Here is a 140615-nt window from a genome sequence, read left to right as displayed (position 1 = left end):
ACTGAGGACTGTGGGGACCCTGGAAAGGTGTGTGTCGGGAAGGGAGGCTCAGGGTCACAGACCCAAAAATCTAAGTACAAAGTCTGGTTTTCAGTGATCAACAGTTCTCTTGAGGGCAGCTTGCTTTTCTGTCCCATTCTCCACTTCTATCTCTCCACCATTGTCCAGGAGAAAGGTAAGGAAAGAGGAACACTTAGATGTCACTGGGTGCTGAGTGCTTGACGTGCTTATCTCATTTAATCCTCCCAAAGACTTGGCGGGTCTGAGTTCTTTCTCCAGTTTTTGAGACTAAAAGTATTTTAGTGATTAGTTATAGACAATCATCTAAGGAGGGTGCTAGGTGGAGTAACTGCTGTTCATAAGAAAGGGATAGCTGGACGTGGGGGGTAAGACGTGGGGGGAGTCAGCAACTGAGAGGGTGAAGAGAGGCTAGAAGATGTGAGGGAGAGACACAGAGAGAGAGAGAGAGAGAGAGGAACAAATGTGGCAGCTGCTAAAAGGAAAGGACTTTGAGGAAAGAACTGAAGGATAGCAGAACAGGCCCCCCCAAAGTATGACTGTAGGAGTTTAGGACAGGGCACCCCAAAATATGCTGCTTTGGTGTGTTGGTTATTTGAGCTGTAGGCACTTGAGAAACAGCAAGTGTGGGGAGAGGCTTTCTCTGAACTCACTTTATCCGCCTAAGGATCGATCCTCCAAGGAACTCAATTGTCATAAATCCTCCCCACAGAGTTTCATCGACCAGGGAGGACTGACTCTGATCACAGAAGAGGAGATGAGAAGCTGACACCACACCCAGACAAACTTTCTCCCATTCATAACTCCTGCCTATTCTTCTAAGGGCCCATTCATCTTTCCTGATAGTCACTTACTCTTCCCAAGAGGCCTACATCCCCCCTCCCCTTTCCCTATGAAGATGGCATTTAACCCTGAATTCTAAAGCCACCTCTTTGGGGTGCTCGCTTTTCCTGGGTCTCTCCCATGCATACATGAGATATACACATTAACAAACTTCTGTTTGCTTTTATCTTCTTACTCTGTCTTTATTACAGGGGTCTCAGCCAAGAACTCAGAAGTGTGGGGGGAAAATTATTTTTCTTCCCCTACAGAGCCACGATTTGGGGAAGTTTTGTTATGTGATATGCACTGTAATTCCCTCCCCAAAACGTTCAGGAAGAACTCTCATTACTCAGCTTTGCCTTTGGAGTTGGGGGTGTGTGTGTGTGTGTGTGTGTGCGTGTGTGTGTGCATGTTTCAATGTGATTATGTCTGAGGCTGACTTTAAGTCTTGGGTAGGTCCAAGGAGGTCCAGTTACTTTTGAATTACATGTAAATGGAGAAACAGAGAATAATTGATTTGAGAGAGAATAATTTGCCCAAGACCACACAGATTTGAACTCAGTTTCCTGACACCAGTGTTCTTTCCCATTTCACTGCACCGTCCTGCTGAGGTCCTAGGACCTTGCCTTGGGTGCTATGCTAAGATACTATCCTCTGTTTCCAAATTCCCAATTTTTTCAGTGATTCCATCTGCAAATGGAAGGCTGGTCCACATAACCTGTGAACTGAATCAGAATATGTCCCCTCAAAATATGCCTCTTTAACACAAGAATTGTTTTGAGCTGAAGGCAATTAAGAAATAGCAAATTCAGGAAAAATTCTCTATATTTTCCCCCTTTCTGCCTAAAGGCAGGATATAAATCTTCCTTTACTGGAGATGCCTCTAGATTCTTATCAGCTCAGAGATGACAGCAGAGGAATCTGCAAACAAAATTTACTCATTAATTTCCCCCATATTATTTGTCTTCACACAGTTTGCCACCCTTGGAAATCTAAAAATGCTTTCCTTTGTCTTGCGATTTCTCCTCAAATTTATTGTTCTTTGTTGAAGATGCTACATAAGCCCGAGTTCTAAACCACCTCTTTAAGTTACTCATCCCTGAGTTTCTCCCATGTATATATAAGATACACATGTTAATAAAGTTTTGTCTTTCTCTTATTAATCTGTCTTTTGTTACAGAGCTCCAGCTGAGGACTCAAGATGGGTAGAGGAAAAATTTTTCCTCCCCTACAGCTGACTCCTGAAATTCACTGTGTGGCATTAGATTCACAGCAGCACAAAACAATACTTGCCTGCAGATGTCTGCTTAAGAAACTCACATCCTTGAATCCGGATTTAGAGCCCTGTCCATATGTTAGGCTCCCCCTGGATATGGTATTAGTTTTGTAATTTTCACTGTGTGATGAATATGCCACCTGAGCAGAGAGAGAGAAGGTGAAGAAAGGTCAAGGACTTCAGAAGTGGAACGATGCCCAAGATAGCTGAGCCCAATTCCCTTGTTTTAGAGATGAAGATCTGAAGCCCAGAGAGGGGAGGTGCCACCCCCTCTGCCTCTACTCTCAGATCCTCCCCCATGTCATTCATCCAGCATTTACTTATTTTCAAGCCTCTTCTGTGAAGTTTTTCAAGCTGTCCCGGTGTGCTCATTCCCTGCTGCGCCCCATAGAGCTGTCCGTTTGCTTCTTTGCGCCTTTCTCCTCCATGCTCAGGTTGCTATCTGTGTCTGCATCACTTGGCTGGCTGTCACTGTTAGGCTAGGAGCTTTCTGAGGGCAGGGACGATGCTAGCTCACCTTTGATCCTAATGCCTAGCATAGTGCCTGACACATCACCAATTACTGAGTAAATTTCCTTTTGTTATAAATGTGATGCACATTTGTAATCACACCTATGGAAAGTATGCTTCCCTCTCCCACAGCTCCTCTCTCCAGCCACTGTTCAGTCTCTTGTGTGACCTTCCAGACATTTTCTCTGCATGCACAAAGCATACATAGATATATCCATCTTTAAAAACATGAGTCATGCTATAGAAACGAGTATGTTATTTATTTTTCTCATAAATACTTTGAGCAAATAAAGTGACTTGTCCAAACTCACTGGACCAGTTATCTATTTCTGTGTAATAAACCGCTCTCAAGCTTAGTGTCTTATAACAACAATCATTTTATTTGCTCGGGATTCTGTGGGGCAGTTATTTGAGCTGCTGCTCTTCTGCTGGTCTTGGTTGGGACCACGCATACAACTGCAGTCAGCTGACTGGTTAGTTGGGGCCTCAGCTAGGATGACTCTGCTCCTTGTGGTCTTATCCTCCAACAGGCTAGCCTGGGCTACTTCACATGGCAGGCCTAAGTCCCTTGAGGCCTGCTGCTTGGCCGGGCTGTGCTCAGGAGGTGAGGCTCAGGGCCCTTCATGGGCAGATCCTGGAGCATGCACAGTTCCGGGGGCCTAAAGAAAATAAAAAGTTACTAGTATAAAATCAGGTTCAGGCCTTGGAAGAGGGCTGTGTGCATGAGGGGCCCAGAGCTTGAACTTTATGAGCTTCCCAATACATCCGCTCCTGGCCTTCTCTGCTCTTGCGTCCTCAGTGAGCCTTTATGGGATTCCATTGTCTTTCCCATTCTCGGGAACGGCCGACGATTGAGGATGGCAGAGAGCAGGGCCCTTCTCAGTGACACACCAACAGCTAAGCTTCCCAGCTCTCCTCTCAATCCCGGGCCTGGAAAGACTGCTCTTACTTTATGTGTAAGAACATGTGTGTGAGAACACATTCTTCTGAATTTATTGAGACAATAAATTTCATGCTCTGAATGTTTCATGATTTAGATTTTAAAATTTGACATCTTCCTCCACCCGCCCCTTTTCTCATGTACAGCCTCTGCCATAAATTTCAAAGGTCTGTTTTGAAACTCACCAGCTAAGAACGGACTCACTGCCCTGCTGTCTCCTCCTGCAAGGTGGGCTTCAAATGCCCTGGCTGCCTCTTGATGAGGGGGCAGGATTCAGGAACAGAATCCACTCTGGACAACGTTGTAAAGTAGGACCCCACTTCATGGTTAGAGCTGCTTATTTACACAGGCCTAGGAGCACCAGGGGAAGTAATTTGAACTTGCTGTCTCTTGGGGTTTGAACTCATCTGGGCATATTTGGGGTGGAGGTGGGGGTAGGGTGGAGGAGTGAGTGTACCCACGTAAGTTCAGCTGTAGGTGGAACTGTGTTCCAGAGAGACGTGACAATGGGGAAGAAGGCATCTGGCCGCTCTAGACTCGGCTATGGGGCTTTGAGTGGGATGTGAGCAGCGGCTCTTGCAGAGTGAGGCTGTAACCGGAACACCACGATGGTGGCTCATGGTGACACTGGGGAGGGAGAGTGCTCTGGGTATAAAAGCTGAGAGAGTTGTAGCACCTAGAGCCCAAGCCACGGAGAAAGTTGAGTCCTTCCTCTTAGCAGCAGACTGGCGAGCAGCAGAGTTGGATACCTAAGTGACAATTGGTGGTAGTGCTGTTGGCACTTGTGGGCAAGCATGGAGGTTGGTGGTGGGCAGGCAAGTAGCAATGGCTAGGTCAGTAACCCAAGGGTGGGGACCTGGTTTGATGGGTGGTGAGAACTGCAAGAACTTTTGGCACATGACAACTCCATCCAAACCCCTGCACCGAGAGACCTGGCCAACCTGAGTCTGGCTTCCAGCAGCCTAAAGTGGAGTCACCGGGACAACCCAGTCTCCTTTTGAGTTACTGTCTGGAAAAGGTCAGGCTGTCAAAAGAATTTGCTATTTGTTCTAGCCAACACCTGACATAGGCCTCTGACCTCCCTTTCTTAGAGCATTTAGTAAAGAGGGCATACAATTCCTTCCTCTGTCCCATTGAGATGTCTGTGTACCTCCTACTACTCAGGAGTGTCTTTCCCAGGGACCCGAGATCCGTAATCATCAGGGAGGAGAGGGCCACAGCCTCCCCGTCTCTCCCCTCCCTGCCCCCTCATTCTCCCTTAAAGACGCCTTGTGCAAATCGGAACAGAGCTCAGCCATTTCCCCACCGTCTATAGTTACTGAGTAAAACCTGTTTTTCTATTTTAATTCATGTTAGGCTTTGTTTATCTTTCACAGTTGCTTAGGAGTTCACAGTGGCCCTGGGGAACTCAAAACTGCAGCCCGGATGAGGGGCAATCGAAGAGTTCAAGTCGCTGTGATGATGACAGCACCAGAGGGTGACCGATGAGACTGGTGACTCAGGGCAGGAGTGGTTTGGGCAGCATTTGAGGGTACGTTAGGAGCTGCTACAGGGGCATGCGGGGGCTTTGGTCCAAGAGCGGCAGCAAAATGTGCAGCCTGGCACAGACTGACGTGGGCGAAGAACCTGGGAGACACCCCCTGGCAGCCCTGTGGAGATACAGGAGGGGGTTGAGAACCGCAGAAAGGAGGCAGTTGGCGTCCTCCACTCTCACACATGTCAGCTGCTGAAACCACAATCTTTCTACTTGTTGATGGGACCTCAATTGTGCACATAAACCACAGAAGCAAACCTCTGTGTGTTATTGTGGCAATTCTCAGAGCTTCCTGTTTACCCACAAATCTCTTTGTTGGGGACCACTTCTGGAGGTCATGGTCACTGGCCTCTTGACTGAAAGAATTTTTTAAAAACTTTTTCCAGCAGGAGGAAAAAATTCGTTTTGAGGAGGAAAAAAAAGTGATGAAAGAAATTTCTAGTAAATGGAAAATGATTTGGAAGGCTCCCCTTGCACTTGATCAGTATAAGGGGCTCTCAGGGTGAATCAGACTTTTAGGACATTAAGGGAGCCCCGTTGGGGGAAGAGAGCTGGAAACAGGACTCAAAGCCGAGACCCCAGGACAGGACGGCTCCCTGCCTGTCCCTTTGGTGACAAAAAGGGATAATTTCAAACCTGAATTTCAAATGATATTCAATTTTTATATGTGGGCTTAATGCTTGCTATATTTTTTGCAGTTAATGATGTTCCTTTCTATATTTTTGTTAAGGTAAATCATTGCTGTTCCAGATTTTTTTTTCCCAGATAAGTGGAGTGGGGCACATGCTAAGTGAAGTGGGGTACCCCAAAAGTAAATGGTACTTAGCTGACACATGGGCTTCGGCTAGATGAGTTTGGCCTCCCTCCAACCTATCTTCAAAAGGAAATATTTTTGGTTTTAGATTTAAAATATATTTAGGGTTGAGCGAAAGAAGCAAGATATAAAAGAGTAATACTGTATCATTCCATTGATATGAAGTTCAAGGATGGGTAGAAACTAACATATGGTTGTAAAACTCAGGACAGTGGTCACGTCTGAAGGGGCTGGGCCATCAGGTGTTCATGAAAGTTCGTGAAGAAACCTTACCGGTTGATAAAAAACGTCCTACATCTTGTTTTAGGTATTGGTGTTATTGCTTTGTACATTTATCAAAACTCATCCAACTGTACACTTCAGACCTATGCATTTTTTTGCATGCAAATTAAACTTCAGCAATAGTTAAACAAATTTTTATGAGACACAATGAGTCCCCAAAATTTAGATGATGAACTAGCTTGGGTTGCTAGCTCCCTTCCTTAAAATCAACCCTGGAGAAATTGTGGAAGCTGGAGGGAGACATAGATTATAGAATCAAGGGAAAATAGCAATGAGGCCACCCTTCTCTTTGTCTCGCCACTCCCTAATTGAGGCTGTCTTGAACCTGTGTGTGGGAGGTAGGTAGCTGCGGTCCGGAATGAGGGTGGGTGTGGAGGAAAATGACTTTGTTTCCCCTCTTTGGAGATCTATATCTATATGTATGTCTAGATCACTGCCTGTTTGATCAAGCCCAATTTGGTTTGGTTACCTATCCTTTCTTGCCTTTCCTCCAAGTGTCTTCGGAAAAATTTTCACTTTCCTTGGGCACAGGTACCTGTGGGATGATATTGACCATACAAAAGCCCTACAACGTTAGAATCCAAGCCGGAACATTGTTTACGCTTCCCTCTTTCTCCAACCCCCAGGCTGTGGCATCAATGTAGGGAGACTATCTCCTCTCAGTGTCTCTTCTCTGTAAGGGGTTGAGGGGAAATTTCAAGCGATAGAGCTGCTGGTGGGGTCAAAGGGAACCATCCTGGGGTTCCCTGGGGTGGGAGTGCTCCCTGCCCTGGGGCTCATCCCCTTCCCTGTCCTCAAATTCATAAGGGCTGATCTAAATCAGGGCTTAAACTAACTCTTTCCAGTACTTACTTCCAGACAAATTAGCTGATCGATATCTGATTTGATTCTGATTTTTTACTCACAGACTGAAACTTTTTTCCATTTCATCAGTTCCCCTTTTGCTTTTTTTTTCTGCTAATTTTTGATTGGATAGGCACAACTCTTCTCCTATATTACGTGCTTTGTTTTTTGTCCCTTAAAACTGTTCCCGCCGTGACAATTCCACATGCACATGCAACATTGCATGCTTCATTTCCTCACCATTTTCAAAGTAAATATTATTTCTACGTTTGTTTCTTTTGTAATTGTTTGCCTTTTATTAGTGCTTTCAAGATTCTCAGTGGCTTTACACTTATTGACTATTATGGGGTTGATAACATGTGAAAAATTACCTGGGCACAAGGACAGCAACACAGAGTAGAGTAACAGATTGTGTGTTTGAAATGGCGAGTCTAAAATGACCTTTCACTATAGCGACGCCATCTGTTGGCAGAGGGAAGAGCTGACATACTTTTCTCTGGAATTTTTATTTCTGTGAATCCGTAGGCGCCGAAATGTAAGTGGAAAAGCTTCTCTATACATATTATTCTGGGGCTTTAAAAATAATTTGTTATATATAGTAGACACCTCTCCTGGTCTGTGTGTATAGATCTACTGCATTGTTTCTATGGCTGCATATTTCCATGGTCTGAGGACACTATAACTTATTCAATCATTTCTCTATTGATGGACATTTAGATTCTTCTGAATTCTTTTTTTTGAGATTCTTCTTTTTTTTTATTACAGATAATCCCATAAAATAGGTATCTTTATATTTAAATGTACATTTCTTTGATTTTCAATGAAACTGAGCATCTTTTTCTATGTTTATTTGCCATGTCAACAAGTAGACTTCTATTTCATGATTTTAAGTGCTACACAGTATTATAAGATACGGCTATATCGCCACTTACCCAGGTAACCCCCAGTGTTGGACAGTGTGTTGTTTCTTTAGTGGCAAAATCAAATGCTTTTTATATCTCCTGAATCTGCTTAAGATGGGAAAGCTTGGCTGGCTGACCAGCTGCCTGAAAAATGTCTTACAGTTAATGAACTGGCTTTTGTCATCAACTTGGTTAGATGGTTACAGATATTCATATTTTATTGTGGGGCCAGAGAAGCATAATTTTTGAGATGTTTGCACTGAGTGCCAGCCGAACTTCCACACTCCCCTCTGCTATTCTAAAGAATAATTATCAAGTTATAGTTGGGAAAGCATTATATCAGAATCCTTTTTTGATTTTATGTGTATGTTTGGATAACTGCCTTCTTTAATAGGACCTGTCTTATTTGTCCATAGGAAGATTTAGGGCATCACTATTTGTCATAAAAGAAGAAACACAGGGATAAAACTAATAGGACAAACTTTTTAGTACTTTAAGGATTTTTCTTCTTACTGTCCATCAAGGGTTCTTGTCCAGTTTGTGGAGCTGACTAGCATAACTTTAAAGCTTTTACAGCAGCTTGTGTTTTTGTTGTAAATGGTTCGTTCTGATGTGCTCATCTTGACTAACGAGGCTGCATCATAGTCGATGGAGGTAAGCACATACTTCTCTTTGAGCAGTCTGCAGATAAATATAGACTATTTGATTTCTCACCATGCTTCCTCAGAAAGGGTGCTTGCCTCCCTCCCTCTCTCCTTCCTCTCTCTCACCTTTTTTCTACTGAGGGATAGCACACATATTGCAAAGTTCATAGCCTGTACTAATTTTAAGTGCTTGCTGGATTTTTACGTATGTGCACATCCACGTGACCACCACCCACATCAAGACGGAGAACATTCAGTAACTCAGCAAGCTTCCTCATGCTCCTTCCAGCTCTAAACTATCCCCCTGCTGGAGGTAACCACAATTCTGACTTCCGTTATCGTCAATTTTGCCTATTCTTGTACACACAGTATGTGTTCTTGTGTGTGGCTCCTTTTGCCTATATTCCATGTTTCTGAGATTCATCCATGTTGCTGAGTGTACAAATAACTGTTCTGCTGTTGTTTCTGTTGAGTAGTATTCCATTGTATGACCATATCACAGTTTATTTATCCATTCGTCTATTGATGAATCTGAATTGTTCCCAGTCGTTGGCTATTATGAATCAAGCTGCTAGGAACATTCTTGTACATGTCTTTTTGTGCAGTCCTTTCTTTCGGGTGTATACCTAGGACTGGAATTGCTGAATGGGAAGGTAGCATATATTTCACTTTAGAAAAATCTGCTGAACAGGTTTCCAAAGAGGTTTTATTCCTCTCAGCAGGATCTGAGCATTCTAGTTGCTCCAGGTCCTTGTTAACACTTGTCATTGTCAGTCTTTTTAATTTGGCCATTCTGATGATATGCTGTGGTATTTCCTTGTGGTTTTAATTTGTATTTCAAGGCTATTTGATTCTGTCAGTCACTTTCCCCAAGCTTTTACTTCTTATCTGAAAAGCCCTTCTATTTTATGTGTGGAATATGCCAGTTGTTTAAAATGGTTTCCAGGATGACTGGACAGCTTGTACCAATTTGCTTATTCCCAGCCTTGGCATCAGTATTCCCATAGCCTTAAGAATGCCTGGTTTGTGTGTGTGTGTATTTATACCTAGTAAGTCTCTGTTTCAGAAGAAGCTTTCTCTAGAATGTTCTTCACATATGGAATCATGCCAGGTGACTCCACCTGTGATAAATCCCTCAGATCAGATATCTTTTCAGTTTTAGGAAAGGACTTGGTAAGCCCTCATCCCAGAGTCAGTAGAGAGCCTGTTTACACAGGATTGGGAAGGGAAAGGTGAGAAATTTGAGCAGTTCTGTTTCTTAAATATAAATCTGGGTAAGAAAAACCTGAAGGAGTGAATTTAGCTGGCCCTGGACAGTTGCTGGCAGTGCAGTAGCTGCCTCCAGGGCACCTTGGATAGGGCCATTGTTAGATTATTGGTAAATCTCATCACTTTAAGTGGCAGCTCAAACATCACCTTCTCAATGAGGCCCACCCTGGTCACCCTATTTAAAATGTAACCGCCTCCCCACCCAAGCCTGATTCTCTTTACCTTGCTTAATTTTTTTCCTCATAGCCCTTATCATCTTCTAACATAATCTGTCTATTTATTATTGTGCCAGTTACAAGCTACTGTAACTGTTTTTAGCTCCAACCCACCTTCCTATATGCTTTGTGATGCTGGGGCGGGGACTCTGCAGACTACATTTCTGCTTTGCCGGCTGGTCCCTGTTAGTCTCTGCAGATAGATGCTAGGGGGAGGCTGCAGGGATGGAGGAGGAAGAAGGGCCTTCCTCCTTCCAGTCTGCTTCCTGTTCCCACGAGCATCTCCCCAGCAACAGATCTTTACCCCCGCAGTGGCAGGTCCTTCCTGTAGCAGCAGCTAAATCCACACTGCGGTGTTTCTAACACCTGCAGAAATAGCTTCACTGCGCTCTCCTCAAAAACACCAGCAGCAGCCAAGCAGCGCCTCCTCCTTAGAGGTCTGAGTTTCACTTCTGCAGGGCCTCCTCCTAAGCTTCTCAATTTTAACAGCCCCAACCTCCTCCCTGCGTTCCCCCTACCCTGGGGTAGTAGCTGCTTCCTGTAGTTGCTACCTCTGATATCTTAGCATTCTCTTTCCACGCTTTTAGTTCCCCCAGGAACAACTTTATACCTAGTTAACAATTCTTTATATTAAATTCTCTCTATTCAAACCTCTGGTGTGGTTTCTGTCTCTGGAAACAATTCTGTCTGTTGTTTATTGTCTGCCCTTCCCCTCCCCCCACCGTAATGGCAACTTCCTAAGGGCAGGGATTTTGTCTCTTCACTGAGCTCCTCCCAGCCGCTAACACGGCGCTGGCACCTTGTAAGTGCTCAATAAATATTTCTGGGCTGGGTGAATGGGTGGGTGGATGGGTGGATGGTTGTTGGTCTACGATTTCTTTGAATTATTTGTTTGAGTTTTGTATTTAGGTTTTTGTTAGCTCTGAGCCAAGATGAACTGTAAAATGAGGTTTAAATGAATTTGAGCGGCATGTTCTTTTTTGAGATAAAGGCACTCCCCAGAACTTGGGTGTTGTGACTTAAGGCTCATCCAGTGATGTTTTAGGAGCCCTCTGGACCGGGAGATAGAAGAGCTGGGTGAGGCTACGGATGACAGGGACAGCAGAATTTCACTCTGGTCAGTGGTCAGCTCAGGAAACCAGTATAGTTAACACAATATGTTTGAGGCAGACTCAGTCTGGGCCAACCAATAACCTGGCATTCTTTTTTGGAAACTAGTGTTTTGAAGTCAGGACAAGACCAGTGGGTGGAAGCTTCTGAGTTATAGAGACAGGAATAGAGACCAGTCAGGAAGAATTTTGAGATTTTTAAAAGCAATCTTTCAAGTGAAACGAGCACCTCTATTTCTTGAAATGGAGAAGGTTGGTTCCCAGTGGGATTAATATCATAACAGAGTTTCTTAGCAACAAAAGTGCAGACAATATTTGTGCATAGCAGGACTTCAATTCTTCCAGGAAAAACCCCCACCTCATTTAATTAGGAAAGAGGATTGATAGGAATCAGCGTTAGGAAATTGAACAGATATCACTTGGAGATGCAGGAAGGGACCAAGAGACACGTGCCTCATCATCCACCATCTTTATGGGCTTACCCTCACCGTGGCTGTGGCGGACAGGGAAACAAAAAGTCTAGTTCAGTCTGATATAAAAACTGCAAACTCTCATCCAATTTAAACTTTCTTGGGGCCTGCCCGGTGGCATAGTGGTTAAGTTTGCACACTCTGCTTTGGTGGCCTGGAGTTCATGGGTTCAGATTCCAGGCACAGATGTATGTACCCTTTGTCAAGCCATGATGTGGCAGTGTCCCACATACAAAATAGAGGAGGATTGGCATGGATGTTAGCTCAGCAACAATCTTCCTTAAGCAAAAAGAGAAAGATTGGCAACAGATGTTAGCTCAGGGCCAATCTTCCTCACTAAAAAAAAAATAAAACCCCCAAACCCCCAAAACTTTCTCTTTCCCCAGGCTTGGTGGGGAGGATGTCATGGTAGGCATCTTCTCTTTATCTCCTTTCATTTCCTCCGCACTCACCCGCTGCTGTTTTGGGTCCCTCAAGGGTTAGAGCAGTGGGAGGGGAAGGTCTTCCTCGGTGTCTTCAGTAGTAATCTGGTGCTGGTGCCTCTGGGTGTGGTGCAAGTGCACACAAGACTGTCTCGGGAAGGTGATTTCGTGGGGAAGGTGATTTCGTGGGTCTTTTGGAGGTCTTCTTACTGGGGACCTCCACCTGCAGTTTCAGAGTGGAGGATGCTTCCTCTGGCTGGCCGCTCCATCTTGGCTTTTGTGTTTGATGGTCCAGTATCCAGCCTCTTTCTCTCTGATGTCACCTGGCTTCGGGCAGGAAGCTTCCCTGGGCGGATTTCTTTTTGGGCATCTCATACCTGGCAGTCCCTTTGGGGTCTGCCCTTGGAAAGCACCTTTACCCTGCCCTCCCTGGACATAGATGTTTTACCAGTTTCTGTTCTAGCCTTCCAAGGATAGTCTGTGTTATTGTTTCAGTTAACCGTTTATTGTGTCTCAGCATGAAAGCCCTGCTTTGTGATATGGAAGCTGGACCCTGTGTCAGCTCTGGCTTCATTCTTTTGAGTAGTTTTTACTCCTTGGTAGTTAATCTCCTGTTATTAGCTAATGATTCTTTCTTTCTTTTATTTTGTTATTATTTTTTTTGAGGAAGATTAGCCCTGAGCTAACATCTGCTGCCAGTCCTCCTGTTTTTGCTGAGGAAGACTGGCCCTGAGCTAACATCCATGCCCGTCTTCCTCTACTTTATATATGGGACACCTACCACAGCATGGCTTGCCAAGTGGTGCCATGTTTTGGGTCCCTCTGTTAGTCAAATGATATAATACAGAGAATGAAAAGGCAAGCCACAAGGTGAAAAAAGCATTTGGAATACATAAAGCCACCAAGGACTAGCATACAGAATATATTAGGAACCATCAATATGAAAATGTCCACACCTGGGATCCGAACTGACGAACCCCAGGCCCCCGAAGCGGAACATGCATACTTAACTGCTGTGCCACTGGGCCGGCCCCAGTTAATGATTCTTTACATTAAGCTTTCCCTGTTCAAATTACTGTGTGGTTTCTGTTTCTTGACTGGACACTGACTAATACATTATTGATTTTTAGTAATTCTTTGTATATTCTGAGTCTTAATACTATGTTATATGTTTGTCACATAGCTTTCTCCAGATTCTCACTTATACAACAAGTACACATATGCATAATTTAATTAATAATTATAAGAAGAACACTTATGTATCCTCCCACCCCAAGGTCAAGAAGTAGAACATTGCAAGCACCCTGAAATCCAGCATGCCCCCTCTGCAGTCACAATTCTATGTTCGCCTCCTCTCCTCCCACTCCAGGTGACTACTATCCTAGCTTTTATAGTAATACCAACCTTGCTTTTCTTTACAGTTTTAGTACATAGGTATACAACCTCAGACAATGTAATTGTGTATATTTTTAATTCTACATAAATTCAGTCTTACTGGCTGTGTTCGTTTGTAACTTACGCCTGTGAGATTTGCCCCGTGTCATTGTGTATAGCTCTGACTGATTTGTTACATTGCTGTATAGTATTTCATTGTGTGAATACAGAATATATAGTTTATCCATTTTCCTGGTGATGGACAAGAGAGTGGTTCACAGTTTTTAGCTATTAGGAACCATGCAACTGTGCGTATTTCTGAACAGCTCTCCAGGTATAACTGGGAAAGGTTTTCTATAGTACATACCGATAAGTGGAATGGCGAGATCAAAGGATATGGATAATCTTCAACTTCACAAGATAATCCCTGTTTTCCAAAGTGGTTGCACCAATTTACGTTCTTACCAAAAAAAATAAAGGATGACATTCCTCCTGTTCTCCAATCACCCTAACACTTGTTATCGGATTAAAACTTATTGGGTTGTTTTGGCCAGTATGGAGGACGTGCAATGGTATCTCATCATGATCGTGTGGCATTTATCTGATTACTAATGAGACTGAGATCCTTTAATATGTTTATTGGCTATTTGTATTGCTTTTCTTGTGATGCTGTGTTAAAATCTCTTGCCTGTTTTTCTATTGGTGTTGTCTGTCATTGTCATATTGATAGTTCCTCATATATTCTGTATGCTAGTCTTTGGTGGCTTTATGTATTCCAAACGCTTTTTTCACCCTGTGGCTTGCCTTTTCATTCTATTATATCATTTGACTAACAGAAATTTTTTCCTTTAAAGATTTTATTTTTCCTTTTTCTCCCCAAGTCCCCTGGTACAGGTGTATTTTTAGTTGTGGGTCCTTCTAGTTGTGGCATGTGGGACGCCACCTCAGCATGGCCTGATGAGCGGTGCCATGTCTGCTCCCAGGATTCGAACTGGTGAAACCCTGGGCTGCCGAAGCAGAGTGTGTGAACTTAACCACTTGGCCACGGGGCCGGCCCCCAGAAGTTTTAAATTTTAGTGTTAACAGATGCATCAATCTTTTTCTTTACAATTTTGCTTTTTGAGGAAGATTAGCCCTGAGCTAACTACTGCCAGTCCTCGTCTTCTCTCTTGTTTTTTTTGCTGAGGAAGCCCGCCCTGAGCTAACATCCGTGCCCATCTTCCTCTACTTTATACATGGGATGCCTGCCACAGCATGGCGTGCCAAGCGGTGCCATGCCCGCACCCGGGATCTGAACCAGCAAACCCCGGGCAGCCGAAAAGCGGAACGTGTGAACTTAACCGCTGCGCCACCGGGCCGGCCCCCTACAATTTTGCTTTTTGTATCTTGTTTAAGAAATCCTTCCTCACAAGAAATCCTTCCTAGTTTTTACTTTTCACATTTAGGTTTTTTATGAATAGTGTATGGATATCCAATTATCTAGCACCATTTATTGAAAGATCCTCCTTCTCTCACCGATGTGTCATGTCACTCTGTCAAATATCAAAGGTCTGTAGAAGTTTGTCTGTTTCCAGGCTCTCTACTCTGTTCCGTTGATCTACTTGTCTATTCCTGTGCTAATACCATACTGTGCTAATTACTACAACATGAAACATATCTTGAAATTTGGTAGAGCAAGTGCTTCCACTCATTCTTCTTCCTTAAGATTTCCTTGGCTCTTCTTGGTCCTTTGGACTTCCATATACATTCTAGAATTAGATTGTCAGTTCCACACAAGTCTTGATTGGCATTGCATCGAATACATCAATTTGGGGGAGAACTGACCTTTTACAACGGTGAGCTTCCAACCCATGAACATGGTATATCTCTATATTTATTTAGATCTTCTCTAACGTCTCTCAATAAGGCTTTGTAATTCCTCCACAGACTTGGGTCAGATTTTTTTCCTCAGGTACCTCATATTTTTAATGATACGTAAGTGACATCTTTTTGTAAATTTTCATTTTCTGTTATGCAACTGTGCAAAGGAATAAAATGGACTTTTATATACGTATTTTATGTCCAGAAGCCCTGCTAAACTTTCTGAACTTTAACTGGATTTTCTATGTATACATTAATATAATATGCAGACTAATAGACCAATGGAACAGATTAGGGAGCCCGGAAACAGGCCTAAACTTTTATGGACACTTGACATATAACAATGTTGACAATTTCCAATCCTTATACCTTTTATTTCTCTGTTTTGCCTTATTGGCTTATTGCATTAGCTAGGACTGTCAGTACAATGTTGAGAAGAAATGGCGACACTGGGCATCTTGGTCTTACTCTTGATCTCAAACATTTCACCATTGCATATGCTGGATGCTGTAGGTTTTTGTTCTAAAATAAATATCTATGATCAGATATTGCCTTCTATCATAATCTGCTAAGAATCTTTACTGTGAAAGGATGTTGACCTTTACCAAATGCATTTGCTGCATTCATTGAGATGATCATATGCTTTTCCCCCCAAACACCGTTACTTTGTGTATTCTTAGTGCCTAGTAGAGGGTCTAACACAGAGTGGATGCTCAGAAAAATGATTTTTGAATGAATTAATGAAATAGATGAATAATTAAGTAACTTGTTCATGGTCATGCATCAAGTAAGTGACAGCCTTAAGATCTAGGACTCCCGACTTTTAGTCCCAATATACTTTCCACTAACCCTTCCCTCACCACCCATGATTTATTCTAAGGACCCTCATATCAACCTCCTGGCTGGGATAATTTTTCCAGGAAACAACAAAGGCCAGGTGACTTTTCCAACTTGATCTTAATACTCTGCTCAAAAACCAGTCTAGCATCAGGATCTACAATGTTAAGCTTACCATGAATTTGTAGGTAATTGTCCAAGTTTTCTTGCTTGTGTACTTGCTGTATTCCACTGAAAGCCATTCTGGACCCAGAAGGTAGAGGGAAGTTGGTAAAGTTGGGAAGAAACTTTATGCCTTCGTGGAGAATCTGAGGTTATGTATACTGAGTGTGGGATCTCCTAAGGCACATGGAAAATTATTAATTAAGGGACAATTGGTAAATGAAAAGGGTTAATGACTAGTAGTTCATTGTGTTTTATGAAAAGGTAATCTGAGTTACTTTTCCACTTGTGTCTTAACCACTGTGGTTCATGATTAGGTTAGACTTCAGATGTCAAGTTGCTGGTTAGGTTAAACCACAATACATTCCCAACGTATTTCCTTTACCACTAGACATACTGTTACTCATGGTACCAAGACCAATCAGTGGTTCCTAGAGCTCTGTCGCAGATGCTGTGAGTGCCAGCTCATGCTCCCTAGGACCACCCTGGAGATGACCTGCAGAATGGCTTCTTGTTTCTCCCTGCCTGAAGGTGTCTCAGGCCATAGGAACTTGCTTGTCTTGTGCAAAGGAATACTAGAAATGTTGGAGAGTTAATGCCCCAGATGAGGGCTGCCCTAATCAATGAGGGATGGAGTTGGGGATAACACCCCAGCTTCTTTGCCCCTCGGGTGGATAACTGTGTTCTATACAGACTCTCAGAGGGTCCCCAGTGGGATGGGGCCTCAGTTGCCCACAACAGTAACCTGCTCATTAAAACACGTTCTCTCAGCGTCCTCCCCTTCCCTGTGTCACTTGGCCCCTCCCCTGCTGGTGTTTCCTGGGAGCTCCTCTCCAATAAACCACTTACACACAAATTCTTGTCTCAGGGTCTGCCTTTGGAAGAACTCAAACTAGGACAAACGCTGTTCTGGTCTTGTCACTCTGCCACTCGAGAAGCTATATTGACTCCTTGCCATCTACTGAGTAAGGTTCAAGCTCTGCTCCCTGGTGTTGGGCGCCATTTGTAATTGGCCACCTAACTTTGCTCCCAACACTCCCCACCCCATTCTCAACTTCAGCCATCACTGTTTCCTCATTGACCCCTACTCGTGCTGTGTATTGGCCCATCTCTGTGCCTTGGATCTTTCTGTTATCCCCCCCGGGGTGTCTTTTAATCATCGGCCCCTCTCCCTCTTCTCTGTCCTGTACTCACAGCAGACTAGAGACCAGCACATAGTAGTTACTGAAAAAGTATTTGTAGAACAAACTCATTAATGATTGAGATGTCATTTTTAGCTCATTAGACTACTGAACTATTATAAAGTTTGATAATAACAAGTGTTGGTTACTGGTGTGGGGGTATAGGTACTTCCTGTACTCAGTGTAGGGGGGTATAGGTACTTCCTGTACTCAGTGTAGGGGGGGGTATAGGTACTTCCTGTACTCAGTGTAGGGGGGTATAGGTACTTCCTGTACTCAGTGTAGGGGGGGTATAGGTACTTCCTGTACTCAGTGTAGGGGGGGTATAGGTAGTACAGTCTTGCTTGGAGGGCAATGTAGCATTATCTATCAAAAATCTAAATACGCCTACCATTCACACAGCAGTTCCACTTCTGGTTATTTATCCCACAGAAACGCTTTATCCTACACAAATACTCTATTCCTCAGAAGTATTCCACATGAGCCCAACAGTATGTGAACAAGGGTCACGTAGAACATCTATCACTATCTTTAGTGAGGAAAAGTAGGAAACTGCCTAAATGTCCATTGATAGAGCAGTCATTAAACACCATGTAGTACATGGTATAAAATACTATACATCAGTTAAAAAGGATGATGAATGGTCATTAAAAATCTTCAACATTTACTATGTTCAAAAAACAAGTAGAAGAATAATATTGCATAGCATGATTCTATTTATATAAAAATAAATGTACACACGGGTATACATAGATATATATATGAATGTACAAAAGAAGGACTGGAAGGATACGTTCCAAATGGTTAACAGAGGTTACCTCTGGGAAGGTCGGTCAGTGAGTGTGTGTGACACTGAGGAGGGGGAGGGAAGGAGTGAATTCTGTTTTTTATTTTAGGTATTTTTGTGCTGTTTGAATTTTTACAGCAAGAACATAGTCACTTCCCACAGAAGGAAGTTTTGGCAGCAGGCCTGTAACCTATCCCTTCGTTTCACCAAGGATCCTTGGGGGAAAGAAAGGGTTCCCCACTCAGAGCCCCTGCCAACACTCTCGTAACCAGAGCTCTGGTCAGTAAAATAATGATGCTAACTAGTAGAAAGGTACTGGTGAGCCTTTATCTGTAAAATGCATTTAGCAGTATATACTCGGTCTGCCTAGATGGCTTATGGTAAATAAACTTGGAATTTACGGACTTATAGGCCACAGCTTTCCGGAAAACGTTACACGAGCTGTATAATTAATGGAAGACAAGAAGAAGATGCTCCGTGAGCACTACGGCTTCCTTGTGCAAGTGCTGTTGGGGAGAATTCCTCAGACCTCTCGTGTTAATCCAAGTCCGAATGTGTTCTATGCGGGAGGAGGATTTAAGGGGAGCTGTGTTGAGGGTCTCAGACTTCTCCAAGGAAGGAGTGTTTCACCTGTCTTTTGATTGCCGGTATCCTTCGGATCAGTAGATTTTGGTCCTGAGTAGGATCTATGATTCACGTGAATCTGATTTATGGGAGACAGAAGTCGGATAACATCAGCACGTAAATGCAGCTTAAGGCCATGGAACTTGGAAGTTATAATCTGGGGAGAGGGCACTGATAGAAAAGAGAAGAGCTTGGACCATTGCAGTGCCCTCCTAACTGGTCTTCTGGCTTCAGAGCCCTTGACCTCTCCACAACTCACTCTCCATACAGCATGACATCACTGTTTGAAACTTTGCCTGGCTTGCCATCACGCTTAGAGTAATATACAAAATCCTTGCCATGGCAAACAAGGCCCTATGTGAGCTGGCCCCTGGTGACTTCTTGGGCTCGACTCCTAGTACTTGTCCCCTTGTTTGGTAATGCCCCTGCTATGCTGGGCTCCTTCACTTGCCAGAGAGCCCCCGGCTCCTGTCCCCGCCTGCAGTATCCTTCCCCGGGGACATTCTCTACGTGGCTGGCCCTCTCTCATCTTTCAAGTCTCAGTTCATATGTCACCTTCTCAAAGAGACTTGCCTTGATAATGCAACTTAAAATAGCTCCAGCCTCACCCTTAGTGTCTATCGCCTCACCTCATTCACATGCTACTCTCTGAAATTGTTGTGTGTTTTTTAACTGATCTTTTTTACTGTGGTAAAACCTACGTAATGTAAAATTTACCATTTTAACCATTTTTAAGTGTACGGTTTAGTGGCATTGTACATTCACAATGTTGTGTAACCATCACCACTGTCTATTTCCAGAACTTTTTCGTCATCGCAAACAGAAACTCCACACCCAATAAACACTAACTTCCCATTCCCTCCTCCTGACCCCTGGGAACCTCTAACCTATTTTTGGTCTCCATGAATTTGCCTATTCTAGGTTCCTCATATAAGTAGAATCATACAATATTTGTCCTTTTGTGTCTGGCTTACAAGAATCATCTATGTTATAGCATACGTCAGAATTTTATTCCTCTCACAGGCTGGGTAATATTAATTGTATGTATATACTCCATTTTGCTTACCCGTTCATTTGTCGATGGACATTTGGGTTGCTTCTAGTTTTTGGCTGTTGGTGAATAGTGTTTCTATGAGGCGTACAAGTATCTTTTTGAGACCTTGTTTTCTGTTTTTCTGCGTATATAACTGGGAGTGGAATTGATGATATTGTTTATTTGTTTACTTGTTTGTCATCTTCCTTCCACTAGAATACAGACCCCTCCCCCGCCACACCTAGAATAGCGCCTGACTCACAGTAGGAGCTCAACACATATTTTTGAAATGAACGAATTTCTCAGGTAAGCTGAACAAGGTATTAAAATAGCAACCTGCCTCACAGAGCTATGAGAGGATTCGATGCAGTCGCTCATGCCGCAGCACCGGGCCCTCGCACCTGCTCATGAATCAGTCTGTTAGCTCCAAATGAACGCTTCACCCAAAGCTCCTGAGGTTGATAATGCTTTTTTGGCTTCTATTTATCTTTCTATTGCCAGCAAAGATTTTTTTGACGTTCTCCAATTTGCCCAATGCCACGAGGGCTCAAAACATCAAGATGACCAAGGCCCTGCGCCTGTCCTCAGGCGATTCAAAATCTAGTTGAATTCAGAACGTGGTCTTAAAAGCGGAACTGTTCATGGAGTGAATTCACTCGGGTTTTAATTTTAATCAAATTAGTTTCACAACTGACAATGTGACTTGGGAGGACTATTCAAAATGGGTGGAAACAGACCCAGAACAGAAAGCCGTCCACTTGTTTCTATTCTTCTGCTACTTCTGATGATCCAAGCAGGATCCGAAGGCCTGGGCTAGAGGACACCCACCCTTCGGCTTTTCACTCCACCTGTTGCATATCAGGTCCCTGGGAAGTCGCTTAAGCTTTGGCCAACATCCCCTCTCATTTCATACTCCTTGGAATTATAATTTGTGAATCTTTTTAGGGGGAAATCCTGGGGAGAAATGGAGAGATGAAGGAAAAGGAAGCAGGGGCTGTTAATAATAGATTTTAAACAAGTATCAAACCACCGGCAAGTTATCTTTAAGTGCCGACTGTGTGCTTGCTACAGCGCGGTGAGAGTGGGGTTGGGGTCAGAGGGGAGATAACTGACTACTGCTTTGTCCTCAAGGAGTTACGATCTGGAAGGGGCAGATAGAACTCCTGGCTGAGAAACTTCCACAAGACAAAGGTGTAAGCGAGTGCTGAGCGCTGAAGCAGTTGCTGGTACAAACCTAGACAGAGTAGAAGGGCTCATTGAAATGATCTGATCCAGACCCTCATTTTATAGGGGCAAGTTGAGACTCAGAGAGGGTAAGTGGTTTGCTTGAGGCCCCACAGCTAGATAATGTCAAAGCTAGGACTTGAACTTGGGTCCCCCAACTTCTCCACCAGTGTTTTTTCCATTGAACCACAGATATCTCTATTCATTGAATAGTCTAGCTTGGCTCTGTCCAATAGAAATAGAACAGGAGCCATATATATAGAATTTTAAAATTTCTAGCAGCTATGTTAAAAAAATAAAAAGAAACAGGCAAAATTAATTTTAATAACATATTTTATTTAAACTAATATATCTGAAATATTATCATTTCATCATGTAATCAATATAAAAATTATTAATGAACTATTTTATAAATCTTCTCATTGTACTAAGTCTTAGAAATTGGTGTTTACTTTATACTTCAGCACATCTCAGTTTGGACCAGCCCCATTTCAAGTGTTTAACAGCCACATGTGGCTAGTGGTTGCTGTATCGTCCGGGACCAGCTAGCTTTTTGAACTTAATGATTAATGTGTCAAATTTTCAGGGGAAATATTGAAGAATGTGAAAGGCGTTACATAGGCATCATGGTATAGTGTCAAAAGAGAGAGTTGGGGGCCGGCCTGGTGGTACAGCAGTTAAGTTCACATGTTCCACTTCTCGGCGGCCTGGGGTTCGCTGGTTCGGATCCTGGGTGCAGACGTGGCACTGCTTGGCACGCCATGCTGTGGTAGGCGTCCCACGTATAAAGTAGAGGAAGATGGGCATGATGTTGGCTCAGGGCCAGGCTTCCTCAGCAAAAAAGAGGAGGACTGGCAGTAGTTAGCTCAGGGCTAATCTTCCTCAAAAAAAAAAAAAAGAGAGAGTTGGCGGCTGGGTTTTGGATCTTGGTTCAACTGTTGACCAGCTGTGTAGACTCTGGCTCATCATTTAAGCTCCTCGATCTTCTTCTCCTTAATTGCTTTACAGCTACCAAAGGGCAATTGTAAAGATCAGTTGAGCAGCATACATAAAATATATACGTACATGTATGTAAATATATATGTTGGTATAAAAATGATTTGCTGGTATAGCATCTGGTACTCAAAGTGTTATGTTTACTTTCCTCGAATACAAATGATGTGGGAATATTATCATGTGGTGAACACCAGATGGATAATGAGACAACTTTATTAAGTATCTTTAGTATCCTGTGAAATCAGTACAAAAGCAATTGGGAAGCAACTAAAGATGTCACAGGATGTTGGGAAAGCCAGCTCATCTGGCCAAAGTCAGAGGGAGCAAATCTTGCCGAGCCGCCAGGCCCTCTGCCCACTGGGCTCCACCCCAGCTGACGGCTGCCGAGAGTGACCACTGCCAGGGAATCTGGGCTCTTTGGCCGGCGAGCGGCATGCTTTTGTAATCTGCCATGTTAACACTCACTTCAATTTCTGACTCAGGATTAGACAGGGAGAGGCTCTGCTGGGAGCTGAATTGCCTCAAGGCCCCGCTCCAACCAATCCTCTGATAAGGGAGAGGCTCACGCTTGCCTGGGTAGGTAGGCACGTTCGTTATCCCCACGTGACACGTGAAAATACTGAGTTCTGGAGAGGTTGAGTGATTAGGCCAAGATAAATGAGCTGAGGTTTGAACCCACGCAGCCTGACCTTGAAGCTGCTTTAGGGACCAGAGACTTGGTTATTAGAGACATATTAAATAAACTAAGTGCTGTTAGTTGCCTTCCCAGCCTCAAAAAGCAATCTGGAGCCTACCGCTTTAAATGGTTCCAATTTTAGTTCTTGTAGTGGTCGATACACCTCTAAAGATAGTTTGTGTGGTTATTTCTCAATGTATCGATTTTAGACATTTCTATTGACTTCCTGCTGTGGGTTATACAACTTCCTTTTCCTCTCTTCCTGTTCTAATTTTGATATTTTATATGCCTGTTAGCTTCATAAACCTCTTTCCTCTCCCATCAGCTTTCCAGTTATCTTTTGACCTCCGATAAACAGTTTCCATATTATCATCTCGCAAGGAGAGCCAAGTCGCGTCCTAGGATGGCATTTCCTTCTCTACCAGTTCAGTGTTGCTCAAAGGAGAGTGTCCCCAGAGTCAATTTCAAATGGATTCTTCTTTGTAAACACCACCAATTGTTTAAAATCAGGATGTTTTAGTTTTGAATTATATCTATCCCATACCATTTCTCCCCCTGGCATTCCCGAGCTTCTATTTTCTTGTTGGGAGTGGCGAATAAAAATTGCTAAACTCTTTTTGAGTAATTAGCACATGCTGAGCTCATTACTAAGTTCTTTACACGTAAAAATTAATTTAATCCTTACAGCTACCCAAAGAGGAAGGTACAACAGCATCCTCATCCTATGGATGAGGAAACAGAACCACAAAGAGGTTAAGTGGTGGTGCTGGATTCCATCAGGGCGGCCAGGCTCCTGTATCCTAGTGCTTAACCACTAGACTCTTCTCAAGAAGAGACATATGCCATCTTCACCACACTCCTAATCCATTCTAGCTTCCTGTTCATTCTGAATATTGATCTGTTTCTTTACATTTGGACCACGTCTTTGTTGCCCAACTATTAAAATTTATTTTAAATGGATATCTTTGGCCTTCCATTATTCTGCCTTCCACATCTGGGAAAGAGGTCCATGTAGGTCCTGGAATTGAGTTTGAGGTCATTTGGTGGGGGAATTCTCTGTTCTGGGCACTGGGTGCATAATTTAGAAAAGGAAGGTTTCACAGGCTCATGTGGCCATGTTCCCCTGGCTCCAAGGACTCCTTGGCCCATGGAGAGGGGTGCAGCCAGCAAAGGGTCATTATGCCCACTAAAGCATGGAACCCAGAGAAGAAGTCCCTCTTGCCTGGGTCTAAGGGCAATACTGTTTTCCTCCAAGTGTTTTTTTTTTTTTAGGAAGATTAGCCCTTAGCTAACATCTGCTGCCAATCCTCCTCTTTTTGCTAAGGAAGACTGGCCCTGAGCTAACATCCATGCCCATCTTCCTCTACTTTCTATGTGGGACGCCTACCACAGCATGGCTTGCCAAGCAGTGCATAGGTCCGCACCTGGGATCCGAACCAGCGAACCCCAGGCCACCGAAGTGGAACGTGCTCACTTAACCGCTGCTCCCCCAGGCCGGGCCTTCTCCAAGTGCTTTTTTAAATAGCTTTTGAAAATAAACTCATCCTCCTATCCCAATGATTTGCAACCACTGAGATGATTCTAAAGGATGTACCTTGAGTTCTGACTGTTCAGTTGTGTGTGAGTCAAACCTGCTAAGCAGTTTCTGGAGTGCCAAGGCAAAGGGTGCCCAAGCCCTATCTAAAAACCGCGTGACAGGTCAGAAAGCAGATGCCAGAAAGCCCCAGGGCATTTCCCAGAAGGAACGGCTGCTCTGAGTGGCGTGCCTTCTTGGTCCTGCAAACTCCTCACCTACAAGGGGCTACCGAAGATTGAAGCCAAGAGAGTAAGTCACAATGAGGAGTTCCATTTATGGCGAGCCTGGGTAAGCTCCAACTAGGCTGATCCTCCTGCAGACGGTAGCTATTAACCTCTGCACACACACACAAAAAATTTACCCAAAGCACTGGAGAATAAAAAAAGCAGGCAGATTTTGGAGGGGAGTCAACCCTTTGAAGACGAGAATGGCACCAGATGGGTTTCTCGTTTTTTCGTAGCTTTCAGCCCATGGCAGTCAGGAGCATTTGAGAGTGTCTAACCCTCCAATAGAAAACTTGCAGTATTTGTGGCCTGAAAACCCAGAGGGCAGAGTCGAGGGCAACCACAGCCACTGGAAAGTGAGGGGGAAATCCCGGGAAGGCGAGAGTCAGAGAGAAGAGGAGCCGCAGGTTCTTTACAAACTCTGTCTAAATCCCTGGCTGGCCTCCAGGTCACACACATAGGGCACAGACTACAAGCAGGTCCGCCAAGGACGAAAGAAATGAACTGATGTTTGAGCTGCTGGCGCAAAGATGAAGTTGTGTTTTGAGTCCGACCAAGTTAATTACCTGACAAACCAACAAGAATCAGTGCTTTTTAGAGGAATATAGCAGAATCCAGAGTCTCCAGAACATAACTTTCACGATGCAGTCCCAAATTATTTGACACATGAAGAGAAGGAAAATGTGATCCATTTTTAAGAGAAAAGAGACTCCACAGAGACTGACCCTGGGATGACCACATAATTTTAAAGCAAGGATTATAGCAATGCTTTTTGCTGAAAAGGAAAATAAGTTTGTAATGAAGGAGAAGATAGAAAATTTTGATAGAGGAGTGGAAACTATAAAAAAGAACCAAATGGAAATTCCAAAACTATAAAATACAATATCTGAAATTTTTAAAAGTCACTAGATCTCAAAAGATCATGAAGCGAGGGTGCCAGGGACCATTGACAAAAGGTTTATGAAAGCAAAATAGGGTTTTGGAACCAGGAACACAGAGAATAAGGAGAGGGAAGTTTGGCAGAAATGGGGCAGATATGTGTGGTAGCTTTTAGAACATTCAACAGTCTTGTTTCTTTTAAACAAGTCTTGTTCCTGTTTAAAATATAACGCAATTTTATTATAGAGATTTTGAAAATATTGATAAGGAAGCAAACATCAGTTGGGATCCTACCACACAGAGAATTCACTGTTAACATTTCGATATTTATTCTTCCAGCTTACTAACATACACACAATTTTTATTTTAATAAAATAAGATCACAGTCTATATTCTGTTTGAAATCTGCCTTTTTATTTTTAAAACCCATCCTGAACATCTTTCCATGCCGCTAAATATTTTTTTGCAGCATCATTTTTGATGACGGCATACCGCTCATGCTATGAGTGGATTGTAATTCTATATTAAGTATATTAACCTCATATTTTCCATACAGATCACAAGTATTTTTCTCGGCTTTTATTTTTAACTTTACAGTGAGCTTGCCCTTTCATCCGTTGGGTATAGTCCAATAAAACCCAGCCACCATTCTCTGGGTAGCCATCTGATAAACGGCGTTTCCCATGTGGGAGCCCATGTCTGTTCTGGTCTTCATTGTATCGACAATGCCTAGCATAGCGCCTGGAGTGAAATAGCTACTCAATAAATGTGTGTTGGCCGATCAACTAATTTCTGACCTGTGTCCCTGAGGGGAAGGCCCAGGGTACCATCACTCATTGCTGACTTCCATTTTTGCTATGTAGCTAGTCTGTTTTCGGTCTAGTAATTCATGCCCTTTGACCCTTCTAGAATCTATCCCGAGAATTTTCCAGAGATGCGAGTAAAGATTTACATACAAGGATGTCCATCCCAGTTTCATTTACAATAGTGAAAAAATTGGAAACCATTTCTAGCAACACGGAAATGATATGTAATTACATGATAGAGAAACACGAATATGGGGGTTTGGAATGCTTTTTGGTGATGTGAGAAAATCTTATGATTCAATGGCATGTGAAAAACCAAGAGTGTAAAATTACATGTCCGATTTCCCAACTCTGTTAAGGCTGGCAGGAAATACACCAAAAAAATGTTAAAAAGTGGTTTGTGAGTTGAGAATGCTTTCAGCTCCAAGAAACTGAAAACTTGACTTAGGGTGCCTTAAACATATAGGAGTTTGTTTTTCACTCGTAAGTTTTCTGAGAGTATTAGGGCCTGGCGTCAGCAGCTTGGTGATGTCAGGGCTGGCATCTCTGTGATTCTCTTTTCTTTATGGTCACAAGATGGCTGCTGCAGCTCCAGGCATCATGTCCACATTTGAGACAGGAGGGAGGAAATGGAGTAGCATGGTGCCTGCAGTGTCTGCCCCTTTTATCAGAAACATCAAGAGTCTACCATGGTGCCCCAGCAGATTTCTGCTTAGGTCTCTGACAAGAAACGTGTCCTGTGGCTGCCCTGCCTACAAGAAAGCCTGGGAAAGTGAGTATCTTTCCCATCTCTAGAGTGGAGGCAGCAACGGGAAAGGGGTGGGAATATCTCTTAGGTTAGTTAAGAAACAGTGTCTTCCACTGTGCTTATTTCTGGTTGGTGGGCTTACGGATATTTTTACTTTTCCTCTTGGTTCTTTTCTGTCTCATCCAATTTTTCTACACTAAGCATTATAATTTCTATCATTGAAAAAATACAACAAATGCTATTTAAAAAATCCCTTGTGAGGTTGTGGGCTCCAGTCTCTGGAAGCGTCTGTACCGTCATCATCCAAAAATGTGCAGAATGGTTGAATTCTGTGGGAGCTGGATTAACCCGGCTATGTTCCCCAGTAGACGGTGACTCTCCCCTCCCCGCATGGAATGAGCAAGTGGGGAAATCCGTCATTTGTTTCTCTCCTATCAGACACTGTGGCAAACGTCCCCTCAGTTAATTCTTACAGTCATCCTCCTTCTAAAGACGCAACGCACCAAGGTTAAATAACTTGGTTAAAGTACACATTGAGTACAGCAAAGCCGGATCTCAGATTATAGCACCAGCCTTTAATTTTGTCTGTTCCTGCCCCATAGCACGCTCAATAAAGGTTGTGTTGAACAAATGCAGAGTCGACGAATCATTTGCATGTGTAATTTTTTTTAACTACAGCCATCACTTGATAATTATTTCTTGTAGTGCATCTGTGTGACCATTAATTTTAATTAGTGCGATTGAAAAATAACAGGCTGTATAAATTGCCTGCAAGAGAAGAACTCTGTGCTCCCTTGCTTGTATCTAATATCCTTGACTAATTGCTGGATAAATACCTAATATGACTCCAGATGAAAAGACAGCCGAGGATTTGTTTCCTGTGGGGTCTTTAAAATTTCTTATTATGAAAAAATTCCAAACACATATGAAAGTAGAGAGAATGATGGTATGAACTCCCGTGTAGCCATCACCCGGCTTCAAGCATCATCAATATTTTGCTAACTTTTTCATTTGTCTTCCTTCCTCCCTCCCACTTTTTTTTTAAACTAAAGTATTTTAAAGCAAACCCAAAGACTCATTTCACCATGAACATTTCTATAATTGGAATGAAAAGGCTTTCGTGTGTTTCTCTTTCTTTAGATCTGCTAGCACAGGAAGCGATGATAGAAAAATCAGCCCAGGCCCGGGAGAGGAGGGGCACGTTTCTCGCCGGCTGTGCAATTTGTTTTTGCTGTCAACCCTGGGCGCTCCTTTGCTGAAACTCCTCCGGCCTTAGGACTTATACTTTTCTCAAATGCCAAAAATAAAATATCTGGCTTCCTCTAGCTAGAGACATCTGGGGAGTGGGGAGAAACTATTTTTGGCATGAAAATGTCACCCAAGTTGCTTGAAGCGATTCGAGCATTTTAAGGTATTGAAAGCATCTGACTAGTGCGGTGGCTGAGGCTGAGTGGGTAGAGGTTAATTATTACACAGGCCAATCATTCCCATCAGAGGGCCTGCTCCCTATGCCCTTCCTGTTTACTGCTCTCAATGCCGTAGGCCAAGGATTGCACCCAGGGTTGGTATGTGAAAGGTGGCAGGATGCAGTGGGGGAGGGGTGGTAGGTGGTGTGACAAAGGGGGAACCCACTGACTGGCTGTTCTTTCTTCAACCTGCACACCCTGCAGAGGGTCCCCAGGGTCCTGTGTTTGCTGATGGGCTCCACCAGATAAGAGAGACAGAGTTCCTGGTACCCCCACGCAGGATACAGGGATCATGCTAGACCAACTGAGATCTTCCTCAGGACGAGCCAGTAGAAGAATACCACAAAGAGCAAGTGGGAATTGTAGGTAAGGAAGAACCAGAGGGTCCAGTAGGCATGATGCTGGGAGTAGCCCAGGCCAGGGTCAGGGGTGGAGGCCACTGGGAACAGGTCGGGAAGGGGAGAGTAAGGTCAAGGCCAGTGGTTCAGACTGCAGAGTGTGAATGGGTCAGGCTGGTGAGCCTGGCTTCATTGGATGATGGCACGCCATTGCCACCTACCCTGGGCTAAGGAAATATGGAATAGATGAACATGGAAAAGACCCCATGGGGAGGTGGTTGAGTCCTAACTCAGCTGTTTTGGCTCGCATCGCTTCTGACACCAAATGTGTGGGTTTTTTCCACACCAATAACCAGTTCTCCAAATCTCCAGATGCTGACTAGGTGTCCTACGGTTCAATTCAATTGCGACACTAATTACCTAGAATTAAGTGTCAGATTCCATGGGTTTAAGGGCTCAGTCCCACAAGACTGCCCTTGCTTACAAGACCAGTCTCAAGCCCCAGGTTACCACCTATACTTCTGACCAACTGGCTATAAATGGAGGGTTCCCATACTCTCTCCTCAGATTCGATAATTTGCTAGAATGGCTCACAAAACTCAGAGAAACATCTTCCTTACGTTTACTGGTTTATTATAAAGAATATTATAAAAGATGCAAATGAACAGCCAAGTGAAGACATACATAAGGGCAAGGAATGTGGGCAAGTATGGAGCTTCCATGCCTTCTCAGTGCACCACCCTCCCAGCGCCTCGATGTGTCCACAGACCCGGAAGCCTTCCAATTCCGTTGTTTAGGGGTTTTTAATGGAGGTTTCATCACTTAGGCATGATTGATTAAATCATTGACCATTGGTGATTAACTCAATCTCCAGCTCCCTCCCCTCCCCAGAGGTCAGGAACTGGACAGAAAGTTCCAACTCTTTAATCAGGTTTTGGTCTTTCTGGTGACCAGCACCCATCCGGACCCATCTGAGAGCCCCCAGTCACCAGTCATCTTATTAGCATACAAAAGACACTTATCCCTCTGGAGGTTCCGAGGGTTTTAGGAGGTGTGTGTCAGAAACCAGGGAGAAAGACCAAATATTTATTTTTTATTATATCACAACATCCTTTAGCAAGGTTCCCCCCACTTTCTCTCACCTGTGGGCTACTTGAGGTTTCATTGGGATTAAGTGGGAAGAGCTGAGAGAGAGAGAACAATGGAAGTTCTCAGGGACGTCCATCCCCACTGCCCCATTCCTGGGATCGGCCCTGTCCACAGTCCTCCTAGGTAGGACCCTAATCGAGAAACCAGCCGAGACGGGGCGTCTGGGAGGTGGGAGCAGGGAAAAGACAGCAGAGCAAACAAGGGTCTTCAAGGAAGGCTGCTCGAGGATGCTGCCCTGGGGACTCTATCTGGGGAGACTGGCCAAAGAGAAACTGTCCATATGCAGCAGAGCAGGAACGACCTTCGGCTCCGCAGCTGACTACAAGTCACCAAATCACGGAGTTGCAGCATCTTTAGCCCCATAATGCACTGCTTCTGAGCCGCTTCTTAGAGTGCAAACCCACTCCCCACCAACAGGGGGCGCCCAGGCCATGCTCCATCAGGGCCAATGAGAGGGATGGATGCTTCTCAGGGAAGAGTTCACGACAAATTGCTGTGTTATCACTCCCCTCCCACTCTTCCCGTGGAGAAAATTTTACCCTCTGGACAATGGGGCCAAGAAGCCACCTCCATTAGCCCAACCACTCGCTGATTTGCTCGCTCATTACTTTGGCAATTCTCAAGTGGTTACTGAGAACTTAGGCGTGGTTCACCTCTGGGCTCCGAGCTCCCGTGCCCCGTGCTCAGGGGCAGTGTGGCAGAGCAGAGCATCCTCTGAACCAGGACCTGGGGACTCTTGGTCCTGTCTTGACTCTACCAATTACCCTCGGGTTCTCAACTGCATATCTGTAAAAATGGGGCCAATGATACTGTCCCATTTGATGCTTCATAACCTTTTAAATGTAGTGCCCACGTGATTTATTGCCATCATCACGTCCTCTGCCTACCTCCCTGTGTTGTGGTGATAATCAGGTGAAGGAGAAGGGAAACTGCCTTGTGTGAACACGAAGGGCACACATAAGCATGCTTGAGGCTGTTCTGGTTTTAAGGAGAAAGTGCACGGATACCGCACTTTCTGACTTCTTTGAAATTGGTGATGTTTTTCATTGACGTATGAGAGAAGCCAACTCTCTCGTCTGAGATTCCAAGTATGAGAGTGGGAGGGTAGGCTGGGGTCTAGCCTTTCTCTTTACCACATCATCAGGAGAAAAGCAAAGCAAAGGAGAATCAAATTCTGAGAGGTAATAAAAATCTCAATGTCAGCTGGAATGGCCCTCAAACACAATCTTTCAGCCTTCTTTTACAGATGGGAAAGTGAGGCCCAGAGCAAGGACAAGAATCGCTCGCAATCACACAGCGAGTGTGTGGCTTCAAACCCAGGTGTGTTTGCCTCCAACACCTGCACAATTCCCCATACTCACTCTCGGTCAGGGCACGGTCAGGTCCCCCGGCCCCCATGCCCTCACTGCACACCTGGCCCGACTACACCATGTGGCCTGCAACACGAGCGGCTGGGGATGTAAGTTACCCAGGGTGCCTTGCTGCCTGTGTAGGCGGTGGATGTAGGAGTGACTCATTTTATCCTTAAGTTCAGAAGTCATGTCAGAAATCAGACACGGGTACTATCTTCCCGTGTTGGGAGTATTTATTTTCTCCTTTAGAATTTTCAGAGTTTTCTAAAATTTTACAACAAACATCTATAACTTTATAAACCCCACCTCCTCCACATCTTATTTTAAAACAGAAGGAAATTGGAGGGCAGTGAAATGCCCAGCTCTGTATGGAGATCCATCAAGCAAGGTCAACCAGGGTCGGTCACGCCAGGCAGAGGCCCCGAGCTGGAAGAGGTTCTGAAGGTCATCCAATTCTCCAGCCTGGCGTCCAAGGCCACCCTGGCAGCCTCACCCCACCTCCTCACCCCTCACCATACCCTGCTTCTGAAATCTCCTCCTCCCGTTACCATCGCCAAATCGGACTCATTTTTCAGGGTCTGACACCAATTATGCTAGTTCCTTGAAGGCGTTTTAAAAGCCCACCTTCCCCAGTTGGGACAAACATCTACCTCCCTTCTCTGACACATCTACTGGCACTCCATGTGGACCTGCCTTGTTATCCTATCATCTGCCTTGTCGTGGATCATTTGCACCCAGGTCTGTCTCTCCTACTGGGCTGAGGCCTCCTTGGGGGCGGGGCCTGCATATTATTTATCTTTGTGCTCCCAATGCCATCCTCAGCCTGGCACATGCTAGACTTCAAATGAATGTTTGCTGAACCTAATTGAACCGAAAATAAGTATCCTAAAAAAGACATATTGTGATATATCAGTTTACGGCATCAACCTCGGCACTACTGACATCTGGGGTCGGATAATTCTATGCGGTGGGGAGCTGTGGTGTTTAGCAGCATCCCTGGCCTCTATATACCAGATGCCAGTAGACACCCCCAGTTGTGACAACCCAAAATTTGGACATTGCCAAATGTCCCCTGGGGGACAAAATTGCTTCCTATTGAGAACCACTGGTATATGGTTTATAAAGGATTTTCATAAACGATTCCTAGGAGAAGGAATTCTCATGTGATAGATGAGAAAGGCAAGGTTCATGGAGGGTTTAAAGGTGAAACCAAGTCTGGCACGTAGGTCCTCCATTCCAAGTCCAGTGCTGATCTTGCTATCCCAGAGGTCTCTCGGGACCCCAACAAGGTCTTTACTTCTCTACTTTGGTGTGTCCACTCCACCCCTACTCCCATATCCCCAGGTTCCACCCTGTCCCCGTCCCCCCTGTTGTACCCTGGTGGCCTATACCAGGCTGCGACCCACTGGTTGACCCTACTGGTCCATGCAGACTAGACCCCAGGCTGTGCCTGAACATGCCCGTCACATCTGCAGCTCCTTGGGCTCCTCCCCGTGCTTGAACACGCTGATGGTGACCTGGCCCGTCTCGGAGCCATACTTGTTCTTGACGAAGACGCCATAGCGTCCGCTGTCCTCACTGTTGACCTTCTCGATGGTGATGGTGACCTCTGAGCCCCTCACCTCCATGTGGTAGCGGTCAAGGAAGGTGACAGGCTTGTCATTCTTCAGCCAAGAGATTTCAGGGGTGGGGTCTCCTGAGATGACGCAGGTCAGGCACAGAGTCTGAAAGGACAAGAAGGGAACCCTCAGCCTCACCTCCTTGTAAGAAGCCTTGGCCTTCACCTTCACTCCCCCAGACAGCTCCCAGGACAAACTGCTCCTGGTGATGTGCTCATCACACGTGTTTTATTGTAACCCATAAAGGGATGACATAAAGGGAGAGACATTTTATTTTAACCCCACATCCTGCATCCTCAACTTTTCTATGGGAATTCTTACTAGTTAGAATCTCAGACCATTATGACTCTAGCAATTATCTGCCACAGAATGGCCTGAACTTTGCTTCATTGCTTTTTGTCATATGTAAGTCATGATGACTTTACCATGCAAATAAAGCTAAATTGCTTTCATATAAAGATTTATGAATTGACTTTGAAAATTCTTGAATAAGCTCTAACGCAGAGCACTATGGTGCAACAGTCAAGCACTCAGAGTCTGAGTGTGAACCTCAGCTCGCCCCTTCAAGCTGTGTGACCGTAGGTAAGTCCCTTAACCTCTCTGGGCCTCAGTTTCCTCAGCTATAAAGTGTGACTAGTGATAACACCCCATTTCATGTGGTTGCCCTGATGGTTAAACAAGCTAAAAGATGTACACACAGGGAATAAAGCCTGGCACAAAGTAAGCACCATAAAGATGTTGGCTATCATTTTCTGGAACACTAGACTTGCGTAATTTCAGCTCTGGAAGAGCGTTTAGGGATCGTCTAGTTCAACTCCTGTGGAAACTGAAGTTCACAGACAGAAGTCATGATGCCCCGGGTGCCCTCGAGAGGTGGGGTAGAGCTGGGGCAGGAAGCCCATCGGCCTGACACCGGGCTCCATGTCTGTCCTTTATACTACACTGTTCGCAATCAGTCAGGTGTGGTCACTTGGCCAGATTCTGGCGGATCCAGCCCCTCTGGCCCTGGAATCCACGGTGCTACAATCCATGATCTTTGATGGATATGCTACAGACAGAACACAGTGTGGGACCGTCGGCCGGGGGCTGGGGACAGTCAGTACCTTATCTTCCATGATTGTGGCCACGTCTGGCAGGCCCCTCACCACTTTGGCGCGATCTGGAAGGGAAAAACGAGACCCCAAGTGATGATGTTTTCCTGCAGGTTGCTTCCCAGAAGCAGGTTTCCACAGAGCTGAGGTTTATTTTTAAGCAATGCTTCTTTTTTTCTATTTCATCATTTTGGGTGGAAATCTTTAAATTTGTATTATATTTCCTTGACGTCATAAATAGAAGATAGGGGACACCATGTGTTTCTCTCATTGACTTGAGGTCATCGTCATGATTGGTGGTACGTGGCGGGGACAGTGAGGGAACTGGAAAAGAAGGTGAGTAAGACTGCTCTGAGCCTTAAGCGGGCAAAATGCACACGGCAGGTGTGATGAACCAGCCAAGGGAGTGAACGAGGAGGGGGGGCAGGGAAAGTGGGATGGAGCTTTTGGGACACTGACTCTGGTCAAGGGACCTGGTGGCCATTGTGGGTGGGCAGGAAGAGAATGTGGTTGTAAATCCCTAAGCAGAAAGCCAGTACATTCCCTATGCTTCAGTCGAGGCTGCGGGAACAGGAGCGGGCAGCACGGACCTTGGACCATGGATCTGGGAAGTGCAAAGAGCTCAAAGTAGCTTGTGTGTGTCCAGTGGACGTAAGGAGAGCAGGACCCTGGATTCGGAGGCGGTAGCCCCAGAGATGGAGGCTGCCGCGGACAGCAGTGTTCACAGGCCCTTCACAGCGGGCGAAATGATTCACTCCCCTTGACTCTTCATTCCACAAGCCCCAGCAACCATACATGGTGAATTCAGCTTCCCTCTGTCAGGGTCCTGGAAGGGGCATCCTCTCCAGGGACATAGCATCCCAGGACGGGAGGGGGCGTTAGCTGGGGGTGTGATTAGACGGGTGGTGTGAGCCCCCGTGAGGCGGGGCTCCTCCGCAGGGCACGGGCTGAGGCCGGTCCTGGGCCGCGCTCCTCCTCCCAAGGGGGCCCCCCTGCAAGGGCTTCTCATGCAGGGCCACTTACACCCCCTCTGCCCCCTTCCAGATTACAGTTATGAAGGCCAAAGTCTGCGCCTCCTGCCAGATGTGGACACTCAAGAACAGCGATGCCATGTAGGGGGAATTATGCCCTCCCACAAACGGCCCCGGGCTAGCGGCGTTTTATCTCTCCTCTGTTTCTCACAGGCGTTCAGTTTCCCTCCTTGCTGTCAGGTTGTCAGGGGCTGCTTTGCTCCGCTGCGAGAATTCTTCCCCCCGTGGAAATTCCCACTTCTGACCTGCCGGGTCAGTGAGACCAGAAAGCCAGATCCTAGAACGGGGCCGTTTAGAACCAGCCGGGGGACACCTGATGCAGATCGAGCGTGTGCACTCAGGGGTGGCGCCCCGGCTACTCAGAGGTCAAGCCTCTCTCTGGATTTGGGGCTGTGCCATAGATTAGATGGAGCTCCAGAGCCCTGACAGCCAGAACCAGCTTCAGCTTTAAAGTCGTCCCCTCCCCACACCTCACTGGGAAAGGCTGGCCTCATTACTGTCTGTCCCCGGCCTTCCGGCTCCCATCCGTGGTCTCAGGTATCCTCAGACTCCTTGTCTGTCTGTCCTTGTGCTGCCACTGCTCTGGCAGCTCCGTGACAGCCCAGAGCCACAGACACCCCAAAGGGAGCTGGGACTTCAGCAGCCTGCCAGGAGGTGGGAGCTCCTGGGAAGCCACCTGAAACTCAGAAACGAAAACACAGAAATATCGGTGGACTCACTCTTCTCGATGATGGCCAAGGCTCTGAAAAACAGAAACAAGGAAAAGGCTCAGGGTTCCATTTGTTAAAGGACAGTCCTGCCCTGGTGGGGGCAAGGGGGTGACAAGGGAATGGTGGAGCTGGCCAGGGCTCCCAGGAAGGGGTCCTGTGCACAGCTCATGCCACACCCCAGAGGGGCCACTGATTCACACTGAGAAACGCAGAGGGAACTCACTTCAGTCTCTGGTGCTCAGCCATGGCGTCTTCAAAAGCTGCGAGGAGAGAAAGTGGGAACAGAGGGGCTTAGCACTGGCTGTTCCTCCATGCTTGCCTCCCATTCCAGCATTTTCTTGGGCCAATGCCAGGACTGGGTGGGGAGATGGGAGTCCTCCCAAAAGACCATGGGGTTTTCTAGCAGGTTTCACTGCGGACCGGCAGGTGGGCGGCTCACCTTGCCCCGAGAGGTCAGTAAAAAGCTGCCGGACTTCCTTCCCGGCAGCTATCTCCAGAGTGTATTTGCCCTTGTCTGAATCTTTGGGGTCCAGGATGTGGAGCCAGATCTCATCCAGGGTGGTGCCAGCCCTCACCCGGTCACCACTCTCCAGGCGTTTCTCTCTGAATGTGAGGGCAAAGAAACGGTGAACACGGCTCAGCCTGGCTATCTGCGGTCTACACACACCCCACGCCCCGAACTCCTCCCCTGGGATTTGTTTCCAGATTCGTGGGCTGAAGGTGGTGACCGTCCATGAGACATTCCATAAACATCTATCCACTCATCCATCCATCATTCATCATTCAATCATCCATTCCTCAAACCTTGTGGCACGTCGTCCACTATGTGCCAGTGCTGAGCCTGTGTTTGTGACGTGTCCTGCAGACTGAGCCTCTGACGTGCTCGAGGGCCAGTGACCACCACCTCCTCCACCCTTCCTCACCTCTTCATGCTCCTTATCTTAAACCCTCCCAGGGTTTCTTCCCACAATCACTCTCCTCTAGCCCTTAGAAACCGTATAAACTCCTTCCCTTCTTTACTTAAATTTCATTCCTGGAGACACCAGCCCCTGTCCCCAGTATTGTGCTGCAGAAATGACACCTCTGGGCTTAGTCACAGGGCTCAGAACCTCTGGCTAGAGAAGGAGCTCATTGTCCTGGAATTCAGCTTGGCCTTGGCTCTCGCTCATATGACAAACTTGACCAAGTCAGTTTAGCCTTTTCCACAGAATAGGTGTGGCAACGTCTGCTCCACAAGGCTGAGGCGTGCCAATGAGAAGAAGCACTGGGAAAACTCTGCTCTCAAACTATCTGGGGTCACTTCGTTCCCGGCTGAGTCTCTGATACGTCATCTATCCTGCCTTCAAGCCCTGGCCCTCAGTTAGCTGTCAGCCCCAGAGGTCCCTCTGTGTGCACCTCTCCCCTCAGCCTGGCTGCCTGAGTTTGCAAAAGCTGCAAAGACCCACAAGGGCACCATGACCCACCTGACCATCTGGTTGTCCCTCGTTCCTACATCCTTCGCTCCCCCAATTCCCAGATGCTGCTCTAACATCCTTCTGTGGCCATGAATATTCTGGAAAAATGGTCCTACCACCAGGGTTCCCACCTCCCCTGGGGAACCCCTATCCTCGACTCCCTCTGTGGACAGCAGGACTGGGGGAGACCCTGTCTCTGCCAACCCCTTGGGACTGGGCTCTGGGGCAGGTGCTGAGCTCCCTCCAGCCTGGCGAGGGCCCTGGGGTCAGGCCGACCTACTTGTGGAACCAGGCAGTCTTCATGTACTCCACGTTGTAGTACTTGACCTTGCTGAAGATCCGGATCCCCTCCTCGGTCCCCTGGATTTTCAGTGGGGTCGCAGAGAGGGCTAGGCGGCAGAGGATGAGAGTAGGTCTGTCCCAAGGCCCTTTGCACAGCACATTTTGGGGCCAGCCAGCTCACCCCTGCTCTGGGGGTGCCGTGGGGGAAGGCAGTGTTGTGTGGAGGCAGGAACTTCTCCCCTGTCTTTGAGGTTGGAAACTAAACCCACCCCTGGTAGCCAAGGCTGGTGGGAGGTCTCCTGGAGGCTATTTGGCATCAGGGCAGGGTTGGACAAAGAGTGGGGCTTGCTTACCACCGATCCTGCCCAGCTCAGTGAGGATGGCATCCAGGACTGGAGGGAGACAGAGAGACTGGTCAGCTGACGTAGGGCAGCCCTACGGATGTGCCAGGATGGGGACACCCTTGGAAAAGGCTGATGGAGCTCATGAGCAGCCCTCGGGGCACAGGGAGCTCAGTAGGATGACTCCCATGCCCTGGGGGTGCAGCGGGTCTGGGGTACTCTGTGATTGATGGGACAGGGGGGGCACCGTGGATGGAAGACAAATGGGCTGACTTGACAATTTTCTTGGAGGCTGAGCCAACCAGCGCGATGAGGAGCCCTCAGGCTTCGGGTCTTAAAGCCTGGGCTCGCTGCGGTATACTGCAGTGAACATGGGGAGCAGCAGCACACAGACCAGGCCCCTGCCACTGACTAGCTGTGCAGCCTTGGGCAGGATGCTTAACCTCCCTGTGCCTCATCTGCCCCAAGTGACACAGGGGTCCCATAAATTTTACCCTGCAGGTCATATCACAGTCTCTTGGCTCAGTGGGATCTCCCCGTGGCCCTGCTGGCCCATCTCTAACATCGTCAGCTCCTACCTTCACCTGTGAGGTCCAGCATGGTGTCGTCCTCCCCTCGATTGTCAGACACTGTCGCTCTATAAATTCCCTTGTCCTCTTTGGCCAGCTGGAAAGAAGGATGAGTGGAGGCAGTGTCAGCATGGGTTCCAGAAGGAGCCATGGACGGAAGATCAGCCTGGGCTCCAGGCCTGCCCCTAATGCTCTGTGTGACCTCAGGCAAGGCCTTTCTCCTCCCTGGGCCTCAGTTTACCCATCTGGAACGGGTGATCTTAAGGCTCCTTCCAGCTCCAGAGCCTTTGGTTCCAAGCTCAGGGCTTGGCTGGGCTGGAGGTGGGCTGGGCTGGGGGGAGCGAGGGCAGAACCCAACGCCTGCATGTGGAGTCGCGGGAGCTGCGGGGAGCAGAGCACAGCGAACCCACCTTGCAGAGCTTGTCTGAGCCTGGCAGGTCTCCATCCGAGCTGCCCGGCTCCCTGGGGGCTGTCGCTGGGGGGACCCCTCTGCGCTTCTCCAGAAGGAAGTGGGTTTCTCCTTCCACCCAGGACAAGGGGTCCTTTCTGCCTCATGATTGTAAACCCCAAATGATGCCTGAGCCAGCACTTAGCAGAGCCAGAACTTGGGTTATGTTTTTGTTTTTTTTTTTTGAGGAAGATTAGCCCTGAGCTAGCTGCCAATCCTTCTCTTTTTGCTGAGGAAGACTGGCCCGGAGGTAACATCTGTGCCCATCTTCCTCTACTTTATATGTGGGATGCCTGCCACAGCATGGCTTGCCAAGTGGTGCTATGTCCACACCCGGGATCCAAACTGGTGAACCCCGGGCCGCCAAAGCGGAACGTGTGCACTTAACCGCTGCGCCACCGGGCGGGCCCATTGGGTTGTGTTTTTAAAGCCAAGTCCCGAAGTCCCAAGTGGCCTCTTGCTCCACAGCACCTCCTTCAGGGCCTGGGGAGTACACTCTGCCTCCCGCCTGACGTCTGCATAGCGTGCTTTGAGGCAGGACCCAAGCAGAGGCATCTCGAGCCTGGGGGTTGAAGGGCTGAACCCCAACAGCCCCCTCCTATATCCTCTCCCTCCTCCCTAAGTGAAGGCTCTGAAGTCCCAGCCAAACCCCGGGGAGGGTGAAGGGAGTGACTTCTGCACCCACCCTCTGGCCTTGTGCCTTTGTATATAACCCCCGGAGCCTCAGTTTACTCATCTGTAAAATGGGGGCATCATCCTCGCCCTGGCTACGTGCTACAGCTGCTGTGAGGATCGAGGGAGGCAACCCTTTGGAAGCCAGAAAATTCACCAATGGGATGGATGGTTATAACAAGACACAGTAGCTATTAAACACCTACTGGATGCCACGCCCTGTGCCAGGAGCCTGCACCCGGGTGACAAAGGCCAGCATGGCATCGTCCTGGTCAGGATTTGGAAGACTCTGAAATCATTATTTCCTTCCAAGTCAGCAAACCTGTGTTTGCTCCAGTCTTCCCGGGCACCCAGTGAGGCCACAGAAATCAGCAGCTGGGCAGGAAAACTTTGAGTGTTTGAGAACAAGCCTTGCGTTTCTATCTTAACCAGGACACACCCCTCTGAAGGCCACAGGGAGGACGTGGGTGGGAGGCCTGGGTCCCAGGCCTGCTTTACTCTGCCCAGACCTGCCTCACATGGAGCCAGCCTTCCTGTCTCAAATCCTAGACTGTCGGGGGCAGGGGGAAGAAGGAACCTTTGAGAGAGCATCCCTTCCAAACTGCTCATGTTACAGATAAAAACTGAGCTCAGAGAGGGACAGTGATCAGCCCAAGGCTGCACAGTCAGTGGCAGGGCCAAGACTGGGGTGCAAACAAAAGGAAAGATCAGTAATACTGACCTTCTCTTTCTTTAAAATTTGGTATTGTTTGCCCTTCATCTTTTTTGGGGCATCAATTTTGATTTTTTAAAATATTGCATGAAATATTATTTATCTTGATTGCTGAGTTCTCATGGGCCCTCTGAAATTCTGAGCCTGGGATGAGCGCCTCCCTTGCCTCCGCCTGGTCCCAGCGCTGCTCCTGCCTCCCAGCCCATGAGCCCCGGCGCCGCGGCTGCGCTCACCTCCTCGATGCAGAGACGCCCTTCTCCAGTCTGCGGGTCATACTGACCGGCCGGCGCCTCTCTCTTCTGGAAGAACCACTGGAAGCAGGTTTCCTTCTTGGTGTTGGTCGCCTGAGGCAGGTGGAGGATGAGGAGACTCCATCAGGCTTTCTCTTTTTAAATGAAAACTCAGCTCATCAGGACGTTTTTTACAAACATGACCTCCCCCATCCCCCACCTCTTGCTAAGTCTCGGCCAACTCCTTCCTCACATGGATCTCCTCCGCTGCCTTCCGAACTCTGGGCTTTTGCTAACGGTGTTCCCTCTGCCTCTTGATCCCTTCCCTACTCTATTTTTCCTTGTAAATACCTGTGCATCTTAAAAGAGTCAAGTTGGATGTCACCTCCTCCAGGAAGCTTTCCTTGAAGCAGCCCAGAGCACCCCCCATCATAATTCACCAATTTCCTGCACCCTTCTTGATCACAGCAGGAGATGTGTTGTCTTTCCATAACCCTGCTTCAGACCATGGGCCCCCAGAGGCCTAAGGAGCCCACTTCTTCATCCTGTATGGCCAGGGCCTGGCAGAACATCTGGCGCATAGTGGGCACTTTGAGTTTGCTGAATGGCTATGCTTCTGGGAGAGGCCCTCTCTGACCTCGCCTTCCCCAGGAGTCTGAAGAGGCTGCAGGGCGCCGAGAAGGAGGGCCAGCTTTGGAGTCGGCAGGCTCTGGGCTCTACGTCTTACCGTGTGGTCTTGAGCTGCCTCCCCACCTGTTTTCTCATCTATAAAGTGGGGTAATAACGCCCCTCTCACAGATGATTGCGAGGCCCACGAAAGAAAGGAATGCTCTGAAGCACTGAGCACAGCGTCTGGCAAGGCTACCAACAGACGCCGGCGGACCCCCTGCACGTAGGGACCTCTTACTTGCTCCCAGATCCTCTGGCCCCTGAGACCCGCTTCCCAGAGCAGAGGGAGACTCAAGGCTGAGCCAGCTCACACCGATCCCGCTCCCCGGGGAGGGAGAGGGGGCTTTGTTTTTCAGTTAAATGCAGCTCCCTGGGGCCGATCCCAGGTGTGAGGTCAGCCAAGCACAGGGCACGGAATGTGGGGGAGTGGGGCAAGGACAGCCACGGGGCTTGGGGACAAGCCACAGGTCTCGCCCTGCTGGGCCTGGGGGCAGGGCTGGAGGCGGGGGCGGGGATTTGCCTTGCACGTCAGCAGCACTTGGCAGTCCTCCGTGACCTTCCACTGCAAGGGCTCCTCGAAATAGGGACCTGCGAGGGAGAAGCAAACACGCCCGCCGTCAGAGCGCCAGGCTCGGCCAGGGCGCCCCCTGGTGGCGAGACGGGGAAGCCAGCTGGGGAGGGGCCCTGGGCTCCCATTCTGCCCCTCGGGGCGCCGCATTTAAGGAGGGGCTCTCTCTCCGTCTGGGCAAGGGCTGTTGCGTTCTGGCTCCGGGACGGACCTGGATTGAATTGCGGTGGCTGCCCCTCGGGGGCCCCGCGGGGCCGAGGGGTCTATGAACCCACGAGCCCAGCAGTTCCCCAGGACTGACCACTGGCCTGGCGGCCCAGGCTTTCGGACTCGCCCCGGGCAGCTCTTACCCTGTTTTCTCTTCCAGTCTCTTCTCTTAGCATCTGCCTGCCTCAGAAGTTTGTCAAAATCTGGGAACACACAAGGAGGAAGCGGCATGAGCCAAGAGGATCGCAGGGGCGGAGGGGGCCATCAGGGGGACGGAAGACCTGAGGGCTGAGGCCGGGGCAAGGGGCAGGGCAGGCGTGGGGCAGGGCTGACCGTCGTCCACCAGCGCCAGCGTGATCTGGTTTTTGGCTTTTCCATCTTGGAGCTGAGCAGTATAGGACCCTTTGTCGTCCTCAGACAGGTTCTGGATGATCACTTCCACCAGGCCCTTCTCTCGGTCGAAATTGATTTTGCGGTTCTGGAAAGAACAAACCCCAAGAGTACTTTTGGCCCTTTTCCTATCCCAGGGAATTTGTGTTGTGGGGCACCCATCAGGGCCTCGTTGGGCTTGGGGGTGAGATGTGCAGAGCTGGAAGCCTTCAGAGAGCGGGGAGGGGCCCTGGATAATGCTCTCCGGCTTCTACGCAACGGCTCTCCCCACACGCGGCCCCTGAGCGCACCCCCGGGGCCCGGCAGGCATAGGAAAGGCTCAGGGGCTTGAATTAATTGCAGTTAATAACAAGCCCCCAACGGCTCTGTGCCACGTTTTTTGTTATTTTCTACTTCTTTTACAACTTAATAAAAAAAATCCCCATAAAAGTGTAAGGATAATATAAAAACGTCCTGTATACTTGGTATCCAGAATTGACACTCATTTACAATTTGTCATATTCTAACAGTTTTTAAAAGTTTTATTTTCCACATTTGGGACCTTATTCCCTCTGGCTTTATTTGCATGTATGATTTAAGGGAGGTATCTAGTTTTATTTTATTTTTCTATAAGAGCAACTGATAGTGGCAGTACTGTGTACTGGAGTCCAGACTTTGTAATGCTTCCTCTCCCATGGGCCAAGGTCATGCTTAATCTTTATGAAGAACTGTCAAATCTATTTTCTCATTTGCTCCTCCCGATTCTGGGCAACTAGCCCCATTGTACAGATGCAGAAACTGAGGCACAGAGAGGTGAAGAAGCCTGCCCAAGGGCACATAACCCACGGGGGGTGGATGTGAGTCTTCTGACATCCAGCCCCAGGCTCTTTCTCCTGAGTCAGAACCAGCATCACCTCCTTATAACACAGATTTTCTGATGACCACTTTGCCATCTGGAGCTGAGATTCACAAATAACTCAGTCTCATGATTGACTCTCTCATGACACTGAAATTGCCATGTTTGTAAGTAAAAACAGTTGAATATGGACAACTCATATGGTCCAATCTAATACGACCTATCTACGCACGTGATGTTTAAAAAAATGCAACGTCATAGCACAACTGTAATATGAAGAAATAAAAGTAATAACTATTTCACTCATAGATGCTCAGACATCATCTCACTCATGTTGCCCTGATTTATAACGAATTGGTTTGAATTTGAGAGAAGAAAAGCAAAAGATCAAAGCTATTCTGTACAAGAGAAACAGGAAAATGAATGAAAGTACATAGGGAAGTGTCTAGTAGAATAAGAACTCTCTGTTCAGTGTATGTTAGAACTGTGCGAAAATACATCTAAAACAGAGTTAGGGTCCAGGCTTGGAAAATTATAAGCATGAATGTAGGTTTTTCATGCTAAGAACGTCTAGCAGGACATTCAAAAGTTGTGGGGGGTGGTGGCCTGGGAAATTCCTTGATTGTGGGAGTGCCCCCCCCCCCGCATTGGTGAGCGTCTAGCGTGCCTGCCGCCCGCCCCCCAGGTTCTCAGAGCCAGGTGTGCCCACCCCCACCCCATCGCTGTGACAGCCAAGCATGTGGCCGTTTCTGGAATGTCCGCTAGGGGGCGGTGCCGGGCTGCGGAGAACCGCTGCCCCCAGAGGCCGCGTCCCGGGCAGGGGACCCTCCCTCCGGAATTGCGACCCCCGTTACCGGTGAGCTGAAGATCTCCTTCTGGTTGAAGATTAGATGCAGCTCAGCGGCCGGAGATAACTTTTCCACTTCCAGCCAAAGCCGCACCTCTCCTTGCTCGAGGATGTCCACGTTCCAGCCGGAGATCAGCTTGATGACTGGGTGGCAGAGGCCGGGAAGGGGGTGGGTGGGGCACCTTCTCCGCTCCCCACTCCCGACCAGTCCCACCCGCAGCACCTCGTTGGCATTTAACATGCCATGCAAAGTGCTTGAGAGTCTGAAGGAGACGCTGGGTGGGGGTCTGAGGAGGGTTTTCCGCATTCACTCCCTCTAGATGGGATTCATCTCGGGCAAGCCTTTCCTCGCCCCACGACCCTGAGGCCGTCACCCCTCCACCCCTACCCATCCTAGAGGACTTGCAAAAACTCAAGCGTCCGGGCTCTTTGGGGTGTGTCCTGGGCCCTCGGGATTTTGCAAAGCTCCCGGGGGGAATTCCCATGTGCACCCAAGTCTGTGACCCCTGCTCCGGGGAGGGAAGCAGAGGGTTCGATGATCCGGAATCCAGGAAGCAGCAGCCATCCGCTCTGCCCTCCCTTGCACCCCCTTTCTGCCCCGCGGACTGTCCTCCTCTTCGTGGACTGCTGGAGCCTCTGCCCTCCGGCACCGGATGCCCCCGCCTCTGCCCCCTGGGTGGGTTTCTGGCTCTCCGCCTGACTCAGCTCTCCTCAGGACCCCCCAGGGGGAGCTGCTGGAGGCTGGTGGCAGGGCAGCTTACCTGGGTTTCTGATCTCATGGCTTAACTTCTTCAGCTTGTCCAGCTCTGGGACAGGAGGAACGAGAAAGAAACCAAAGAGAATGAAATACCCGGGGCAGTGGGGTCCATGGGAGCCATCCTAGGGCCCATGTTGGGTGAAAGTCCCAAGACACTCCCCCCTCAGCTTGGGGTCACTTGGCTACCCAGCGGTTGATGACCAGCATTGTGGGCTCTGGTGCTGGGACACCAAGGGGACTGTGGGGGCTGCTGCAGGCCACCCTGAGATCAAGTGCCACTTCCCGAGAGCAGCACCTACTATGTGCCAGGCTCTGCATTATCTCACTCGTCCTCACACAATGCTGTGGGGTGAGCATCACTGTCCACCTCCCAAGTCCACCAGGCCCACCCGCTCCTGAGCCCCGTTGTCAACCCTGTAATATGCTGTCCTAGTATGCGAGGGTCTCAGTTGCTATGTCCTCAGTTGCTATGGAGACAGCAGAACTGTCAGTCATCAGCACTGGTTTCAGTGCAGTTTAAATCATCAAACATGGATGACCCTTTAGACTTAGTATCCACTCTCTGGTTTGCCACAGTCCCCACTGTTCCCTATTGTCCTCTTCATTCCTCAGACCAACTGCCATTTGTAATTTATCATTACACTTGTACTGTTGTTTTTCTTAGGTTATGGAGGGAAGAAAAATAATTCTGGTACCTTTGCGTTTATCAAAAATAGAAAAAGGAAAGAGAGATAAGAAAGAGTGTGAACCCCACCAGACAGGGCTTTTTGCCTGTTGAGCTCACAGGTATAATCCCCAGGGCCTAGGACAGGTTCTGGCATATGGTAGGTGCTCAGTAGATGTTTGTTCACTGCCTGACTGACTGAATGGGTGGGTGAGGGCTGACTTCTCTGGAAATCGCTGCTTTACTCAGTTTTGTTGCTTCCTGCTTGCTTCTGGGGGCATTTGTGTTGGGACTCAGTCTGGGCCTGTCTCTCTGGGGAGGGGGCAGTGGAGCAGGGCATTACCTTCCTCGGTCAGCGTGTGGCTCGCTGAGATGTCTTCGTCAGCATCAGTGACCACCACTGAGTAGGTGCCCAAATCCTCGAGGCCAGGCTCTTTCAGGATGACCTTGGATCTGGCAGAGAGGGGAGGGCAGAGGCTCTGAGAGGAGCTGGAGAGTCTCGGTCAGCTCTGGATGTCTTGCACCCCACCGGGACCCCAGCCAAGCCGGGAAGCAGGGGCAGCCACCACCTTACACCCCACTGGCATCCCCTGCCCAGAACAGCTCTAGCCTGGCACCTTCAAGGGCCCCCGTTAGCCAGTTTCTGGCACAGGATCTTCTTACTGGCCACGCTGCCCTGTCTCTCCTCCCAGGGCTCGAGCTATGGCTTTATCTCCTGCTGGAGGAGCTGCCAGGGATGGGGGAGTGAGACCAGAGGGTGTTTGACAGGGGCCCTTGACATCAGATGGTTCCAGCCCCTTACAGATGAGGACACTGAGCCCAGAGAACTTGCGAGAGCAAGTCACTGGCGCCCAGGCTAGAACCAAGTCCGGTGTGTCTCCTGGGAGGCACTGACGCAGAGGCACACGCGCTTCCCGCCAGAAGAAGGATCTTCAAGTGAATGTCGCCATTTGAGCCCCTTATGTGCCCTCCCCTCACTTCTCCCTAAGGGGTAGCCAGCATCCTTTACGAGACCAAGCAGCCCCTCTCAGACCCATTATCTGTGAGTCCAGCCAGGTGGTCTCACCCGCGAGTTTCTGTGAACTCGTCTGACAACATTGGGACCTGTGGACCGGCTGTGCCGCCCCCTCTCCCCTCACTTACTTGTTGACTTCCTCTTCGATCCTGACCCTCTGGGGGTCCGGCGGGCCCTTATAATCCTTGGACCACTGAAACTCTGAGGAGTCGGGGGCCTCGGGGGCTTCGAAAGCCAAGTAGATAAAGCCTTCTTCATCCACACCAACTTTGATCTCCCGGGCATCTGCGGGCAGGACCCAACGGAGGGTACCGGGCATGTGTAAATAATGACCCAGGTCATGCCCCTCCCCTGCTTAAACCTCCCAGTGGCTGCTCGTTACATTTGAATAAACTAATAAACCCCAGACTCCTTGCTGTGGTCTCGAAGGCCTTGCATGATCTGGCTGCTTCTCAGCTCAAACATCACCTCCGCAGAGAAGCCCTCTCTGACCACTCTGGCTAAAGGGACCCCCATCCCGCCATATCACTGTTTCATTTCCTTTGTAGCACTTATCACATCCTGAATCCTTTTCTTCACGAACTTGTCTGCTTGTTCAGTGCCGTCCACGTGCCCCTCCCCCGCACTGGCACAGGTGCCTGGCCTCTCATCCACGGCTGTATACCCAGGGCAAGGTGGGCATCACCAAATATTTGCCGAATGAGTGAATAATTAAAAGAATGGAAAGAGAACGTGCTTTACAGTTAGGAGACGAGTGATTCTGTCATGTACTAACACTGTGTGACCTGGTCATTTAACCTCTCTGAGCTACAATAAAATCAGTTCTAAAGTGGGGACAGTCATGGCCCCTCCGAGGGTTGTCGGGAAGCCAGGGCAGTGTAAGGACCTGCATCCGGTGTGTGAGGCAGGAGGGGACCTCAGGGGTTGTGACTGCGAGACACACAAAGCCACCTGTGGTATCCGAAATGGGGCTGGGTATCATTTTAGATATCCACAAAGAGTTGTATGAGTTTATGAACCTGGCTTCTGAACAAATGGAAGATCTCATCAAATTTTAAGGAAAAGATATGTTCATATCTTGAGATCTCAGAGAAATAAACAGCAGTGGGGCATGGGGAGGGAAACAGGCAGGAAGGAGGAGGAGCTGGGAGGAGTGTGGGAGGCAGTGGGAGGAGAGAGCTGCAGATCTGCCTGCTTCTCCGGACGCCCCTCTGAGCTCCACTCGTCCCCGATGGCACAGCCCAGCAGCGGGGTGCTGGCACCCTCCACCTGCCCCCACCTGGCTTGTCCTCCATGAGAATGGGGTCCGTGGGCATGGATGGTTGTCCTGGACCAGCTGAGTTCACGGCCTGTACCTGGAACACGTAAGTCTTCCCCGGCTGCAGGTCAGAAATCTGGGGGAGGAGAGGTGGGAGGCAAGAGTGAGCACTGAGGGCGGCAAAGACTCACCCTTCTTGCAACCCTGGCCACGGGGTGCAGGGAGCCACGCATGTGTGGAACCCCAGGAGGGCACAGGCTGCACTAGGGGTGGGGACAGCGTAGGGACACATTGCTCTCCTGAGTTCCAGTTTTAGTGGGCCTCTCCTTTGGGATTATCTCCCACGCCCGGGGACCCCTGGAACTCCACCTGCTCAGAGCTGAACTCATCATCAGCCTCCCAGCAAGAGCACCTCCTTCCTTCCTGCACCCCTTTCCTTCCTGCACCCCGTGTCTCTCCTCCGTTCACTACTCCAGAGAGAAGTGTGGGCATCAGCTTCGACATCTTTTTCTTGAGCCCTGCACATCCAATCACCAAGTTCCACCCATTTATTTCTGCAACGTTCCTTTCTTTTTTTTTTGCTGAGGAAGATTCACCCTGAGCTAACATCTGTGCCAACTCCCTCTGTTTTTTAGTATGTGGGCTGCCAGCACGACAGCTAATAGAGTGGTGTAGGTCTGCACCCGGGAACCAAATCTGGCCTGTTGAAGCGGAGTGCACTGAACTTAACCACTAGGCCACCGGGGCTGGCCCCAAGGTTTCTTGAATGTGGCCATTCCTGTCCATGTCCTGGCCGCGGCCTTGACTGAAGCTTTAGTTCTCGCCACCTAGATTAGTCCAACAGTTCGCTAAGCGGCGTCTCTGCCTCTAGACCCTTCTTCCCTGGTCTGCCGTTCCCTCTGCCAACCTTTCCAAGATGCCAATCTGATCGTGCTTAAATCTTTCAGTGGCCTTCAGGGTAAAATCTTCCTAATCCGGCCTCAGCTCTCCGTCCTCTTCCTCCTCTACATGCCCCCTTCACTGCACGATCCCTCGGGGTCCCCATACTCATCACGTCATTTCACGCCTCTCTGCCTTTGCCTTGCTGAGCCCTCGGCCTGGAACTCCCTCCCCTCCTCCTCATCCTTCACTGCTCAGCACGGGCAGACATGAGGATTCCGGGGAGGCTCTCTGACCTTCCTCCTTGGAGCTCCCAGAATCCCTTGGAGCCCCCTCAATTGTATAATCCTCAGTATTGTAATTGCCTGTTACCCGAGAACTGTGACTTATTTAGCTTTTTGTATCCAGGATCTAGTTCCAGATCTGGCACTAAGTACGCGTCAAGAAGTGTTAAGTGAATGACTGAGTGAGTGAATGCCGGCCAACCATCCACACGCGGAAGTGGTGCCAAGTCACTGAGGCCAGCCCCACCCTGACCTGGGCCAACCTACGTGGGGAGGCAGAGGGACCATCCATTTTGAGTGGCTCTCTCGGGCCGGCTGTCCAGCCCTGCCTGACTCTACTGCAGGGAGGCTGGCCTCCTGGAGGCGGAAACTGCAGAATCTCAGAGCATTGCCCTGGCCAGGGCTAGTCCTCCCTGGTTCTGTCTTAGGTGGCCTTAAGGTTATTTTTTCAAAATGAAAATATTTTTATTTTTTCTGATTACAAAAGAAATACACACTTGTTGGGGAAAATATTAAAGCAACAGAAAAGAATATAAAATGAAGAGTTAAAACTCCCCTGGCAGTCCTAGCTGCAGAGATGACCAGAATTAACAATTTTGTAAAAATCCATTTAGACTTTGAAATGCACATAAAGCATGTAGAACCATGACATGCGCCGTATTCTGTTTGTTAGTATCTTCTTCTTTCCCATTGTTTTGGTCTTTTTCAGCCTGTTGTCTTTTCTCTTGGTGCTAACTAATGGAATTTCTAATGTGGGGCCTCGAAAACTGCATGCCGTCCTGTCTGCTGGTGAGAGATACCTCAGGAAAAGGAGCTGGAGAAAATGTCCCCTCCCTCCCTAGACCTGAAGAAAGTACAATATAATCCAGGTTATGGAACCGTCCCTACAAAGGTTCCCTAAACAGAGGAGGCCCATGAGACACGCTGGCTTCAGAGACGATGCTGCGGCCTGTGAAAGTGGCCCCGGGGACCTGGAGTCTGTGATTCTCATTGATCGTCTGAGTCGTGATTCATGTTGGCTAAGAGTGTTTCAGTTGAAACGTTTGTTTTCTGACGTATACAAACAGTTGTGAGTTGTCTGTGTTATGCCAGGAGAGGATTTTGTGCTTTCCTTTCTCCTAGGTGTGCGGATGTTAAAACAACCACCACCAAGGCTTCTGCTAGATTTCTTATTTATCCAAGGAGTTTAGAGTTTGTCACTCATTTAAATTAAGAAACATGTATCTGCATGTCTGTTTGTTAACGTGTAATAGGGATAATGTGATATACATATGTTATATGTTCTCTAACATAGAAATATCCTGCTCCGTAGTCTGCTTTTTGTTCTCAGCCACTCAGGATGGATATGCTTCCATGTCAATGCATACATGGAGGTCTAGCTCATTCTTACACTATTGCCACTCTTTAAACTCCCATAGTCTTTATACCCCCTGGCACAGGATTCCACTTCAAGGATACACTATGATTTGTTTAAGCAAACCCCATACTGATGGATATTTAAGTTGTTTTTCACTTTTGCCTTTATGAACAATGCTACAATGAGCATCTGTGTCCTTAGGTCTTTGCACACTTGCCTAATTATTTCTCTACAGTTCTATCCTAGAAGCAGAATTCCTGGCTCAAGGAATGTGCTTATCCAAATGCTGATGTATCTCACTAATTATAAGTGAGTTTTTAGGGAGGAGTCTGCCCAGTGTGGAGCAGGTTAAGACTACTAGCCAGCCAGACCTACTACCGACTCACTGTGTGACTCTGGGTAAGTCACTCCCCCTCTCTGGTCCTTTGCTGCCATTAACTGAGGGCAGTGATCTCTGAGGGTTGTTCCAGCTCTGGTGTTCTGTAGTCCTGTCCTGACCAGTGGCAGGGAATGCTCAGGGAGGGTCAGAAGACGAAGGGGGCAGGGACTCACCCTCAGGTGGGTGTCAGAGATGGGGGTTGGGGTGACTGGCTTCCATTCCTCAGAGCCTTCCTCCTGGAAACTGACGCGGTAGCCCGTGACAGGCCCAGCGCCGATGTACAGTGGCGGCTCCCACTTCAGCATCAGGGAGGTGGCCCGCACCTCAAACGCCTGCACGTCGTACGGGGGACCTGTGGGAGATGGGGTGGAGAAGGAGCTGGGCAGCCAGGCAGCCAGCCCGATGGCCAAATGGGCAGTCGGGCAGTGAGCCAGGTGGTCAGTCGCAAGCTTGTCTGTCTTTCAGTCACAACCAGGCCTGGAAGCACCTGCCCTGGGCATAGTGGGGACCTGGCTGGCCTTGGCATCAGGACAAAGCTTGGTCTGGGCCTGAAGTAGGGTGAACTCTTCAAAATGTGCTTAGGATCTCCTCATCCGAAGCCTTCGTCCTCCCATCCCATCCCGTCCCAGACAGCATCAATCCTGCTGTCTTTGCTGCTTCAGCATTTAGTGTAGGGGCTGCAGGTGCGACCTCCAGAGTCCGATCACCGGGTCCATGTCCCAGCTCCACCCTTTCAGGCCATGGGCCCTCTGGGCAAGTTACTTAGCCCCCATGTTCCTGTCTCCTCATCTGTAAAGAAGTTCTTGTAGTAGAGGGCTGCTGTGGGCATTAGTGACATCACTTAGGGAAAGCGTCGGTACCCAGCGAATATTAGTTGTTTATAATTGTCGTTGTCCAAAGCATCACATAGTAATGATCTGCCATTCAGGGAACGGTTTTGTGTAGAAAGTGGAACTGAGCTGAACAGAAGGGTGGAAGGTTGTGGTCTTTCCTCTCTAGTTGGAAGGTGAGAGGCTCATTTGGGAGAAAGCTAATGGGGTTGTGGGAGCAGTGTGCAGGGTGACCAACCCTCCCTGTCTGTCCAAGGCTGGGACATGGGACTTTTAGCAGTAAAACCAGGAAAGTTCTGGGCACACTCGGATGAGTGGTCAGCCAAGCAGTGTGCTTTTGGGGTTTGAGATGGGTCTGTGGCCAGAATCAGAGCTCAGATGGTATGTCGAAATGGAAGATAGTTTGTGCTAGGGGTACAGGGCCGGCCGATGGCCAAGGCCAGGGGTCCTCTAAGGCAGGGTTAACACTATCTGTGTCGGAGATTACAGGGTCGGCTGGTGGAAGGGGCCAGAAGTCTGGGGTCCAGGAGCAACAGAGCAAGCTTGCATGCACAGAGAGCTCAGCGGCATTCATCTCATGGGTTAGGCTTGGGGAGGTGGGAGGCAAAGGCAGCTGCTGGACTTTGGCTTCTCCAGGCCGCTCACCTGGCTGGGGCATTGTCCACTCTTTGCATTCAAAGAGGCTGCTGGGCGCCGACATCTCGCCAACACCTGCCCAGTTTACTGCCCGGGCACGGAACTCATAGAAGTGGCCTTCCTGAAGGTCACTGACCTTGGAGAGCAGAAACACAGGTTGTGAAGGCCCAGGCTGGGGAGGAAAGGGGAAGAGGTGCAGCCGCAGGGGGACAGGGTCAGAACAGGAAGTCTGTGGGGGCTTTCAACAGACTGGTCAAGTGGGTCTGCACTTGAAAATGAGCTGGATTATCGAGGCAAGGGGACCTCAGGCCTCTCTCAGCCTCAGAAGCTCCAACAGTGACCTCTGGTCTCCACCTGCACAAGTCAGACCACCAGGCCGGTGGCCATATTCCAGCCTTACCTTGCAGACCCGGGTGGGGACAGGCTGCTGGTTGACTGGGTGCCAGTCCAGCTCCTCTGAGTCGTGCTGATCCAGGAAGTAGCCCAGGATCTTGCCACCTCCACGACGCTTGGGGGGTTTCCACCCAATAACCATTTCATTTTTCCCACAGTTCAGGAGGATGAAATCATATGGGGCAGATGGTATAGCTATGGGGAGGCAAGGAGGCGAGGGTTGCTGTTGCCTAGGGGTACCAGATAGGGCAGTGGGGCCTGCGGGAGCCAACAAGCCTCCTCCAGTGGGTGCCACTGCTCCAGGGGCACTAATTTAGCTAGTGGCACCTGCTGGTGACACTAACTCTACCCCCGGGGGAACCTGGGGCTCAGAGCTGGTCAGGCTTCACCACATGGCCTCAGGCCATTGTTTCTTCCTCCCTAGTTTTCTCCCCCCAAACTGGTCAGGGTCAGCTCCAGTTCCCCTCAGAGGGCTTGTCCCCATTGGCCTCTGGGATTGGACTCTCTAAGAAGTGGCCTATAAACCCCCTGGCTCTCTGCCCAGGCCAGGGCTGTCCCCAGAGGCCTGTGGCTGGACCTGCCCCTTCAAACTTACCCAGAGCCTGCTTGACCCTGATGGGTTCGGTGGGGGCTGAGCTCTCGCCTACGCCAGCCTCGCTGACGGACCTGATGCAAAACTCATACTCCTTCCCTGTCTTCAGCCCAGGAACTGTAAATCTGGGAGAGAAACGTGCAGCCTTCAGACATGGCCAAACAGCTCACGGACATTCCTGAATTTTCTAGAACAAGCTTGTGGGATAAGTGGCCACCAGCATGGTAGGATCTGAGGGTTCTGGGCCAGTTCTTACCTAAAGACATTGCCCCTGGCCTCAGAGTGATGGCTACACCACAGGGATGAAGTCCTCACAGCTTTAAGGAATGTGGCTCCTCTAGAGGCCAGTGTTAAAATGCAAGTACACCAGGAAAGGTACCAGTTGAAGGCCCAGGGAGCCAACCCTGGACTGTGCTAGACGGTACATCTCCAGGACTCTGGGCCTTGTCCTTGAAACACAACAAGTGGCTCTTGTTATCTGCGGAAATCCTGCGATTCTAAAACACAGAGTCCTTTTAAAGACCCTCAAAGAGAATTGTCACCCAGAGACATACAAGGACACTCTGATTAGACAAAAATGTCCTTCTCATCCTGTCCCTTCTAGATAAGGCCCAAACTGTGGACTTCTTTCTCTCTTTTCACTTCTCCACATTTTCCTGCAGCAAATCTTGCTCTACAGGGAGCTTCTCTCAGCCAGTGGACCCCGAGAAGACTCGAGGACTTCAATCAGGTGTCGATGGCTGACACAGCATCAAGGCCCATCAAGCACCCCACTCAGGGACACGCACATCTAACGGGGAACATGCCCTTGTGAGAAGGATGGAGCCTGAGAGGATGGTGCTCAGGCAGCACCTGAAGAGGTGAGGCTGGGGGTGACTCCCCAGCCGGCCCCTGTTGACAATGGATGACGATGACGACGATGATGACAACCACACATGCTTGCCTAGCACTCACTTTCCATATACTCTATGTAAGCTCAGGCGCTCGCCACAACTCCCTCGGAGGAAGGCACTGTTGCTTACCCCTGCTTCGGAGATGAGGATGAAGTTGAATGTTGGAATGTTGGAGGGGCCCTTATGGGTCAAACTGTCAGTTTCTTCATTTTACAGGTAGGGAATTGCTCCCCCAGGAAGAAAGAGGTGTGCCAAGAGCATACAAATAGGAATACAGCCTGGACTGGAGCCCAGGTCTCCTGAGTCCCAGCACAGCACCTGCCCATTCGTTATCCACCCACCCATCCATCCATCCATCCATCCATCCATCCATTCAGACATTTTTTGAGCATCTCCTGTGAGCCAGGTTCTAGAGGACCCGATGATACAGCATTGAACCGGACCACCACAGCCCAGCTGAGCCCCCTTAGACCATCAGCCCAGGCAGCATTCCTGGGCAGCAGTGTTCGGCCTCTTTCCAGTCATGACACATGCAACAGACAACATGCACACGTGTGACAAGTTCTCTGGACATAGCACAAGAGCATGCCACCCCCCACATGTGACATGTTCCCTGGGTATGCCACTCCCGTCATGTGACTCTCCCTCAACCTCTGTCCCGACTCGGGGAAGCACACCGAATGCAAGTCAGGGGAGAGATGTTATTCCAGGGATGACCTGGACTCTGAGCTAATTTGTCAAAAACCCGATTTTTCTCCAACTTGGGAATTTTAGCACTAACAAATGATGCGTGACTCTGCTCAGCTGACTCTATGGCGTCAAAGACTGGTGGGGCACAAGGTCCTGTCCCTTCTTCTGGGTAAGATCTTGGGGGTCATGGCCCAGGGTGAGGGGAGCCCAGCCAGGTGTGCTGAGGGTCTGGCCCATCGTCCAATGGAAAGGAAGGGGAGGGTGTCACCACCTGAGCCCTTTACCTGACAGAGCCTCACACCTGAGAGAAGTCATGAGCCCAGGAGCCTTGAGGCTCACTGTGCCTGCAAGGACCAGGGCCACTGAGTGAGGAGGGACCTCAGAGGGGGTGGGAGTTGGAAAGGCAAGAGGATGGGAGTCTGAGCTGAGGCTCAGAGAGGGGAGTCTCTGTGCAGGGACACCGGGCAGGTGAAGGGTGGGTGCAGAGCCTGAAGCCAGGCCTCCCTGGGCCCAAAGTCTGCTGGCTGCTCTGCACCCTCTACCTCTGTCTCTAAGCTCCTGGAGGGACGAGACCTAGTTAGTCACTTCTGTCTGCAAACCGCATGCCCCAAGCAAGTGATGGCTGAAAAAGAGGCCATCTGGGTCAAGTCCTCTACTTACTAGCTAAGGGAGTTTTGGCAAGCTACTTAACCATTCTGTGCCTCGGTTTCTTCAACTATAAAATGGTAATAAAAATAATAGTCCTAAGCTCATAGGATTGCAGTCAGAACCAAATGACCTAATATATGAAAAGAGCTTAGAATAGTGCCCAGTGCCCAGTGCCCAACCATACTGTGAACTGCAGCCTTCGTTATTATTATGGCCCCTCCTTTGAGGATGCCCTGGCGCAGGAAGGGGTGCAGCAAACTCACTTGTTGCCCTGGATGGGTTTGTTGTTAACAGTTTGCCACTCGGAGGATCCTGCCTGCCGGGAGTAGACGTAATAACCCAGGAGCTCTGGGCTGTCTTTCACAGGATCCCAGGTCAGGGAGACAGAGGTCTGCGTGTCTCGGAAAGCTTGAACTTGAGCTGGAGGAGGGAGAGTGGCTGAAAAACAGAAATGTGGGTTGAGTGAGGATGCTCAGTTACACACTGCTGGCAGGCTAGGGAGGGGGAGGGCTGGGGAGAAAGGCAGGGAGGAGGCCCCTCAGCAATCAGAGGGGAACATGGATTCCAGAAATGCCCTGGGGCTTTGTGCAGCTCTTTCCTCATCCCAGACGTATGCTCCAGACTCTTGTATTCTAAAAGTCCTCTCCCCTCTTACCTCTAAACGTCTTTACTTCCTCTCGAAAATCCCCATTCATTAATGCTTATAATCCCTTTCTTTCTATTAGAAGTCACCAAATCTGACAATTTCTCTTAGTTTTTTATCTTCAATTTCTAGGAAACTTGATTTTCTTTCCTTGAAACTTCTCTATTGATTTTCATCAGTCCCTGAGACTATGCTCTTTAAGTGGGGACTGCCATGATTTGTTAAATGGACAGATGGATGTGTGGATATATGGATGGATGAATGGATGAATGGACTAATGGATGGATGCATGGATAAATGGATGGATAGATGGATGCATGGATGCATGGATGAATGGATGGATGGACAGATGGACAGGTGGATGGATGGATGGATGGATGGATGGATGGATGAATGGATGGATGGATAGATAGATGGACTGATGAATGGACAGATGGATGGATAGATGGACAGATGGACAGATGGATGAACAGATAGATGGATGGATGGGTGAATGGAAGGATGGACAAGTGGATGAATCAATGGATGATGAACAGACAGATAAATGGATGGATGGATGGATAGATGGATGGATGGATGGATGGACAGATAGATGGACAGATGAGCAGATGGACATACGAATGTATGTCTATACATATGGATGGATGGATGGATAGACAGATGGACAGATGAAAAGATGGATGGATGAATGGATGGGTAGATGGATGGATGGACAAATGGACGAATCAGTGGATGGATGGATGGATGGATGCATGGATGGATGGCAGGTACAGGATCTTCTTTGTTCTCTTTTTACTTCTTGAACTCCTTATACCTCCTTCAGTGGCTCCTCGTCTTCATTTTGTCACCAAATGTGGAACTCCTTCAAGCTTCTTTTCCTTGACTTGCCCCATTTTTCTCCTGTTTTCTCATTTCAAGGGTCTGCTTATTCCCATGCCTTCAACGCTCACCTCTTTGCAGGTGACTCCCCAGGCTTTACCTCCAGCCCTGCTCTCTCCTGAATTCTGGAGCATCATATTCCATTTCCCCCTGGACACCTCTTCTTGAGTTCTGGTGGTGGCCTCAACGTCAGCAGGCAAAGGCTGAACTCATCATCCATCCAACGTAATCCAGTATCTACTGAGTGCCTACTCTGAGCCAGGCTCTGCTCTTGCCCCAGGGGATGTGCTGAAAACAGACTTGAGGTTGTGGCCTCAGGAAGGTTCTGTCAGCAACTTCAGCCTCTCAGGTTGAAGACAGTGTGACAGTGGATGAAGGCTGGGTGGAGGGGAGAGACCGGAAGGAAGCCAATCAGGGTCCCCATGTGCCCGAGAGACCTGATTCTACCCAAGGGCAAGAGCTTGAGCTGAGGGTATCCATGGTGTGGAGTAGTCCTCAGATACTAAAATCACGATTTCAAGGAGGATTTCATGACCTGAGGAAATGTTTGTGATACAATGTTAATTTTTAAAAGTAGAATGCAAAGCTCTACATATGGTTTGATCTTACTTTCAAAAAGATGCCTTGATATACATGTGGTCAAAAGGCCAGAAGCCCAGGCACCTGGATGCTCAGAGTGGGTTACCCCTGGGCAGTGGACTCATGGGAGTAGCGGCATTCTTTTCCCTCCCCCCCCGCTTGCCTCCCTTCTTTCCTTTCTCTCCTTCTTTCCTTCTCTCTTGCTTTTTTTGTATTTTCCAATTTTTGTATAATAATTTTACTTTTATAATACAAGTAAATGCCTTTCTTTTTTCCTCCCCTCCTCCCTCTTCCTTTCCTTTTCTGAACTGCACCAGAACCTTGCCCCAAGGCTGCCTTGTGGTCCAGAGACTTCCACATCCAACTGCAAACTGCTCACTGGCCAGGCCCCCAAATCAAGCCTAGATGTTAACAGACCAGAATATCAGGGTTTTCTTGGATGGGGAATGCTGCAGCTGGGTTCCTTAAAGGACCAGTTGGTGATGGCAGCTGCAAGGAACCTTCTGATCTCACATGATCTTATCGAAAAGGGAAGAATCCCAGAATCCAGAGGCCTCAGAGGAGAGAGGGAACTCTGGGAACCTGGGACCAGGATGGAGCTGCAGCTAAGAGACTCAGGAAGGAGCTGGAAGTGGGAGCAATAACTAGGCCTTCAGAACGATGGGTTTGGCAGGTGAGAACTCCAGGAATGACTCACCCAGGCCCATGTGTGCTGCAGATGAACAGCGCCCCACTTGCTGAGCTATGGCTCAGAGTAGGACAGCTCAGCCCCAACCAGGGAGTGGGCAGGCGACCTGCTCAGGAGGCTCACTCCTGGCTGCATGAGGCAGGATCGGGTGCCGGTCAGAGACCTTTAGAACTGAGGGACCACTTGGTCACAATCAGCTCCTGTGCTGGACCAGCTGGAATCCGCAACCTGTGAATTATTGATCTGGAAAAAATGTCTGTTCTTCCGTGAACCCAGAGACATGTGATTCCTGATGTCCTAAAACTTTGCAGGCCTGAGATCATGTTGCTTCTCAGCTTCATGATAGGTAGAAGGGGTCAGGAATAGGGAAGTGGGCACGGCTCTGTTCCTGCAGCCGTGGGGTGCTGACCCCTGGATGCTGACAGCATGGCGTGCCCCCATGTCCTGCATCACACAGGTACCTGGCTTCCCCCTCAAGGCGATGGGCTCGCTGGCCTCTGAGGGATCGCTCATGCCATACTGGTTCATCGCTCGCACTCTGAAGACATACGACTTTCCTTTCTCCAGATCCAAAAGGGCGAATCTTGGGGATTTCACAGGAGCTTCTGAGTTGATGGCCTCCCAGGTGCCACTCCCTATGACCGACTGTGACAAAGGAGAGAAACTCACATTGGTTAAGCAGTTGCCTGGGCCTGGCTCTGGGCTGGCAGTGCCCATACCTGCTCTCATTAACTTCCATCCCTGGCCCAGGCGGCCCCTGAACACCTGAGGTCTGGATTCACCTGCCTCCTTGACATCGCTACCTGAAGGCCTACTGCGAGCTCACATTCAACACGTTCTGAGCCTGACTGTGGATCTCACCCCAACACCTGCCCACATGGGGTTAGTGGTACCCATCCTTCCAGCTGCTCAGCCCCAAATCCTTGGAGCCATCCTTGACTCTTTCCCTCACACCCCAAATATGCTCCGTCAACAAATCCAGTTGGCTCCCCCTTCAAAATTTATCCAGAATTCAACCATGACTTACTATCCTCATGTCCCCTGCCACAACCTTGATCCAAGCCACCAGCATCTCTCATCTGAGTTATTTTAATAGCCTCCTAACTGGTCTGCCTCCTTCTGCCTTTAAACTGGTTCAGTCTTTCCTCCAAATGATGGTCAGAGGGATCCTTTTACAACACAAGTCAGATCACATCCCTGTCTACACAGAACCCTCCCCGACCCTCGTCTCTCTCAGAGCAAAAGCCTCTCCATGGTCTGACCCCCTGCTACCTCTCTGGCCACATTCCATGCCCCGCTTTGTCCACCCACCATGCTCCGTGGCCCCTGCTGCGCCAGATGGCGCCAGGCCCAACTCCCACCTCCAGGCCTTTCACTCGCTAATCCCTTTGCCTGCAGTGTTCTTCCCCAAGAAATCTCCTGGCTGGCTCCTCATTTCCTTTAGGGCTTTATTCAAAACTCACCTTCCTGGGGAGGCCTCCCCCAGCATCTAACCCCTCCTCCCGACGCTTCAAATCCCCTTCTTGATTTCTGTTTCTCTCCTTACTCTACCACTAGCTAATGTGCTAAATATTTTGCTTATTTATCTTCTTTATCATCGGTCTCCCCACAGCCTACTGGAATCTCAGCTCCACAAAGCAGGGGTTTGTCTGTTTTATCCACTGCCGAGGCCCCAGGCCTGAGAACAGGACTGGCACGTGGCAGGTGCTCAATCTATGTTTGCGGGAGGAATAAATGAGTAAATGGATGAATTCTCACAATTACCCTAGAAAGTAGGTGTTAATTTCCCCACCGATGAGGAAACTCAGGTCAGGGAGTTTTGTTAACTTGGTTGAAAGTTGTGCATCTAGTAACTGGTGGACTTGGTATTTAAGCTCAGGTGTCTCTGCCCCCAAACCTGCTCACTCTCCACAGGGCCAGGGGTCCCCAAAGCAGCCACAAATCCTGCATCTGTGGGCAGATAAAGGATGATGCAGGTGAGTTAGGAACCCAGAGGATAGTTCTGCTGAATCTGGGCATTGAGGGTTAAGACCTAGAAGTCCCAAGGGGGACCAACTGGCCCCCCCCGCCCCGTGTTTTCCCTTCCCAGGGCCCACCCAGCTGTCAGGAGCCTGGAACACAGGTAGGCCAAGAAATTGTTACAAAAGCCAGTGAACATTGCTGAGCGCCTACTGCCAGTTTCTGTCCTCAGTCTTGATGTACTTTAGTTAATTTGATCCTCATATTAACCTTGTAAGGTGTGTAAATTATTATCTCTATTTTACGGAAGAAGAAACTGAGGCACAGGGAGACTAAATGTCTTGTCTAAGGTCACACAGCGAGTAAGTAGCAGAGATGAGATTTGAACCCAGGCAGTCTGACTCCGAGGTCTTCACCATTACACTCTACAGCCTCACGGAACAAGTCCTCAGTTTTCCATAGCTTTCCTGTGTCGGAGAAATAGGGTCCCCTGTGAGTGTGTAAGGAGGGGCCCAGGTGGACAATCAGAGCCAGAGACTCCTGCCTGGAGCTTTCTTATTCATGGAGTTATTAAACCTGTCCTGTTCACCTACTATGTGCCAGGCACTGTGCTGATGCCTCCCCTCCACTGTGAAATCCACTCCTCCCCAGACACCTGCCCCCACTCTGTCTTTGTGAGAATTGCCTCTGGGTGCAACCCCTGACCCAAGCCGGTGAGTGCTGCAGGGTGATGACCCTGGCTGGTGGGTACCAGCCTAGCTTCCCTCCCAACGTCATCCCGGCCAAGAATAGGTGCTTGACTTGATGTGTGACCCAATGCCAGCCAGACTTCGGGGGCAGGGAGGTACCCAGGAAACAGTGGATCTTACTGTCGTTGTTGTGTCTGTTAATTTCTGTATTTCCATCAATAGCTTCAGGAACTGCCAGGAGTAACTGGCCTCTCAGGGCTGGAGCTAAGTTCAAAAGGTCATTTAATCCATCCCCCAGCCTCTGAGCAGGGACATGCTCAGGCCCTTCCAGGCAGGGAATTCTCTCCTGTTCTCTGAAGGCCTCCGTAGGGAACACTGCCCGGGGTCTCTCAGTGCTTCCTTGGCCTGGCCCACAGCACGTCTTTTTCTCAGGCTAGCCTGGGGCTGGGGTCCTCTGGGTCTCTGTACCTTCTCCAGGGAGTATGTCAGTGGGGCTTTGCCTCGGGGCTTCGGCTCCTCCCAGCTCAGAACCACGTAGGCATCACGGATCTCACTGGCGTGGACATTGGTTGGGGGTGAGGGGATGGTCACGAAGTCTAGAATCAGAGTCATCTGAGTCAGAGTCAGAGATGGGTGGGCCCTCAGAGACCCCTAATCTCAGCCCCTCATTTCATAGAGAAGGGAATTGGGGCCCAGAGAGGGGCAGGAACTTGCTCCAGTTCACCCAGCAAGGCAGGGCAGAGCTGGGGCCAGAACCCGGGTCTCTCAATGTCCTGCCCAAGACTTTCCCCAAAGTGCTTCCTCCAGGAGGGTTACAGCAAGACGAGCTGCAGTCACCTGAGTACTCTGGCCTCCTCCGACTAGACTCCGCCCGCCCTCACCACCCTACACCTGCACATGGACAGCTTTGGTTCTTTGCCGGTGTGAGTCCCAGAGTTTCCAGAACCATCAAGGGGTCTGGAGTCTTGAGGCAAAGTGTCAGGGGTTCACATGTACCTTCAAAATCATCTGTGCTGACCGTGATCTTCTTTCCCAGATCAAACGGGATCTCTAGGGTGGAGAATGGAGCACGTTGAGGGAAAAGTAGGGGTGCAGGGTGTGCGAAGGGCAGGTCAGGAGGATCAGCGCAGGGCTGGCCCCACTCTGGGTGCTGGTTCCTCCCCCGTTCCCAGTCCTGGCCTTTCGGCCCCTTGCTGCGTATCCTCAGGTCCTTTCTGGGCCCTGGTATTCTCAGGAGTCTGAAGTGGAGCACTGCTGCTCTCAGACCCTGAGTGAAGCTCTGTCCTCTTGGGACAAATGGGAACAGAGAGGAGAAGTGATGTGCCTGGGGTCAGGTACCTAAGGCGCAGTGGAGCTGGGAGGCAAACCCAAGTTGGGTTGACTCCTAAGGGCTGTGAGGGTTGTGTCCCCTCCCTTCCCCCTGGGGCTGGGGGCTCCTGAGGCAGGGCTGTTTTTCTCCTTCAGATTAAGAGCATCTGAAGAAGGTGGTCCTCCCTCAGACTGGCATCTTCTGTGGTCATGTTTGTGTTTCTTCCATCAGACTAGCTGTACCCCACCCCCTCTTCAGGCTAGGAGTTCCTAAGGACAGCGCTGTATTCCCTCCAGCAGACTGGGGGTTCCTGAGGCTGTGTCTCCTCCATCATACTAGGGGTTCCTGGGGGCTGGCCTGTGTCTCCCCCTTGGAATAGGGCTTGGAATGGGGGCTGCGCCTCCTATCTCCTATGTGAGGCAGTCCTGAGTGCGTCCTGACTGATATTCCAGAATGTCACTTCATGGCCTCTGTGCCCACCTGTCTTCCTCCGGGCTTCATCGTGGTCGCCCATGACAACTGGTTCTGAGGCCTTGGAGGGGAGGCTGCTGCCTGCTCTGTTGATGGCTCTCACCCGGAATCGATAGCTCTGGCCTTCAACGAGGCCTTGGATTGGGCACCGACAGGTCCCGCCGGGGGCCTCGTGGCAGGGCACCCATTGCTCAGACTCGCCCTGGCACCTGTGGGAGAGAGGCCCTGGCTTCAGCCCCTGCCCGTGAGTCACACCTTCCCAGTTTGAGCCTCCACCTGGGCCATTCGCCACCCTGGGCTGCAGGCCCAGCTCATCTCAGCCAATTAAAGTCCTGCCCTCGGGGCTCCAGAAGGTTGGGGGCCATCCTCCAGTGACTGCGATGCCAGTCAAAATACTAGTGCCTTTCATGGAACTTCTGTGTGTGCCTGGAGCTGTGCTGTGCCCTTCCCTTCCAGCATCTCCTTTAATCCTAACCGTCCTTGGAGTCAGGTGTGATTGCCTTCACTCTACAAACGGGGGTCTGCGGCTTGGTCAGTGAGAGGAGCCGCCCGAGGTCACACGGCTCAGGAGTAGAGCTGGGATTTCACTGGAGGGCCGTCCACTCCCAAAGTTGGCGTGCATTCCAGATTGACACTCAGAGTCTGGGCTCTCTGTGCCCTCTGGGTACCACTGTCTTCAGGCAGTACCCCAGTATGTGTTACTGGCTGGATGGAGTGCTGGTCACATATGGATCCAAATCCTGACTCCATCACTAATGAGCAGTGTGACTTTGGGCAAAGTCATGGCCCCATGTACCTCAGTTTCCTCATCTGCAGAATGGGGCACTAAGAGTTCCCCTCCCCCTTAGATAGGGGTTGTTGTAGGCATTCAATGAGACAAGGCATGCAGCTCCAGTGCATAGGCTGCAAGCCCCATCAGTGGCAGGCTTGGGTGTTAGCTCAAACTAGGGCCTCGAGCTGGCAGCACGTGAAGGAGGAGGGCCCTCTTCTTCCTGGTGTGCCCCTCCCTCTGGGGTCAGTTGTCACTCAGGGAGGAAAGTAGCCAGCAAATCACATGTGCTCAGGTTTCAAGCACTTACTATTTGCCCTCCCAGGGTCAGCTCTTGCTGTAAAGCGTCCAGAGGGCCATGGCTGACTCCAGGGGTGGAACTCCAAGTATCAGGGGACGCCCTTCTATCACCCCTACATTATACAGCACAATCTACCCCCTGCCCTGTTTTGAAGAGAGGCATGGGGCCGCCTCTTTCCTGTGGTCCCCACTCTGTGGTCTTCACAGAGCCATCTACTCACAGGGGCTCTGCCTCTCAAGAGGTGGACTCACAGCTCGATGGAGTAGCCGGTGATGGGGCTGCCCCGGGTGTCGCTGGGCGGGGTCCATGTCAGGATGAGGCAGTCTCTGTTCACATCCAGGCATCGGACATTCAGAGGGGAGCCTGGGGCCCCTGGCTTCTCAGCTGCAGCATCTAAAATGTGGGGTGGAGGGTGGGGAGAGACGAGGGGAATGAGGATGCTCTTCCCGTCAGGGTCCACTTGGCAACAAGCTCCCTCCTGCTCGTGCCCAACATCTTCTTCTCATTAACCCTCCAGGGGTTCAGTTTAGATCTGAGGACAAGGACCTGAATAATAGCCTCCTCCTTTTAAACAACAGCATCTGGGGGCTGGTGGGAGTACCATTTATTAGGAGCCCATCTACACCACACACCTGAACAATTGACATAATGAATCTCGGAGCCCCAGAGCAAACCTCCACTTTGTAGCAGGGAAAACTGAGTCTCATAGAGGAAAAGTGACTTGCCTCTGATCACCCAGCTGGTAGAGTGGCAAACCAGGAGGCAGAAATCAACCAGGGACCAGAGCCACCTCAGCCCATGTTCAGCCCTCCCTCCCTAGCCCTCACCAAGTCTGCGACTCAGCCTGTCCTTCGGGAGGGTCACAGGATGCCACAGGCGTTCCTAGAGAGACTCTAATCCAACACCCCCATTTATAGCAGGGAAACTGAGGCCCCAAGGAGTGGGCACTTGCCCAAGGTCCCACAGCAGATCGGTCAAGGGCAGAGCCCCGGTGTCTGGGTTCCAGCTGCCCCCATCCCCACCCCACCCTCTCACCTCTCACAAACACATAGGCGCTCTGCTCCCGGGTCCCAAAGGGCGAAGGCACCTGGACCGTGTAGAGTCCCTCGTCCTCCTTGTAGGCGCAGGACACCTTCAGGGATGCCTGGCGGTCTGCATAGAGGGTCTGCCGGCGTTCTGAGGACCTCAGGAGCCTCCCTGAGGAGGGAAGAGGTCTGGTATGAGCTTGTGGGGGATCCTGGCCTCACCTGGGAACCCACAGACACTCGAGACAGAGGCGTGGCTGGTGTGGTTATGGCCTGGGGCTCAGCTGGGCAGTTGGGGTGGGGGTGGTGACGTCTAGGGCTTTGCCAAGGTGGCCGCTGGACTCTCGTCTGCAGAAGCTTGGTCAGTGGGACAGGGCCCAGGGAAGGGGCGGGGGCTCAATGAGGGTCTAGGGACATGGTCGGCAGCTCAGTGAGGAGTTAGAGGTTCTGTGAGGAAGTGGGAATAAGAGAGATGGGGCCCTGTGTGAGGGTCAGAGGTTCTGTTGGGGGGCTGGGGGCTCAGTGGGTGGGGATTGTGAGCTTAATGAAAGGGGTAGGGGCTTGTTGAGGGGTGTGGGGGCTCAGGAAAGGGGTGAGGGGCTCATTGAGAGAGTTGGGGTGTCAGTGAGGAGGGCGGCGGGCTCACTGAGGGGGTAGGGGTCAGTGAGGAGAGTGGAGACTCAGTCGAGGGGACCTTAGTGAGAGGGATGGGGACTCAGTTTAGGGGCTCTGGGGCTCAGGGAGTGGCCCTGCCCCGGGGCCACCCTGTTGGGCCACCCCGCTCTTCGTCCACTCAAAGGCCCCTCCCTCCTGTCAGCACTTCTATTCTGGAAGATCGACAGCTTTGGGAAAACATCTCAGCCTCGATAGTGCAGCTGTTTCTCTGGCTCCGCAGGGCCTCCCCACTCCGCATCGGCAGGTGCAGCCTCCCAGCTCAGAGCTGCGGGGCACGGGCGAGCAAGGAGCGTACTCCTGTCCCTTGGCTGCCGGCCTGGTCACGGATGGGGCGGGAGGTCCAGCTGTCCTTCTCCCTGGCTGGGCCGCCTCTTCCTGCCTGAGCTGACCAGCCTTCTCCAGCCTTGCCCATGACCTCCCCAGAGGCCTTCCACTCAGCAGGAGCAGTTATGCCCCTGCACCCACTTCCTGACTCTGAAAAGCCCTAGGCAACAGTCACAACCTGCCCTGACACTCCTCGTGCCGTCCTGCCTCCTGGCCTTGGCCTCTGTTCTCGTTGCTTCGAAAGCCATCACTCACCCCTTGGGTGATGAGGATCCCATAGATGCAAAGGGCCGAGCCAGTGCCTGCCCACTGCAGGCTCTCAGCAGTGAGCAGCGGCTACAACCATGCTTTGGTTTCCTCCCTCCTCCCAGATGGAGAGCCCCTTAGGCTCAGGCATGTCTATGCCTACCCGCCCCCAGCACAGGGCCTGACACCTGGGTGCTTGGTGACCCTTTGTAGGGTGACTTGAGCAGGCTATGCTCTGCTTCCCTCTGTCCCTCTGCCTCTTCAGCATCCATAACTCAGCTGTGCTGGTGGCAGGGGGTGGGGGGGTCCCAGGGTTGGCTTCCACCTCTCTCTGGCTTCCACCTCTGCCTCTGAAGGCTGGGGGCCAGGACTGGGTCCTCACCGTCTCGGAACCACTGGATGTTCTGCTCGGCATCTAAGACATCTTCCGAAAAGAAGCAGGACAGAGAGAAGGATTCCTTCTCACGGGCAAAGACTGGCTTCAGCACCGATGTGAATTCCACACTGGGCCCGAACATTAGTCCTGGAGAGGGAACAGAAATTTAGGGCAGAAGTCTTCTGAGGCCGCCAGCCTAGCCTGGGGCTTAGACGGGAGTGTCCCCACTCCTCTGGGTCAGAAGTCAAAGTTCCCAAGGTGGGCTTAATGAGAAGAGGAGCCTGGTCCTGGGGGGTGGGTGAAGAGATTCATCTAGGTGGGGACCAGATGAGCCAAAATAGCAAATAGCCAAACGTCATGTCCATTTGTCTTTTTGGCTTTGCCTTTCCCACTCAGTTTCGGCCACTGCACAGCTCAGGGGCTGGGGGCAGCTCTCCGGTGCCTTGGGACCCGCAGAAGCTGGTCTGCAAGTGTTAATAGCTCACAGGCAAACCCCACGTGGATATCCCTTTGTGGGCAATGGGTGACTATATTCTAAAGGGGGCTGTGGGGACACCTGATGAGGAATACCAGACACCCTCCTCCCCGAAGGCCCGTCCCTCCCTCAGCCTCCTTACTTTTAAAGATCTCCGAATCGAAGCCAGCATCCTTCCCCAGGTAAGCTGAAAACCCAGAGCAAATGGAGTTTGAGAAGGTTCAGACCCCGTGTTCCTCCTAGATTTTAGAGGCACGAGCTTGGGTGTGGGTTCAAGTCCTGGTCTATTAATGGCTCCCCCTTTGGCTTCATCTCTCTGTGCCTCAGTTCCTTTGTTGGTAAAATGGGGACAGTGATCCCTACCTGACGGTGGTGGGTTCTGAATAAGTGAGTTCACATGAACAAAGCCCTCAGCCTTAGCCTGACACATGTCAGTGCTTAATAAATGGTGGTTTCCTTCCTCTGCCCACACTCACTGCCAGGATCACACGCTGTCTTCACAGAGGCTGAGGCTGGCCAGACTGGGATTTCTGGTGGGGTCAGGGAGAGCCGGCAGGGGAAGGGGCAGTGCTAAGAGAGCCACCTGGGGGCTTAAGGGTGAAATCCAAGATGATGATGACACAGACCACCAAAGAACAGTAAGAACAGCTTTGTCCAGACAGCACATGCCATGTGCTGCTTATTAACCTGATTAGTCCTCACGACAGCCCTGTCTGTTGGTGCCATTAGAATCCTCTCATACAGATGAGGAAACTGAGGCATACTCACTTAGCTAGCCTGAAGCCATGACATGACACTGGTCCCTGGAAAGGCCCTTCCTGAGCGAGGCCCAGAGAGGGCCACGAGGCTGCCCAAGGTCACAGTGGAAGAGAGTCAGTGGAAGACGTAGGATTAGAACCCAGAGCTCCTGCTTCCCAGCCCAGGGCCTTCCACTAGGACCACTGCGGTTGCTATGGAGATGAGAGCCGGGGAAGGGTGGTAGTGGCAGTGAACGGATGCTCTTAGTAGGAGGCTTGCTGGAGCCTGGGGGCCAAGAGGAAGGCAGGTGGATCCTGGAGTTGCTGTTCTTGCTAGAGTTGGGGGCAGGGATCTGGAGGAAGTGATGGAATGATGGGTGGACAGAGGGAGGCAGGGCCCTGATGCCCGACCTTGGGCTTGACTCTGGGCACAGCCTATAGAGATGGCTCAAATTCCGCAGAGAGTCTGGCCTGGCAGCAGGGACAGCTGCCTCCCAAGAGCTATTTGAGGAACAGGGCAGGGAGTGGAGAAGACTGCGAAGGACGATTTAAGGAGATCTGATGAGAGGAGGGGAGGAGGGGTTAGCTGTTGCCCAGGGAGTATGTGTGTGTGTCTGTGTGTGTGCATGCAGGGGCCCTGAGAGCAAGGCACAGCATTCTCCTGGGCTCGGAGTTGTGGCCTCCTGGGCTGTGCTCTGCCCTGGTCATGGGGCCCATGGGGGTGGGGACTGAGGGCTATCCCTTCCCAAGATCCTGTTACGGCCAAGCTTTACCTATACCATCTCAGTTAATCGACAGGAGCATCTGAGGGAGGCGGTAGGAGTCCCTTTACAGATGAGGAGGCTCAGAGAAGTGAAGAGGCTTGCCCAGGCTCACATAGCCAGTCAGTGGCAGAGCCAGCGCATGACCTCGGGTGTGGCTGACTCCTGAGCATCTCCCCTGCTTTATGCTGTGATTTCAGATGCTCTCAGGGTCACCTCCAGGAGGGGCCTGAGCCCAACCGGGAAATACACACCAGAAGCCAGATCAAGCAGTGGGGTCAGGAGGGGAGTTGGTAGAACCCTGTCTTTGCCCCCAAGGACCCCTCAGCCAGGCTGGCAGGGCCAGACCACCCACCCAAAGGCCCTGAGCTGGGTCTGGACCCAAGCCCAACCTGCTGGATGAGCATACTCTTTGGAGCCTGGCAGGTGGGGACCCCTTGAACAGCCATCTGAGGGAAGCGACTTTCACTTGCTCTGACGGCCCAAGGGGAGTGAGAATCTCTGTGGCTGCCCCGGTCACCTGATCCCAGGCCAAATGCCCCTCTGCCAGGGCCCTTCCTCGGGTCTGAGCGCAGACCTGTATCCTCCTCTGCTCATCGCGGGTTTGCAGGGGCCCACCTGGCCTGCGGCGTTGGAGCACTTACTGCGGACAAGGACTTTGGCGAAGGAGGAGGCCTGGCCGTAGGCATTCTTCACCTTCACCGTGTAGGTGGCTGCGTCCTCAATGGTGCATCTGAAAAGGAGAGAAGGAAATGCCCCCCAGGACTGCTGGGCTCCAGGGGAAACTCAAGTCCCCGTCTGCGGGTGGGGAAGGCGGGGATTAACAGGAAGGCCTCAGAGGGGAGACTTCAGGCTCCACTCAGGCCCCTCCTCTGAAAAGCTGTGTGCCTTTGGGCTGGGCACTGCCCCTCCCCATGCCTCAGTGTCCACCTCTGAAAAACGAGGGACATGACGTCAGCCTAACCCACCTCAGGTGAAAGTGCTTTGAAAATGTGATTGCTATTACTGACTCTGCAGGACCAGAGGGATTAAGGGACTTGCCCAGAGTCACATAGCAACTGGAATTCAACTTGGTTTCAAGGTGACAAGTCCTCTCCCAGGCATGGCCTCCTGCCCTGTCAACACCTCCAGATCAGAATCCTGGAGCAGGAGCAGGGCATAGACTTGCCCAAGACATCCTGCCAGTCTGGGCCAGCACTGGGCCGGATGCCCAGGTGTTCTCAGTCTCCGGCCGGGTCTCACCACCCTCCAGGCCAACCCTGTTGTGTTCCCAGTGGAGACTGGGGCTGGGTCCATGCCAGGGGCATCTTGATGACAAAGAGAGTAGTTGGTAGGATGTGGCACATCTGGCCCCATCAGCAAGAGAGCACCCCCTGGTGCCCTCCCCCTTGCCCTGGCTGCTTGGAGCAGGAGTCCCTCTTGTTTCAAGGGCCAGCCCCACCTGCCGCTACAGGCTTGCCTGGCCCTGCACGCCTTCCCCGACTGCGCGGCCCCTGGGGCACCTCCCTTTGTGGCATTGTACAGTCAAGTATTTGTGTCGTGTGTCCCCACTTTCTCTGGAGGACAGGATCAACGTCCTGTCCATATCTGTGTCTCTGCAGCCCACGTTGGTTGAGGTGGAGGGTCTCGTGTATTGGGAAGAACTAGGATGGAGAGAATGGCTCAAACCCAGGCCCTGCCCTGGACAAGCTGTGTGAGACCCTTAACCTTTTGGAGCCTGTTTCCTCACTTGTAACACGGGCCTGACAACGCTTCCCCGCAAGAAAGGCAGTGGGCATTGTCGACTGAAAGCATCTAGCCCCTAGCACAGGGCTTGGCACCCAGAGGTGTTCAACACGTGGCAGCTCATGGGGATAATGCACAGAACTGTGCTTCCACATCCCATGGGGCCTCCCTCCACGCACATGGCCTCTTCCTTCAAAACCGTGCTTGAGACGCACCAACTTCTGAAAGGCCTCTCTCCCCTCCAACTGCTTCCCTTTGCATGTGCGTGTGTGAGCATGCACGGTGTGTGTGTGTGTGTGTGTGTGTAAGAATTTGTGTGTTCTCTCCCCCCGCAAGGAGCTCTCCCAGTGTGCCTAGCTCAGCGTTCAGTCCTTGCTATTAGCCTCTGCGTGCAAATTTCTCACCATATATTCCAAGGCATTGGAACCCCGTGGGGGCGTGTGTTAAATACCAACTCCGGGGCCCCGCTGCATACCTTCTTAATCTGAATCTCCGGGAGTGAGAGGAGGGTCCATCCTATGAATCGATGTTTTCACAAGCCCCCCAGATACTTCTGAAGATGAGGCCAACTCGGGAAACAGCTCTGAGGAAGGCTCAGGAATCCTGCTGCGGCCTCCGTGGTTTTGGGGTCTGGGGGCTGTGGTCTGTCCATGGCTCACAGACTCACCTCCTAATCTCCAGGGTCAGCAGCCCGTAGTTGTTGGTGATTCGGTACTTTCCAGGAGGAAAGAGGCGGGGGTCGATTCGCATGTCGTTTTTGTACCTGTGGAGACACAGTGGTCTGTGGCAGGCAGTGTGGCTCCGAGTGGGAAGGATCCGGAGCCTCTCAGTCTGGATTCCAAGCTCGGCTTTGTGCTGCTTACTCGCTGATGTGACCCAGGGCAGCACTTTCCCTGCTCTGAACCTCAGTTGTCCTCATCCGTGAAATGGGAGTAATAACAGCACCGACCTCGAAGGGCTGCTGTGACCATTTAATGGGATAAGATGTGTAAAGCTTTCTTCCGGCGACCTGGACATTATAGATACTCAAGAGTTCATTCCCCTTCTCGGGGGCAGAGAAGAGGGAGCCTGTAATTAGGGGTGCTGCTCCTCCCCCTACAGGGGTATCTCCAGGGACCAGCTTTTCCCTCCTCTATGAGGGGGCTTGCCAAGGAGAGTACCCCATCCCCGCCTCCCTGTGGACCCCTCAGGACAGCAGTTCCTTCTCTTGGCTCTCGTTAGAATGACCAGAGGAAGGTTTTAAAATCTCCAGGCCCCAATTTTGAACGGAAGCCTTTGGGAATTTGCATCAGAAACTGCTAATCATTCTCCAATAGCTATTCTCCTCTTATTCGAAAGGAACAGAATTTCTCCCTGAGCCGCTAACCGCGTAACATGTTTCCTAGCCCTCGTTCTGCAGGTGTAGCCACGTGACTGAGTATTGTCAACAGAAAGTAAGTCCCAGTTCACAGGGCTGCTTCTGCCCCTTTCGGCGTTGTCTTTCCCTCTGTCCTGCCGCCGCAAGAGTATGGCCGTGAGGACTGGCCTGCGTCCCTGAGGAACCGCGGAGCCGAGCTGCCAGAGCAGCCCCGCCCCACCCCAGTCTACAGCAGACACTTACACGGAAGGGAAATAAGCGTCTCTCTTATTTAAGCCATTAAAAAAATCTCCACGCCCAGGCTGCGTCCCGGATCAATGAAATCAGAATTTCTGGGGGTGGGACTTGGGCATTATTTTTTTAACTCCCCAGTTGATTCCTAGGGTGGCTCAGCAGATCACCCCAGTGCACCTGGTGACCGCTGTTTGGTTTCTGTGAACTCTGGGGTCTGGTTCTCCCTGCCCTGGGCACCAGACAGTGAGGTGGCCTTGCCTTTGTGCACGGCGCGTTAGAGGGTCGGGAGGCCTGAGGAGTCGGACTGGTGAGTGAGTCTCTGAAAGTTAGGATGTCTGGCTTCTTGAAACAGCTTGCTGAGTGACCTTGGGCAAGTCAGTCCTCCTCTCGGGGCCTCTGTGTCCATGAGGCCATTGCATGCACAGCCTGCCCCATGGTGGTTGAGGTTGAAGAGGAGGCCTCGGCCGAGAGAGGGCGCCTGGGACTCACTGCATCGCCTTCCTTGGACCCAGCTCCCTTCACACCCTGTTTGTCTCCATGGCAACCAAACAGCCCAGGCCCACGCCCATCACACAGCCCCCAGGCTGCGCCCTCTTCTGAAATGAGCCCAACTAAGTCTTCCACGGGGAGGGCGGTGCCTGATCTGGGCGCCCAATCTCTCCGCCTCTCCCAGGCCTGGGGGCCAAGGTCAGGTCCCCGCGCCCCACACCTGTCAGGAACATTCCAGACACCTCAGCCTGGCCAGCCTCTGCCTTTCCCAGAAAAAGCAGCAGCTGCAGCTCTGGGCACGACCTGGACGGCCGAGAGCTGGGCGCTTGTCCTGCCGGCTCTCTGGGCTGCAGGCTCCTGCCTCTGCGGCCGCCCTGAGGATGGGGGCTGCGCCGACCAGTAACGAAACAGCGTCCAATGAGACAACGAGGCGAGGGGCCCAGCCCAGAGACTGCCTCTGAGAGGCCCTCATAAAAGAGAGAGATTTTTGTGATTTGTCTAATTTCCACCCCCATATTTTGGTGTTAGAGTTTGCTTTTTAAGGCTGCTTGGCCTGGGAGATGAATTCTGACACCAGGTGGAATCAGGGCCTGCTTCTGCAGTATAAACATGGCAAACGTGGGCCTGGCCTACCTCGTCCTGTTGTTGCCCCTGCATTCAGAAGGTGCTTAATAATTGCTGAATGAGTGGACTTGCCTGACAAGCCCTGTGAGCCAGCATTGTCCTCCTAACCCAGGGCTGCGTCTGTCCCACGGCCTGGCAGAGCTGCGGAGGCCGGTCCCAGGACCACGTGAGGCCTGCTCGAGGGGCTGATGATGGAAAACCAGGTCCCCAAAGCCAGGAGCCCCAGGGGCCACCTGGCTCCCTCTGGCTGGAGGTGGGCCTGGCCTTGGCTTCCACCACTGACAGGAATGCTCTACGCCCTGTTGTGACAACTGGCTGGCAGGGGCGGAAAGGAGTCCTCCTCCGGAGACGCTCCGGCGGAATGCCCTAGATGTGGGCCTCAGGGCCAGGGCGGGGCAGGGGTTGGCTGCCAGGCCAGGCCAGCTGAGGTGCTGACCCCCACTTAGCCCAGGTCAGCTGTCGGGAGCAGTCCTCCTACTGGGCCAGTGACTTGCAGGCAGGGTCTGCCTCAGTCCCCATGAATTTCAGTGTCCAGTGTGGTGTCTGGCACAAGTTTTTGAGCAAATGCCATCTGGCAATGACCAGCCCCAATGCCACCTCCCTTAAGATGCCTTTCTTGGTTGCTCCTGGCCTCCGTGCTTTTTATTTCCTGGCTTTTGAAGCACCAGGCCACTAGAAAGAGCTATGGGCTGGGAGACGAGAGGCCTGAGTTTGAATCCTGGCTCACACTGGCTGTGTGACCTTAGACAAGTTGCACTACCTCTCTGAGTCATGATATCCTCACCTGTGACATGGGGATAATTGTCCCTCCCTCATGGGGTAGTCTGAGGCTCAAATAAGAGAAAAGCGCTGGGTCAGTGCCAAGCGGGTTCAAGTATCAGATGTGGTTCTTTCCTTTGTGATCTTGGTCATTTGTGCCCTTATCTTCTCTCTCCAACTGGACGGTGGTCTGTTTACCCTCAAGATCAGGCTTATATGTTACCTCCTCTGAGAAGCCTTCCTGGATCTTCCAGGCGGAGGCAGCCACACCCCCTTTTGGCCTCCACCCTTTCACCTCAGATATCACCCATGAATGTTCTCTTCTGGGCTGAGCTTTCCTTGAGGTGATGTTGTGTCTAGATCAATTCTACGCCTCAGTGCCTGAGTCAGGGTCTGGGACAGAAGGCGCTCCTGGTGACTGTTTGTCCCTTCCTTGTCCCCTAGCGTGCCTGACAATGGGCCTTAGACCGAGGGAGAGTCAACCGTGGGCTCAGCCGCGTGAACGACACGCCTCCCTCTGTGGTAGAACTGAGACCCCAGACACGGCCACACCCGCCCCATCTCCACCGTGCCCGTTCAGGAGACACCTGCCGCCTCCCTGCTCCGCCAGCAAGGCCTAGACTCTGTGGTTCTGTTATGGTTACTCTCCCAGGAAGAGCGTCTCCTGCTTTCCCAGCACCTTTCAAGTTCTGAGGGCTTCCATGTTGTCGTGGCATTAAATCCTCACCACCTGCAAGCTGGACAGGAGGTCTCGACCCATTTTACAGAACAGGAGAATGAGGCAGAACCACGGAGGTTAGTAGACATCGTCGAGAGCACACACTGAGTTAGTGGAGAGCGAGCTAGGCCTTGGAGCACAGGGCTCCCACCCCAGGCCTGAGCTCGTTTCACGGGCCTCAGCCCTCGCCACCTCCTCTCCTGCTCCCTGCCCCCTGCCGGGCCTCCTGCCATCATCCTCCAACTCTGGAGACGCCCAGCTCGGAGCAGCTGCCTTCTCATGCCACTCCAGTCATATTTTTACAAGCGCTGGCTCACCGGTGGTCCAGTCTTCCAGCCCCAGGCTGGCCTCGAGGCGGCTAAGAATAACTTCTCCTGAGCTGCCAGCAGCTGCTGCTCTGTTTGGGGGACGGGCAGAACTCGAGGTCTGTGGGTCTGCAGCTTCTCTAAGGCGGCAGGAACTTCTAGGGGAGGGCCCAGGCCCCTGGAAGGGAGGAACTCACCCTCACACAACCCCGGAGGCTCAGAGAACCCTGCTCCCCTGCCCCGGGCCTTACCAGGTGACCTGCGGTGGAGGCGAGGCATGGACAGTGCAGGTCAGCAGGACCGTGGTGTGCTCCCAGACGGCGTGGGAGCGCAGAGGGATCCAGAACCAGGGCCCCCGGCCGGAACACAGCTCCTTCAGCTCCTTGACCTCCCGGACTTTCTCCTCTATCTGGAGGTGGGAGGGGTCTGTGACTCCTAGGAGCCAGGGCACCATCTCCTCCGCATCTTTGCTGTCACTTTCCCCTTGACACCCAGGTTCTGGAGTCAGACCCACGTGGGCTGGAGCCCCCCTCACGGCAGCTGAGAGGCAGTGTGGCACAGAGGGCAGAGTGTGGGCTTTGGAATGAGCTGGCCTGGGGTCAATGCCAAACTCTGTCGCTTACTAGCTGTGAGACCATAGGCAAGTCCTCAGATTCCTTATCTGTAAAATGGGGATGATGATAATAGCCCCCCCCCACAATGGGTTGTAGTGAGGATTAAATGAGTTAATATGTGAAAAACGTGGGCGCTGAGACAGCCTGTGTGAGTCTTAGCTATTGCTCTCCTGCCTGGGGGAGGGGGCATGGAGATGCCTGACATTTGTCAGGAATGGTGTTTTCTGAGGGCCTTCTGTGTTCTACGCACTGGGAAAGTCACTTTACAAGCCCAGTCTCTCTTAATTCCCGTCTCAACACCGAGAGTTGGTACAACCACATACGTCTACTTTACAGATGAAAAAACTGAGGCTCAGGCAGACTCACTTGCTTGCCCAAGGTCACACAGCTAGAGGCTGGGGGCACCAGCTTTAAACCTGGGTTAATGTCCAGGGCCCCGCTCTTCCCTGGATGTCCAGCTGCCTCTTGAGAAGGGGGCAGGGAGGCATGAGATGGGCCACAGGTCCCAGGGCCCCGGGGCTCCCCCGCCCGCCCCTCACCTGCCGTCTCAGCGCCTTCCGGTCTCGTCTCTGGCGCAGCAGCCACTGGGTCCGCAGGAAGGCGATCTCCGTCCTCTCCCAGTCGTTGCCGAAGCCCACCCGCTTCTGCCCGCGCTCCTCCAGCTCCACGGCAGAGGTCTGGCGCCTCAGCTGGGCCTCCCTGCGGTGACAGAGGCCTTCGGGATCCGATGGCCCAATGGCCCAACGGCCCGGGGTGGGGGACATCCCGGCCAGCTCCACTCCGACACCTAGCTTTGCCAGCTGCAATTTAAGCTTCTTGAGGACAAGAGCAACTTTTAAACCTCTCGCCTCCAAAATACCCTGAATGTGTCCTGCTTACAGTAGGTGCATAATAAATACTATTGATACAGTTCTCAAGGTCCTTTCACAAACCATTGTTCCTCTTGTTTTCACTACCACCGGGGGACAGGCAGCAGTCTCCCTATTTTACAGGTCAGGGACTTGAGGCTTGGCAGCTTGCTTCAGGCCAGGACCAGGATGCGGCCTCCTGACGCTCTCAAGCTCGGGGGCCTTCCAGTCTGGGGATTTGTGTCCGAAATTTGGGGCTGGTTTACTCACTCCTCCTCTCCCCAGGAGCCCCCTCCCCCACCATCTGAAGCCTGGTGATGAAGTGCGGAACTCCACTTTCTCCCTTGGGGATGGTCACTCCCTGCTGCCTGTGGACCCATCCAGGGGGTGGCGTGGTGGGCTTTGCGGTCAGACAGCCCTGGGCTGAAACCTCTGTCTAGCCCCTTATTCTGGATGTGGTTCTTTAAGCTTAGTGTGCGAGCCCAATAGAGAGGAGGGGACCGGACACCATGGCCCCTTCTCAGCCCAGGGCTCTCTGGAAAGGTCATCTGACTTACCAAGATGTCTCTGAGGAGGCCGTCAGAGCCAGCGCAGCCGCCAGGGCGTAGTCTTCAGCGCTGAATTCATACTCCTCTTCGCTGTCTCGGGAAAGAGAGTGAGTGGCTCCCGCGGGTTCAGCTGGGATCTGGCTGGGGGCTCCCAGGGATCAGACTGCATCTACACGCCTCAGCCTCAGGGTACTCATGCACGGCTGTGCCTCCCTCCTCAGACCGGGGTCTCCAGAAAGAAGGGCTATTCTTCCCCCCTCAGACAGGACTCTTATAGGGCAGGGCTGGGCCTCCTCCTAGACTGGGGGCCCTAAGGGCGGGGCAGTGGCCGGGCTGGGGTCCCTGATGCTCCCACCTGCTGCGGAAGGTGTGCCTCCGCATCGAGGAGCCCATGTGCAGGCTATGCTGGCGCTCCTCCTTCTGCTCCTCCTCCCGGCGGTGCTCCAGCCTGTGGACCTCCACGGTCTGGGGGGGCCGGGGCTCCCCCCCACTTCCAGGGCTGTGAGGCAGAGTCATGGCTGCGAGAGTGACAACCTGCCAAGCCAAATGCACAGTCAATCCACCAGGTGTCTGCCCATCCCGCCCCACGTGGTCCTCCCAGCATCTCTGGGAGGTTTGTGGGGCTGGGGCTTCTCTCTCCAGTGGGCAGACAGGGGACAGAGGCCTGAGAGGGAGAGAAACCCGGCCGAGGTGGCAGAGGCAGGCTTCCAGCTCTGAGCCTGGCTTCTCCACCACCTCACACGCTCCCCAGCTGAGCAGGCAGAGACCCACACGGGGGAGCAGCCCCCGGCTTCCAGCTGCAACCCTGCCCTGGCCTTGCTGTGTGACCTGGGGGCAAGGCCTTCCCTTCCTTGGGCCTCAGTTTCCCAGACGGTGAGCGATGGAACACAGCGATGTCCAGGGCTGTTCTACGACTCCAGGTGGGCTGGTGTCCTCGCGCTTCCTGCAGATGCCACACTCAGTCCTGTCTCTGAGCCTCTGCTTGTGCTGCTCTCCTCATGGAGAGAGCCCTCCCCCTCCTCCCGGCCTGCTTAACTCTCCCCAGGCTTCAAAGCCCCAGCTGAGAATGCTAGGCCAGTGCTGTGGTGGAGCGTGGAGACTGGTCCAACCCCCCGGTGGGAGCCCAGCTCCTCATTCCACTTCACAACTGTGTGACCTCGGGCAAGACTCTGTGACTTGTTTCCTCGCCTGTAAAGTGGGTCTATTGACCTCCCAGGGTAGTCGCGAAGGTGAGATGAGTGCCTGGTGCGTAGTGAGTACTATATAAGCGTGAGACGTGATATTTCTAAGAAGCTCTGACGAAAAACTACCGCCACCTAGAACTTTCTCTCCTCTAACCCCCTTTGTATTTTTTTCTTCACTCCACAATTTAGCTCTGATTCAGAAAATGCCTCCCCTTCCTGTTTAATTATTTCATCTCCAAGCACTTGTCTCTTCGACGAGAAGGTAAATGAATTGAAGGTCACAAGAGTGGGTGCTCACTGCGCGCCGGGCCCCACGTTAGGAGTTTTCAAATGCGCTGTCCCTGGTGCCAACCCAAATGGCACAGCACCATTTGATCCCATTTTACTCAGGAGGAGGGAAATTGCTTGCCAGGGTCACCTGGCTGGTTGGTGGTGGGGCCACGACTGGCTCCCAGGTCTGCCCACTCCGAGCTCTCTTGACCCCTTTGTCACACATCTACTCAAGGCCAGTTCTTGGCTGAGGCTGGGGACACAGTGGGCCACACGGCCTTTCTTCTCAGAAGGGGATCACAACAGAGGATTCTTCTTGCATTTGCATTCCTTAGGCTCGGCTCTTGGCCCCCAGGTGGTACCCAGTAGGGTTAGATCCGATTGGTCTGAGGCGGCTCAGGGACCAGGGAGTGAATCTGTGGATCTGGAGAGGCGGGTAAGGAGAGTAGAGGGCCTGCGAGCCGGCTGGCTTTGGGTTCTTGCACTAAGTCCTTTCCAGCTCTGGGCCCCCGTGTCACCACCGGGTCTCTGAGCGCCCCTGTGATGCTGAAGCTCCAGGCTGCTTGGCGGACTCACTGGGGTGGCTTTCGTGCCTCCTCCAGTTGGGAGTTCTGGGGCAGACCTCTGACCTGGGCGGGTCCTTGCCCGGCTTGGACCTGATGAGACCCCGGGCATGGAGAAGGATGCAGAAGAGGAGACCACCACCTCAGCCCTGCCCTGTCTGCTTCTACGAGGTCCAGGTCTGCCCTGGCGCCCGCCTCGCCTGGGGGGCCTGCTGGCTGTGATGGAGTGTGTGTGTGTGCGTGTGTGAATTGTGTTCTGACCTGGGTGTGAGCACAGCACCTGGGTGACCATTTCTCTAAGTCGGTGACACAGGAGGCGGGCCTGCTGGCCTCATCAGAGATCCTTGGCCTGGAAAGGCCTGTGGCGGCGTGTCAGGGGCTCAGGCTGCTGAGGGTCAATCTTAGTGGGCATTTACTCCTTTTAGTTCCCAAATGTTTGCTCCCTTTGGGTGTTCACAAAGGACACCCAAGAGTGCCTGGACTACTGCAGAGTGTTAGCCCGGACCCAGGGCTGCCCCCAAAGCTTCCTTGGCCTCCTGTGGATGACCTCAGCTGAACATCATGGGACGGTACCCCTTGGGCTTCCCATCTGGCCCCTTCCTAGGAAAAGGGCCTGCCTGCACTCAGAGAATGACTGGCCCTGCTCATTCTGCTCCTTCCTCACAGCTCAAGAGGAGAGCTGCTGGGTACCACCCTACGTAAAGGAGGCTCCGCGGCTCAACTTTCCTGGGACACCGTGGCCCTGGCCCCAGCAGCTGAGGGTTAACGTTCCCTGGCATCAGCCGCTGGCTCCCTTCCCCGGATGCTCTGTTCCTGATTAGCACAGCGGGTGGGCCTGGCGCTCATCCCTGACCTCCTGGGCCTCCCGCAACCAGACCCCTGGCTTCAGCAGATGAGCCATCGATTCTTTTTAAAGCGCTGACTGAGGCTCGGGATTAAGTAGTGACGAGTGTGCAGCCTCCTCTGTCCTCTTTCCAGAACGCCATGTATGCTTGCTGGGGAGGGGTCAGCGGGGTGTGGCCCAGGAGGGAAGACTGCCCCCCCTTGCCCTCTCCTGGGGGTGCAAAGCCCTGGGCCAGGGGTCCTGCCCTGTGGCCTTCCCAAGCTGCCTCTACTTCCCTCCCAAGCCTCAGTCTGCTTTCCCACCTGGCCCTCTGATAGGTATCCCTTAGTGAGAAGGGCCAGAAGGTTCTCCCCTTCCTCAGGAGGGACAGAGAAGTGCACAGAGCTGGGTGACTCGAAGACGCCTGACAGCAGAGAGTGGGATCCTGTGGGCGGAAGCAGAGACAGCCTGCCTGTGCTCTTAGCACTCCATCAGCTTCCGAGAGGCTGGAGTTCTGACCCTGCCACCGAGGGTCTGAGGAAACTCCATCCCTGTCCAGGCCTCCGTTTCTTGCCAGGGAACCCAGGCTGGAGGAGCGCCCTGCCGGTCCAGCGACCGGGGCCCTGAGGGCTTGTTCCCTTTCCCTGCCTGCTGGGTCGGCCAAGCAGGGCCCGGCCAGCACTGCTGTGGGTTTGCTGGACCTGCCAGCTCACCCCCGTCCCTGCTAATTCCTGCTCCGTCGCAGGAAAGCCTCCACTTCCCGGGCCATCCCCAGACGCCTTTTTTTGCCGCTTTCACATCACAGAGGGCTCAGCTCAAAAGACCCAGGGCCACACAGAACAGAGGGATGGGGCAGGGGTTTCTAGGATTCCCTCCCATTTTCACTTGGGGTGCTGCCTCAGCACATGTCTACTTTCTCTCTCCAAATCTCCCAGGCTCCTCTCCTAACATACACACACACACACACACACACACACACACACACACACACACCCCTCACTTCCCAACGGAAAACTGAGGGTCTCACTTTCAGGAGGTGTCCCTCCCCACCCTTGATTCTTGGAGGTGACTTACAGAGCAGCAGTGTTTACTTAGGTGTCCCTGGGGAGAAGATTCCAGAGGATGAGAGGGTCCTTGGTCTCTTCTTGCCCTGGACTCAGCGAGGACTGGGAGAAGAATGTGATCCTGGAGCCTGCACGGGCCTTAAATATAGCAGCACTGAGACAGTGCAATGACAATGGATGAGAACTATGGGGGGAGGACGGGGGGAGGGGCCGTGGGTCAGTCCAGCACTGCTCAGGCGGCAGTGACAGGTGGAGCTGTCCCCACCCCCACCCCAGCCTCCTACAGGCTGCTCCTCCCCCAGCTTCCCTTCTGCCCACTCTAGCCCACCATTAAAGTGGACAGAAGGGAAAAGCTCAGGCCGGGTTGTGTGGAAAGCAGGCAAAGGGAGGTTTTCCCAGCTGCTGGGAGTTCTGACTGTTGCCTTGGGGAAGACACCCATCTTCTCTGATCCGAGTGCCTTTCTGAGAAATGGAGACGGTGAGACTGGGCACCCAGACTTCACGAAGACAGTGGAAGGAACGTGACCTAAAAATCCCTGGCTGAAATGGAAGTATGTTGCTTCTGGTCTCTCTAACTCCCCCAGCAGCTACTGACCCAGCCCCCACCCGGCCATGGTCATGTGTGTACGGGGACGTGGCACAGGCAGGGGAGGAGCGAGGAAGCCATCTCTTTCTTCACTGGCCATATTCCTCAGGCTTCCAGAGTGGCCACTGCGGGTCCTTCCTCCCAATCTTTGCTACACCCCTCTCCCCTATCTCAGTTCCTCCCCCTTACGCTCATTCACGTCTGCTCTTTGCCAGGCCTGGTGGGCACTGAGGATGCAGAAGGGAATAAGATAAGACCCCTGACACGGAAGAAGTCCTAATCTAGACAGGGAGTGATCAGGACGGTACACCTGCGCCAGGTCTCAGGGGATGAGCAGGTCTGGGGGGGTGTGCCAGTGCCAGGGCAGAGAGCTCGGCTCCCTCCTTGGCCTCCTACTGGGGCCTCAGGGGGCCAGCAACACTGCGCCCACCAGTCTTCCTACTGCTGGGGGACTACTCACTGGCGAGAGAGAGAGAGGACACATAAGGGAGCTCTTCAGCCAAAGCCTTGATCTCCTGCCCTATTTGAACCCCCTGTCTAGGCTCTCCTGCTTCTCCCCTTTTCTCCCTGGCTGCAGTGTTCAGAGCATCTTTTGGGAGAGAACACTTGATGGCTCTCCCCCATCTTGTACTGACCCATCCCAAGAAGGGCTTCCAACACCCGCATTTATACATTAACTGAGAGGGGTGAGTGTGAATCTGCAAATACAGCAAAGAGGGGTGTGGGCTTCCAATTCAGCAGGAGACAGACATTTAAACTGGTCCTGTAGTCCCCTTCCCCCCAAGGCAGCCTGGTGGAGGTGTCACCACTTCCTGGCTGTATGACCTTGGGCGAGTCACTTAACCATTCTGGTTTTATTATCTGTACAGTGAGGTCAATGATGTCTGCCTTGCAGTCTGATTGAAAAGATTCAGTTGGGAAAAGTGAAGCCTGGCGCCTAATAGACGTTTGCTAAATGAGAGCGCCACTGATAACTGCACGACCCTGGGAACCTGAGAGCTTCCTCTCACCCCTCCTTCTGGGTGTGGGATCCCCATGCACTCATTTGCTGACCAAACCCCCATGATGCCCTCACTCCCCTCTAGGACCTCTCCTCAGGGAGGTCCTGTCCCGCCTTAATGGGAATGCAGCCAACCTCAGGTCGTGAGGCTGAGCAGAGGGTAGATGACTTGGAACTATCCAAACCTTGGCTTAAATCCCAACCTCTGGCACCCCTACTCACTAATGGGGGACCTTGGCCTCCCTTCTGGGCCTCAGTTTCTTTATCTGTAAATGGGAGATAAGCTCTAAGACAACACGGAACTTGCCTGCCTGTCTTGTTCACTGTACCCATAGCCCCAAGGACAATGCCTAGCATACACCTGGGCCCTTGATATACGTTCGTTTAAAAATCAATGAATGAGTGAATGAAGACCCATCCTGCAGAATGTTTGTGAGATTCAAATGAGATTAAAAATGCGGAAAATGCTGGGTATAGTACCCGGCCAGGAGTCTCTTCAAAATATTTCCTTCTTCCTCCCCTTTCCTTCTCGTCTTTTTCCTTTCATTGTCTTCCCTGGACTTATGAACTTTAAGCACAGTACTTTGAACCCTATTTCGCATACCGACCATCAGAACCGCCACACCATTTTTCCAGACAGCGACCAAACTGTGCTTGGCTGATGGCTCCCCCTGGGGGCCAAGTGGAGAACTGTCCGGCCAGATGCCTTCTCCCCACGACTTCCTCCCTCCCTTCTTCAGTCTCCTTTCCCTCCCTCTGTCACTCTCCCAATTCAGTTAATTCAAGTTTCTGTTCTTCTCACACTTACAGATCAAAATATAGCTTCCTTATGCCTTTTCCTTCTTAGAGTGGGGAGGAAAAATGGGCTCAAGCAGCCCGGAGGCTGAGCAGGGGTCTGGGTCTCAGAGCTGTGTCCCGCCAGCACGAGCAGAGGCTGTCTGTATCTCTCTGGCCTTTCCTGCCTCAGTTCACTGTTTCTGTCTGTCCCATGTTCTGGAAGGTAGGGTGGGGATAGCAACATGGGACAAGCCTTGGTGGTGACATATGGCCAGAGCCTCCTTGTCCAGGCTGACACTCAGACTGGGGGGGGGGGGTGGGGCACAGAGAGATCTGGCCCTCTGGGACCCTGGAGAAGCCCCGGTCCCATCAGCCCTTCTCTGGGTGGAGACTCTGACAACCCCTGTATGTTCCTGGGGCCGGGGACTTTGGAGGCCAGGGGTCTCCAGGCATCACAGGCTGAGATACCACCCAAGGAGCCTCGCCGCTACCCCGCCCCCATCCAGGGTATATTGGGAGTGACTCCAGGGAGGTGATTTGAGGCCATGATAGGGAAACTGTGGGTGTGAGTGTTCCCTCCATTTGCCCAGGAGGAGTCTCCAAATGAGTTTATTAAAAATCCAGATTCCCCCTGAGCCTTGGATTCCGCAGGTCTGGGGCGGGGCGGGGAGTGCTGGGGAAGCTGTATTTTCAGTAAGCTCCCCAGGGGATTCTCATGCTGAGGCAAATCTAGGAAACCAACTTGGGCAGGTCACCCCTCCGAGCCACAACTTCCTCCTTTGCAAAATGTCAATAAAGCAACCTATCATGGAAGGCTAACGGGAGGATGAGCGGTCAAGAACCTAAACTGCCCGTCAACACGGCTGGGCTCCTGCCCCTCTTCCCTCCTGCGGCTGGTTTACTCCCAGGCTTGGCTCTGCTGGGCCTCGGAGGCAGGTGACACCTTGGAGACTTGCCTTTCCCTGGGCTGGGTGGGGGAGCCGTGGAGATTCCTGGTGAGGGGGTTGGGGGCTAGGACACTCAGGGATGCTGAGGTCCCAGCCCAGCTCTCGGGGCCTTGGACACTCTGCCCTCTAGTGGTTCCAGCCGTGTCTGCAGGCCTGGGCTGACCCAAGACCCGAAGGGTGTTGCAGCCTGGTGCCTGCCCCTCAGTGGCGACCCGGCCAGCCTGGGAGGTCCAGAGGTCTCTGAGCCATCACCTGTCTCCTCAGGCACTCAGACTCCACCCTCAGAGAGTCACGGGGGATGGAATGACTGCCACCTGAGTTGCTTAGAGAGCTTGGTGGCCCTGTGAGTTGAAAAGATGTTTATGGCTTTTAATAAAAGACCTCTGTGACTCCCTGTCTCACTTACCGGGTGAGAACAGTCCAGCTGTTAAGTTGTTTTTCATTACTAAACAAGGTGAAGACAGTCAACCTTTGGCCAAATTTGCCCCAAGTGACAGGAAGCCGACTTGTTTGTGGTGTGGGGGAGGGAGGGGAGAAAGGGCCAGGGGTGCTCAGGAGGGCGGCCCACCCCCCCTGTTATGGGGATACTGGGTCTAAGCCAGTGACCCTGAAGAGAGGTTAAATATTAATTACAGATAAGAACACCACCACCTGGTGCTGTGTCGCAGGGAGGGGAGGGGAGGGAAAGAGGGGGACATATCTGGGTACAGAGAAAGGAGGCCATTGTAGACTCCAGAAAGGGTCACACTGAGGCGGCTGGACTTTGATCTTGTTTCTCAAAACCTTCAGACAGGGCTTTGGGACAGGAAGGTGACGGGGTGCTTGGATCCCATTGGGGCCCTCCCGTCCTTATGCCCCATTAGTTTCATCCTCCAAGAATTCAGACCAGTGTGGAAAGTTCCTACTCTCTCTCTCTTTCTCTCTCTCTCTCTTTTTTTTTTTTGCTGAGGAAGATTAACCCTGAGCTAATATCTGTTGCCAGTCTTCCTCTATTTTATGTGGTTTGCTACCACAACATGGCTGACACTCAGGATCCAAACCTGGGAACCTGGGCTGCTGAGGCAGAGGATGCCGAACTTAACCCCTAGGCCACGGGGCCACGCCCAAAAGTTCCTTCTCTTGATGAGGACAAAAAGTGCTAGATTTGATCTCCAATTGTGTCATGGCCTCAATGGGGGGCCCTTGGGTGAGTTCCTTATCCTCTGTGGGCCTCAGTTTCCCCGTCGTAGGGGTCACCTGACATGCAAATGATACAAAGGATGTGACAGCACAGACTCTGAAAGCACAGAGCAGGGGGCTCTTTTCTTACGTGGGAGCAGATGCAGGGGCAGGAGGGCCTGGTGGCACCACTCTACCACTGGTGGGGCGTCGAGGAGGCAGGCCTGGGGGCTCTGAGGGTGCGCTGCCACCCCCAAAACAGCTTCCACTTGTGACCTCAGGGAGAAGCTTCCATCTGTCTCTGGACCCTGTTTCCAGAAGGGCCTGCAATCCCTTCCCTGTTGCCCCGTCAGGCAGCCCAGCCCCACGGGCTTGGCCAGAGCAGTCCTGAGGAAATCCGGATAACCCGAGTCCAGAAGAAACGCCCGGCACAGGCCCACCCAGACTGGGGAGCCGGTCACTCCCTGTGCCATCGGATTTTAAAAAACCACAACAGGAAGTAGCTACATTTATTGGGCGCCACCCATGTGCCAGACACCATTAAGCCCTTACAGACACCATGTGATTTCTTCCTCACCGCAACCCAGTGAGGTAGGTGTTATCATCCCCACTTTACGGATGAGAAAACTGAGGTTTTGAACACTGGTTCATTTGCCTGAAGTCCCACAGCCAGTCAGTAGTGTGGTTGGAACTTGAACCCAGATGGGCTGAACCCACGGCTGGGTTTCTAAAATCATGAAGGAAGCACAGTTTGTTGCTGTGTCTCCTTCCAAGGCCGGGGGGCGCCCTGTTCCTTTTAAACCCGTCTCTCCAGACAGGGTCTGAAATGGCTGCCGGCAGAAAAGGCTTCTATGTTCTCCCTCCCAGTTGGACCTGCATTTCACTCGGGGCAAAGCCTCTGGCAGAGGAATGAAGTTGAAATGGTGCAGCGTCAGGCAGTAGCCTGGTTGGGAGTGAACCCCAGGCCGCGCCTCGCCCTGGAGTCTCGCCGTCTTGCAGCCTCTGGCCTTGGCAGACATGCAGGTTGTTCTGGTTCTGCCCAGCCTGCTATGAGGCGTCCTTTTCTAGATTCTTTTTCTCACCTTTGGGGAATCACAGAGGAGGCAGAGACCTCACTCTCTGTCACACTAGATTACAAAACTGGCCGGGAATGGGGGAAGCGAGGTGGGCTCCCGGAGAACTTTGTGTCCAGCGTACAGGGAGCTGGGGCCCCGGGGCCCGAAGTCTCCCTGCGTTGACTCTCCACACTCTGACTGTCCTGTCACGCCCTGCAGGGCTCTGTGTGCACACATTTGCACATGCTCACTTGCACACGAAGCACTCCTGGAACTCTTCTGGCTGGAGTGCCCATCATGTCTTTTTGCTCCAACGGGAGCTCAGCCATGGCAGGGCCCAGCGTCCGCCTGCCTCTGGTTCTCTCCGGGGCACCCACCTGAGGCTGGGCTGCAGAGTGTGCAGCCTGGTTGGGCGTGGGAGTGATGGCTACGGATGTGACGTTGGGATGGGGACAAGGAAGAAGCCCCAGGCCTGCCCATTCTCTGCTCAGGATTCCCACTGCACGGTCAGGGCCAGGCCTCTGAAAAGAGAGTCCAGCTCCACAGGCTGCTCCAGCTCTGAGCCCCGAGGGGCTAGGCTCTTGGCCTCAGTCTCCGACACTGGATCCTCATCCTTGGGACACACGAGGGACTCCAGCAGGCCCCAGGGACTTGAACCCAGGTCTGTAGGGGAACATGGGAGGGAAGGAGTGTGCAAAGGGAGGGACATGGGGTGGCCCTCGATCTGGACAGAGGAGAGGAGGGGCAGCTGGCTCGTTAGGTACCCTGCTGGCCCTGGTTCCCCTCTGTGTAGCACATCAGGGTCAGGTGTGCTGTCCGTGTGAACCCCCAGATGCTGCTGGAAGGATTTTGGTTCTTGGGGGTCCTCCATAGCCAAGGAGGTCACCCCCTGCAGGGAAAGGCCATCTGAGATACAGCTTCCAGCTAGTGACTCTTTCTGGAGTTGATCTAGAGACCCGAGGTGTTTGGGACCAGAGCGTGTCACAGGTGGAGAGTCCTTGCTGGAGCCTTCCACGCATATCCCGTAGGAAGAAGGCCAGCTGTCCGGAGTGGCCCGAGGGGTGTAGGAGGGAGGCTGGACCTCAGAGATGGCCTGTGAAGTGTAGAATGGGGGTGTAGCTTCTGGGGTCACCTGAGGTGCGTAGGATGGGGGCCTGACGTCAGGGACAGCCTGCGGGGCATAGGACAGGGGGGAGAGTGTCTGGTGAGGTGTCACTCCAGCGGGCTGGAGGATGGAGATGTCCGGCTGCCCAAGGTAGGCAACGTCAGACAGTCTGTGCTGCCGTGGGGCTCCTGGGGGCTCCCTGGGCCCAGAGACCTTGACTTGGGAGTACTGGACAGGCTGGGTCAGACCGCCGGGGCCGCTGAGGTCAAAGACGGGGATTAGGATGTGCTCCTCGATGAACCGAAGAGGCTGGAAGGTCAGGACACGCTGGACGTCCTGCGCGGAGACAACGACAGTTCACCTGTTAGGGCAGGTCCTGAGCTCCGTGGGGTGCCACGGGTGGGTGAGGTCCTCCCTCGGGTGCTTCTTCAAGATGCATAGCTACACGTCCCCTTCACTTCCTGGGGGTTCCTCTGAATGCTGGGCCCTTCGCTGAGGGCCACTGGGTTATCTCAGGGAGAAAGAGATAAATGCTGGGCTGTGGGTCTCTAGGAGGTGGACAGTCCAGGAAGTAGCTCACTCAGGTTTGGGGAGGTTCGAGGTGGTGGCCCACACGGCTCGTTGCTCACGGGTCCCTAAGGGCCTGATGTAGGGGGCAAGCTGGGAAAGGATGGGGGATCATGGAGGGCCGGAGAGTTTTACAGGAAATGGCCCATGGGGGCTTCGACATCGACTGCAAAGCCCTCGGAGGGGCGAGAGCTGGCTCCCGGAGCCTCTATACCCTCTCTGCAGCGGGCCCTGCTGCTTTAGCAGAACAACGCTGGTGGCCAGACGGGGGCTGCTGATGTGACTTGTGTGCTTGACACAGGGCTTTACATTTTAAAAAGTAGGTGCCAACATTTGAAATTTGGGAGATTTCATGTTATAATATGAAATTCTGATTTCTCTTTAAAAAATGTGAAGATCTGGCCATGCCGGACCTGGCTTCCCAGGTGGCAGCTTGGCGGCCCATTCAGACAGGGCCTGAGCTCCGGGTCTCCCCTGGGTGCCCCCCACTTCTCAGCCCCTGGCAGCGGCCTGTTCTCTCTGCCTGGCCCTTTCAAGTGAGTGGCTTTCTGTTCCGTGTCCACCCTTTCTGATCACCTACCCCTCTCTGATCCCCTCTGAGACCTGCTGGACCACGGCTTCGTGGATTCTGGGTTGGAAGGGAGGAATGAGGCCTAGTTCCCTGCTTTGCGGGCTGGTCCCTGCACTTCAGGAAGAGCCAGAATCCCTGGGCCCGTGCCCTCCCTGGACCTCCCTTCCCCCTGCCAGGTGCGACTGCTCACCAGGGCGTTGGGAGGCAAAGGCGGCTTGGTGACATATCTGTAGCTCAGGTAGCAGAGCCCTGCGACGAGGAAGCCCGTGGAGAACAGGATGGCACCTGAGAAGGCGTAGGTCCATGTCCGGTCTGGGCGAGCAAAGAGCACAGGGCAGGGAGGGTGAGGCTGGCATCTGACCTGGACCCCGTCCTAAGTGTGGGTGCTGCAGACCTGGCCTTTTCCTCTCCTGCCCTCTTGGGCCAGGCTTGGGAAGGCCTCTCCTACCCCCGACATTTGCAGGGCCGGGCCACAGTACAGATGGAGGGTCACGTACCACATGTCTAAATATTCAAAACTTATAAATCATGTTTTACACGGTCCTATAAAATATGTTCTACACTCCCACCTTGATAAATAGACTTTTCATCACACCCTGGAAGGCCAGCTTTGAAGTTTGAATTCTTGGCCCCTCAGGGCACTGTGCTGAGATGCGGAGGTGCGGGGAGAGCCTGCCACAGGCCCTTCGCCCATCCTGGCTCCATCCCACACTTCCAGGGGCCTGGCGCACAGGGATACGGACCCCCAGACCACACAGCCAAGCTCATCCATGCCCCCGACAAATAGCCGCTCGTTGGCCACCCATTGGGCCCAGGGTCTGCCCATCAACAGAGCGTCTGCCCTCCAGAAGAAGGACCCAAGGAAGAGATCTGCCTGAACTGGACACAGGACATTTGAACGGGGAGTTTCAGGGTCTCAGGTGTTCAGAGCGTGGTCTGGAAAGGAGACCACAGGCTCCAGGAGCATCTGCCCACTTGGACTTAAGGACCCATCATCTTGTGGGGAGGGCCGTGGCCAGAGCAGGGCCGGGGCAGGGCCTTCTAAAGCGGGGCCCTCTTGCCTGGGTCTGAGGACAGTCTCACCTCCCTGCAGGCGGTGCAGGGCAGAGGCAGACCGAGGAGAGAGGTGGCAGCAGCAAGGGCCTGTCCTCCCTACCTCCCACCAAGGTCGTGGGCTGGGCATCAGGGAAGACCTTGCTCAGGAGGGGCCTGGAGAGGCACTGCCCTTCCGCAAAAGGAGAGCGACCGCTGAGGGCTTCAGCGGAGAGCCTTCTCCCTGTGGCCCTGCAGGCAGCAGCCAGCTCTTAGCACAACACACTTCCTGTCACCAGCCCAAGTGGGACTGGTGAGGGGCTTGGTAAGGAAGACGTAGTTGGAGTTTTTGTTAAAACTGGCAATTTGTATCATGCAGGGGTCTTGACTCTCCAAGTCACCCTCCTTCCATTCCTGGCCCCCATGGGACTTCAGCTTGGGAAGTTGACCTCCAGCTGCCAATGACCTTGGCAACTGTGACCCCTGAGAACTGCGGGAGCCTCTACTTGTAGCCCACTCCTCGCTGCTCCCCCCCGCCCTGTGGCGCAGGCCTCTCTGGGTCAGCTTCGTGCGTCAGTGATTCCCTGTCCCCTGTCAGGTGATACTTCTGTCCCTGCACCAGGGAGAAGATAGGACCTGAATGGCTCTACATGACATGCCTAATGTTACTGCTCCTTGTCCCAGGACAGGATCAGAACTTAGAACATTCCCATACACCACGTCACCGTTGGGGAGGCGGGATGGAATAATAAAAATTACACTGGCCTGGGAGTAAGGAGTGTAGGGTATTAGAGGTTTGGCTCAGCCAGATATGCATATGCTGATCATCCTTCTCTCTGCTTCACGACCCTCTCTGGTCTCCCATTTATTAATAACAGTATCCAGCGGTTATTGAATTCTTGTTACATGCCATGCCCTGTGCGCGGTGCTCTACCTGTGTTATCCCACCAAATACAGAGGGCCAGGGATGCTCCCTTCGTACAGATAATGAAGCTGAATCTCAGAGAGGTTAAGTGGCTTGACCAAGGTCACACAGCTACTCAGTGGAGAATCCCGGATTGACATGTATAACTGCAAAGCTCATCCTCACAGCCACGACACAGTGATGCCTCAGTTCCCTCATCTGTAAAATTAGGCTGGGGCACCTAGAGCCCTTTCCAGCATCAAGATGCCGGGATGATTCTTGGTGATGCTCCCTGACCACAGAGGTAGATAAAGTGGGGATTCTGGGCTCTGGGGATAAGATAGACCTCAGAATACAGGTCAAGGGCAGGACACATCACTCCGAAATGGAAGTAAGAGGGGGAAGTGTGCAGTAGAGGGGACCAGCTGTAAACAAAATTGCAAAGTGGTAGTTAAAGCCCAGGCTTCAGGATCGAATGGCCCTAAGTAGGTTCACTGACCAGCTGTGTGATCACGGGCAAGTTGCTTAACCTCTCTGAGCCAGCGTTCCTCCTCTGTCAAATGGGGATGATGCTACTCAACTTGCAGGATTGTTCTAAAGATTAAATGGGATAATATAGGTAAAGCATTTAACACAGTGCTTGGCAATAGGTACTTAATAAATGGTAGGAATTATTAACATACTTTCTTTTTAAGGATAAAGTGCCTTCTATATGTCAGCAAGAAATAGCCACCAAGAAATGTGATATATATATAAAGGCAGCTAAAGTCTTAGAAAAAAATAGTATGATATCATGAGCTAGGTCACGTAAGGACAAGGCAACGGAAAGATAAGGATGGAGAGTCTGCATGTGGTCAAAAAGCAGGCGGGGCAGGGGCGGGGCAGGAATGGGCGAGATTTGTCTGGTACAGTCAGGGGCAGAGGATCCCAAGTCACGTGTATTCTCCCAGCTGAGTGTCTGTAGAGTTGGTTTCCTTCCTCTCGTCCTCCTGCCAAGTTCTATTCTGGTCTCCCCAGCAGCCCATTCCCCAGGAGGGCGTGCCCCGAGCAGGAGGCCAGGTATAACGTTCCCTGAAAATTAATGCCCTGGGACTCGGGGGGAGAGATCAGTGTCCCGGAGCCTCTTGGGGAAACGGATGAGTTGAGTTTCTGAACAAAGGTGAGGACCAGAAGCTACTCGATGATGATTCGATGCAGCTGCAGTTACACCCTAGGGCCCAGCCTGTAGCAAGCACCTCGCTCTGTTCATGAGACTAGAAATCACCTACTGACATCATCCATCTGAGCACGATGACTAAGGGGGAGGCTGTTTCTCCAAATCCACCCAGGCCACTGCTATCACTTCCATCGTCTAGACGTGCGGCCCTGAGCATTACAACATTCCTATCTCTAGGAAGATAGCACTAAGAACAAGACCATGATGCTTATGAAGAGTCGAGTGTCAGTGTGCTAGAGGAAGGGAGCACGGCACACCACCTCACTAGCAATGACTCAAAACTGTTTCTATGGTGACGCAGTGGCGAGAATGTGATCTCCAGAACGAGGCCCAGTTCTAGCCCTCACCACCTGTGCGACCTTAGGCAAGTTACTTAACTACTCTGAACCTCACTTACCCCAGTAAAACGGAGATGCTAATAATACCTGCCCCATAGATTGCTCACGAGGATTGCGCTCAGTAGAGCCGGGTCCTGGCTGGCCCTGCAGAAATGCTAGTTACCATCACTGTGATTGTTATTTGACTTTGGAAGATATTGAGGGATCTTTTTATCGTCTCTGCTCCCCCTTATGCAGACTATTTTCCAGTATATCTCACTTGGGTTAATATTAAGGTAAATTTGCCTTGCCAGGGTACACACAAAGCTTGCCAGAGAGAGGAAATCCAGATACAAGCTGGAAGGTGGAGATCAAACATGTGCCATGATAACCCATCAGCTAGCTCATTTATGGATAAACAAAGCTTGAATTCAATAATACACTAATAACTAATAAATCGTGCAGGTTTTTAGAGCACCGCCATCCTCCCCTTGCTTACAGGGAGGAAAGCGCAGAGGCAGGACTTGACTTCAGGAGCCCGCCTCCCTCTGGCCTCAGCTCCTTACCTGGCAGCGTCTTCACTCGGCACACGTAGGGGGCGCTCTCTTTGGACCAGGTTGGAACAGAGATCGTGATGGTCCCAAGGAACTCCGTGTCAGGGGTCAGGCCCATGAACTCGTATTCTTTCTTCGGCCCTGCAAGGTACTGAATTTGACAGAGAACCCAGAGTGACTCTCTTACAAGCCAAGCTCCCTAGAGAGCCCAAGTACGCGTGCTCAGGCCCCTGCCTGGGTCACCACACTTGCTGAAATGGTGCCACCAGCTGGCCAAACCAGAAACCGGGGGTCAGTCTCCAATACTCCATTCCCATTCCCCTACCTTGTGCTTCAGCCCCAAATCCAGTCAGTTGCCAAGCTCCACGCACTTTCCTGGCACTCCAGGAAATTTGTAGTAAGCACTCCATAAGTACTAGCTGCTGCTATGATCACCGCCATCAGCAGCACCGCCACCATCACTACCATCACCATCATCCCTCCTTCTTCGAGTTCTCCTCCTCTCTTCCTCTTTCTTCTTTATTAGACATCAAAACGCCTTTGAATATCCATCCCTCTCTTACCTTCTTTTTTTTTTTTTTGAGGAAGATCGGCCCTGAGCTAACATCTACTGCCAATCCTCCTCTTTTTGCTGAGGAAGACTGGCCCTGAGCTAACACCCGTGCCCATCTTCCTCTACTTTGTATGTGGGAAGCCTACCACAGCATGGCTTGCCAAGTGGTGCCACGTCCGCACCTGGGATCTAAACTGGCGAGCCCCAGGCTGCTGAAGCAGAACGTGCACACTTAACCGCTCAGCCACCGGGTTGGCCCCCCTCTCTTGCCTTCTTCGTAGCTTCTGCCTTAACTGGGCCTCGACATCTTTAGCCCGGACTTTTGCAGTGGCCTCCTAACTGGTCGCCTGTCTCTGCTTTTGCCCCTGTCCACTTCCATATCCATCCTGGTGCCACAGTGATCTTTCTAAAGGATTAATATAATTACAACGCTCCTCTATTCAAAATCATTTGAGGGCCTGGCCTACACTGCAGGATAAAATCCTGGTCCCTGCCTCCTGCCCACTCCTCTCTCTCTAGAGCCCAGCTGGCCCTTTGGGCCCTGGTGATGCGGCACGCCTGTCTCTCCTGCAAACGCCTTGCTTGCGGAAGCAAGCCCGTGCTCCTTTGCGTCTGCAGACCCTTCTGCTGGAGCTGCTTTCCAGTTCTCACCTTCCCGTATGGCTCTAGCCTCTTTGACCTTGAACTCCTCCCTCGGCTGCCTCAGTCCATCATTCCAGCTCTCCCCCACCTCTCTGATTGCTCTTTCACTGGTTTCAGCCCCTGAGTGTTGTTCTGCGGGATTCGCTCCTCGTCCACTTTTTCTACTCTCTCCACATCCGCTCTTACTTGGTGGTCTTATCTGGACCCATGGCTCCTGTGATCGCCAGGGTGTGGATAACTCCCAAGCCCATCTCACTGAGAGTTGTGGAGTTCCTAACGCGCTCTGCTGGCTCCCTCCTGGACAGCACTCTCTGGGCATCTCTGCCTCACCGTGGCCGAACATGCTGATCTCCTCTCTGTGGGTCCTGCCCCATCCCCAACCCCAACCCCACCCCTGCTCTTGATTCCTTAATTCTGTTAAAAGAGACTTTCTTGTTATAATACCCAAGGCCCAACCCTTAAAGCCACTTTTGACCAATGCCCCTCACACCCTTTGTACCTAATGCTCTGAAATGATCCATAAACCATCATTTAAAGGGCCACAAGCTGTGCTCCTGGGAGTTCAAAAGCTAAGAATCTTCTTTGGTTCTTTGCATTTCGGCTATGCCTTGCCTTTTCCAGCCACAAAGAGGCCAAAGTTTGTGGTTCTTTGTTGGTTTTTCCTTTGAGAGGGATGAAGTTGGGTGAAGAAGTACATAAACTGATTTTACAACTTACTGTTTTGTGAAACTCATGTGGTTAAACTGCACACTTTAAATATCACGTGATACAAGGCCAGTGGAGTTGCCAGGGCCCTGAGCGTCCTCCTTCCCCCACGTTTTTACTGCCTCCATCCTGGTTCAGCCCCTTATTACTTCCGGCCTACACCATCGCAATAGCCCCCCTGACTTCCCACCTGATCTCTCTTTTATTCCCACGTTCAATTTCTCTCCCTTCTGCTCTCGGTAATTTATCATTTCTATTGGACCAACCCTCCCTAAAATAACAACTACAAACTCTGGCCAGAATAAAGACTTCCTACAGGCATTGGAAAGTAAGCAAAAGCGGGCAGATATTGGAGAAAGGAGGAAGGAAATGACACTGGGAGAATGTCCCCCTTTTTTTGTCTTTTAGCCTGAAAGCAGGCCTCTCGTCTATACCGTATGAGATGGCTGAAACCTAGGCAGCACCTCTGTAATCTTACTGGCTTGAATAAGCAGAAGAGGGAGTCAGGGCAGTCACAGCAGCTGGAAAGCGAGGGGAGAAACCGCAGACCAGAGAGGTCCACAGATGGGTGCAAAAAGATAAACGATGCAAACTATAAGAAGGCTGGGGTTGCCATATAATAGCAGATAAAATAGTCTTCCCTACAAAGAGTATGACTAGAGATAAAAAAGGACATTTCATCATGATGAAAGGGTCAATTTATCAGGAGGCCGTAACGATCGTAGACGTGTATGTGTCTGAGCATGGAGTTTCAATTACACACAAAATTAAAGGGGCACAAAGACAAATCTACGATCTTCCCTGGAGATTTTAATACTCTCAGCAATTAAAAGAACAACAGACCTCCCCCAAAGCAGGAAAGAAATAGAAGATCTGAACAACACTATTAGTCCCCTTTATCTAATCGATATTTATAGAGCACTCCACCAACACCTGCAAGATACACATTCTTGTCAAGTGCACATGGAACGTTCACCAAGATAGGCCATATGCTGGGCCATAAAGCAAGTCCCCGTAAGTTTATAAGGACTGAAATCATACAGAGTGTGTTCTCTCACCACGAACTGAGTCAAATCGGAAATCAATAACAATGAAATATTTCGTAAAACCCCAAATATTTTCCCAAATGTAGTTGTGATAAGGACTCTCCCAACTCAGTAATCTCTAATTGCCTCCTCCGATTACTGAAATAAACAAAAATTCCTCCATCCATCACCGCGGAGCTCGTCAGCACGGCCCCGCCTGTCTTCTCAGGGTTACCTCCCATGGTTCCTCTCCCTCGGTGGTTCTCAAACTTCAGGGTGAGTAAGAAGCACTAAAATTCAGGTCCCAGGGGTGCAACCGTAGAATCTGATTAAGTAGATTGGAAGGGGCCCCAGAACCTGCATTTTCTTTTTCTTTTTAAACTTTTTTGTTTTTTGAGGAAGATTAGTCCTGGGCTAACATCTGCTGCCAATTCTCCTCTTTTTGCTGAGGAAGACTGGCCCTGAGCTAACATCCGTGCCCATCTTCTTCTACTTTATATGTGGGACGCCTACCACAGCATGGCTTGCCACGCGGTGCCATGTCCGCATCCGGGATCTGAACCGGTGAACCTGGGCCACCGAAGCAGAACGTGCACACTTAACTGCTGCGCCACCGGGCCGGCCCTGAACCTGCATTTCGACAACAGCTACAGGAGATTCTGATGGTGTTGGTTTGGAACCAAGTTTTGAGAAACTGCTCTACATGTCCCTGTGCTCCAGCCAAACTGGGCAGTTTTGTGCTTTCTGACAATGTCCTAAGTTTTCCTGCTTTTCTCTTTGATCGTGGTGGGATTGTGTAAGCCGGGAGGGGGGAGGGGGCGGGGGGGGAGGCAAATGTGGGCTTTGAACAGAGCTGAATTTGAATCCTGACTATACTATTTGCTGAACAATCTTGAGCAAGTGACTTAACCTCTCTGAGCCTCTGTTTTCTCATCTGGAAAATGGAGGTAATAGTGCCTACCTCACGGTGAGAATTAAATGACATAATATGCATATCTAGATACCTGGCATAGTGGAAATTGGTATTGGCACCAGAAAGTTTTCTGGAAGTCTTTCTAGATCTCTCTAAGTTGACATCTCCTCTCTCTCATCCCCCTGCTCAGCCCCACACAATAACCTTATGTCCCTCTACCTGTAGCTGTTTGAATTCTTGTTTTAATTCCTCCCACACGCACTAGATTATAAACTCCTTGAGTGCAGGAGGAGTCATTCAGTGGAATTATGGATTAGTGGCACATGCTGGGGGAAAACACCGCATATTTTGTGAATACAAAAAGAAATAACTTGTATATCATTTGACAGTTTATGCCCTTGCCTTCCATCTTTCATTATTACTGATCTTAAGACACTGCCTCTATCCAGTTTCCAATAATAGTGGGGAACCAGCAAAAAGAACCACAGTGGTAGAAACTAATCGTAGCATTTTCTAAAGTGGACACTTTAGGATTTTAATAGAGGTTGTTTCCCAGGATGTTAGAAGGCATTAGGCAAAAAATAAAGTAAAAAAAAAAAAGGAAAAAAGATAAATATAATGCAAAACAAAAGGAGTTTCTCTGGTCAAATAAATTTCAGAGAAGTTGGGCCAAACAGGTTAAACTGGAGTCTCGGCTTTGCAGGACTTGTCAGGGACTTTAGCATGTTATGTGCGTGTGAATCGACAAGAGGGAGGCTGTGGATGTGTTTTGTGGAATGCTGACTTATATAACACAGCTCCGTTTGACTTAAAGCAATGCCACTCTAACTGAGAGGGACACGGTTTTCCCAGGCCGGGAAGGACCGGGGCGGCACATGTACTTACCATTTGGTAGGTCTGGTTGACGTGGAGCTCTAAGCGGTAGAAGAGATCTTTGAAGATGTCCTCCAGGGTCAGCCGGCGGCCGTCCCCTGTGAGGATGGGCGTGGAGGTGGGATGGATAATCATCTGGATGGATCTCACCTTGGGGATACAGGTCACATCAGGTGGTTTGATGGTAGCTGGAAAAAGAGAGAGAGAAAAGAGAAGAGAAAAAGTCAGAATCAGCCAGTAATGTCCCAGGCTGCCCTGGGCTGGGAGGAATGACTGCTTCTGCTCTCCTCCCACCGGACCCCAGCTACGCTTCTGAAAGCATCAGCTAAGCCAGCAGTGAGAAGAGGACAGTTCTGCAAGAACTGGTGTTTGGCTTGAAGGCTGCCAAAGGGATGACTGAGGGTCGGTGGGAAGAGCCAGGGAGAGGGGCACCAGCCCCCTATGTGGATCAGGCTCTTGCCCCAGCCCCTCCACATGCCCACTTGAGTCTGCCCGGAGCACCCTTCCCCTGGTCTATCAGCAATGGCAGCTTTGGGGACTGACGGTTCAACCACATATCCTAAACACTGTTTGGGCACCCATTGTTATTGACTCAGCCTCAAAGGCCACGCCTAAGACTTCAGTCTCTCTCGAGATGGAATTTTCCAAATAACTAAATGACCTTTACTGGTTTACAGACCCCTTTGGGAATTTGATAAATGCTATGGATCTTTTATTTCTTTTTAAAGGTTTTATTTTTCCTTTTCCTTCCCAAAGCCCCCTGGTACATAGTTGTATGTTTTTAGTTGTGGGTCCTTCTAGTTGTGGCATGTGGGACGCCGCCTCAGCATGGCTTGATGAGCAGTGCCATGTCCGCGCCCAGGATTTGAACCGGCGAAACCCTGGGCAGCCGAAGCAGAGCGCGCGAACTTAACCACTCGGCCACCGGGCCGGCCCCAATGCTGTGGATCTTGTCTCCCCGAAAATGTACATGTATAGAAATCCTGCACCCAATTTCAGGGATTCATGAACCCCACTTCTGCTGAAGCTAATTTATAAAAATCCCTCAAGGGTCCATTGACCTCCAACATTAAAAACAGCTTAGCTAGCAGACTGCTCACCGTCATGTTCTTTATAAAATTGAAGAACTGAGTTAAATGCCCTCAAAAAGGGAAGGAGGGAGGTAAATCAGAGTGCCCCCACAGAACGGATCATCTTGCAGCCACGAAATATCACGTTGTGGAAAAATATTTACTGACACAGGCAAATGTTCAGAGAGACAACCAACCAGATTACAAGAGTAGACACAGTTGCTAGTCTCTGCAGTTATGTTTACTGTTCAGGTTATTCTGGGCTCCTTTTATTTTTCTTTGTGTATTTCTGTATTTTCCAAATTTTCTATAATAAACATGTATTAATGGACAAGCCAAGAAAAAAATAATCTGTTTAATTTCATTTTTTTGTTTTCTCAAAAAACCATGTGGCTTTTAAGTCAATTGGTGAACGTCACCACCTGCTTAACTTGGGTGGGGAGTTCGGCAGCTCATATTCGTTCATTCATCCATTATGTATGGAGCATCTCCCACGTGCCAGGCACTATGCTAGGGGCTGGGAACATGGTGGGTTCTACACCCACACACGCCGTCGTGGAGCTAATGTGTCAGAGGGGGAGGCAGCTGATACATGTGTATGCAAACACCATAATCGCAGATTGTGATATGAGCTGTGAAGACAATGAAGAGTTTATTATGACAGAAAATAACAGGTGGTGGCCTAGTGAAATCGGGTTGTCAGGGCTGGGAGTGGGGACGCTCACTTAGGAGGTGACACCAAAACCGAGACCAAGACTATGGATTGGAAGAGTCAAGGCGGGACTGGGGGGACGGAGTTCGAGGCCTTGGTTGTAGTTGAGAGGCAAGATGAAGGTGGTCTCAACCAGGGAGATGGGGATAGAGATGGAGAAAGACGAACAACCTCACAGGGATGCTCTGTAAAAGTCACAGCCCTGACTGCCCTCCCATCCCCCCACAGTCCCTTCTGGGCCATCCCCGGAAATAAGAGCGGCTCCTACTCACTGTGTTGCAGCGAACTGAAGCGGTCGGTCATCTTGGTGGCTGACCGGCCCCCTGCGCTGGTGGCGGTCACCCTGGCGTAATAGAGCTCTGTGACGTTGCCGGTCTCCACGGTCAGGTTGCAGGATTTCCGGGTGATCTGCTGGCAGCCCTCCTTTGCCAGCCACTCTCTCTCTCCGTACCTGCAGGTGAGGAAGGGGACGGAGCGCCCCTTTATTGAGCAGGCCTGGCACTGGGCCTGCGGCTTATTAATAACGATAACGATAGCTAATATTTACTCAGCACGTTCTGTGGCCCAAGCCCTTTGTGTGGGCGATCTGTTAGTCCTCACCATGATCTGTGATGCTCAGACATTATCCTCCCTCCTATTCAAACAGGGAAGCTCAGGCTTAGAAGTAGAATTTGCCCAGGGGTTTGAAGCACGCCTGTGGGGAACCAGGATTTGAACCCAGCCAGTCTGAGTCCACGTTCTGGGCCTGTCATCACCACAACCCTTTGAGGTGGGCATTGTTATCCCCATTTTACAGATAAGGGGACTGAGGCTCAGAGAGGGAAAGTGACTAGACACAGGACGAAGTGGCAGGACCAGGGATGGAACCCAGGTTTGCAGACTCCTGAGCCCATGCCAGCCCTACTTGCTGCAAGGGAGGGGAATGGGGGCATGGGCCTGAGGCGGTGGGCACAACTTTCTGTTGACCTATGTTCACCAATAATAATAAAACAATTATCAGTAGCTTATAATTTGCCAGGCACAAGTGCTAATGACCACCTTATTTAATCTACCTAACAGCCCTATGATGAAAGTACTATCGCTATTTTTAGGTTACAGATGGGGAAACTGAGGCCTGGTGAGGTTACCCAACTGCCCAAAGTTATATAGGCGAGAGCTGGAGTTCAAGCCAGGGCTGTCTGACGCCAGAGCCTGCACTTTTATCCATGATTTTCTCCTCCCTCCGCAAAAAACATACAGGAGCAAAGCTATAGCTGAGTAGGAGTGGGGAGCTGTGTAACACCAATCCAGGTGGGGGCTGTGGGGACTCATGGAAGGGGGCGATTTTCTTGGAGGGGTTGGTTCCAGAGCAGAGTCGAAAGAGGTCATGCTGGGAGGGAAGCCTACGTCTTGTACTCGACACTGTAGACCGTGTCTGGGGCGCTCTCCAGCCCGCTGTCCCACGTCAGGATGTTTTCAAAGTTGCTGGACTGGAATTTGACGTGCTGAAGAAGATCCAAGGTGTCCTCAGCAATGTCACCTGCGGGAAGTGGGAGCACTGTGAGCCGGTGGGCTCGTGGGCCCTGCCCCCCAGCCTCCTAACAGACTGTCCAGTGAGGGAGAGTGAGTGGTAGTACCCACTCACGAAAGCCTGGGTCCACCACCCATCGCTGCTCTCCGGCCTGCTTATTTTTCTTTCCATTGAGCTATGATTCACATTCCACAAAATTCACCATTTTAAAGTGTACAATTCAGTGGTTTCTCAGCATATTCACAAAGTTGTGCAACTGTGACCACTTTCTAATTCCAGAATGTTTTCATCACCCGAAAAAGAAACCCTGTGTCCACAGGCAGTCACTTTCTATTCCTCCCCCAGCCCTGGGAAACCACTACTCTGCTTTCTGTCTCCATGGATCTGCCTATTTGGACTTTTCACACAGAGTTACACAATATGTGGCCTTTTCTCTGTCTGACTGCTTTCATGTAGCATCATGTTTTCAAGGTTCATCCATATTGTGGCTCGAATCAACACTCATTTCCTTTTTAAGGATGAATAATATTCCATTATGTGGCTATACCACGTTTAATTTATCCATTCCTTGGTTGATGGACATCTGGGTTGTTTCCACTCTTCAGCTATTATGAATAATGCTGCTGTGAACATTTGTGTACCAGTTTTTAAGTGGACATATGTTTTCCATTCTCTTGGGTGTACAGCTGGGAGTGGACTGTCTGGGTCATATGCTGATTCTATGTTTAACTATTTGAAGAACTAACAAACTGTTTTCCAAAGTGGCTGCACCATCTTACAGGCCCACAGCAATGTCTGAGTGGTCCAGTGATCCCGCCTCCTTGCCAATACTCGTTATCGTCTCTCACTCACCTCTTAACGCCACCTGAAGTTGGTGTTTTAGAGAGAGTGGCACCGTATTTTAGAGAGAGTCAGCTCAGATGTCTAAGCAGTAACTTGGCCAGAGTCAATAACTTCAAACAAGGGTGGAGAAGATGTCTGTGAATTCCTGCCTCTCTGCTGGCGGAACCCATCCCTGCCCACCCACCCCGTGCCTTCTCAGGAAGGCGGAGGCACCTGGCAGCTCTGTGGACTTCGTAGTGCGGACGGATGCTGACTGAGGCCATATACGGGCAGGGCGGCCTTGCTGTTAAAGCTATTAGAACTTTAATTTCTTCGTCTCTAAAATGGGAGTGATTTGACTTACTAAATACAAATAATAACACCACCGGCAGCTGACGTGTATGAAATGGACCTCAAATGCACAGGGACACAGGGCTCTTACTTCATTAAAGCCTCCTGAAGACCTGATGAGGCAGCTACTATCATTATCTCCATTTTGTGGGTGATAAAACTGAGGCTCAGAGAAGGTTATTTGCCCAGTATCACTGTTAGGGAGTGACAGAGCCTACACTATCCATCGCAGTGCTGGACTGGTTGTGGGGTGGATGCAACAGGCAACGTCTATGAGAGCCTTTAGCACGTAGGAAGTCCTTATATGTGTGTGTTGAGTGCGAGGACAGGGGATCTGGGAAAGCAAGAGACTCACGGTATAGGGAGGGGTCTGTCCTGTTTACTCTTTCTTCCGCCTGGGGAGTTTCGGTGGCCTGAGCCCCTGATAATAGGCCCAGCGAAGGGAGGAGAGAGGAGAGGAGAAGCTGGCCCTGAAGAGTTCACAGCCACCTCTTCCAGCCTAGGCCTCTGCCAAGTCTACTGTTGGTTATGTCAAGGAAAGGGTAGTAAAGGCCAGAGGCCGAGGAAGGGGACTACGGAGGGGCTGCTGCCTCTGAAGCGATCTTCATCGGAAATAAGAGCTTTTGACTTGTAAAACGCTCCCCTCAGCCCTCCAAGCTAGGTCTGTGGAGAGGAAGAGGGTGCAGGAAAATGGCGGCCAGAGCCAGCAGTGGCTCTGAGCATGCTCAGAAGGGTCTGGTTGGCTGGGGCGGGAAGTAAACAACTGCAGATGCAGTTGAGTGGAGGCCTGGAGGCCTTGTGTATATGTGTGCCTTTGATGTGTGTGTGCTCCTCCTGGACATGACCGTGACCACCAGCAGCCCAAGCTGTGAGGCAGTGGATAGCTGCTTATTCCCCTGCTCCGAGTGTGCATGCAGTGTTTCTGCAAGAGGGGCCCACAGGCTTGGAGAGGCACCTGTGGGGGTGGGGAACACTGTTAGGACAGTCCACCCTGCTGTGCACCCACTGGCGAAATCTAAGGCTGCACTCCTCTCTGACTCTGGGTTGGTCAGCCCTAGAAGCTGCAGAGATATTTGTCTTCTAGGATTCCTGGAGCCCCCAGCATGGGGTCTTGGGGACTGCCAGGGTCTTACGGCATCTACTCAGTGTGATGGCTATGCTGCTGAGCCCCAAGGTGTGGTTGACATCTTGTCTGAATCTGAATGAGGGCAGCATTGGGGGCAGTTCTGGAGGGAGGATCCTGGATTCAAGGCTGGGTCTTAAATTGAGGGAAGGAGTCCACGTGGGGTCAGAAAGTCATGGGGGCTTCGGGCAGGGGGTCAAGGGCAGGAGAGAGAGAGGGTGGGATTTGAGAGAGGGCCAGGGTCTGTCTGGGGGTGGGCTTAGCTTCTCCTAGTGGTAGGTTAGGGTCTGCAGTGGGAAGGTTGCTGGTTGGGGGTCAGTATCCTGGGCAGGCTATGTGGATCGGGGTGAGGCTGAGGCTGGGACATGCTCAGGAGGGAAAGGGCCCAGGTCAGGTGGAGGTTGGCACCACTTTCCAGGAAGGAGCTGAAACTGGCTTCCTGAACTGGGGTGCACAGACCTTGGCTGGTCCCCCTCTTTTAGGAGGTGTTGAGGGCTAACAAGATCTCCCCTCTCCTCCCACCGTATTTGATCCTTTTCCTCCTCAAAACCATCGTTCCTCAGCCCGTGTCATTTCTGCACGTCCCAGATGAACGTCTACACTGTGAAATCCTGAGGAGACCCATGCTGTCCAGAGACCAACAGACCGACAGATTCGATAAAAGGAAGTTTTCCTACTTGCATGAAAAAGCAATTCTGTGTCAACCAGTTGAGAAGCTAAGGAAAAACAAACACACAGAAACAACTCGACATGCTCATCAATCAGCCTAGGCATGGTGGGATGGGGAACTGGGTCCCCTGAGGGAGATTAAAGACTTGTAGCCGTCTTTCAAGGGCTGTTTCCTGTGGGTCCCTCATCTTAAAGGGTCAGGAGCCTCCAAGACTCTCAACCGGAATGAGTGGGGGTCTAAAGGAACATATTTTGGGGTCTCTTGGGGACACATCAAGTCTCCTGAGCTTCTCACGAGCCCAGTGTGGAGTGGAGGGCCTAGTGTGATGCTAGAAGTGCCCAGGAAGCAGCTGGAAACACTGTGGATCCAGTCAGCACTGGCTGGGGACGTGAGTACAGGCGACCGGGATGCTCTGGGGCTTCATGGGCCTCATTCTGCACGTGAGCTAGAAAGGGCCTTGTAGAGGCCATCTCTCCTCCTCTTCAGTCAGGACTATGCTTTCACTTCTCGAGAAAGCTGCCTGAATTTTATTAAATTTCTCAGGGAGCAGAGACACGATCTAGGATCTCACGTGTCTGTCTGAAATTTCTCCTTAACGGTGGATCAACAAAATCCACTTTGTTGGATTTGAAAATGGTGCCCTTTAGTCCTGTTTTCAAAAGGACCCTGGTGTTTTAGGACCTATGAATGCAGCAGACCTGGCCACTGTGGGAGAAAATGCTCTTTTAGATCTAGCAAGAGGGGCTGGAAGAGGCCCCTGGAGCGGCGTGAAGGGAGTCAAGGGCCAGACTCAAGCTTTATCCATCCGGTCCCTCCCCTGCCTCCCCTTGTCAGGTCAGTGCCAGCCAGAAGCAGAGAATGGATGGCACAACTTCTACCAGAACATTCTGAGGATCAAAGGATGCCGGCTTCCCTCAAGCCAGTTCTTTATCTTCTGCGGCAGGGGATCCAGCACCCCCTGTTCAGACAGCTGGCTGCCTCCCTGAGTCTTGAGGTCAGTTGAGTCTCTGGAAGAACCCAGGGTCTGAGGGAGACCCTCTCATCCTCCCCCATAACCTGAGTTGGCATCCACTTCTCCAAGGAAACTCGGCACCCAGTTCAGCCCTTAGCAGAGGAGAAACTGAAACTGCCTGTCCTGAGGCTGGGTGGGGTGTGGGGGAGACAACCCTGATCATGGGCCCCTGGGGTGGGAAGGAGTCTGACCACAGGGTGTTGGGGCACTCACCGACCAGGGATCCCACAGCCAGGATGGTCAGTAGCATCCTCATCGGGCCGGGCACAGAGCCCTCTTTGGGCCTCCACTGTGGGCCGAGCACCGAGGGAGGGCTGGGAAGCTTTGCCGCCTTGGCAGCTGGCTCCACCCGGGCACGGGGGCGGGGAAAGAAGGGGAGGGTGGGACCAGAGCAGTGGAGAGTGGGGTACAAAGGTGCCTGGCCTACGTGCTTTGAAATTCCAGGGCCTGGGCGGGAACCGAGGGAGTTCCCTTCCTAGTTGCAGAAAACAGCCACAGTGACAGGTCGGCTTGTTTATCTGGTCTGGCAGCTGATTCATCTTAAGACTCTTTAGTGGTTTATCAGGGAACCGAGAGGCAGAAAAGGCAAAAATCATCCATGATGTACAGCCTTATCAGAGAGCAGTTTGGCACCGTGTATCAAAAGCCTGAAACACGTGCATATCTTTTGCCCCAGTGATTCTGTTCTCAGGGATTTACCCTGAGGAAAATAACTGGACAAGGGAGCAGAAAATACATTCCAGAATGTTCCTTGTGGCAAAGGAAAAGCTATGACTCCTTGGCTTCGTTCTGGCAGGAGCACATATAGGATGCTGCTGCCCCTCTTTGTGCCCCGTATCAAAGCAGGTCCCCCAGCCTGGATGATGGGCTTGGGGATAGCTGTCCTCCTAGACAGTCTGAGAAGCCCAGGCACCCTGACCTTGAGCCTTTGGAGTCTGGGACCTGCAAAAGGTTAGGAAAAAACAGATCCGAAACGTTAGTGACTCTACTGTGCTAGAGATGGGGAGTAAAATTCATGAATGGACCTTTGGTTTAGGACTGTGTAGATTCAAACTGCTCACCCGGTATACTGCCCTACAGAGCTGTATCCACAGGGACTATTGTGAAATCCACTGGGATGGGTGTTTAGGGAATTATTTTCTCCTTGCTGGGCCTCAGAGAAGGTTGAAGGAGCCTGAACTCTGGTTAGGGTGGACACAATCAAAGCCCTCTGCCCCTGGGGAGAGTTTGGCTGGTCCCAGTCACACAACGGCAGGCTGAGCCTGATAGCAGGAGAGCTGGCTAAGGGACCCGATTGGGTCTAGCTTTCAGATGTAGTAGGCCGTGATATCCAGAGAGCTGTATTCAAGTTGTTCTTTTCTATGTTGTAATTGTTTTCCATCAGCCCTGAGTCTTTGGCCAGGTTTGTTTGACAAAGCAGTCGAATTTGAGCTATGGTTTGAGGGATTAAGGTACGGCTTGGGCCGGTCATTTCCTGTAATTGCAGGAAATTATGTTTCTCAGACTCCTTTGTTAACTGCTTCTTGATGGGTTCACCCAACGGGAGGCACTGGAGGAAGCCAGGAGAGCGGAGGAGAGAAGTCGGGGTAGTCCTACCCCTCTTTCTCTGCCCTGAGTGGCACCCCAGCAATGGCTGTGTGTCCTTTGGAGCTCCAGTTCCCTCCGGCCAGGCAGCCACCACCATCTTTCTGTCAGGTGGCCAGCTCCTGGGCTCTGGTAACAACGTCCCCGCACCCCGCCATTTTTCCCTTTAACTCGAAGGATGAGGCAACTTTTTGCTGTGGCCCATCTCTGGGCTGCCTCCAGGTCCCTGAATGGATTCTCAGCTCTTCCATCACCCGGGTAACCAACCCCTTTGTATGAAACTCCTTTGGTTTGAAAGCCTCGAGAGGTTTCTGTGCTCCTGAATGGACCATGATGGATACGGGGCCTTTGATAACTTTAGGGACAAGGTGGTGTGGAGAGATCATGGGCAGAGAAACAGGTCACAAAATGGCGAGAAGTGACCTGTAGGGGGAAGAGCAATCTGGAGCAATCTTGGCTGGCTGTCCGAGAGGAAGTTAGTTCCGTGGAACGGGAAGCCTTCTTTGGCCACTCCGAGAACACCTGGGGGAGAGAGCTGGATGGAAGAAGAAGACTCCCCATAGCTGTGAGAGCCTCTGGTTATGTGGGAATTAACGGGAAGGAACCTGCCTGGATTGTTAAGGAACTGGGAACATCCAGACTTCATTTCTAATAGTGAAAAAAAAGAGAACAGCTTTCATGTCCAACAACATGAGTTTGCTTAAATGAATAACAGTCTGTCCACCCGATGCAAGATGAATGCAGCCTTCCAAATGATGCTGGAGAAAAGAGATTTGTGGCCTGGCAAAGATTCTCTATATTTTGCCAAATGAAAAGAAGCATGGCATAAACTATGTCTAGTACGAGCCTGGTTAAAACACATTCATACACATGCAGAGAAAAAAGTCTTGAAGGATGTAATTATAATGCGAAAATATTAATGGAGTTATCCCTGGGTGGCAATACAATTACAGGTGGTTTTTATTTTCCTTCCATTGCTCATCTGTACTTTCTTCTCTCTCTCTTTCTCTCTCTTTTCTTTTTTTGGTGAGACAGATTGTCGCTGAGCTAACATCTGTGCCAGTTTTCCTCTATTTTATAAGTGGGACCCCATCTCAGCATGGCTTAATGAGCAGTGTGAAAGTCCACGCCTGGGATCTGAACCTGTGAACCCTGGGCTGCTGAAGTGGAGCACATGAACCCAACCGCTACACCGCCGGGCTGGCCCCACATCTGGACTTTCTACAGCTTTTATAGGAAATATATTATTTTACATTAAGGAAACGCAAGGTTACTGAACAAAACAAATAGGCATTAAAGAAGAGTCTTTGTCTGGGCTGTACCCCGTCCTCGAATGCCGTCTCCTCTCCCTTAGCTAAATTCCCTCTTCTTCAAAGCCGTCTGGGATGATTTCTCCTCCTGCAAGATGCTCATGACAGCTCCAGCTCACCGCAGTCTTAATTTAAAAATCCTTCTAGAGCTCCCGTCTGCTGCGCATCGGGCATCGTCCAATATTATTCTTCAGCTGTGCTCATGTTGAAGACTGGAAAGGAGCAACTCAGGCCAGGCGGAGGTGAGACACCAGCAGCATCTTCAAATGTCGGAGGGCTGTTGCATGAGAAGGATCTCTCCGCCTTCTGTAACTACCTCTAAACAGGAAAACCGGGGTGCAGAGAGGGGACATCTTAGGGAGGCAAATTTCTTCTGATTTAAGGAAATAGCTCTCGCTACAATGGGGAGGCTGACGTTAGGATGCGCTGCTCTTGGTTACTGGGGGGATTTGGTGAGTGGTTGTGACCACTGGTAGCTGTTTGCTAGACAATCGCATTCTCTGGTCTGTAAAATCCAATGGTCCTTGTCTCCCCAGCGAGGCAGAAAACGTTCAGAGCAAAGAGCAGCCCTTGCATTTCTCTGTTCTCTCCACGTGACTGAATAGAGAGCAATTATCCAACACTGACTTATACAGAATTGGCCTTCACAGCAGCAGAGTCACCCTGCCGATTCCCTCTGGCTCAGACTGCCAGGAAAACGCACTTCTTTTCTCTCTGATAAATTTCTCTGATGCACCTTGTGTTGTCTTGCCTCTGAGCCTTTGTCCAGGCTGCACCCGGCGCCCGGAACATGCTTTCCACTCCCTTTTCCTGTCTGATTCCTGTTCATTTTTCAGATCTCTTCTCAAATTCACTTCCTCCAGGAAGCTTCCCTATGTGAGCCGCTCATGGGGTTGGGTTAGGAGCCCCAGCTCTGTGCTCCGGTGGCCCCTGAATCTGCCCCATCCTAGTGTGTATCGCACCATGTTATTTGTTTCGCCCCATTGCTGACTCCGGGGCCAAGGCGTGTAACCTGCTCTTTTTGATATCTCAGTGTCCAGCATGAGTTGGCATAGAGCGAGTACCTAGTAATATTTGCTGAGTGAATGAGTGTGCTGGGGGGAGCTGGCCAGGGCTTCAACACTGCCCGTGGGACATTCCTAAGCTGCAGAAAAAGCATATCCTAAAATGACAAATACTTAGGAATGTGAGCTGCTCCTGTCCCTTCTTTCAACACCCAGGGATGCGGGAACCTGTTCTGCAGAAGCATGAACATCAAAAGGCAGTGGGGTGTACTTTGGAGGGGAGAGGTTGGTGACACAGCAGTGAGAGAGCCTGAAGGGGGGGGGGGTCCCTGGCCCTTCCTGGACAGGAGGAGCAAGGAGCAAAGCTTTGGCAACCCACCCTGGACCCTCTTCTTAGAGAAAAGCCTGGGAATCAGACCCCCTCTGAGTCCATCTGGCTCTAAGCCTGGGCTGTGTCAATCAGGGACATTGACTCAGATGTCCCATGTAGGGAGGCTGGGTCTGGTCCCAATCCTGCACCTGACTCCAGGTGACCTCGAGTAGTCTTGTCCCTTCTCTGGGCCTCAGTTTCTCTGTCTGTACAGGAGTCGTGGTCTAGAAGGCCTCCAAGGGCCCTTGGAGCTCAAGTGGCCTTTGCATCCATGTCACTTTGGGGTTGGAAACCTCCCCTGACATCGCAGAATTCCCTTCAAGGCAATGGTTGGTGACACAAGCACAAATTCAGCTCAGCACTTATTCCACTCTGCCTACAATTTCAGCTCCCTCTCAGGGTAAGGAGTTGCTGAAGCGTGTTACACGCTTCTAAGACCATCCTTCTTAAAAATATTAAGAAGATCCTGTGTCTCACGCCAGGATTGAGGGAACAGTTTCATATGGCCCCTGGACACCAAGCAGTGAACAGAATATGGGCTTTGGGCACAGACCCGGCTTCGAATCCCGGCTCTGCCACTTGCCCACAGTGTGCAGTTCGCTTCATCTCTCACCCTCAGCTTCCTCATCTACAAGAGGGAAATATTAGTCTCTACTCAGTACTGCTGGGTGAATTCAAGGAGTCGATGTCTCTGGACAGTTTCTGAGGAGGAGACCTCCTGCACTGAGTCTCCTCTGTTAAGAGATGAGGAACCCAGGACCAAGTGAGTTTCCTTAAAAACTTTTGCGAGAACCCAGACTCCTGGGTGTGCAGGCGTGGGGGTGCAGGAGGGGGCGATGAGGGCAGTGACAAGTGTTCCCTTAGGTTATGCTGTGCAAGAACTCACCTTGGAGGCCTGCAAGGGGCCTCCCACCACCTGCTGATGGTTTTTCCCACCAGGACGGTGTACTCTGAGGTGTTCCTGCCTCAGGACCCCCAGCTTCTCCTCCCAACTCACAACTAACAGTAAAGGGGAAAAAAAGACTTCATCATTTATAAAAGCTGTCACACCTCTGTACGCTGTATCATCACATGCCGAGAGGTGGGGCTCCCCGGGCTGGAACAGGTCCTGGTGCCAACCAGTGTTTCTGGAGTAATTGACTCATGGAACTGACTCACTCATTTAGATACAGATATACCTTCTGGTCTGTTTTTTTTTTTTTTTTTTTTTTTAACCCTTGAAACTCTCATCACTTTAGTCCCATTTTGTGCACTCAGGAATGAGCTCAAGGAAACTGTAAGCAAGCAGCCGTTGACCAAGTGCTAACTCATACGGAAAACAGCAAGTTACCATTGGGGGATTAAGGTACTGGTTTGTCCCCCACTTCTGTCTCCTCTCTTGCCATCTCACTCACGGAGCAGGACTGATCCCCCTTCTGAGAAGATGCTGGGTTGAGGGAGGATGATCATCTGCATGGGACAGGAATTTGGGATCTGGGATAGAGTCTAATGCAAGATCTCCAGCCACCTTACACGTAAGTCAGCTGCAGCCAGCCCCTTACTGACTCCGATTCATACAATTCACTCACCCATCCATTCATTCACTTGTTTAAGACCAAAACTCGCATGCTGTGCCAGGTGCTGGTGCCAGGAGGAAAAGGGTCCCTTCCCTAAAGGAGCTCTCAGGACATAACATCCATTGCCCCAACTCTTTCTCTCCGAGCTGCCCTTAGCTCCGATCAGGTAAGAACCCTTGCAATCCTGCAGCCCTGCTATCCCACCACTGTCCAGAAGGTGGCAGCAAACAGGCCAAGAAAGGCTCAAAAGGTGACCAGTCGCGGGAGGCAGGCTGGGAGATGGCTGGGAGTCACCTGGGGATGAAGTTCTGCCCAGTTTTTTGGAAAGGACCTACCGCACATCCATTCAAGGGGACAGATGGCCCAACCTGACCACCAGCTGCAATGTGCACGCAATGTGCATTGACAAGGATATTTGGTTCCAAGCAACAAAAGGCCCTGGGAGATGGCTTAAAAAACCAGGACGCAGGAAAGCCGAGGCGATGGCTGCAGCTGGGCCTCAGGAGTGGACCAGAATCAGGGTTTATCACTTCTCATCTTGGCAGCTCATGTGGTGGCCCCATTCTGCATACCGGGCTTTCCCATTCCTCAGAGTGGGAAAACAGGGCCATAGCAGGTTGGAACACAACCTGTTGCAGCCAGCCAGGAAGACAGGAATTCCGGGGAAAGGAACTTGGTGAATCAGCTCAGCTTGGGTCTAGCACCTGCCCTGGCACCAGGAAACGATGACAATCTGCAACCACAGGGCTGGGCCATTACTGTGGGAGAAACCTACCGGAATGAGTTTGGGTGTGCAAGGCCAGGCAAAGAGAATGTTCTGTGTCCTTCCCTGGACCATGGCTGCAATAGGGTGAGCTGCCAGGGTGGTGGGCACAGCTCCGGCCTCACTGTAGCAGGCGATGTGGGTGTCCTATTCCCACCCCCATGGCACTCACCTTTCCTGTACTCAGCTTGGGGGACTCCAACTGCAAGTACCTGCCACTCTGTGGGAGGGAGCGGCCCTCCACCCAGGACAGACTGAGGGAGGAGGTGGGTAAATCCCCCAGCTCCTGCCCCTGGCAGGGGAACAAATCTGGAGGGTCCGACAGCGAACTCCCAAAGCCCCCCAGGGGGACAGGGCCCAGCTGCCCAGAGCAGTAACCGGCTGCCTTCCCTCAGTCTCCCCGCGCTTTCTGGAATCACTGCCCTACTTTATACCCCCACGTCCTGGTCTCTGGATCTGCTGCTGGGAACCCACTCCAAGCCCCTTGTAGTCTCAGCAGCCAGATGAGTGGGGAGGAGCCTTTGAGAAATGAGCACACACTTTTCCATTCAATTCTGCCTTTTTCTCTAAAAATAGAGCTCTTTATTGAAAACAGTCTAGGGTAGATACCAAAAAGAATTAGGGAATTATTTAAATACGATATAAACAAAATTCACAATAAATACAAATATCTAAGAACAACATATAATCTTCTCAGTACTCTGACGACTTACACTGTTGCTCTCGCCTAAGGCAGCACCCATGTTTCCCCCATGGCCTTTAAGGGTGGCCCCGGGGCTCCCGCTCCGCAGTTCCCCAGGCCCCTGTAGGCGAAAGGGGCTTTGTAAACAGTTAGGTATTATATCGATGGCCATGCCCTTTGGTAATGCCTCCCACCGCTTTTCATGAATGACTTAATGACCTTAAAGGAGCTAAAATTTAGAATTCCTAGAGAGCTCAGCTTCTCTCAGAAATGAAACTTTGGAAAAAATGTTTAAAAAAGAAAAGCAAAGTTTAAGAATAAAGTGGTTCCGTCACACAAGCCTGAGAGCACAGCGATGACAGCTTTTAGTTTTTCAAAATTACCTCCAGGAAGCAGCTAGGCTGGGTTCCAGAAAGAACATCAGCCTTGGTCTAGGCATCTTCCGGGGAACTGGCCCTGAGCTGCAGCTCTCCCCAGTTCCAGGGTTTGTCCTGCCTCCCCTGTGCTCAGTGGGTTTGCAAGGCCAGCCAGAGAATGTTCCGTGGAAGGTGTAGAAATGCACACACGTGTGTGTGCATGTGTGCGTGTGTGTGAGGCCCAGCAGTGGTGAAGGCCTCCTGTCAGCTCAGTGCCCCTCAGAAATCCTTGCTGAGACCTCGGTACCGTGTCGACAAGGCCAAGGGCATAAAGGTTGTGCCAGCTGGCCAGAGACCAAAGATCTCACCCTTAAGGATATGCATAGTAAGCCACCATTTCAGCTTCTTTGTCTGAAATAAAGACAGGTGTTCCATTTAAAAAGTGGTTTGCTAACTTTTTCTTTAGCAGCGGAAGAGCCAAAGCACAACCTCATGTGGAAGGCCGCTGGAGTAAATCAGAGCCCGGGGCAACCACTCTGGGGGAAGTCAGGGGGTCCTATAGTCCATGGCTGCCCCTGCAACTGAGAGTTGTCCCCACGAAAGCTGAGGCCTTCTGGGAACATGGTTTGAGAACTCCCAGACCAGACGCCCTCGAGCAGCTTTTCCACATCTTTCATTTAATGCTATACTCTCATACTGGCTTCAAAACACCACAGCTCTGTGAGTAAAACGGATACAAAGATGCTTTTCTCACAAATGGAGAAATGTAAATCCGGCAGATTAAATGGCAGAGCCAAGATTGTTCAGCTCTCCGGCCACACAACTGACAAAAATCTTGGTCCCTGTGGCTGAAAACTCGGCTGGGCTCATCCATACACTGGTGGGTGCAGGTTAACAAACGCGTTGAGAACACCCATCATACCCCCAGGTAAGGACAGCCACCGTTTCCAGAAGACACTGGCTTCTCAGAACTGGAAGGGAAAATGGGATTTCTTTACAACCACAGTCATCAACCAAAGGGTCTCAAGTTCTGTCTGAAACAGGGATGCCAAGCGCAGGAGTCCAATGCCTTGCCAGGTTGCCACCCCACCCCCTGGAAGGTGGACCATTTGGTTCTTTCTTTGCTGGGAAAAAGGAGAGGGACCAGGGTCCCCCTTGGCTGGGCTCTGCCTTCTGAGAGCTTCGTTTCGTGATGGGGAGAGGCAGCGAGGGTGGAAGAAAGGAGGTAGACTAGAAGCGGACAAGCTGAGAGGTCGCCGCTTCCAGTCGCTCTGAGGTTAGGGGTCACAGGTGGCAGACGCCCAGCCATCTCCTCAGAGCCTGGGTGGGTTGGAGAATCCTCCAGCCACGATGCAGAGTGCCAACGACGCAGCAGGCACATGCTATACACATCTCTCTCTTGGAACCCTCATCACACCCCAGGTGGTAGTTACAGATGAGGAAACTGAGGTAGAGAGAAGGTGGCTAACCCAGTGTCGCACAACGAGTAAATGGCAGAGCTGGGACTTGAACCCAGGTCTGTCTGATATTAAAAACTGTGCAATTCCATGACTCAGAGACTGCAGTTTGAATGATGACCACCCTTTCCCTTCCCCTCCCACGCTCTCAGCTAACTGGATTTTCCTTTACCAGGGCCCACACTCAGGAATCAGGAGTCTAAGTATCAAGGGAGGAGGGACCTCAGTGGGTGCTGGAGAAAGGCACGACTCTGATACAGACGTGCCTCCGAATTTCCTTCCCCCAAAGCCAGATGGCCCCTTGTGGTGGCAGCTCTTGATGTCCAGTGTGACTGACCTCACCTGTTTCACACTGTCCAGCGATGACGTTTCCACCTGGCCTATCAGCCCAGGGACAATGGGGTGATCTGACTCCCACCCAGCCTCTGACCTCAGCCCATCCTTGTCTCCATCCGTCTTGGAGCTCAGTCCAAAGCCGGTTGGTCATAGGGTGGGGTGGCTTCTTAATGCTCAACCCAACAGACAAACAGCCTTGAGCTGGGGCTGCACCTCAGCGATGCCGCTCCCAGTCCCTCAGGTCTCGGTGGCATCTTGGGTCCTTGGGAAGCTCGGCAGCACCAGACTCGGTGGGAAGCTGGGCGACAGCTCACCTGGCCATGTAATGCCCCAGTGTACTGCCCCTGACCTCGGTCCTCTGGGAGCCGTCAGCCCCCCAGCTGCCGGCACTGTTGTCCTCAATTTCCGATTCCCTCCCACCCTCTTCTTCCTCCTCCTCCTCCTCCTCGGCGCTGCTGTCCCAGCCGAAGATCAGTGTCCCAAGAGAAACTGGGGGCTCCTCGGGGAGGAGCTTCAGACCTGGTGACGAGGAGCCCCAGCTGGCCCAGGAGAGGTCCTCTCTCAGCGGCTCGGCCAGGGAACCCGAATCCTCAGAGGATTTGGGTCGTGGGAAAGGCTCCTGACACTCGTCCCCACCCGGCCCTTGGCCTGGCCCCTTCTTGGCCAAACAGCCAGAGGACCCAGCCTCATCCCAGGGGGAGGAGCCCCCAGTGCTGGTGCAGCTTCTGTCTGAACAATCACAACCAGACGAGCCTTCAGCCTGGACCAGGAGAGTCCAGGAGCCCCCTGCTTCAGTGGGTTCCAGGATCTGGTGCTCTTGCCCCAGGAAGGAAGGTGGTTCCATGTAAGGCTGGAAGCTGACATTGTCGTCTGTGTCCTCCTCGTCGTCCTCCTCCTGCTCAGCACCGTCCTCTGATCCTGCCTGGACGGTGGCTGGGGCTCTGACTCCAGGGGTCACCCTGACCCTTCTGGTCAGTTCCTTTTGGGGACAGAGGATCAGGTCATCTGGAGACACTGGGTCACTGGGCTGAAAGGTTGGCACTGGGTGTCTGTGTCCAGAAAAGTCCTGATTTGGGGAGGAGAGAAGAACGGAAATTCAGGCTTTCCTGAAATAGGATGGCTCTAATGTGGGTTCCCCCGGAAACACCCTGAGACAAAGATTCAAACGTAAGCAGTTTCTTTGGGAACTGATCCCAGGAAACGCCAGCGAGGGAGTGGAAAAATGCGACAGGAGCGGGGGGGAGCAGCCAATAGAGGGGTGTTATCAGGCGAGTTCCCCCCACAGCAGCTGGAGCTGAACCCTGCCCTGCTGGGGACTCAGGGAGCCCGCAGCGCACACTCCTCAGAGCACATCGGGTGACGGGTGGAAGGGGTGTGATGGTGCTAACTTCCTGACACTTGCAGCCTGCCACGTGCATGGCCAGAGTGGACACCACACGCCAGAGACAGCCCCCAGGATGCAGGTGCTGGCTACTAGAGGTCAAGCTGGCGACTTTCCATGCAATGGGAAGGCGGAGCGATGGGGCAGGGTGCAGACGCGCCTAACACAGAGATTTTCATTCTTTAGTGTGACTTCCCTGCAGGTCCCGAAGCCAGGAACTGTGAAAATACTTCCCTGGGCAGGGACACTCAGAATCCATGCCCACGGCCCCTACCCGACCCTAGTGCCCACTGAGCGACACCCAAGGCTCAGTCTACCTTGCCGGGCCCTCATTTGAACAAGTCTGACCCATCTGACCTCTCCAGGCTTCCCCCGCCCCAGCCGGCCCCCACCTTCTAAGGGAGTGAGCCAGAAGACAAGTGAGAAATTTCAGGGTTGGCTTGGGCAAGACTCACCCTCGGTCAAACTGTGAATTAAGTGTTGGGATCCTTCAAGACGTTCTCTTTTGGCACCACCCCTCTCCCCCTCCCCTTCTGGGCATCTCTCCTGAATCTCAAGGCTGGGGGCTCTGCTCTGGGCCCCTGACAAATCCTTAGCAGAGATGAAATTATTTAACTAAAGGGACTTAAGGCACTCCTCCCTCCTAGGTATATTTGCTATTTGCATTTGATGCCAAAGGAATGAATCACTAATGGTGGAAATTTAGACATGAAGATAGGAGCTGTTTTGCAGGCTGGACCATCTCGATAGTCTACCTGAACTACCTCTAAGTCTAACCTCGGTCCCTTCCTCTTGAACAGCCCTCCCCCTCGTCGCACACCCCCAGATTGGCCATACCAGGGCCTGCGGCATCTTGGCCCGCTGCAAACAGAGGTTCCCTGTGAAGCTCTTCCAGATCACACGCCCGGTGGCAATGACCACAAGCAGTGGCAGCAGAAGCAGAAGCAGCACCAGGAAGGTCCAGCTGGCTCCTAAGGAAGGAGAAATCACAACAACGAGGGAGACAACAATGGCTCCTGTCTACCAACTGCGTATGTGCTGAGGGCTTCACACACATTGCCCTATTTAATCCTCCTAAGAATAAACCCATCCTACAGACTGAAATCCAAGGTTCAGAGAGGTCATGTAAGCTGTCCAAAGATACACAGTGAGTGTGGTGGAGCTGGGATTTTAATGGAGGCGAGTCTGTCTCCAGACTCATGCTCTTAAGCATCCTATCATGTAGATCCTGAGGCCCAGGGGAAAAGTCGCTGCTTCTCTATCACTTGACACCCACCAGGCCCCTCCAGGGAGAAGCAGGTGGGCTCGGAGAACTCGCTGTATTTCGAGGCACCGTAGGTGTAGATGGTTCTGGCGCTGAGGCAGTGGCGTCCGCTGGCAGCTGGCTGGAGGGGGATCTGGACGGGCTGGCCATGGGGAGTGGCAGGAAAGTGGGTCTGTGTGGAGAGAGAAGCAGGGATGAGCAGATACGTGTGGGGACCAGCTCTAGACAGCCGGGATGGCGTGTGGTCGGCAGGCAGGATACAGCTGTGATCCTGCATCTTCTTTGCCTGCATTAAAGTGTAAGTGTTAAGAGAGCACTTCCCAACACGACCTGGTTTCTTTTCCACTGAGTCTCAAGGTCAGGATGATGGTCTGGGTTCAGCCTGACGCTCAGGGTCAGTCCTGTGCGCACCCCCAGGGCCTGCTGCTCCTCTCCTGGAGGGGCAGATTCCTCAGGCTTCCTACCTTCAGGGCCTCCCAATCTATTAGGGGAGGAGGGGAGGATTGTTCAGCCATTACAGACACAGAAAACTCCAGGGCTGCCCTGTTCAATACAGTAGCCACTGGCCCCACGTGGCTATTGAGCACTTGACGTGTGGCTGGTCCAAACTCAGATGTGCTCTAAGTATAAAACACACACTGGCTTTCAAAGACTGAGTGAAAAAAAAACCAAAACATTTCAATAGTTTCTATATTAATTACAAGTTGAAATGATGATAACATTCTGGTGGATGAAATAAAATCTATTATGAAAATTAAATTCACCTGTTTCTTTTACTTAGTTTAATGTAGCGCATTGAAAATTACACGTGTGGCTCGCAGTAGATTTCTATGGGGCAGGGCTGGTCTGGACTATCTGTGAGGTCCTGGAAGGCAGGGACCACATCGGACCATCTATATCCTTAGGATCCAGAGCGCTGCCTGGGCAAGCAGGCCTCCTGTAGCTCATCGTACTTCAATCAGATTTTATGGGGGAAAAAAAAGGCTTTCATAAATTTAAAAAATATATTAGGTAGAAAAGTGCTGTGCTGTCACTACTTGTAACAGGGACAGGATGCGCTGCACTTGGCCTCTTGCAAAGGTAGAGAAGGGCAGAGGTGGGCCACAGGCTAATTGCACGGTACAGAGTAGCGGGGTGACTGCCAGGAGTGAGGGGTATGTGGGGAAAGCTTCCTGGAGGAGGCTACAGGGAGGAGGCTGGCGGGGTGAGGAGCATTGGGGTTTGGTGGGGCAGTGGGGCAGGAGGGCCCAGCCTGGGGACAGGAAAGGGACTTCCCACCTTGTTCCTGGTGCCCTCCTTCCAGAAATCCACCTCATACTTCAGATCTGGCTGGTGCATGCAGAGGGGCAGCTGGTATGTGGCATTGACGCTCAGCATCCTCTCTGTCCGGTTGACCACGAGGATGGGCGGGGCCGGCTCCACTGCAGAAACAGAATAGGATCCGTCAGTACACTCTGGGGGCCACAGTGCGTCCGGCCCCTGCCTCCAGGCAGGCCTGCTCCTCACCCAGCCCAGAGAGCTCTCTGGAAAGGGGAAAGCAGCACTAGTGTCTGTCAAACACCTACTGCTCTGGGTCTCATGAGGCTGAAATCAAGGTGCTGGGCGGCCTGGGCTCTTCTCAGGAACCTCAGGGGAGAATTCACCTCTGCCCATCAGGTGTTGGCAGAGTTCAGTTCCTCGTGGCTGCAGGGCTGAGGCCTGTGTCCTTGCTGGTTGTGAGCTTGGAGCCCCCCACAGCTCCCGAAGGCACCTGCGTTTCTCAGCAAGTTGCCCCTCCATCTTCAAACTAGAAACGCCATGCTGAGTCCTTCTCACAGTACAGATCCCTCTGCTTTTCCTTCCTCTCCATCCATTCTGTCTCCGGCTGCAAAGTTCTCTGCTTTTAAGGGCTTACGGGATCAGATCGGGTCCATTTGGATAATCTAAGATAATCTCACTATTTTAAGGTCCATAAACTTTATTAAAATCCCTTTTTTTAAAAAAATAGGAATCTTTTATTTTTTATTTTATTTTTTTAAGATTTTATTTTTTTTTTCCTTTTTATCCCCAAAGCCCCCCCGGTACATAGTTGTATATTTTAGTTATGGGTCCTTCTAGTTGTAGCATGTGGGACGCCGCCTCAGCGTGGCCTGACGAGCGGTGCCATGTCTGTGCCCAGGATTCGAACCAACGAAACACTGGGCCGCCTGCTGCGGAGCGTGTGAACTTAACCACTCGGCCACAGGGCCGGCCCCGTACTAAAATCCTTTTTGCCGTGTAATATTAACATCTAGTATATTCACAGGTCCCAGGGGTCAGGGCATGAACATCTTTGGGGTGGTCATTCTGCCTATCATGGTCCTCCCTCGGACCCCCAAAATTCATGTCCCTCTCAAGTGCACAATACATGCACCCCATCCCAAGTTCCCCCAAGGTCTCATCCCATACAGCATCAACTCGAATTCCACAATTCCATCATCTAAAGCATCAAAATCAGGTTCAGGTGAGAATCTGTGTACAATCCATTCAGTCCACCTCCTGGGACACAATTCCCATCCACTGTTGGGCCAGTGAAAGCAAAGAACAAGTTATCTGCCCCCTAATACGAAAAGGTGGGACAGGCACAGGATAACAGTTACAGACATTCTGGTTCAAACAGGGAGAAATAGAAGGTAAGAAGGAGTTACTGGTCCAAAGCAGTTTTGAAATCCAGCCAGGGGAACTCCATTAGGTTTCAAGGCCTGGGAGACTTCTCCTGGGCTCTTAGCACTGCTCTCTGGGCTCTTGGTTCTGCCCTGTGGATCATCCTTCCTTTTCATGAAAGGAAGCAAGTATTTGCAGGTAAGTAGCTTTACCAGTCACTTCTTGCCAGTAGAAGCTGGGAGTCCAATAGCCTTCCTTCACTTCCTACTCTCTCTGTCCCTTTTAGTCCAAGCTGGCAGTGTTTCTGCTGATATAAGATTCTCAAGAACTTCATGGGTCTCCTGTGGATGTGATGGGGCTCCACTCCATTAGACGGAAGCCAGGTCCACAAATCGTTTTGAGATAGCCCTTCTCTATGTTTGGCTTTAGCTGAGATGGCTGAGGGATAACACTCCTCAGCTTTGTGGAGGACCCTTGATTTGACTGAGCGGAACTGTGACTCACACTCTTGAATCTTTTCCAAGAGAATTCCTTGACGGAACACTTTGATCTTTTGATCTTCCTGAGATTTTAGCGAAAGACTCTAGAACCACAAACTTAGCTATTTCTTTATGTCACACTTTTGGAAGCAGTTTCTTAATTTTAGCATCTTTTGCCATCTGGATAAGTTGAGAATTTCCCAAATCATCAAATCCTGGTGCCTTTTTGTTTAGGTTCTTCCCTCAATTTCTCTCCCTCTCTCTCTGCATTTTGCTGTAAGTAGCAAGAAGAAAGCAGGCCATGCCTTCAACACTTTGCTTAGAAATCGCCTTGATAAATATCCAAATTCATCATTCACAAGTCCTACTTTCCACACACCTGCAGGACACAATGCAGCCAAGCTTTCTGCCAGTATCTAAGAGATCGCTTCCTCAAGTTTTCAGTAACATATTCCTTACTTCCTTCCGTGAGGCAGCACCTTTAACATCCATACTTCTACCAACAATCTGTTCACGATGATTTAAGTATTCTTAAAGGAGATTTGCGTTGTCTCTGCAAGGCTCCTCACTGCCTTCTGAGCCCTCAATGGCACAGTCTTTAATGTCCACATTTCTCCTGACAGTCTGTTCAAGATCATCTAGGCTCGATGTCAAGATTGTCTAGGCTTGATGTCAAGATCATCCAGGCCTGCCCAGTGGTTTGAAGATAGAGGGGGCAAGTGACAAGGAATAAGGCAGTAAGAGAAAATCAACACACCATTGTTCAAGGTCCAGCTGAAATGCTGCTTTTTCCAGGCAACATCCTCTGACTCCCAGCCAGCAAGGAGCTCCGACCACACTGGTCACCCTTGCCTCATCTATGTGCTCAGGGCAAAGATGTGGCTTCCCTGAGATGCCACTCCTTATGTGTTCAGGAAATATCCACTGGACACTGATATGTACTAAGCCGTGTGAGGAGATGAGGGGAATGGGGAGATGAGGGTTCCAGGAATCTTGACCTCCAGGAGTCGGAGGAAATTAGGGGGAAATGAAATATGCAAGCTACCAAAACTGAAGACAAAAAGTGACCAGGGGCACAGCTGGGGGCAGAAGAAGGCAGGAAGCATCATTCAGGCTTGGGCTGTGCTACGGAAGAACCAGGAGAGCTTCAAGGAGGAGGAAGAAAAAAAAATTAAAAAAAAATTAACCTCTCTGCATCTTTCCCTCTATCGTTCCAATGTCTTATTCCTATCCATCCACCCATTGCAGTCATTCATCCCTCATTCTAGCCAGACAGCCTTCCCATCCATCTATCCAAGCTTGCCGACCATCCTTCCTTCCTTCCTTTCCAACCAATATTCCTTCCTTCCTCTCCAGCCTTTCTTCCTGTTCATTTATACTTTCTTCCTTCCTTTTATCTGGCCAGTTAGCCTGCTTTTCTACTCCTCCATCCTCCCCATCCATCCATTCTTCATTTCTTTCCATACATCTCTCCTTCCTGCCTGCCTGCCTTCCTCCTTTGCCTCTCCTTCCCTCCTGCTCTTCTGTCCTTTCCCAGGCAGCCAACCTTCCTTTTACACTATCCACCCACGGTTCCATCCCTCTGCCTTTCTTCCTATCCGCCATCTCTCCATCCACACTGCTTCCTTCCTAGGAAGCATTTGTCCTTCCACCTAGCCTTCTTCCTTCCCACTCCTCCATCATTTCTGCCTCTATCCTCTCCATGCTTCCTTTCTTCTTACCCATCCACCTTTGTCTTCCTTTTATCCATCCACCCAGCCAGCTTCTTCCCATCCGAATCATCTCTTCTTCCTTTCCTGCCATCCTTCATTCAATCTCTTCCTCCTCTCCCTTCAAGCTCTATTTTGCCCTCAAACATTTTGAGAAGCCTGGACAACAAGTTACAGACCTAAGCTCCAGGAGGCAACTGCCTGAGTATTTATTCTCTCCTTCTCACCACCCCACCGCACTCTTGATCTGGCCCAGTGCCTCATCCAAGATCAGAAAGATCCAGATTCACATCCCATCTCCACACTTACTAGCTGCCCATCCTGGCAAGTTACTTAACTTCCGTGAATCCTGCTTCATTTACTTGTTAAAAATGGGTTGATGAAAACAAACCTCAGTTTGTTTTGAGAATTAGAAATAAAATGCATTGGAAAAAAAAAAAGTACTCTCCTCACTCACCGTTAACACTGGTGATTCCTGGATGTGGTGAGCATGGGGAATGTTTTCCTCTCTATTTTCGTCTTCTTCCCCTCGCCCCAAATTTCTACAGTGTATAGAAATTACTTTTGCAACCAGAATTTTAAAAAATTGCTTCTTAAAGAGGGAGGTTGAACATAAGAAAAACAGGAATAAGTCTATAAAATGCCTTGTGTGGTCCACGACCAAGGTCATGCTCAACTGAAGATAACGAACGTGATCAGAGGAGGGACAAACTGACTGGCTGGTGCTGGTGGCACTCTGCAGCTCCCAGCCACGAAGTCAGGCTCCTCAGACACGGCCGGGGCCCACGGCGGCTGCCCCAGAGGGCTGCCCTCTGCTCTGGGGGGAGGAGACAGATGGCCAGGAGAGCAGCACCACAGAGCCAGGTTCTTGGACAGGGAGCCTCCCGCAGGTCCCTTACCTACCTTCAAAAAGGTATTCCAGCAACTCGGACTCCGCCCAGGAGGACTTGGCGCTGGGAGAAACCACCCGGACGCGCCCCTTGAGTTTGTTGTACAGGTCCTGTCTCTTCAGGCACATCAGAGGACAGGCCAGCTCTTTGATTCCTGCACACTTTTCCACTTTTCGCCACCGTCTGGTGATTGGATTGCTGAGGGAGGAGACAGGAGAGCGTGGGCCACGGACTCAGCCTCTCGGGGCCAGGGGACTTGGGGAACAGGTGAGCACTCCTCCCTCCACTCTGCCTGATCGTCCATCTGTCCATCTGCTCAGCCAGCCATCGGCCGAGCCAGAAAGAGCAGGTCCAGTTAGGAGCTCAGGCTCTGGAGTGAGAGTCGTAGCGGGACTCTTGGCTCTGCTCCTCACTAGCTCTGGGGCCTCACGCAGGTCACTGCCCTTAAACCTCAGGCTCCTCCTCTGTCATGCCTCCCTCACAGGGCTGCGGCGGCAGCCGCTATTCTTGGCGCTCGTAACCCTTTTCCACATGTTCATCCATTCACGCATCTGTGGACCACCTGCCGTGTGCCAGGCACCACGCTGGGTGCTGTGTGGGTGTCAGAGGGGAACATGCATGTCCCACGTCCTAAGAACACTGAGATCCAAAGAAGGGACCTGTGCGCTGGGCAGTATTCTTGGCGAATCGGCAAGGCATGACAGATGAGGGCCTGCCCTTGGGAACTGACACTCTGGTGGGAGGGGAAGGGAGACAATCATCACATGAACGAGACAAATCCAGGAGCTGGTAAGTGCAGCGACATGGGTAGCGTGGGAGCGACTGCTTTCCAAAGGTGGCTCGGGAAAGGCCAGGAAGATGGTACTGAAGCCAAGGCTGTGATGATGACAAGGGAGCCAAGAGAAGGCTTAGGGGAAGGGACAGCAAGAACGAAAGCCCTAGGAAGGGAAGCAGCTGACCTGTCCAGAAAAAAGCAAGGAGGCCAATGTGGCAAAGCCCAGTGGACGGGGAGGGGCAGTATGGACAGACTGGAGACGCAGGTGGAGAGCGGGGTGGGCAGTGAGAGGACCTCGCCTTCCCAGTAAGGAGTTTGGATTTTATTCCAGGTGTGACAGGAAGCTACTGGAAGGTTCTAAATAGGGGAACTGAGGTGATCTGATTTATATTTTTAAAAGACCACTCTGATAAACCAGCTGGGAGGCTGCAGCCGTGGTCCAAGAGAGAACGGTGTGGAGATGGCGAGAAGGGGTTGGATGCCGGACATATTTTGCCGGTAAAGCCAACAGGACTTGCTCACGGATTGGGGGTGGAACGTGAGGAGAAGGAGAATGAAGGGTTACTCCTGGGTCTGGGGACTGAGCAATGGGTGAATGGGGAGAGCTGAGATGCAGGCAAAGAAGACAGATTATGGGGGAGAATCCCTCTGTTTTGTTTCTTGGTGGAGCTATACTATGTAAACGCTAACAAAAAAAGAGACTGGTGTGGTTATACTAATATTAGACAAAATACAGACTTCAAAGTCCAGAGCAATACTAAAGCTTGAGAAGAATCATTGCATAATGATAAATGATTCCATTTACCAGGAAGATATAAAAATTCTAACTCATATGTACCTACTCAATAACTTCACACTCTATACAGCAGAAACAGACAAAACTACAGGGAGTAACAGAGAAGCCCCAATTACAATGAGAAAATTTTAATACACTTCACTCAGTAACTGACGATTGAGCAAAGAAAAATAGTCAATATGTCAAAAAAATGAACAACATAATTATCAAAGTTGATCTAGTGAACATATATAGAACAAACTGAAGAAACTGGGTGAGCCACACATGAACATTAACAACACAGTAACAAAATGTTAATGAGCATTAACCAAAATAAAGCAACTCTCAAGAAATTTCAAAGAATAGTCATCTCACTATTCCCTCTGACTCCACATAACCCAGTTAAACGTCACTAATGAAAGAAAACTAAGGAAAGTTTGAAAATTTTTAAATGTTTTAAAATAACTCATGGATTAAAGAGAGAACTATGGGGCTGGCCCCGTGGCTGAGTGGTTAAGTTCACGCGCTCCGCTTCAGTGGCCCAGGGTTTTGCCGGTTCGGATCCTGGGCGTGGACCTAGCACTGCTCATCAAGCCATGCTGAGGCCGCGTCCCACATGCCACAACTAGAAGGACCTGCAACTAGAATATGCAACTATGTACTAGGGGGCTTTGGGGAGAAGAAGAAAAAAAAGGTTGGCAACAGATGTTAGCTCAGGTGCCAATCTTAAAAAAAAAAAAACAGAAAAAACAGAAAGAATTATGATGGGAATTAGTAAATACCTAAAACTGACCACAAAAATAATAGAAATAAAAATTTTCAGAGGAATATATATAGCTTCAAATACTTATAACAGAAAATAAGAAAGGACAGAAATTAATAAACTAAGCAATCAACTGAAGTCAGAAACACACATCAAAAACCACATCCATAAACAGAGTAAAACTGTAACCTAGGGGCGGGCCCAGTGGCGCAGCGGTTAAGTGCACACCTTCCACTTCCGCTGCTCGGGGTTTGGCGGTTCAGATGCCGGGTGTGGACATGGCACAGCTTGACAAAAGCCATGCTGTGGTAGGCGTCCCACATATAAAGTAGAGGAAGATGGGCACGGATGTTAGCTCAGGGCCAGTCTTCCTCAGGAAAAAGAGGAGGACTGGCAGTGGATGTTAGCTCAGGGCTAATCTTCCTCAAAAAAAAAACAAACAAAAAACCCTGTAACCTACTACTCCAAAATGGGGTAAGAGACACTTAAAAATGATACTAGACATGAAAGAACAATACGAAACAGAATTAGAGAAACTCAGAAAGGAGAGAGCAGAACAGAAAGGAGGTAGCAGGAAAGAACCAGATATTCAAAAAAAACCCCTCATTTCAGAAATGAAGAATAAATTAGAAGGAATACAAGAGCAAATTAATAACAGATTATGCCTTAAAAGAAATAGAAAGTGAAAAGAAGGAAAGTTTTAAAAATAAAAAGGAAACAAATTTAAATACTAAAATTACGAAACTTCTAGAAAAAAGCATAGAAGAGTATCTTCATGATGCTGAGTCGGGCAAATATTTCTCAGAACACCAAAAGCTTTTGCTACTGAAGAAAAGAAACTGGACGTATGAGTCTGCTAGAGCTGCCGTGACAAACTACCAGGCGGGGGCTCAAACAACGGCCATTTATTTCTCCCATTTCCAGAGGCTGAAAGTCTGAGGTCAAGACGTCGGCACGTCTGCTTTCTCCTCAGGCTTCTCTCCTTGGCTTGTGGTTGGCCACCTTCTCATCGTGTCCTCACGTGGCCTTTTCTCTGTGTGAGCATGGGGTCCCTTCTCCTGGGTCCCTTCCTCTTCTTAGAAAGACACCAGTCCTATTGGGTTAGGGCCCCACCCTTATGACCTCATTTAATCTTTTTTTTTTTAAAGATTGGCACCTGGGCTAACAACTGTTGCCAATCTTTTTTTTCTTCTTTTCTGCTTTGTCTCCCCAAACCCCCCCTGTACACAGTTGTATATCTTGGTTGCGCGTCCTTCTGGTTGTGGGATGTGGGACGCTGCCTCAACGTGGCCTGACGAGCGGTGCCATGTCTGCGCCCAGGATCCGAACCCTGGGCCGCCGCAGGGTGAGTGCGCGAACTTAACCACTCGCGGAGCCGGCCCCCTCATTTAATCTTAATTACCTCTTTAAAGGCCCTGTCTAAAAATAGTCGCATGGGTGGAGGTTAGGGCTTCCACACAGGAAAGAATATGGGGGAACACAATTCAGTCCATAACTGGGCTAGTGAGTTAAGCTGCTATGAACGTTCATGCACAAGTCTTTGTATGGACACGTTTCCATTTCTCTCGGATCAACATCTAGGAGTAGAATCTGGGCGATCTGGTAACCGAACGTGTACCTTTACAAGAAACTGTCGAGCTGTTTTCCAGAGTGGCTGTACCACTGTATACTCCCACCAACAGTATACGAGAGCTCTGGTGACTCCACATGCTTGGCGATACTTAGTATTGTCAGTCTTTTCATTTTAACCCTTCTAGGGAGCGTGTAGCAGTAACTCACTGTGGTTTGAATGTGCATTTCCCTAATGACGAGTAACGTTGGACATCTTTTCACGTGCTTATTGGCCATTCATATACCTTCTTTAGTGAAGTGACTATTCAAATCTTTTTGGGTGATTTGTCTCCTTATTACTGAGAAGTAGGAGTTCTTTATCTATTTTGGATACAAGTCCTTTGTCAGTGTCTATATCGTGAGAATATTTTTTTCTTGGTGACTGTCCTTTTCATTTTCCTCAGGCTTTTTTTTGAAGAGGAAAAGTTTTAAATTTGATGAACTCCAGTTTATCAGGTATTATGGACTAAATTGAACTCCCCCTAAATTCATACCATATGACTGGATTAGGAGACAGGGCCTTTAAAGAGGTAATTAAGATTAAATGAGGTCATAAGGGTGGGGCCCTAACCCAACAGGACTGGTGTCTTTCTAAGAAGATGAAGGGCCCCCAAGGATGCTCACACACAGAGAAAGGGCCATGTGAGCACACAGTCAGAGGGTGGCCATCTGCAAACCAAGGAGAGAGGCCTCAGGAGAAAGCAAACCTGCTGACACCCTGACCTTGGACTTCCAGCCTCCAGAACTGTGAGAAACAGACGTCCATTGTTTCAGCGCCCCAGTCCGTGATATTTTGTTACGGCAGCCTAGCAAACGAATACAGATTTTGGTACCATAAATAGGGTGCTAACGTAACAGATAGCTAAAAATGTGGAAGTGGCTTTGAAACTGGGTGATGGGTAGAGGCTGGAAGAGTTTTGAGGTGTATGTTAGAAAAAGCCTATTTTGGAAAGACTCCTCATAGGAACATGGATGTTAAAGGTGATTCTGGGGAGATCTCATATAGGAAGGAGGAACGTCTTACTGGAAACTGGAGGAAAGGTGATCCTTGTTAAAAAGTGGCAAAGAACTTGGCTGAATTCTGGTCGAGTGTTTTGCAGAAAGTAGGAGTTAAAAATGATGAAGTTGGATATTTGGCTGAGATTTCTAAGCAAAGATGTGACCAGGATTCTCCTCACTGTTTGTAGTAAAATGAGAGAGGAGAGAAATAAATAGAAGGAATTGCTATGCACAAAGGAACCAGAACTTGAAGACTGGAAAATTCTCAGCGTACATATTCTGCAAAAAAATAAGAAAGCATGTTCTGGAGAGAACCCCAAGGCTGTGGCTGGAAAATCATTTGATAACGAGATCTTGGGTGTGACTCATGGGCTTAATTAGCCACCTTGGTAGAAGCCAGGAACAGAGATGGGTTATTATACATGTACATACATACACATATATATAACAATATATACACCATAACTCTGTACACTGAAAAGGCCTAAAAGCAGCAGCTATGTAGTGATCCGCACAGCTAGCACACAGATTGAGCTCTTTAAAACCACTTCCTACTAAATGGAGAAATGGCTGCTTTCAGGTTTTAGGTCAGGAATTGTGCAAGTGAGCCTGGAACATGTTATCATAACAGACAGCAATAAAGATAACAACGAACTGGGGCCAAGTTAAAAGGATTCAGGAGCCAACTTGAAGAGACTTTCATTGGCCAAAGATGGGACGATTCAAGCTTCAATGAGCAGAATGAGTTGCAGTGGATTGAAACCATCAGACATGTTTAAATAGCTGAATTCATAATGATAAAAAGAAAAATGAATCGATCACCCGTGGGAGATGATAGGGAACCAATTCATTATCTTGAAAACTGGTAGATAGAAGGAAAAAAAAATCAAGCATTTATTTTGTCTTGCCTATTTGAATCGTACCACTGAATATCAAATACCATATGAGAGGAGACATCTCTTTATAAAATAATTCCAATGAACAAAGGAAAAAAGAATACAATTAGAATATCACCATTTTGCAACCCTCACAGGTGTTTAAAAAGCATAAAAGAGAAGGAAAATATAAAGCTCCAGAGGATGGGCGTTCAACCCTTTAATAAATTTATCCCAGCTCCACTATTCCCAGCTGTGTGATTGAGCAAAATACCTTCTCGATCCCTCAATTTCCTCTACCAAATCCTACCTCACAGGGCTATGCGAGATTAAGTAAGTACATTTCGTGTATTGACAGTGCTGACACACAGCAAACACACAGCACACGTTCAGTGTTTTCTGCCTCCAACATAGTTCTATACAGTTCTTTCTTTTGAAAGCTCTCTTGCAGTCTGTCCTGCAAGTCAGGCCCCCATCACCCACATCTGGATGCACCAGATGGAGGGACGGTGATGGAACAGGAAGAGCGCAAGCTTTGGAGTCAGACAGACTTGGGTTTTTCTTCTGGCTCCATCACCAGCTTCCTTGGGCAAGTCATGCCACCTCTCTGAGCTCAGTTTCCTCATCTCTGAAATAGGGGAAATGCAGCGATCCTGGGAGGGAGAAGTGAAATAACCATGTAAGGCCCTTAGCACTCAGCCTGGCGCAGGGTGGGTCCTGAGTACACAGCAGTGCCCTCCCCTTCTGATTTCTTTCTCGTCACCAATTCTAGACGAATCCTCCTGAGTATCTGCTCTTATCATTGTACTCTCCTACTTAAGAACTTCAAATGATTCCCACCTACGGGCATGGATGGTGAATCTGCTTCCATTTGCAGATTTATCTGGATTAAGAGTGGCTGCCTGGGCTGCCAAGTTGAGAAGGACCCCGAGGTTCTGTGCAGGCTCCGTGGGGAAAAGTGTGATCATCCAGCGATGCCTGGCACGGCTCTGCAGGACATACATCTGCCCTCTCTTATCTTCTAGAACAAGTCCAAGCACCACATCCTGGCCCTCAAAGCTCCACCCAAGCCCCCTGGGACTTTTCTCAAAGATCCACCCCACTCCCGGCAGGCCTGTCACCAGTGCCCTGTTCTCCATTCAATATCATTCCCACTTCCTTTACCAAATGCCCTCCCTAAATACCTGCCACATGCTGTCACCCACGGAACCCTGAGAATCAGCAAATGCTGCCACAGTGAATGCAGCCATCCCAGAGTGGGCCCTCTGGCCCCTGCCCACCTCCTCGTTCTCCCCACCCGCTAGCCTGGAGGCTCCCCTCTACCTCTGATAGGCCACAAAATAGGTCACGTCCTGGGGGTTGCCAGGCCCTGGGAGCCACGTCAGGTACATGCTGAAGTTCCGGGAGAGCAGCGTCACGTTCTGGGGAGGGGCCAGAGAGGGCCTCCCTGTGGAGAGAAAGAGGTCATGAAGCTGGAGCTCCTGGCTGGTCTTTACATGGCCAAGCGGAGCTGAAGAGGGCACAGCGCACAGTCACGTGCTTGCTGAGTTTGAGAACCAGGGGTCATCTGGGGCGGCTGAAGCGTTGGGGACATGATGCAGGCTGGGAACCCGGGGGTCAGGATTCCAGTCACAGCCGTGCCTCTGACCGGCTGAACTGCCCCCCCTTCCCCTCCCCGGGCCTCGGTGCCCGTCTGTGCCATGAAAGGAAGCTCCGGCCCACTCTGGTAGCTGAGGGTCCCAGCAGAACACCGCAGGACAGGATCCACCTAGTGGATCCCCGGACTCCAGGAGGGAACAGCCCTGAGGATTGAGGGTCTCAAGGAGGAGGGGCTTTGTCTTGGTCTCAGCCATGTCCCCAGAGCCTGCCTGCAATGGAGCCTGGCACACAGCAGATGCACAACTAATGTGTGGGGGGTGAATGAACGAATATTGTGATAACCCGCATTATTCCAAAGGCCTCCTAACTGGCGGCCCTGCTTCCAGCCTTGCCCCCTCAATCCATTCTCTACATGGCAGCAAGGGCTAGAAGGAAAGATCGTGTCACTCCTCGGCTTTTCACTGTCTAATGGCCTTCACTTCACTCAAGGTAAGATCTGAAGTCTTTACAATCACCCACAAGACGCTACCCAGTCTGACCGTGACTCTGCCCCTTGTGCCCCGTCTCCTGTCGCACTGGCCTTTCTGCTGTTCCTAGAGCACGCCAGGCACGCTCCCAACTCGAGGTCTTTTCCCGAGCTGTTTCCTCTTCCTGGACTGTTCTCCCCCTGGATATCCACGTGACTCACTCCTCTGCTTCCTTCGCACCACTGCTCAGACGTCGCTGTCACCTTTAACAGGCTTCTACTTCCCCTCCTTGGCACCTCCCCCTTCCCACTGCTCACCCTCATCTTCTGAAATAAGCATCTGATTACACCACTCCCAGTTTCATGCCCTTCCCCTGCCCTCGGAATAAAGTCCACGCTCCTGATCGAGGTCCGTGAGGCCCTGCCCAGTGTGGCCTGGCCGGCCCATCTCACTGGCCTCTTCTGACATCTCCCTGACACGCTCACCGGGCTGTGGCCAACCTTCCTCCTCGCCCTTCTCAAACCACTGCATTCCTGTGGGTGTCTTCGAACCTGGGTATCTCTGACTTCCTGGTATTCACCATCTAATCTTTTAAAGACTGGATTCAAATGTCACTTCCTCCGGGGAGTCTTCCCTGACTTCTTGAAGAAGTGGTGGTGATGCTGCTGCTAATACTGAGCAGCTAACGTGTACTGTGCCCTAACTATGCGTCGGGCACTAGGCACCTGCATTTTCTCCTTCAATCCTCCCCACATCCCTAAGAGGCAGGTACTAATTATGAGCATTACAGATGAGGAAACTGAGGCCCTCTCAGCTAATAAGTTATAGAATCAGAATTCAAATGGAGGCCCAGCCGACTCCAAAGTCTGAGCTCTTGACCACACTTCCTCCTCTGGGTTCTTTTGGGGCCTGTTCAGCTTTATTCTTCTAACATCTGTGGGCCACTATTGGTCAATGAGATCTATTGACCACTGTGTGCCAGACCTTTCAAAGAGGAATACAACTCCATTCCTGCCTTTTAGGAGCTCACGATCCTATGGAGAATTCAGTGCCCTGCAGTGTTACGTGGGCCATGACGGAAATCATACAGGTTACAGAATGGCATCAGGGAGAGAGGGGCCAGTTCTGATGGTTCTCAGCTCGGCTCCCACCCATGGCCTTTTAGACCAAATATGGGTGCTCACTTCCACCCCATCCTGTGTCCTCTAGCTGGAACTGGATCACCAGGATGCCAATGCTGTCATTGCTCCCTGCTTCTGGGCTTTCTAGCAGGTGACTAGCAAGAGGCCAAAGTGTGTCTGTAAGCGGCTTATAAGGTATCCCGCAGGCAGGACAGGCCCAAAGTCTGAGCTTGGCCACAGTGGAGAAGTAGCAGCTAGAAGAGTTACCCAATGGAGCCTTCAAAGGGTGCCAGGCAACAGTTTGGCACTTATACACAAAGCCTCATTCAATCCTCAAGACAAACCACTTGATGGGGTGGGTGTCATTCCCCTTTCACGCAGCAGCACTAGGCTCAGAGACTGATGGTAAATAATTCGCTTGAGGCCACACAGCCAGATTGTGGGGAAGCCAGGATTTGAACCTGGATCTGGCTGTGCACCACCCTAAACCATCACACGACAGTTTGTGTCGCACACAGAAAACATCCCTGGGTCAAAGCACAGCTAAGTCCAGGCAGGAAAACTATTGAGTTTGACAGTGAAACAGGGGCACAGACTACCCCCTCCACCTCACCACAGAAACACTGTCCCTCATCAGCTGCAATGACACTCACTGCTGCCGGGACACCAGGGGCTGGGGCATCCCTGAGCTGGATGGATGGTCCTGCTCCAGCTTCTCACTCTACGACCAAAGCTGGCCATGCTGGTTTCAGCCTCAGTCTTCTCTGGTCTGTGTGTCTCACCTCTGCTTTCCTTCTTGGGTAATTCCCTTAATTGCTCTGAGCCTCAGTTTCCCCAGCTGAAAAGGGAGCAAATAACACCTATTTCATAAGACAGTTGGGTTGTGACGCTTAAATAGGATAATGTGGAGCCAGCACAAAGAAGTTGCTCAATCAATGCTGGCTTTTGATGTTACTATTAGATTATGTCGGAGGGCCCTGCTAGCTCTTAAATTGTGAGTCTAAGACTAGGAGGACATCCTGGGGGCAATCTTGGGACCTTCTCCCTGGAGTGGTTGGGCCTTGGTGGTTGGGTCTTATTTCAAGGTATTTTGTAATCTGTCAGTGGGGGCTCAGAAAAAAGGTGGCTTGACAGAACAAGAGCAGGGCACAGGCTCAAGTAAGAGCTCGGTTGCCTCAGGTCTGGCGGAGCATCTGACACTCCCAGCCCCAGGAAGGAAGGGAGCAGAGGAACGCGAGCAGGCTGCGGGGGAGGGCGGGGCACTTCCGTCTGATTGCCCCTACTAGCGAGGGTAAATGTGGTATTAATGCCAGCGGACTGGGCTTTCAAAAAAACCTTAAAAAGCACTTTTTAAATAAATGGAACTGCTTTTTAAACTGCCACTGTCTCTTTTTCCCCCGTTCTCCCGATGCTCAACTGGCATGAGGAAATTACTGGATCACTTTCCTCCCAGAAAGGAATTTCAAAGACTCTTGTAGGTCTGTTTAGCCCCTGGAACAAAACTGGTGGTGGGTGGGCAGGGCCGATTTCGCACCCAGCTCCCGAAGCTGCGGGCGGGCTGAGGACCACGTCCCTCCCTCCCTCCTCGGAGCTCCGGGTCTGAGAATGGGCACGGCCCGGTCGGGGCACCCCGCAGCCCGCAGCCCCTGGCCCTCCCCGCGCCCCGGACCCCGCGCCCCGCGGCCTCACCTGGAGCGCACTGCAGCAAGCACAGGAGCAGGGGGGCCCACTGTCGGGACCCCGCCATGTCGGCCCTTCCGCGGCCAGCCCGGCGGGGTCACGTCCCGGCTCCCGCCCCTCCGCCGGGCGGGTGATGGGCGGGCGAGCCGCGGGCCCGCCCCTCGCGGGCCAGGACTCTGCGAGGGTTTCCCCCCGGGGCAGCCCCGCCCAGAGGGAGGCGCCGCACTGGCTCCCGGTGCCGCCTGTGCTGGAAAACCTGCAAAACCGCCCGTAGCTTCCCAGTACCTCCACTTCTGCTCCATCCCGGGAGGCGGGGAGGTGGGCAGTAAATCACTGATGGGGGGAGGGGAGGGGTGGGGAGAGAAACTCTGTTATCAATAACCACAGTTAGGAATTCCAAGATGGGACTCTTGGACAGGACTAAGAGAAGCGTTCAGAGCGTTTGACTACAGTCTCAAATAGCACTGGCCACGGTATTTAAGCGTGTTCTACGTGCCAGGTACTAAACCAAGCACTTTTTACACATTATCTACTTTAATGTCCGCGAGAGTCCGGTGGGTCGGCCGTCTTATTCTCTACATTGTTCACATGGGGAGTGGCAGCCTCCAGAGCGTAATGGCTTGTTGAGAAAGCGGGTCCCTCCGACACCGAAGCCTGCGGGGTGTGACCAGTCACCTGGAGTAATCGCTTCCAAATAATGGAACCAGTCGCCCCCGCAGAATAGTCTACAGCCATTAAAAAGGATATTTGGGGGCATATGTAGTGACTGGGGATGTTTACAATACCGGCTCAGTAGGGGAAAAGCAAGTACCAAAATATGGGCCCATTAAAAACTGTCTTTAGGCATCGATGGATTTGGAAGGATATAACACCAATGTGTTAATGGTGGGTATCTCTGGGTGGTGAGGATTTTTTTTTTTTAAAGTTTTCTTTCTGTTCATGATTAGTTTCTGTGTTTTTCAATAATTTATATGTATTGCTTTTCCACCAAGAAAAGTCACTTTTATTCTAAAAATAATCATAGCTCTCATTTATTAAATATGGTCTTTTCTGGGGCTGGCCTGGTGGCACAGTGGTTAAGTTCGCACATTCCACTTCCATGGCCCATATTCGGGCTGGCCTGGGTGGCCGGTGCCGAGCTACGCGCTGCTTGTCAAGCCATGCTGCGGCAGGCGTCCTACGTGTAAAGTAGAGGAAGATGGGCACGGATGTTAGCTCAGGGACAGTCTTCCTCAGTAAAAAGAGGAGGATTGGCAGCAGATGTTAGCTCAGGGCTAATCTTTCTCAAAAGAAAAAAAAAAAAACGTCTTTTCTGTCCTTCCACAACTCTGGAAGGAGGTATTGCTTCCTCTTTACGGATGAAGAAACTGTCATTCTGAGAAAGCAGAGAACTTATGCAGGTGCTGGATTCTGGATTCAGTCCATGGCCACACTGCCTCTGGGTACTGTTTTGTTCACTCTTTGGGTCTCACTGACAGCTGGGTGACTGTTGGTCAGTTGTGACCAAGCCCATGACTAGGACCAGACGTGTAGCAGAGAGAACCCTGGAGCTCGCCTCTGTCGCAGATGCTGGCTCTCAGCTTGGACCCCAGCAGTTTGTGGGAGAGAGAATGCATTTTCACAGAACTTGGTGGACCCAAAACTCGCCCTGAGTTTGGCCATGGGTGCAAACCCTCGGAAGTTCCAGGAGCCTCTGGGATTTGCATCAAGCCCAGTCAGCGCTCCTTAACAGGGGCTCACAGAGGCCATGCTCGGACCTCAAAGGCAAGGCAGATGGAGGAGACCTCAGGTGGGAGGCACGCCTAAGTATCTCGGAACCTTCTCTGAAATCGTGACTTCATCTGACCAACTGCAGCTCTTTCAGACCCAGAATCCCACTGAACTTGGAACAGTTCCGCAGGGGGGACAGTGGGGTCTTCATCTGGCACCTGCTCCACCCCGTCTGCTTGTGTGATGGTAGCCTGAATCTGGCACCTGCTCTTTTTGACAAAATTTGCTGCAGGCTTGTTCTCCTCTGCTCCCTTTCCCTCCACCACATAACTTCAAGTTAGGAAATTATGTGTCTGGATGCCTCGGTGCATGAGTATAAAAGGACATTTGTGACCACAAACTCAGGCAAGTTGCATCTCTCAAAATCTTTAAAAAAAAGTCATCATGGACACAGGTCAGAAAATCTCAGCCAGTTACCACAACCCGGCCTGTACACAGGTCCTCAGTGTGCTGCTCCAGTGTCTTTCAGGTATCTCAAATACTGAGAATAAATCCATTCTGGAATAAAATGGGTATATCTCTGTTGAAATCTCTTTTATCTAAAACAGCACTCAATAACATTTATTGAGTCCTTGCTATCCAGCAGGCACCATAATTTACATATATTAAATTTATTTAATCTGCACAATAACCCCATGAGGTAGGTATCAATATCCCCTTTTAACAGGTCAAACTCTGAGAAGTTGCATTGCTTGCCCAAGGTCACACAGCTAATTAGTGACAGGGCTGGGATTCAGACCCCAGGCTGGCTGTCCTCAAAACTTGTGGGTTTAAAACTTCTGCTTCTCAGCCTCCAGATGGTTAAGGGCCGACAAAAATAAAAATCCCCTGTGTCTGTCACTTTCGGGTTTGCAAAGATCAGAGCACTGAAGTCTCATGCGCAGCCACGTGGGGGCTGGGCACCAGGTTCCTCTTTGGACTGGATTAGTAGGTGGCAGCAATGGTGCTGGTGAATATTTAACAACTGGGTCTGGGGCAGCAGAGGAAGCCTTGCTTGGTGACGTTTGTCTGTACTGCCCTTTAAATACCTCCACCATGGTCAGTTTCAATGTGAGGTCACTGAACAGAGAGTTGGGAAGAAATGCACATAATCAGCTCTCCCAAGTTTGTACCAGCTGGCTTCAGCACACCATGGGGTGAAAGAACCATAACTCAGCTTTCCCAAGTTTAGAGCCAACCACATCCCACGCCCTAGGTGGCCTATGGGGCTCGTGTTGAAAGTCTCTGGTCCACAGCAAAGGCTTTACAACATGGCCTCCTGCCGGGGTCCAGCCTCCGCAGAGTCCAGGTTCCCGCGGGAGAGACAGCGTCGGCGAAAAACTGAGGGAGGGGAAAATACAGAGGACGTGAGACTTGGGTTGGTGTTAGCAAGTCCCCCTTATTGTGCACAAGTGTCGTTTATATATTTTTCAGGATTAGTACAGAAATGGTTCTACAAATATCTCAGAGAGATAAGGAAGTAAAAAAAAAGAGCACAAGAATATTTATTAGCATTCCATTCTATATAGCATAAGGTTAATGATCGTCTTCTCCGCAACTAACTAGTGTTTGTTGTCTCTAAGCAAAAAGAGATAGGTACCTAGACACCTGTTGTAATTCATGGTAAAGTTAAATCAAAGAGAGAAGGTCCAGGTCTCCGGACAGGACAGCAGTCCGTCTGTTTACATCCTGGGGGAGCCATGCCTGCCTCCCTCAATCATTTACGCCATTAGTGTAGATGGTTAATGGGAACAAAAGGCGATTCCAGGGTATCTTATGCCCAGGGCTATCTGCATTCTCAGCGGGCAGTTAAACATCTTTACTTTTTCGCGCCCTTTAGGGGGTGGAAGCACTCCTTTGTCTTTTAGATTGTGGAGCTAACAGTCCCTTAAGCACACTGCCGGAGAAAGTATCATTTTGTTAGTCAAGTAAAGGGCTGAAAAGCTAAGCTAAACTATATATCTTCAAGAATAAAAAACAGAAATAAGTATAGACATAACCTTGCTAGAAAGCATGCATATAATTCAGAAAATATCAGGGGTGTCGGCCGGCCATTCTTCACCGAGGGGCATCCCTGCACCCCTCGGCCCTTCTACTCACAATTGTTTATTATTTATTGCTTTTAGGAGAAAACCTCTATAACATTTTAACAGAAAGCAGAAGGTCAAGAATAATATATAGATACTTCTTGATTATCCAATTAACCAGCAAACTTAGAAGGACGATGCATATATATATTTAGACAAAGAACTGGAGGGAGAAGGAAACATTAACCAGACAGAGGCCATAAACCTAATTCGACATCTCATCTGGGCAGGATTCCTTTCTGCTTGTCTCAAATGGGACTGTGTGCTCCTCCAATAATTAACTGAAAAATATCTTGAAAGTTACCTGCAGGTGGTCACATTCTCTTACTATATTTAATTTTCCCGGGATGTAGTGCCTCCCAAGCAGCCACCCAAAGGAGTGAAAACTGGAGGTTAAGAAAGGAAAAGGAATGAAGGGCAATTAGAAGCAGCACAGGTTTCAGAACTATGTGAGAGGCTGGCCGGTTATTCTTCACCAAGGGGCGACCCTGCACCCCTAGGCGTTAATCGGCTGGACCCTGTCAAACAGCCGATCAAATGATGTAGCCACGGCTCCCGGTAGCCTCCATCTGCCTTTTTGTTTAGGGTTATGATAGTTAACAACCTTGTGAAATTACAGTTGTACATCATTATTAGTCATGTTGCAGGTACACCACTTCACCCCTAGTGCCCTCCCCCCACCCTCCTTTCCCCTGGTAACCACTGATCAGTTCTCTTTGTCCATATGTTAACTACCACCTATGAGTGGAGTCATACAGAGTTCGTCTTTCTCTGTCTGGCTTATTTCACTCAACATAATACCCTCAAGATCTATCCATGTTGTTGTGAATGGGACAACTTCGTCCTTTTTTATGGCTGAGTAGTATTCCATTGTATATATACCATATCTTCTTTATCCAATCATCAGTTGCTGGGCACTTAGGTTGGTTCCATGACTTGGCTATTGTGAATAATGCTGTGATGAACATAGGGGTGCATGGGACTTTTGGAATTGCTGCTTTCAGGTTCTTAGGATAGATACCCAGTAGTGGGATGGCTGGGTCATAAGGTATTTCTATTCTTAACTTTTTGAGGAATCTCTATACTGTTTTCCATAGTGGCTGCACCAGTTTGCATTCCCACCAACAGTGTATGAGGGTTCCTTTTTCTCCACAGCCTCTCCAACATTTGTCACTCTTGGTTTTGGATATTTTTGCCATTCTAACAGGTGTAAGGTGATAAGTTAGTGTAGTTTTGATTTGCATTTCCCTGATGATTAGTGATGATGAGCATCTTTTCTTGTGTCTACTGGCCATCCGTATATCTTCTTTGGAGAAATGTCTGTTCATGTCCCCTGCCCATTGTGTAATTGGGTTGTTTGATTTTTTATTGTTTAGTTGTGTGTGTTCTTTGTATATTATGGAGATTAACCCTTTGTCAGATAAATAACTTATAAATATTTTTTCCCAATTAGTGGGCTGTTTTTTTGTTTCAATCCTGTTTTCCCTTGCCTTGAAGAAGCTCTCTAGTCTGATGAAGTCCCATTTGTTTATTCTTTCTATTGTTTCCCTCATGTGAGGGGTTCCTCCATCTGCCTTTTGAAGCTCCCTTCCAGTTCTTCTTCATGATCCAGCCTCACAGAGTCCTGCTTGTTCCCTCCTCCCTCCCTCTCTCTCTCTCCCCCCTTCCCAGGTTCATCTTCCCTCTAGTCTTCTGGCCAATTCCTAGTCTTGCTTCCAGACTCAGCTCATGTGTCACTTTCTCAGGGAGCCTTCCTTCACCCCTGATTTTGATGTGTTCCCAATCCCCATATATGTCTCCTTGGTGGAACTTAATCATCACTTCATAGAAATCATTTTAGTGCCTTTAATATCTTTCTTCCTGGATACATCCTCAGGGCTTGGCGCATAGTAGGCAACCAAAGAAGACTGAGTAACGAATCTTCAGTGTCTGGGGCTCAGTCCACAATTCCAGACCCCAAATGACTCAGGCCCACTCCTGGCTCTTAGCTGGCACCTGGTGGCCACTCACGCAATGTTTACTGAGCTAACCTTGGCGTGTGACTCATACTTAAAAGACCTCAGTATCTCTTCTGAAAGTATAACTTCACAGTCACGTCTCCCTCCATAGATGAAATTTGACGACCACGCCTCTCCCTTGACCCTGAGATAACCTGTATAAAACCACATGACTGTGTGAGAATTCACAGCCTCTTCCTCTCCTGTCTGGGCCCACAAAAGGGTCCAGCAAGGTTGGATGGATGAACGTTGGAAATGGCAGGAGAGGAGGAAAAAGCTAAGAAGCAACTGGAGCTCCGGCATTTGGAGAAGAAAGGAGCAAGTTGAGGGGCCAGCTGCCGTGAGTATGAGATGCATGAAGAGAGAGGTGGAGACAATGGATTTAAAACTTTTTGCTCTGTTAGGACTGGAATCCCTTCAGGCATTTTTAAATGGTTTGAAACTATGTTGTTTTTCTTGCTGTTGTCGCTTTGATGCAATGCTAGGGGGGAGGCAGGCTCCAATACAAGAAGGAGAAGGCCCATTTTTATATGGTAGTATTACGTAAGACTTCATCAGCGGCGAAGACAGAAACTCTAAACTGGCTGAAGCAAAAAACGAATTCTATACGCTCAACAGACTGGGAAATTCAAGGCTGGGTGTGGCTATGTGACGGCTCTAGCAGGAAAAGACTCTGATTGGCCTGTCTTGAGTCATACGCCGTCCCCTGAACCAATCGGTGTGCTCAGGGAGGATGGAATACTCTAATTGGCCAGACTGGGTAGTATGCCCTCCCCTGAGATGGGAGGGGTGAATGGAGCACCCTGATTGACAGCCCCCCAACCACGTGGAATGGAGGAAGGGTAGCTCCCGAAAGAATGAATGCTGCAGAGAAAGACGGTATGTGCTTGCTTCACAGGTTTATGTATGAAGAGACCTCAGAAACATCTCTGCCAACTTTCTATCCTGAAAGGTTCCCCTCTGCAGTATCCTGGAAAGATGGCATCCAGACGCTGCTTGGAATCTTCCAGTGATGAGCTCTCAGTACGGTTTGGGGCTGCCAATTCTGTTTCTGAACAATTCCAGTTAGCAACATCTCCCTTAAATTGACCTACCTCCCTGTAACTTCCCCCAATCATCTCCTTTTGGGGCCTCACAGAATAAAACAAAGCCCTCCTCTCCACTCAGCCTTTCACGCGTTAAGGTCTCTGGATCCTTCTTATGAGATGGTGTAGAGGTGGCCAGTTTCCTGGCGGATAGGAGCACCAGCCTGGACATCAGGAGGCCTGAACTCCGCCCTCATTGTGCCTTTAATGCAGAAGAGTGGCCACCCTCGGAGAAGGTGTATTAATCCCCAATTTTAGACGTGGAGATACTGTGTCCCCAGTATTCACCTGTTGAAATCCTAACTCCCAAAGTGATGGTATTTTGAGGGGGGGCCTTTGAGAAGTACTAAGATCATGAGAGTGCAGCCCTCAGGAATGGCATTAGCATCCTTACAAGAAGAGACACGAGCGATCGTTTTTCTCTCCGCCACGTGGGGATACAAGGAGAAGACCTCTGTCATCTGCGAACCAGGAAGAGTGCTCTCGGCAGGAAGAGAATCGCTGACGCCTTGATCTTGGGCTTCCCAGCCTCCAGACCTGGGAGGAATAAACGTTGTTTAAGCCACCCGGTCTATGGTATTCTGTTATAGCAGCCTAAAACGACTGAGACAGATACTGAAGTAAAGAAGGGTTAAGGGACATGCCCAAGGTCACGCAACTGGAAATGGGGAAGCTGGAATTTCCATCCAGGACCACACAATTCCAGAGCCTTCATTCATTATCACTTTCTGGGCTTGAGCAAGCTGCATCCTTTCCCTGGGCTTCAGTTTTCTCCTCTGTAATCTGGGAACTTTAGTGTGTGTTAGAATCACCTGGAGGATGTGTTAAACCAGAGATTGCTGGGCCTCATCCCCAGAGTCCTGATTCAGGGGTGGGGCCTGAGGATTTGCATTTTAATAAGTTCCCAGGTGCTGCCAGTCTGGGTTCCACACTTTGCGAACCATTGTAGTAGTTGATCCCAGCTCTAACATACCATGTTGTGTGTGTGTATGTGGATTTTACCTTTCCATTTAGCTTGGGCTTAGGCCTTTATTAAATAGAGAGAGAGAGAGAGTGTGTGTGTGTGTGCGTGTGTGCAGGCAGCAGGAATTTTCCTCCACAGTAAAGTTTATTCAAGGGAAATTCAAGAAGTAGGTAAACGAGTGGAGATAATGAG

At 50.8% G+C, this 140615-nt stretch overlaps 3 protein-coding genes and 1 long non-coding RNA gene across 6 annotated transcripts; 1 reads left to right on the top strand and 3 right to left on the bottom strand.

Moving 5' to 3' along the window:
- Positions 1–28274: 28274 nt before the first annotated feature.
- LOC139079967 (uncharacterized) lies at positions 28275–31330 on the top strand. 2 transcript variants are annotated; one of them, XR_011534037.1, is made up of 3 exons: positions 28275–28468; positions 28728–28889; positions 31244–31330. It is a non-coding gene; the product is annotated as an uncharacterized lncRNA (long non-coding RNA). The 2 variants fall into 2 exon arrangements; XR_011534036.1 differs by having other exon boundaries at positions 28302–28622.
- Positions 31331–31570: 240 nt separating this feature from the next.
- Positions 31571–80727, bottom strand: MYOM3 (myomesin 3). The gene is made up of 37 exons (XM_070597933.1): positions 80354–80727; positions 76795–76973; positions 76449–76529; positions 75583–75742; positions 74681–74838; positions 70611–70706; positions 68863–68951; positions 66863–66907; positions 66252–66392; positions 64635–64796; positions 63851–63992; positions 62539–62738; positions 61746–61799; positions 61218–61345; positions 58563–58746; positions 55576–55750; positions 53085–53206; positions 52497–52684; positions 52106–52232; positions 50804–50982; positions 47753–47867; positions 46602–46758; positions 45802–45911; positions 44799–44843; positions 44045–44181; positions 42299–42443; positions 42109–42168; positions 41711–41778; positions 40525–40635; positions 38469–38556; positions 37903–37941; positions 37548–37656; positions 36253–36416; positions 36037–36073; positions 35823–35845; positions 34085–34140; positions 31571–33086 (listed from the first exon to the last, which is right to left on the bottom strand). Exons 2-37 carry the CDS (start codon positions 76953–76955, stop codon positions 32826–32828), a joined length of 4317 nt encoding a protein of 1438 aa, XP_070454034.1. The 5' UTR covers positions 76956–76973; positions 80354–80727; the 3' UTR covers positions 31571–32825.
- Positions 80728–85306: 4579 nt separating this feature from the next.
- IL22RA1 (interleukin 22 receptor subunit alpha 1) lies at positions 85307–104462 on the bottom strand. Its single transcript, XM_070597923.1, has 7 exons — positions 104327–104462; positions 100012–100144; positions 98898–99076; positions 96856–97031; positions 92145–92283; positions 88300–88421; positions 85307–87307 (listed from the first exon to the last, which is right to left on the bottom strand). The coding sequence occupies exons 1-7, from the start codon at positions 104367–104369 to the stop codon at positions 86354–86356; spliced, it is 1746 nt and encodes a 581-aa protein (XP_070454024.1). The 5' UTR covers positions 104370–104462; the 3' UTR covers positions 85307–86353.
- Positions 104463–111255: 6793 nt separating this feature from the next.
- IFNLR1 (interferon lambda receptor 1) lies at positions 111256–132706 on the bottom strand. 2 transcript variants are annotated; one of them, XM_070597904.1, is made up of 8 exons: positions 132551–132669; positions 131515–131699; positions 128998–129121; positions 121890–122074; positions 117455–117597; positions 116189–116348; positions 115750–115883; positions 111256–114597 (listed from the first exon to the last, which is right to left on the bottom strand). In XM_070597904.1, exons 2-8 carry the CDS (start codon positions 131600–131602, stop codon positions 113842–113844), a joined length of 1590 nt encoding a protein of 529 aa, XP_070454005.1. In that variant the 5' UTR covers positions 131603–131699; positions 132551–132669; the 3' UTR covers positions 111256–113841. The 2 variants fall into 2 exon arrangements, with proteins under 2 accessions (XP_070454005.1, XP_008541377.2); XM_008543155.2 differs by lacking the exon at positions 131515–131699 and having other exon boundaries at positions 132551–132706.
- Between the last annotated feature and the right edge of the window lie 7909 nt (positions 132707–140615).

Source organism: Equus przewalskii, chromosome 2 (assembly GCF_037783145.1).
Source record: "Equus przewalskii isolate Varuska chromosome 2, EquPr2, whole genome shotgun sequence".
Classification (NCBI taxonomy): Eukaryota; Metazoa; Chordata; class Mammalia; order Perissodactyla; family Equidae; genus Equus; species Equus przewalskii.
This window is presented reverse-complemented; position numbering and strand designations above follow the sequence as displayed.

Excerpts from the sequence above, each read along its gene's own strand:
- IFNLR1 (XM_070597904.1), bottom strand. The coding sequence starts at position 131,602 with ATGGCCAGCTTTGGTCGTAGAGTGAGAAGCTGGAGCAGGACCATCCAT. Across the intron at positions 122,075-128,997 it reads TATTTTGTGGCCTATCAGAG|CAATCCAATCACCAGACGGT; the intron begins GTAGAGGGGAGC and ends CTCCTCCCTCAG. Across the intron at positions 116,349-117,454 it reads AGGAGGGCACCAGGAACAAG|ACCCACTTTCCTGCCACTCC; the intron begins GTGGGAAGTCCC and ends CTCTCCACACAG.
- IL22RA1 (XM_070597923.1), bottom strand. The coding sequence starts at position 104,369 with ATGAGGATGCTACTGACCATCCTGGCTGTGGGATCCCTGGTCG. Across the intron at positions 88,422-92,144 it reads CCGAGTGAAGACGCTGCCAG|ACCGGACATGGACCTACGCC; the intron begins GTAAGGAGCTGA and ends TTGCTCGCCCAG. Across the intron at positions 87,308-88,299 it reads CTTTGCCTCCCAACGCCCTG|GACGTCCAGCGTGTCCTGAC; the intron begins GTGAGCAGTCGC and ends GTCTCCGCGCAG.
- MYOM3 (XM_070597933.1), bottom strand. The coding sequence starts at position 76,955 with ATGACTCTGCCTCACAGCCCTGGAAGTGGGGGGGAGCCCCGGCCCCCC. Across the intron at positions 38,557-40,524 it reads GGCGTCTCTGCATCGAGGAG|CTGGCCAAAGAGGACAAGGG; the intron begins GTGAGCGCAGCC and ends CCTTCTTTCCAG. Across the intron at positions 37,942-38,468 it reads GCTGGACCTCACAGGTGAAG|TCCTGGATGCCATCCTCACT; the intron begins GTAGGAGCTGAC and ends GTCTCCCTCCAG.